Source organism: Anoplolepis gracilipes, chromosome 1 (genome assembly GCF_047496725.1).
Source record: "Anoplolepis gracilipes chromosome 1, ASM4749672v1, whole genome shotgun sequence".
Classification (NCBI taxonomy): Eukaryota; Metazoa; Arthropoda; class Insecta; order Hymenoptera; family Formicidae; genus Anoplolepis; species Anoplolepis gracilipes.
In genome coordinates this window covers 18901406-19045584 of record NC_132970.1, presented here as the reverse complement: position 1 = coordinate 19045584, position 144179 = coordinate 18901406, and the positions used below count along the sequence as shown (strand labels likewise).

The window sequence follows — 144179 nt, the reverse complement described above, 5'->3', positions numbered from 1 at the left end:
ATAATTATTCAAAAGCTAATCAAAGTTGCATAAATTTTTTAGTATTATTTTACAAAGCAAATAAACTACGATTATATCTTTTCAAGTGATCATTAATAGAAAGGAAATAAAATAACTATCGCTACACTTACTTATGAGTTGTTTATCTCAATTTATGTACTTCACTTAATGCTCACACTACTGCTACACTCACTGCTTCACGAAGACCAAGCGCGAAATGAGATACCTAGAATAGAAATGAAAAGTTTTATACTGATAACAATACTGCAATCTGTTATACTCACTCAATAAATTACAACTCAAAAGTTTATTCGGTTTAGTGCTGCACATGATAACGACCATCACGAACATTAACATTTAATAACCCGTCTCGTACCGACAGACTTCCTGATTCATTCCAAACTAGCTCATTAAAGAAAAAAGATTAAAAAGACTATCTAAAATAAATATGGGTTATAAAGCAACAAATTTGCTGAAGACTGTAAGGAGAATGAAGGATATAGATGTTCGACTACTTACTGTTAGTAAAAAGTATCAATGTAATGATTATGTATGGAACTGATATTTAAAGATGAAAGAAATATGAAATAATAGAAAAGTGCCAGAATAAATTTATAAAATGGATGGTAGAACTAGAACACTCCAAGTTATATTGTATATAAAGAAGAAACAAAAAAAAAGTTCTTGAGAAACAGGTAAAATAGCAATTAGTTTTAAGGAAAAAGTTAGAAGAAAATCCAGTAATAATATAAAAGGAATGATGTAGAGAGAAATAGAGAAAAATGATACAAAAGTAGAAGCAAATTAAGAACAGACAGATAGAAAAATGTATTTTCGAGAAATGAAATATGTAGAATAGAACACCTGTATCATTATTAAAACAAACATGTTTGTTAATGACACGTCTTTTTCAGTATCATTATTAAAACAAAAAAGTTCTTGTAAAAAATTTTGCTTGATAAAATGCTTGTTGTAAATCTTATGTTTGCCTGCTTCTCTGATAATTATCACCTTATTGTTTGTAAGATTGCAGAGACGAATGTAACACCACAAGACAATGAATAAATGCATTAATATTATTATAATAACCTTTTTTCACAGTTCTATATATATATATATATATATATAAAACTAATAAATATATGTCTGAATTTCTATAATTAGATATAAAAATTAAAATTTTATGACATAATTAAAAGTATAACAAGTTAAAATAAAATTATATAATATGAATGAATTTTATATAAAATGATTGCAAATAATAATTTTGTAGTAGCTTTTTTTGTAGACGTATACATATATATATATATATATATATATATATATATATATATGTATATATGTATATATGTATATATATATATACATATATATCTTTATAAAAATTTAATTGCATTCAAAAAAATATTAAAAATTGCTCTTTACAAAAAAAAAAAATATAAATAATAACTCGCTTGCCGCAATTGCCAAGATTCACGTGCACAAACATTATTACGATTCTACCTTAAAGATTTCACACTACATATCTCTAGCGCAAAAATGCAGAATTGAGTTGAGGACCAAACGAATAAAAAGTCGAGAATAAATAATCGATATAATCGATTCATAAAATCGTTATGTCTCTGACATGTAAAGGATACGCGCAAATCTTATAAAAAATCTGCTGGAAATGGCGCTGCACGAATTGATTATTATCGTTAACTGACAGAACATCCATGTTACAAATAATAAGGACGGATATAATCATTGATAAAACGCCGGGAAAAAATCTAAGACCCCTCTCTTCTGAAAAAAAAAACAAGAAGACGAGAGGCTTTATTTGAATCGATTCCATCCTCGCGTCAATATGCACTCAAGATAAGAAAGTTATTGTTATAATTATCTCGTTATATTGTTGCAATTTAACGTAGCGAATAGTAGAGTCCTATATAATCGGTGGTCTAAAGAGACTAGGCGGTCAAATGACAGCATTGATATTTGTGGTATATGTCCGATATTTAAAAACGATTAAAAAATCATAATTATATATTATTTTCAAAATATATAAGAAATACTATAATTATAATATTTAGCTTATATTATTTATTATTTAGTAATTGCCAAATTATTGCAAGTTTTAAATTATATTTTTTTGTGAAATATATTTACTCATATGTACCTCTCTCAATATTTTTTTTTTTTTTTTTTTTTTTTTTTTTTTTGTGAAATTGCTGAGTTCGTGATTTCGCCACCTTTTCCCGCCTAAAATACGATCGATTAGCCATCACATACAAATTTATACATAGCTCGTAGTCATAGTTGAACAGAATCAACCGTGCCCTTCGCGCGAACCACGAAAGGCATTCGAAACGAGCGTATCTCGAGTGACATTGAATGCGTTTTCAGTTTCAGTATTTATGCGCTGTGCACCTACACTTATGCGCATATTACATACAGATAACACTATCACACTATCATAATGAAATGTTCGCGCATTACTGTACAGGTGATTCCAAACAATATTATCTATATGATTTAGTATAACTTTCCAATTCTCTTCTCGTTTATGTTCAAAGAAATACGTATGAGCACGCGCCGCATATCGTGCTCAGCGTACGCTGAACGTTTTTAATTAATATTTTAATAATTATTGCGAAAAATCGTAAAATGATAGAGGACTTTTATGTTCAGTTTGACTTGCTCTATCAGCCGTAGAGAGGTAGGGCGATTATCACCAGACCCTTTGTATTATATATATAATATTGTTCTCTGAGCGTTTTTAATTAATAGTTTAATAATTATTGCACAAATCGCAAAATAGTAGAGGACTTTTCTATTTGGTTTGATTTGCTCTATCTAATGAAAGGTCGGGCAATTATTACCGGACACATTGTGTATATATATATATATATATATATATATACATATATACATATATATATATATATACATATATACATATATATGTATATATTGTTACGTCCAGACCCGTGGAAAGGATGGGTCAGAGGAAGGGCGTAACAGGAACTGTTCTGATGTTAAATGCATATTTGCGCACGTACGGAGTATCGATATATATTTTATTTGATCAAAAAAGAGAAGTGATTTTAATGATTATTCACGAATGCGCCAAGATTATTGCATTAATAATCTTTCGAATCACAATATTATAAATATTATAAATCATGCTCGATTACAAGGTAAGTTGCAGATGAGATCATGGACAATCTCACGTGGATCAGCACGTATCTAAGTTATCAATCATTATCGACCAACAATCTTCAATGTTGTTTGATTCCATCACAATCTGCGTGCCAAAGCTGAATAGGATAATAACAGTCTTCAGAGTATATGAAGCAGCCTATTGCTGTTAGAATCATTGAATTTCCATTGAAACTCATCATGGCGAATACGTGCAAAATATTTGCGACTTTTGCTGTCATCTTTCTAACATCCTTGTCTTTGAGTTCGGCATTTACTCAAAACTTCACTCAAGATGGACACTTTCAAAAGAATTTTGATTTAAAACAACCGTTTATTCGAGAGAAAAGAGGAGAGAATGTTTATCTCGTGACAAAACCTGATCCTTTGGAGTTGGAAAATAATCAGAATCACAAACCGTCCATGATAGAAGGGCAATCGTAGAAGAAAAGAAGTTAAATTACAAGGATGATAGAAAGAACGAAGAGAAGCCGAAAACGAATAACGATACTGTTAATGCTAAGGTAAAAATTAAAATATACTATTATAAATACGAGAATTAGAAAACTGAAATAAGAATGAATCTAATATTCTTTCTTTTTCTTTCCTTAGGATGATGTATAAGAATATGCACGACCTTATTTAAGCATTTATTCTCGCGGATGAGCAAGATATTGCTATAAGGTTGCAACAATTGCGGGAACTAGAGGTATTTAATCATTAAAATTTACAATACAATACAATATAGAATTTTAAGGTAAAACTCAATAAATTCAGCAAATTATTTAGAACATATATAACTACATATTTAAATAGTAAAAAAAAATTACACAAAAAAGAAATAAAAATGTAATTTTTCGGATAGAGGCTAAAGAATATTAAAAGAATATTAATAATAAAAATCTTCATAGTAATGTTAAATTTAATATTGCATTTTTCTGACATATAATAATTGGTTTGTAACACTATGCTACGGAATCCGAAACACTTAGCAATTTACCGAAACCATCCGCAGCCACAGCCGCAGCTAGCGATCTTCTGGGGTCGAATCTATGGGAACCTGTTTCTCTGACTGATCTCGATGCTTACTCTTGCGAAAGTGAGGCCGGCGGATACGGTCATGTGCATGTGTCAGGTCGGCTCGTGCACCACTTATTCTGCGAACTCAGACTGTTCTGGCACCTTTCCATGAATATAGTACGAAACTTAAAAGCCGGTCTTACCTTGGGACCACTGATAGCAGACGAAGTCGGCAGCGGCATCTTGCACATCTTGTTACACCCCCTACGACTTCTCCGCACTGTCATCAGAGAACCTTATCATTTGCTGATTTTGCCCGATATAATTAGAGACGCTGTACCATTCCGCAGCGTTTTGCTCGCTCTTCGTCGACTCGTACACGTCATCTTCGAGGTTCATCACTTTATACGCGAGTTGCTCTGGGGACATGTTCGTCACGCCTTCGGACACTTCTTCAACTTACGTTACGGTCTGCGGGAGAGACTGCACAAGTTTCGATGAGCAAAATTGCATCACTTATACGGATATCATGGTTACGGATCGATAATTTCATACTTTGGAGAACAGATTGTTAGGGGAGTACCAGTTGTTGGTGGAATTGGTGGAGTACCAATTGTTGGTGGAGGTGGTGGAGTATCTACAGTGACATCCGCAGCGGCAGCAACGGCAGCGGGGGCAGCGGCGGTGACGGCAACAGCTGCTGATGGTGACGTGATATATCCAGACTATAGCAATTCGCTGGCGGAAATATTATCTTCCTTCCGTGGCTTTTACAATGACTATTACGCATCTGGAATACCTCATCTGATCAGAACTGGCGTGAGGAGCATCTCCACGTCTATTCTAAAGTGATCTCGTATTTGAGCAACCTACCATCATATCTACCATCATGTTCTAACATAGGTTCATATCTATCTAGAATACTTTCTTATCTGATTAACTTTAGCAGTTATGCGCCACAGGGCACCACGATGACCGCAACTAATACGGCCAGCGCATCGAGCTCCGTCAGCAGTCCAGCAATAGCCCCAGTACTAGCGCCGGCAATAGCATCTGTTGAAACCATGAGTTCTTCGGCATCAACCAGCGCCTCTGTTGCTGAAACACCAGTGATTTCCGCGGTATCAAATATTGTCTCGCAAGTGCCGATTATTCCTTCTGTGCTGCAAGCGCGGCAGCCCCAGCAGCGGCATCGGCGGCGGCAACAGCAGCAGCAGCATCGACAGTGTCAGCGTCACCAATAGTATCAAACTATGTTCAACCCTGCGAACCTGTCTTCGAACCAGTATCATTGGTCATTTCGGAGAGCACGGTGTCCGAGAGCGCCTCGAGCATGGCTGTGACCTCTCCAGAAGTCGTTGCACCAAGTCTCTCAATAGACAATACCTCGGCGGCTGCGTCCGCGTCTGCGTCCACCTCTTTAGCTTCGAACATTAGTCCAGTAATCAGTGCTGGTCCAGTGCAGCCACTCAGCCTGCCATACTCACTAAGATATAGGTCCAGGCCGATCTTGTCCGCTGCAGGACCTGCGAATGCCGCGTCCGCCTCCAGAAGCGCATCGGTCTCTTCGGGCGGCGGTTTGATCCAGTCAAGTCCATACAGAGGACTCGATTGGAACCTCGGCGGCAGACTTCCGCTGAACCGTCCACAAGTTTACCCTGGTCTTCCTATTGCAGGGTACCCTTTGTCGGATGCCGCGACGGCCACCGCATCGTCCGCAGCTTCCGGAAATGTCGCCGCAGCTAGCTCAGCCAGCAGTGTCTCCTCGGGTGGTCTCAATTTCGTCTTGTCCAGAGAACAAATCATCGGCGCACTAGGCCACGACTATCTGACACTAGGTGACATTATATCGATTACTCTGAGGAACAAGGCAATCCTGATCGGCCGCATACTCGACGCCACCAGTCCGATTAGTTTCAGCTTCCTCAGACCGAAGTTGCGCGCTTCCCTCCTTCGTAACGGTGGACTTGTCTGGAATCTCTCACCCTGGGACTTCAGAGATCCCGAGTGCGTCCGTAGGCTTAATAGTCCCCTTCTACTGCGTTACGGCCTTTAGATTTCATACATTATATATCTCATAACTAGTCCTAGATCATTATCAATTATCAACATGTAAGTATATATCAAATAATTGTAATCGAATAGATTCCAAATAAAGATATATTCTGAAATTAATTGTGTTAGTATTTTCGTAATCTTATTTTAATGTTTTCTTCTTCTTAATATTACTCTTAATAATTCATGATTTACAACATTGTGTGTAAAACAGATAATTTTTAACGTTGCTAATTTCCTTTTATTTGTACTGAAACATTTGCAAGAATTTTTAATTAAATAATGGAAACATTTCATTTGCAAATTGTAAAAAAAATTGGCACGTGTGTGACATATACATATGTTTACACACCTGCCACACACGCACATGTTTACACAATGTAGTAAAATTGTATAGTGAACACATGTGAAGATTCATGCGCAATTATTTTAAATATAACATTTTTACAAACAACTACTTTGAAAGAGAGCGATTAAAAGCGAATGGTTGTGCGTCAGTTTCGTAGAAATTAAATTTTTCTGCGAAACTGACCGGCACACAGAGCACGAATTTTTCTACTTGGTGTATTTACCAAGACTAATATTAATTAATTTTCATATTCAGGAATTTTAATAACCCCCCTTTAAACCCCTAAAGAGACGTAGGTGAAAAAAATATACATAAAACATTTTTAATCGCAATTATTTTAATAGTATCATAGAGTTAATTAAAATATATCTATCGTAACTTGATTTATATGTTCAAACGTCGCAATTTATTTTGTGTTTAAGAATTAATTGATTAATTAAATAATCTATTAGAAATATAACATTTGAATTATATTATAAAATTATAAAATATTTTTATTTGTTTTCTTAAATTTGAAATTGGAGAAGAGAAAAAAAAGAAGAGAGTTCACAACTTAATTTGTATACAATAGATAAATAGAATGCAAAAAAATATCTTCTTTTTTTAATTATATAAATTATTAAATTGATAATATATGCTTTTTCTTTTTTAATAATTAAGAATATGGTTTCATATCTTATAGCTAATATTAACTTAGTATAAATTTATTAGAACATTATTGGAAATAAATTTATTTGGAGGTTGTATTATAATATAATCTTGAAAGTATTCTTTTTTCTATTAATTTAAAAATATGAATACTAGTTTGTTCTTATTATGTATATATTTACTAAAATCTTACTAAAATAGATATTCGGATAATAATACAAAATACATTGTTTCAAATGTGCAATAATAAAATTATAATTACTATTAACTATACTATTATAATGTTGCTATGCTTATAAGTTTGTATATTGGAAATGTACCTTATACAAATAATGCATATGTAGTTACATATACTTAACCCTTAACAGTCACACTGAGTAAAATACACCCCAGCGTTTTTTTGACTTCGAAAACGATCCAGTAAACCAATGGAAATGGGCCTTGTGTCTCCATCTACAGATAGTTGGGACCTTCAAATATATTGCTATTTTTTCCATAAAAATGTCTTTTTCATTTTTCCGCAAAAAATCGCATCTTCATACCTCAAAATAAATACAAAATAAACTTTTTGGAACCTCCGCATAAATTGCAATAATCAGTGAAAAGTGCATCATCTGAGGATGAGAAAACCGTTTGAAAAATTGAAATATCTTAAAAATTGAAAAAGTTACATTCGTTTTTATGAAAAAAGTCACTTTTCCGACTTTTTTTTTCAACAATTTTTTTACATATGTTAAATTAATTTCTTGCAAATCAAACCTATACAATCTTTTTAAGGAAGGCTTAAACTACAACAGGATATTTTTTTTTTTTTTTAAGGTCACCTACAATTTTTTATACACGTGCAAACACGCTGGGGTGTATTTCACCCAGTGTGACCGGTACGGGATTCTCGGGAAGTGTGACTGACAAGGGTTAATTAGGCAATTGTTAATTCATCGTTTTTGCAAGCAAACTGGTAAAAAAAATTTGCTGACGAATTGTCGTAACAAAGTCAACGGTATGACATCAAAAAAGAAAGAAAAGAAGAAAGACAAAAAGAAAAGAGATGTTTACGTTAATAATTACCACTTATCTTATTGTTAGTATTATATCTTTATAATAAATGTATAAAAATATATTGTATCATCTTTATATATATATATATATATATATATATATATATATATATATATATATATATTATATATTTATATATTTATATATTTATATATTTATACATATATATATATATATATATATATATATATATATATATATATCGTTAATTTAGTAAAGTCATATGCTTTGAGAGATTGTCAAAGTTAAAAAAAATCCATTGAATTATACTCTTCAACAGATCATAGTACAAATTTTGAGCATGCTAGGATATTAGAATAAAACAAAAAAAAATAAGTTTTGATTTTTTCTTTACTTACATTATTAGTTCGTCATGAAACAAAGTAAAAGAATCCCTCCAAAAATAATTTTATCATAAAATATTTGTGATAAGTATTTTAAGATGCAAAACAAACTAATATTAGAAATATTAAAAATGACATTTTTTCAGAAAAATAATAAATAAGCCATGCTATTTTTTACTATGTTTAAATGTGTACATTTTGCTAAAACTAATATTCAGCCATATTATTCATTTTAATTTTTCAATTATAAAATAATATATTATTAAAAAACTTTAATTAACATATATATAATATATTTGTAGATTTAAATAAGTTTATTCTGTATAATCTATAGGTTTTGGAAAATAATAAATAATATGTCATTTCAAAATATTATTTATATTATATAATAAAACATTTTTGATAATTTCTCTCTCTTTCTCTCTCTCTCTCTCTCTCTCTCTCTCTCTCTCTCTCTCTCTCTCTTTCTCTCTCTTTCTCTTTCTCATTTCATTATAACAATTAATGAGGCACACAAAAGAAATCAAAACTTTAATATTTTCTATGTTACGTCCAGGCCCGTAGAGAGGATGGGTCAGAGGAAGGGCATAACAAGAACTGTTCCGATGTCAAAAGTCTTATCGACGAGTGACTCGGTCGAGCGAGCTGCAGGTTAGCAAACAGGTAAACGACGGGTGTCGTTATTACTCTGTTATGCGAACGCTCTCTCTCTCGGTGGTCCCTTTTTGGGAAGAGAATCGAATCTCTTTTACGCGGGACGAGACCTTGTGTGATCTTTCGCGTGGAGGGAGAGGGAGTTAAATAAGTTTACCGATCATTTAATTTTTAAATTAACATTTATTCAATTGATCCCTACCATTATACATATAACTTTATTGATATTATCAAATCCGCCTTAAAATTATTTGTATGAGTGTGTGTGTGTGGATCGCGGGTGTTACAAAAGTACGGAGGTCATCAACCAGAAAAGAAGGGGAACGAGTGCGAGTCTAAAGATTTTATTCTGGTTGGTATTTGTACAATAGTTTATAATAAGAAAAAAAATAATAATAATAAAGATTTACGAACAGTGTTATGTATGTTACGGCGCGATTTCGCACACGGTCGTGTCGTCCGATCTATTGTCTCGATTTGCTCGCGAGAATCGGCGGGTCGGCACGATTTTAGGCACTTAAAATAAAGTACTAATGTACTTAATGTCAATACAATTGCGACATATCATCTATATATAAAAAAACTTATAATTTTATATTCACATCTCCTCGCTCCTATTGCCTCTTTATTATTTACTTATTTATTAATCGGAGCTCTTTATATAATTTTATTTTAACGCCGGCGAAAAAATGCGTACCTCTTACTCTTCATACTTTGACAGAGTCAACTTTTTATATGGACCCATAGCGGTAGATCATTTAAAGTCGTGGATAAAACTCCGTAAGCAGATTATTCTTAACAAACTAAAAATCAATTTTCTACACAAATGCATGAATTATAACATATTTCCGCCGCATTGCCATAATTTAATAAAAAACAACAACATAACTTTTCTTAACCGCAAATCCCATAACATCTTTACACATTTTAGAAAGAATTTTCTCATGAAGGTGATACGCTTAGAAATCAAAGATTTATACGATTCTGTTAGACTGGCACGCAGGAAAATGTTTGAGATTACACATTTAATCCAATTACACACACCGATATCAGTCTATAACCTATTTTTTACATCTCAAAGTCGACCTCTATACTCATATTTCATTAGAGAACGATCCAGACTTAACAAAAAATTCGACCATCTAATAAACAAACAACAAAAAGAACAAAAATTAACTACCCAACCTATTCGATATTTTCATCTACATAATATGTCAACACACCAACACAAATCAACCCATGACCAATCCGTCAATGCTTCTTACTCTTTAAAAAAACTTCCATTTTTTGACGATAAAATCGACACAAAAATTGAAATTGTACCAAAATTTGACAATCTACATCAGAACAACATATTTGACCTCAAAGACAATTGGTTTATAAATTTATCCTCTACACACTTTCCTAGAGAGATACAAGGCTTTCTACAATTAGGCGATAATTTCAGCGTACCTTCCACCTCTAGATCTAAGATAGCTACCGATTTTATCAAAAATTTTGAAAACAGTCTAAAAAAAGTTCCTGCCGAAAAAAGAACATTGTTGAGAAGTCGAACACAAACCATCATTAAATCACTTTCCACAACATCCTTTCCACAAAATGAAACCACTAAAAAACTAATCAACTTACAATCAACTACTAACATCTTCTTAAAAGAAAATTCGAATCTTATCCTTACCAGAGCGGATAAAGGTAACGTTACTGTTGCTTTGGATAAAGACAAATATACCCAAATAATGGAAAATTTATTGTCAGATAAAGAGACTTATATTTTATTAAACAAAAACCCTATTAATAAATTAATCTCAAGCCTCAATGACATACTGAAACGGTGGAAAAAACAAGAATACATCTCGACCATTGAATATCGTAAAATGTCCTTCAGTGAAGGTAATTTACCGCGAGCATATGGGTTACCAAAAATTCATAAGATTAACATCCCTTACAGGTTGATTGTATCATCTAATAGCCCATTATACAACTTAGCCAGTTGGTTACATAAAATCATGTACGACAGCTTCCCGAAACCGAATAGTCACATTGCAAATAGTTTCGATCTAGTCAACAAGTTATCTAATTTACATATTGATAATGATTCTAAGCTGTTTTCGCTAGATGTAATCTCATTGTTCACTAACATCCCGATCAATTTAGCAGTAGAAAGCATATCAAAGAGATGGCAATATATCACAAATAATTGCAACATCCCAGAATCAGAATTTTTAACAGCAATAAACCTAGTCTTAAACTCTACATACTTTGTCTTCAATAACAAATTTTATCAACAAACTTTTGGCACACCAATGGGCTCCCCACTCTCTCCGATCATCGCCAACATAGTCCTACAAGACATAGAGGAGAAAGCATTGACGTTATTGAATTTTACCCCTCCCATTTACTTCAGATACGTGGACGACATATTAATATCGGTACCTCCAAAATTTATTGACGAGACATTGACAATTTTTAATTCTTTCCATAACAGAGTACAGTTCACTGTAGAAAAAAATGACCACAACAAGATTAACTTTTTAGACCTAACACTCATTTTAATTAATAACCATCTAATATTTGACTGGTACCATAAGAACACATTCTCGGGTAGATATCTCAATTTCTATTCCCAACATCCTAACAACCAAAAAAGAGGCACTGTAATAGGCTTAGTTGATAGAGTATTCTTATTATCACATCCCACGTTCCATGAAAAGAATATCCAATTTATAATAAAGATTTTACTGGACAACTCCTATTCAACCAATTTTATATTCAGAACAATTAACAACCGCATAAAGTTTTTAATTAACAATAGACCATCCGACAGAAAATTACAAACACCCAATAATAACTCATATTTCACAATTCCATATTTGCATACAGTAACTGATGAAATAAAGAATGCTCTAAAAGATGTCGACATCAGATTAGCCTATTATAGTATAAACAAAAACAACAAATTTATTAAGACACACAAAGATCCTATCCCTAGTCCCATGAAAACCAACGCGGTATACAAAATTAATTGTCTAAATTGCGACGCTTCTTATGTTGGTCAAACGGGCAGAAAGCTGAATACTAGGATAAAAGAACATAAGACCAACATAATGAAGCCCAATAACAACAAATCAGTGATCACTGACCACCGCCTAACATACAATCATGACTTTGATTGGGACAATGCACAAATACTAGACAACGAGCCCTATTACACAAAAAGACTGATATCTGAAATGTTATACATTAAACGACAAATAAATAGCATAAATCTACAAACAGATATAGAATGTTTGCCAGCTATTTACGATGATATAATAAACAAACTGCCTAAGATCTAATGTCACCTATCTAACTCTTTCCATCTTAAATGTATTTTTCGCCCTTGAGCTCATTACCATCTGTACCATCGGCATAACCACACGTTAAACATCAGTTGTCGCGATATATATACCATAGATTCAACAACACACAAACGAAGCGCATATCCTGTAAGCTTTTTCTGAGTCACCACCATTATACACAAACTAACGGTAAATTACTTTATTACAAACAGGTATTTATTATACTCATTTTATTAATACAGACTTAACCCCTCAATCTAACTGCATACCTCCCTCGGTCTAGAAACCTCGGAGAATTGCCTCGCGGGATTATTATGCAAGCCGTACAATAAAAGAGCCGAACAAGTTGGATCGTTTTATATATATGTAATTTATACAACTAACATGCGATAAATATGTACAGCGGTTCTGAGGCAGTGATCCTTTTAATCATGCGAATACGATCACGGATTTTATGTTCACACATGTCTTGCCCCTTTATTATGAGATGTTTTATCATTAATTTCGTTTTTATTTATAATTCATTTATTTAATTTATATATTATGCTGAAGAGGATTCAAAACATGAATCGAAACGTTCAAATCTTTATTATAATTTCCGTCATTCTATAGAATGTTACTAATGTACTTAATGTCAATACAATTGCGACATATCATTTATATATAAAAAAACTTATAATTTTATATTCACATCTCCTCGCTCCTATTGCCTCTTTATTATTTACTTTAAATAAAGAACAAGGTTGAATAAAGGGGGAAGGTGACGATGAGAGAAAGAAAAAAAAAACAAAAGAGAAGGAAATTAAACTTACTATTTGGGCAGATTGGTTGCGTTTTAGCTGCTGGTGTAGTTGTGGCTCCAGTTATAGTCTTACTCGGCGGATGGTCTTGTTGAGCACTGACTCTAATAGGTTTTAAGACGTAAACGGAACTCCCGTAGTGTAGACGAATTGCTTGAGTCAGCGAACGACCGAAAAATCTGTGCCGAATGAATCTGATGCTGTACTGTCGACTGATTTTAATTTTTGGTATGATCGTAATGCGCGAGTCTTCCCTTTTTATATTAAATCTTGAGGGCGTGTTAACAATTTGGGCGGAAGTATTTTTGAGATTTTGACGTGTAAAAGCTGTCGTTCGGTGAGATCCTTCTCCTCCTTATTTTTGATTGTTGCTGATTGGTGGGTTCTGTACGGCCTCTTAGGAAATTTGGAGATTCTTCATTTGGTTATCTCCTGGGATTATGCGGCTGTTTTTATCCATTATTTATTTAGGGGATCTCGCTTTCGGTCCTTTTCGGTCATTTCTTTGAACATCGATTTCAATGTTTAAAACATTTTTTTCGTTCCGCGGCCCTCTTATGACTGGTCGAGCAATTATTGCTTTATCTTTATAGAATGTAAAGACGTGGAGCCGACAGTGCGTAGCGGCATTATTTGTTTCTTTCTTAGGATTATGCAGCTGTATTTGTTGATTTATTCATTTAGAGGATCTCACTATCGATCCTTTCCGGTTGTTTCCTTTGAACATCGATTTCAATGTTTTAAAATATTTTTCGTCGCGCGATCCCTTTTATGATTAGTCGGGCGATTATTGCTTCATTTTCGTGGGAGGAAAAACGTGAAGCCGACAGTGCGTAGCGGCATTATTTGTATCTTTTTTAAGATTATGCAGCTGTGTTTGTCTGTTTCGTTGTTTAGAGGATTTCGTTATTGATCCCTTCCGGTATTTGTTTAGATATCGTTTTTAGTAGGTCTAAACATTATTTGATAATAACGGTTCTTTTTTATTGCGCGACCCGTTTTTTGTGACCAATCGGACGATTATTGTTCATTTCGTGGGAGGAAAAACGTGGAGGACGAAAAACGACAGGACGTAACATCTACATTATCTTACTAAATGCTTTTTATTTGAGCTGTAAAACTATGATAACTTGAAGTCAAATATCATTGTAGCACAAAAAAATATCAAAGAGATCTGTGGTTTATTAACAAGAAATTTTTTCAGAAATTAATTGCGATTGAATATACGTGAAATTTATGATGTGTACTACAAGTGTTACCTTTGTTTCTCTCTACGATGCGAAATGATACGAAAAAAAATGATAAGAAAAATCGATCCAAAATACCTTATGAGACACATAAATTGATATATAATTATTATATATAATAATTGATTATTATATATGATAATTGATTATTATACATGATATAATTGTATTATAAAAGAATAAAAAATATATACTTTTTGATATTTAATTGATTGTGCTTTATGAAATTTATATTCATACTGTAATGTAAAAATTCAATCTTACTGATTAAAAAACAATAATAATAATAAATTTATACTCACAGTTCTGATATAAATATCTTCTAAATTTTACATAAACCTTGAAATTTATTAATATGACAAGTAATAATTAAAGTTAGAATAAATATACATTATCAAATAAAAAAGTAATTAAAGTAAGTTATTTATAGTACATTTGTTTATCTGCTTTTTTCTTTGCATATAACTGAAAGATTAAAAATATGTCTATCATGTTTTTCTTTAGTATAAAAGAATATTATTATGTCAGGCGTTATGACATCTGGATTTTGAATCAATGATTAATCATTTTAATTCATCATATATCGTTATCACGTACGTAAGAACGTTATATAACAAAGTTAGCGCAGGTGTACCACATCAAATAATATATTGACAAATGAAAGCCAGAATGAAGTCTTGGACATTTTGCAGACCTACTAAACAAATTTTGGCTAATATATAAGCGTATTTATTTCAGAGATCGTTACTGTAGATCAGCTCCTTCTTGAAGTTAAATCTTCTATATCTCTTCGAATCACACAAATTTTATCCAAACTATAATGGCGCGTGTTGCTCTTCTAGTGACCATGCTGACGATTCTGGGCTACATGAGCCAGGTAAGTTATTATTCAAAGGCTTATTCAAGAATATTTTAAAAAATAGCGAAATTCATAGTCGATTAAATAACAATTGCTAAGTACATCAAATGTTGCAAAATATTAAAGGCAAGCTAAACTGTATCCATCGCCAATTATGGTATATACACATGAAAACAATTTGATGTAAAACAATAATTATAATTCAAAATTAACAAATAAATTTTGGACTTTACAAATTTTGAATTTAAACGACCAACTAATATATTTTCTTAATAAAAAAAATGTTATTTTAATGCTTTAAGTAATACTTAATGCGTATTATTTATAATATTTAATATATTATTTAATAATTATTCTTCTTTGCTTATTATAGTTAGATTTAAATATATAACCTATGATTACAATATAATATACAATATAATAAATATACAACATATTTACCTATATATATATATATATATATATATATATACACATAATGCTTTATTCTATATTATGCAATATGAATAATTGTTTTTATTTTATTAATTGCTTGTTAGGCCATCCCAGTACCAGAAAATGTGGAACCTAAATCTGAGCTGGAAAACTTTAGAAACTTAGATGAAATCAAAGAACAATTTGAAAACCTTATGGAAGATAAAATTGAGGATTGGTTAAAAAATACATTCCCAGATGTAAATGTAGAAATCGAGAAATTCGAAGTTGAGGTGCCTAAACTATTTGCCCTGACTGATGAAGTTTCAGATGTTAATGATGCCAATCAAAATATCATTAGTGAACAAAAATGGAAAAACAAGCTAAAGAAAGTAGTCAAGAAAATTATCAAAGAGGTGATCAAAGCAATACTTTAGAGGATCGAAACAAAATTGATGAAATACTGAAAAATATAACAGAATATGCCAAGAATATTCTCAGCAATTTGACTAAATAATCGGTTTTAGCAAATATAATTTAATATATACATTCAATCAAAAATAATATGTTCGGTATATACAATACATACTTTTTCAAATATTGTTTCTAACAGTTAGGCATTTTACCGAGTCAAAATTAAGACCTAAAGTTACAACACACACGCGCACACACACACACACACACACACACGCCCATATATATATATATATATATATATATATATATATATCATATTGTTCAGATTTATATTGATTATTAATTCTCTTAAATGGCCTCTTCACTTTAACGACATTCTCGTTCAATTTTGATAAAATTATGTAATGTTTATCAAAATTAGCACATTAAATCAGATGCAAAACATGTATGCGTTAACATTGTAATGAAGTTTTACTTCGACGTGTAACTGTAAAATGTTTAATAAAATAAAAAAGATATTATTATATATATATATATGTTAGATATTAAAAATAAAATTATTTTGTATTCACTCCACATTACATTAGATAATATAATATCACAAACAGACTATAAGCATTTGCAGTTTTAAATTGGCTCACAAGTTGCATATCACTATTTGATATTTATATATAAAGAAAAAAGACAGTACCGCGAAGTAATATTTCATGAATATTTCGCGAAAATTGTATCAATTAAGTCAAAGCTTTTAATAATCAATAATAGTTAAGTAAATAACTTGTCGTATCACTAAAAGGTTATACAAACATTGCTTTACCTAGACTATGCAAGTGTGTTCGCATACATATATTTTACGAGTCGTAAATAAAATAAATATCTTTGCGATTATATATATATATATATATATATATATATATATATATATATATATATAATCGCAATATAATTGTGATTAGCGCAATAATTATTGAACTATTAATTAAAAACGTTCAGGGTATGCTGAGCGCTATATGCGGCGCCCGCTTCTATACTGAGCGTTTTTAATTAATATTTTAATAATTATTGCGAAAATCAAAAAATGATACAGGACTTTTATGTTCAGTTTGATCTGCTCTATCAGCCCTAGAGAGGTGGGGCGATTATTACCGGACATCTTGTACATAAGTATAATATTGTTCGCTCAGCGTTTTTAATTAATATTTTAATAATTATTGCGAAAATCGCAAAATGATCTAATACTTTTTTGTTCAGTTCACTGTACTCTATCCGTTCACGAGCGTTGGCTCGTTAGTTATGAGACACCCTGTATATATATATATATATATATATATATATATATATATATATATATATATATATATATATATATATATATATTATATTCACAAAATCTTTTATTTTAATTGATATAGTCGAACTGGAAATGAATAAGTTTTAGAAAAAAAATAATTCAGATAAAACTTCTTTTTAACAATTGTTTTAACAGTTTAGAAAAAGTTGTTTGGTTTGAAAGAAGAAAAAAAAACATTAGTTCGACTATGTATGTATGCATGTAGATACCTATGTATGTACATATGTATATATATACGCATATACATATTTTATATTATACCTATATAATTATATAAATACATATACATATTGTTACGTCCCTGGAATTCATCTCCTAAGTGATTCCGGATGATCGTCGTCAGGGATGTTGGAAAACAACTCGTGTGCGTTTGTTTATCGGCGCCATATCGGATTTGTACTCGAGCTGTAATACCTGGAAGACGTATTCTCCGGCAGCTGTCATTAATCTATGAATATCCTGTTCTGATTATATTTCTTGTTCTGTTATATCGTTCTATTAGTAAAGTTCTTACGCGTTCTATAAAGAAGTAATTATTTCGGTCGTGAGTGAGTGAATGTGTGTGAGACCGGACGTAACAATATATGTATATTATTTTAATTTTCTAATTTTTATATTTTTATTTTTTATATTGTCCTACACCTGTATGTCTGTAATAATGATATCTGCAATTAGCTTTAATTTATAAAGAAGTCTTTTATTAAAATAAAGAAAAAGTTTTGACGCATGCACTCATAAGAATGATAGCAGTTATGTGAAATAATTAAATAATATTGTTTTAATTTTTGTATTAATTTCATTTACATTACTTTTTACAATGTACAATAATGTTTGCAATAACTTTTATCAAATATAAAAATAATTTAATAAAATAAATATGTTAATAAATTAATAGAATAGATATTTTTAAATTAATCTGCTCTAGAATTTTATCAAAAATTTAAATTTAGTTTTTTAATTCCTAAATTCCTAATTTTCAAATTTTTTAAAAATTTACTATTTTATATTTTAATTTTACTCTAATTTAATTTAATTTAATACTAAAATTCAATTAAATTAGAGAATTAAAATATAAAAATAATTTAGAATTAACATTTTAAGTTCTCCGCAATTAATTTCAATATTTTCGAGGAGATGAGTACAATGCTTTTCTATGTCTATCATTCGTAATAAGAATCCTGTTGAATTTGGGTTCTTTATTATGACAGATTAAGTACAGATTAAGTATTACATCAGGGATCCAACAAACCCCATTCGTCATACATAGGCACTCGCTTCATCATAACTTTTTTATAAGCTTCATTTTTATAACCCGGATTCATATAGCCATCTTTGTGCATAATCTCATCTAAACCTTTTGCTTCTTCCTTATCGACCAGCATTAGTGGTAATAGCGTAAATGATGATATCATTCCATAGGAAGCTCTTCGCTTTAGAGCAACCTTCAACTCTTCCACCGTAAGTGGTTGTGTTTTACAATTCAGTTGTTTCATAGTCGCCGACAGAGTACAAATGTACTCGTTAAACAAAATATCTTTATTATTTTCCAAGACATCCGGGGAAGGACTGGTACTGAGGAAATAGAGGAGATCGATCGCCGGCGATATGTAGACACACAGTTGAAAGTCCACCTACAATATCAAACGAACTTTCTCAATTGAAGCAATTGAATTGAAAATGAAATCAGTGCACGGAAAAAGAAGTGCGATTCCTAATATTTAGGAAGTCACAGTGGACACTTTGTGCAGATAACACGAACAGATGTATCTAAAATCGATCAAACTGAATTATTTCGTTATTCATAATATGCTGTATTCTAAAGTGTATTATCATCAGTTCTTTATTTTAATCGGAAAAGTTGATATATAATTGAAATATACATTAACGCATATTGATCGTACTCTTTAGGGAATTCTTATTCGTTTTATATAATTTATTTTATTTAAAAATTATTTTACTCTTTAATGTAATTATAATAAATAGTTAAAATTTTAGGTTTAGAAATCTTAAATGCATATAAAGAATTATAACAAATAGCCACTAAGTTTCTATATTTAGAGGATATACGGATTTTTATGATACGTGATACTTACAAAAATATGATCAATAGGTTTGCCATCATCGTCATATTTGAACATCATGTTATTCACCCAGCAATCACCATGATTGATAACATTGAAATCATCCTCGGAAAACTTGCAAGCCTCTATTCCTATTTGATATATGTGATCGGTCAATTTAGCAATTTTTTCCGAGTATCTAACATTAGAAGAAGCATATAAATGTGAAACTAATATTCGCTATATGCACAACTTAAGCGCAATTTATATTTGTATAGTATGTCATTTCTATGTTTCATTTGTTTAACATTTTTTTGCTTTAAACATTAATTTTTTAATATATTATGTTTAATATTATAAAATATTATTTCTTTACAACTAAAAATTCTGTTTGCATGTGAACTTCACCTTTTCATTCCTGGCCAGTTCGCCATTTCCTCTGCTAACTGTTTAGTACTCAGAACGAAAAATCCTCCCATTTTTGATTGGTGTTCACTGTTAAACATTCTTCTCGAATACATTTGTTTCTGATTTGGGTCCTATATATTAAAATATATTTTTTAATCTACATTTATAATCACAAAATAAAAACATTAAATTTTTATGATCATAATTTTAATTATGTGTAAAGTATTATGTATAAAGTTTTATTTTTAAATGTTTATGATATGAAAAGTATATATTAATGCAGAATATATTGATTAAAAAAATATTGACTTTTGATCAATTTATTAAATTTGTTATTAATTTGAAAATTGCAGAACAGGTTCTAAAAAAAAAATTTTAACAATTAAGAAATTAATATTTGTTAAAGTAGACTGTAGTTTTAGTGTTGAAAAAACGTGCTTAACTTTTGTTTTCTCATTCTGTTTTCTTAATTAAGCGCCAAGAGAGAGATGTGCCTCAATAGAAGTTATAATAAAAAATATTGAATTTTATTGAATGTTATTCTTTGCCAGAAATTTTCGTTGAATTATGAGCGTGGTCCAATAATAAAGATACAAGTGCTGATTATAAAATGTGTGTGTGTGTGTGTATATGTGTGTGATCTGTACACACAATCCCGCAGTCAGTGGCATGTATTGTTGCATGGGAAAAAAAACTAGCTGCGCAAGCATTGTTATCTCTTCCATCCACTGGTCAAAGTTTAGCAAGTGAATGAAATAGCCGATGAAAATTATTTCAAATTTGAGATGCACATCAGATTTTACAACCAGAAAATGTGAATTATAGTGTAAAATTCATCAATAAATATTTATGGCCAGAATGTTTTATATCGAAAAGAAGTGTGCGTATGATGTAAAAAATTAAAAAAAAGCCAAATAGTATATTTTTAAATTTAAAAGATGTATCGTTGTGTCATCTAATAATATATACTCATGATTTCGAAAGAAAAAAAGAGAGAAGGAGATCAGGTGTGCAGATAATTAACGCCTGTACTTTAGTTATCAAACTGCCTACTTTATATAGTTTTATATATGTATAGTTTCAAACTCTAATCTGTCTATAAAGTTCAAAAATACTCCTATAAAATTACTACGGTTAAATTTATATTTAAATTTAATACCATGCAAGTTTTAAAAATTCTTTTAAAAATTTAATTTACACTTATTCTATAAAATAATATCTATTACTGTTTGCTACTATAGATCTATATAAGTTGTACTAAGAAGTTTTGTTTCTCAAAATTCTGGATGAAACAAGATAATAACAAAGTAAAATAATATTTTTGTATATAATATTAAATCTCGTTTAATATATTAATTAGCAAATATTTTGAATATAAAATTAAATAAAAAACATGAAATATACATTATTCTAAAGTTACTGTTTAATTATATTAATTATATTTTCATAAATTTGTACAATTTATTACAAACGAATTAATAAAATAATATTTATAAATACATATTTTATTACAAATACATATATGTTTTTTAAAATACATTAATATTTATTATATAAAGTTTTAAATTATTTTTTATTACTGTATGTATTATAGAATATAGAAGGAAAACTTTTATAGTAACTTTAAAATAAACGTTATTAATGCAATAAAAGTAAAGATTTTCATATATGTATTATTGGATCGTTTTATATTATTGGCATAAATGCTATTAACATAAACTCTATATAATAGTGAATTTTTAATCACCTCAAAAAATATGTTACACTTGATTTGTACTGATTTACCTTTTCGCATACAGCTATAGAGCTTGCATGAAATCTGGCTATTCCGCGTATCGCTAATATACAATGAGGTAGATCAAGACCAGCCTGACGACAAGCCATGCGAAAGCCGAGAGGCGCAAGATCCTCCATCACTAAAAGAGTTGGATCGCTCTCTTGCACGTACAAGCCTTTCCCGCTCAAACGATACTTGGACTCTAGCAACGTGTTCATTTTATCTAAAGTGCCTGTCATCATCGATATCTCCGTATTAAATAGACGTGATTGCGTAACCTGTAAAAGAAATTTATTTAACATCAATAAAAAATAACAAATTTTTATTTAATATATTTGCATTATTAATCATATAATTATATAATTATATATATTATAATTATATAATTATGTAATATTACAAAAGCCTAAAAAACAAAAAACAGTTTTCTATAAAAAAAAAAATTAAATGAACGTACGTTCTTTATACAAGTAAATGAGTTTTTTCAATTAAAATTTTATTTTAAAATAACCTCATCACATTTATACAAATAAATGAGATTTCTCAATTAAAATTTTATTTCGAAATAACCCAAGAATATTTTATTTTTTATTTATTTGCTTGTATAATTTGCACTAATTTCAGTGTTTGCACACACCATATATGTTATTTGAGAAGTCAAATTTTTATTGATCAAAGAATCAATTCTAAACTAAATAATAAAGTATATTATTGCAATTAAATTTATTTGTATTAAATATAAATATAAATATATATATATATATATATATATATATATATATATATATATATATATATACATACATACAGTACCGGCCAAAAATATATCACCTTTAGTATTTTTGAGTATAATTTTATTCAAAGTGCATGGATATTTATAAATATCATAATATATGTTTTGATAGTAAATAAAATATTTTTCATAAAATAATATAAAAACTTAATTTTAATAATATAAAAAATTAATTTTATAAATAAGTAAATTAAATTAAATTTATGCTCAAAAATTCTAAAGGTGATATATTTTCGGTCGGTACTGTATATGTATATACAAGGTGTCTCATAACTAACGAGCCAACACTCGTGAACGGATAGAGTACAGTGAACTAAACAAAAAAGTATTAAGTCATTTTGCAATTTTCGCAATAATTATTAAAATATTAATTAAAAACGCTTAGCGAAGAATATTATACATATGTATAAAATGTCCGGTAATAATCGCCTCAACTCTTTAGGGCAGATACAGCAGGTCAAACTGAACATAAAAGTCCTGTATCATTTTCCGATTTTCGCAATAATTATTAAAATATTAATTAAAAACGCTCAGCGTATGAGCGCGCGCCGCATATAGCGCTCAGCATACCCTGAGCGTTTTTAATTAATAGTTCAATAATTATTGCGCTAATCGCAAAATGATACAGGACTTTTATGTTCAGTTTGAGCTGCTCTATCTGCCCTAGAGAGTTGAGGCGATTATTACCGGACATCTTGTAGATATGTATAATATTGTTTGCTAAGCGTTTTTAATTAATATTTTAATAATTATTGCGAAAATCGCAAAATGACTTAATACTTTTTTGTTTAGTTCACTGTACTCTACTTACTCACGAGCGTTGGCTCATTAGTTATGAGACACCCTGTATATATATATATACATACATATATGTATATGTATATTTTATATATATATATATATATATATATATATATATAAAATATTTAATTTATTTGTATACATAAACATGTACAAATTAAACAAACTTACAAATTCTTTACGAGCGCCTTCAAGTGTAGGCTCAACTTTAATGATGACAGATCTTTTTTCCGAGATTTTATGGCCGTTTTGATCACGTGAATATTCGACATTAACTCTTATCATGTCACTAGTATAGTTGTCACCCTTATTCGTAGCCGGTTTTACAAATATATCGATCACTTGAACAGAATTGTCATTTTCCGACTTTCGTAGGGCCTTCTCCATAAAACACAGATTTAACCATGCCGGTATTTCTTCGGCCATTTCTGAAATTGAAATTGTAGAACTGGAGAATTTCCCCGATAAATCATTTCTGGCGAGTTCTTCTCGCCGTGTCATAAAATGCGAAAACGATTCTTTACGATAACTTATTGTTTATGACAAGATTTACATATCACATTTTCTTTCTTTCTACCCAACTTGCTTCTGTCCCTCTCTTTCTTTTCCCCACATTTCAACTTTTAATTTCCTCCGCCATCTCTTTTTTGTCGTTTTTTTACTGATTTTATCACCGTCTTTCTTTCCGTGTCTGTCTGATATATTTTAGCATTCTGTTGTGCGTTTTAGATCGCTTTCAATTAATGTTTACACTTACTTTTACTCACACATTTTGATTGAATTTTATTAATATAATTCGTCTTATTTTATTTCAATGTCAGAGTCTTCTCTGCGTTGATGACATCAGAATTTATATAACATTGGCGATAATAATTACAAATACACACTCAGAAGACCAAAAATTAACATACAATAATATTAGTATTATATAATTGATTGTTTATATTTTTTAAGTTACCGCAAATCGTAGAGTTACATTACATTTTTTATATCTTAATTATTAGTAATAATATATGCATTAAATAATAATGTATTTTTTATATTTTTCTTTAACTTTTAATAAATTAAGCTATTTAACCCAATATGTAATTATCTAATTAATTAACTTCTCGCTTGTCTAATCTGGAATTACACTTGGTCCTGTTGCATGTAATAAGGATTAAATTCTTTTATCAAAAAGGACGGCTAAACGAATGTCTGAAACATACAGCATAGAGCAATCCTCCTGATCGTTGACCTGTTTTTCGAACTTGATAGTTTGTTTGACATGAGAACATATATTTTAAAGCGTATTATTAAGATATATTTGTTACGCCGATGACCCCTCTATGTATATGTCTGAACGTAACCATTTTTTTCAAAACACAATAATTATCCAAAAGCTAATCAAAGTTGCATAATTTTTTTATTATTATTTTACAAAGCAAATAATCTACAAGTATGTTTCTTCAAGTGATCATTAATAGAAAAGAAACAAAATAACTACACTTACTTATGTTTAGCTCAATTTGTGTACTTCACTTAATGCTCACACTACACTCACTGCTTCACGAAGACCAAGCGCGAAATGAGATACCTAGAATAGAAATGAGAAGTTTTATACTGATAACAATACTGCAATCTGTTATACACACTCAATAAATTACAGCTTAAAAGTTTATTTCATTTAATGCTGCACATGATGACGACCATCACGATCATTAACGGTTAATAATCTGTCTTATACCGACAGACTTCCTGATTCATTCCAAGCTAGCTCATTAAAGAAAAAAATTAAAAAGACTATCGAAAATAAATATGGGTTGTAAAGCAAGAAACATTTGCTGAAGAGGAGACTTTAAGCTTTAAAGAGACTGAAGGATATAGATGTTTGACTACTTATTTTTAATAAAGAGTATCAATGTAATGAGTATGTATAAAACTGATATTTAAAGACGAAAGAAATATAAAATAATAAAGTGCCAGAATAAATTTATAAAATAGATGGTAGGGCTAGAACGCTTCAAGTTATATTGTATATAGAGAAGAAGCAAAAAACAATTCTTGAGAAATAGGTAAAATAGCAATTAGATTTAAGAAAAAGGTTAAAATAAAATCGAGTAATAATATAAAAGGAATGATGTAGAGAGGAATAGAGAAAAATAGAAGAAAACTAAGAACGGACAGACAGAAAAATGTATTTTCGAGAAATGTGTTATCTGCAATAGAACACGTGTTTCTCAGTATTATTATTAAAACAAACATGTTTGTTAATGACACGTGTTTCCCAGTATCATTATTAAAACAAAAATGTTCTTGTAAAAAATTTGGTTTGATAAAATGCGCTTGGTGTAAATCAATCTTACGTTTTGCCTACTTCTTTGATAATTATTACCTTAGTGTAAGATTGCAGAGACAAATGTAATACCACAAGACGATGAATAAATGCATTAATATTATTTTAATTATCTTTTTTTATAGACCTATATATATATATATATATATAAAACCAATAAATTTACAGGGTGTGTCAAAAGTCTGGATACACTCAAATATCTCGTAAATGTTGCATTTTAGAAAAAAATGTTTAAGACAAAAGTTGTAAGACCCAAAAAGACGCATTTAACAGTAATGGCCGTTTGACTTTGGATGGCGTTGCCAAGGTCAGATCAAGGCCAACTTGAATATTTTTAATAAAATTTCTTACTTTTTATTGCATACTTTTATAGCTGATGTTGAGATGTTTTCAAAACACTTATTACAAATCCTTTTTCGATAAGAACTTTTTGAGTTATGAGTCCTCATAAATTAAGAACCTTCGGCATTAACGTAATTCAAAACCTGAATTTCTATAACTAGGTATAAAAATTAAAATTTTATGACATAAAAAAGTATAACAATATAAATATATATCTTTATAAAAATTTAATTGCTATCAAAAAAATATTCAAAACTGCTCTTTACAAAAAAAAATATAAAAAATTTAATCGTCTAGGAATCTAATTTGCTCGTCACAATTACCAAGATCCACGTGCACAAATATTACTATGATTTTACTACAATTTCACCTTGAAAATTTCACATCGAGTACATATCTCTAGCGTAAAAATGCAAAATCGAGTTGAGAACTAAACGACTAAAAAGTCGAGAATAAATAATCTTTATAATTGATTAAAAAAAATCATTATGCCTCTGACATGTAAAGAATACGCGCGAATCTCTTAAAAAGTCTGCCGAAAATGGCGCTGATTTGGAAAATGTTCAGTAAATTTATTTATGTAATATTGTTATTTATAACTTTTTAAAAAAGACTTGCCTCTCCCTAAAAGCATTTATACATGTCATTTCTATGGTAGTTTTGTTGATTGGTACTGGAAAAAAATTAATTTTTTTGCTGCAGTAGCAATTATAAACATTTACCCTTTTTTTTAACAATTGTTTTAACAGTTTAGAAAAAATTGTTTGGTTTAAAAGAAAAAAAAATTCATATTAGTTCGACCATGTATGTATGCATGTACGTATGTTATACAATATGTATGTATATACTACATACATATATACGCATATACGTATTTTATATTATATTTATATAATTATATAGATACATATACATATATATTATTTTAATTTTCTAATTTTTATGTTTTTATTTTTTTTTATATTGTTTTACACTTGTATGTATGTAATAATACTATTTGTAATTAGCTTTTATTTATAAAGAAATCTTTTATTAAAACGAAAAAGAACGCATTTTGACGCATTCATTCACAAGAATGATACCAGTTAAGTGAAATAATTAAATAATGTTGTTTTAGTTTTCTTATTATTAATTTTATTTATAATAGTTTTTACAACGTACAATAATGTTTGCAATAACTTTTATCAAATATAAAAATAATTTAATAAAAAATATGTTAATAAATTAATAGAATAATAATTTTTAAATTAATCTGCTGTAGAATTTTATTAGAAATTTAAATTTAGTTTTTCTTTATTCCTAAATTCCTAATTTTTAAATTTTTTTAAAATTTATTATCTTATATTTCAATTTAACTCTAATTTAATTTAATTTAATACTAAAATTCAGTTAAATTAGAGAATTAAAATACAAGAATAATTTAGAATTAACATTTTAAGTTCTCCGCAATTAATTTCAAAATTTTCGCGGAGAGTACAATGCTTTTCTATGTCTACCATTCGTAATAAGAATCCTTTTTGTGTTCTTTATTATGACAGATTAAGTACTTATTACATCAGAGATCCAACAAACCCCATTCGTCATACATAGGTACTCGCTTCATCATAACTTTTTTATAAGCTTCATTTTTATAACCCGGATTCGTATAGCCATCTTTGTGCATAATCTCATCTATATCTTTTGCTTCTTCTTTATCAACCAGCATTAGTGGTAATACCGTAAATGATGATATCATTCCATAAGAACCTCTTCGCTTCAGGGCAGCCTTTAACTCTTCTGCCGTAAGTGGCTGCGTTTTACAATCCAGTTGTTTCATAGTCGCCGACAGAGTACAAATGTACTCGTTAAACAAAATATCTTTATTATTTTCCAAGACATCCGGAGAAGGACTGGTACTGAGGAAATAGAGGAGATCGACCGCCGGCGATGTGTAGACACACAATTGAAAGTCCACCTGCAATGTCAAACGAACTTTCTCAATTGAAGCAATTGAATTGGGAATACAATCCGTGCACGGAAAAAGAAGTGCGATTTCTATTTAGGAAGTCATAGTGGATATTTTGTGCAGATAATACGAACAGATGTATCAGAATTCGATCAAACTGAATTATTTCGTTATTCATAATATGCTGTATTCTAAAGTGTATTATCATCAGTTCTTTATTTTAATCGGAAAAGTTGATATATAATTGAAATATACATTAACGCATATTGATCGTACTCTTTAGGGAATTCTTATTCGTTTTATATAATTTATTTTATTTAAAAATTATTTTACTCTTTAATGTAATTATAATAAATAGTTAAAATTTTAGGTTTAGAAATCTTAAATGCATATAAAGAATTATAACAAATAGCCACTAAGTTTCTATATTTAGAGGATATACGGATTTTTATGATTCGTGATACTTACAAAAATATGATCAATAGGTTTGCCATCATCGTCATATTTGAACATCATGTTATTCACCCAGCAATCACCATGATTGATAACATTGAAATCATCCTCGGAAAACTTGCAAGCCTCTATTCCTATTTGATATATGTGATCGGCCAATTTAACAATTTTTTCCGAGTATCTAACATTGGAAGAAGCATATAAATGTGAAACTAATATTCGCTATATGCACCACTTAAGCGCAATTTATATTTGTATAGTATGTCATTTCTATGTTTCATTTGTTTAACATTTTTTTGCTTTAAACATTAATTTTTTAATATATTATGTTTAATATTATTTCTTTACAACTAAAAATTCTGTTTGCATGTAAATTTTACCTTTTCATTCCTGGCCAGTTTGTCATTTCCTCTGCTAACTGTTTAGTACCCAAAACGAAAAATCCTCCCATTTCTGGTGGGTGTTCACTGTTAAACATTCCTCTCGAATACATTTGTTTCTGATTTGGTTCCTAAATATTGAAACATATTTTTTAATCTACATTTATAATCATAAAATAAAAACATTAAATTTTTATAATTATAATTTTAATGATATGTAATTGAGGAATTAGATATTATATTAATCTTTTTTAGGAATTATGAAGAAGACGAGTGTAGTTGTACTTTTTTAATGTAAAATATGTATTATTAATGTAAAAAATGTAAATAATGTCTTATTAATTTAATTTTAAATTATGATTTTTTTCAAAGATAAAAAGTTTTGTAATTTATTTACGCATATCTAATGTATGTAATAAAACATTTCTAACATTAAAAAAGTTTTATTCTTAAATATTTATAATTTAAAAAATATATATTAATACAGAATATATTGATTAAAAAAATATTGACTTTTGTTTAATTTAAAAAATTTGCAATTAATTTGAAAATTGCGGAACAGCTTCTAAAGAAAAAAATGTAAACCATTAAGTAATTAATATTTGTTAAAAGCACAATTTCACTACTTTTATATTGAGCAGACTGTAGTTTTTGTGTTGAAAAGATGTGCTTAATTTTTGTCTATTCCATTTTTAATTAAACGCCAAAAGAGACATGTGCCGTAATAAAAGTTATAATAAAAAATATTGAATTTTATTATTAAACGTTATTTGCCAGAAATTTTCGTTGAATTATGGACATGGTCCAATAATAAAGGTACAAGTGTTAATTATAAAATATGTGTGTATGTGTATCTGTACACACAATCTCAAAGTCACGGGCTTGTATTGTTGCATGGAAGAAAAGACTAGCTGCGCAAGCGTTGTTGTCTTCCATCCACTGATCACTGTTTGCTACTATAGATCGCATAGATCTATAGTAGCAAACAATAATAGATATTACCATATCTATTTCTGTTTGTTACTATGGATCTATGCGAGTTGTAATAAGAAGTTTTGTTTTTCAAAATTCTGGATAAAACAAGATAATAACAAAGTAGAATAATATAATAATATTTTTGTATATAACAATAAATCTTGTTTAATATATTAATTAGCAAATATTTCTAATGTATAATTAAATAAAACACATAAAATAAAAATTATTCTAAAGTTACTGTTTGATTATATTAACAATATTTTTATAAATTTGTATAATTTATTACAAACGAATTAATAAATTAATATTTACAAATACAAATTTTTTACAAATACATATATGTTCTTTGAAATACATTAACATTTATTATATAAAGTTTTAAATTATTTTTTATCACTATATGTATTTATCAGAATATAGAAAAAGAAATTTTATATTTACTTTAAAATTAACGTTATTAATGCAATGAAAGTAAAGATTTTTCATATATGTATTATTGCATCGTTTAATATCACTTGCATAAATGCTATTAATATAAATTCTATAAAAAAGTGAATTTTTAATCATCGCAAAAAATATATTACACTTGATTTGTACTGATTTACCTTCTCGCATACAGCTATAGAGCTTGCATGAAATCTGGCTAATCCGCGTATCGCTAATATACAATGAGGTAGATCAAGACCAGCCTGACGACAAGCCATGCGAAAGCCGAGAGGCGCAAGATCCTCCATCACTAAAAGAGTTGGATCGCTCTCTTGCACGTACAAGCCTTTCCCGCTCAAACGATACTTGGACTCTAGCAACGTGTTCATTTTATCTAAAGTGTCTGTCATCATCAATATCTCCGTATTAAAAATACGTGATTGAGTAATCTGTAAAAACGATTTATTTAATATCAATAAGGAATAAAAAATGTTTATTTAATATATTTGTATTATTAATTATTATATAATTATATATATTATATAATATTATAAAGGCCTAAAAAACAAAAAAAAGTTTTCTAAAAAAAATTTTTCAAAAATAAAGTAAATGTACGTTCTTTATACAAGTAAATGACATTTTTTAAATAAATTTCATTTCAAAATAACCACAACACATTTATACAAATAAATAAGATTTCTCAATTAAAATTTTATTTCAAAATAACCCAAGAATATTTTATTTTTTATTTCGTTGCTTGTATAATTTGCAAAATTCTCAGTGCTTGCACAGACCATATATGTTATTTGAGAAATAAAATTTTTATTGATTAGGAAATCGATTCTAAACTAAATAATAAAATCTATTATTACAATTAAATTTATTTATATATATATATATATATATATAAAATATTTATTTTATTTGTATACATAAACATGTATAAATTAAACAAACTTACAAGCTCCTTACGAACGCCTTCAAGTGTAGGCTCAACTTTAACGATGACAGATTTTTTTTCCGTGATTTTATGGCCGTTTTGATCACGTGAATATTCAACATTAACTCTGATCATGTCACTAGTATAGTTGTCACCTTTATTCGTAGCCGGTTTTGCAAATATATCGATCACTTGAACAGAATTGTCATTTTCCGACTTTCGCAGGGCCTTCTCCATAAAACACAGATTTAACCATGCCGGTATTTCTTCGGCCATTTCTAAAATTGAAATTGTAGAACTAGAGAATTTCCCCGATAAATCATTTCTGGCGAGTTCTTCTCGCCATGTCATAAAATGCGAAAACGATTTTTTACGATAACTTATTGTTTATGACAAGATTTACATATCACGTTTCCTTAATTTCTAGCCAACACGGTTCTTTTCCTCTCTTTATTTTTTCCTTATTCCAATTTTTCGTTATCTTCGTCATCTCTTTTTTGTCATTTTTTTACCCATTTTATCACCGTTTTTCTTTCCGTCCGATATATTCAACCATTTCCTTGCGTTTCAGATCGCTTTCAATTAATATTTACACTTACTTTTAGTTACACATTTTCATTGAATTTTATTAATATAATTCATCTTATTTTATATTAATGTCAGAGTCTTCTCTGCGTTGATGACATCTGAATTTATATAACATTCGCGATAATAATTATAATTACAAATACAGACACAGAGGACACTAATTATCATAATAATAGTGTTTTATAATTAATTGATTGATTGCTTATATTTTTTATGTTACTACAAATCGTAAAGTTACATTATATTTTTTATATCTTAATTATTATTAATAATATATGCATTGAATAATAATGTATTTTTTCTATTTTTTTTAACTTTTAATAAATTAAACTATTTAACCCAATATGTAAGTATCTAATTAATTAACTTCTCGCTTGTCTAATTTGGAATTACACTTGGTCCTGTTATGTTTAATAAGGATTAAATTCTTTTACCAAAAAGGACAGCTAAATGAATAAAACATACAGCATAGAGCAATCTTTTTCCTGATCGTTGACCTGTTTTTCGAACTTGATAGTTTGTTTGACATGAGAACATATGTTTTAAAGCGTATTATTAAGATATATTGTTATGCCGATGACCAATCTCTCTCTCTTTCTTTCTGTATGAGTCTGAACATATCAATTTTTTTCGAAACACAATAATTATTCAAATCTGATCAAAGTTGCATAATTTTTTGTTATCATTTTACAAATCAAATAAACTACGATTATGTCTCTTCAAGTGGTCAATAGAAAAGAAACAAAATAACTATCGCTACACTTACTTATGAGTTTACACTTACTTATGTTTATCTCAATTTATGTACTTTACTTAATGCTCACACTACACTCACTGCTTCACGAAGACCAAGCGCGAAATGAGATACCTAGAATAGAAATGAGAAGTTTTATATTGACGACAGTACTACAATTTGTTATACTCACGCAAAAAATTACAGATCACAAGGCTATTCATTTAGTACTACACATGATGACGACCATCACGATCATTAACGGTTAATAATCTATCTTATACCGACAGACTTCCTGATTCATTCCAAGCTAGCTCATTAAAGAAAAAAGAATAAAAAGACTATCGAAAATAAATATGGGTTCTAATGCAAGAAACATTTGCTGATGAGGAGACTTTAAGCTTTAAGGAAACTGAAAGATATAGATGTTTGACTATTTATTGTTAATAAAGAGTATCAATGCAATGAGTATGTATAAAACTGATTTTTAAAGACAAAAGAAATATAAAATAATAAAGTGCCAAAATAATTTATAAAATGGATACTAAGACTAGAACACTTCAAGTTATATTGTATATAGAGAAGAAAAAAAAATTAAATCAAATTATCTGATAAAAATTAAACTATTAATTAAAGGAAGAGATATAATTGTGTAAAACTTATATTTTATATATACATGTATATGCACGACATTATTATACTATAAACACTGTAAAGTAATAAAATAAAATCAACTCTTTTTTACCTTAGCATTCACAAATATAGTTGTATCCGTACGAAGTAAAAGCGTCGTTACCTTTTATTATCTTCATAATATTCTGTTATCTTCATCATTAAATATTAATTGTAAATTACGATTGCGTTTTATTAAAGCTCAAATTACTATGAGTTCAATATCTATTACTGTTTTACAAAAATTTCTTTTAAAGTTAAATATAAAAATAGCAGAAAATAAATAAATATCTATCACCTTAACTATATGTGACTAGATCCTCCTGACTAAACTGTAACAGATATTGAATTCATAGTAATTTGACCTTTGATAAAACGCAATTGTAATTTACAGTTAATATTTAATGATGAAGATAACAGAACATTATGAAGATAATAAAAGCTAACAACGCTTTTTCGTACGGATATAACTATTTTTTTTATGCTAAGATAAAAAAGGATTGATTTTATTAAGAAAATAAAATGATAAAAATATATTGTGTAACGTATATCTTATATATCTTATTCCTTGTATTTATATATTTTTTTATTCTGTTATTATATGTGAATCACAATGTTCTGTCGCAGTTTTAGCTATTTCAAAGTGCTTGAAAAATATACAAAAATTTATATATATTTTTTGATATCCATAAAAAATAATCATATACAATAAAAGTTAAAAGATAAATTGCAAAGATGTCGTTTTACGCAATTTGGCAAAAAATATTATACAAGGTCTGTCTGTTATTCATAAATGTTCAAGCAAATATCTTGCTGGTTGAAATTACAATAAAGTTTAATAATAGACATTTGCACAGTTTTGAGGCTGCTACAAAGTACATTTAAAAATTTTTTTCCTAGTAGCCTTTTCGAGTTATGAAGATCACCTTTATTTTTTTTTAATAAAACAATTTTTTAATATTTAAATAAAATCTAGTTTTTGATATAAAACGATTCCTCGCAATATTCTACGTAAAAAGTTATAAGAGTATGATAGTTTAAAATTCAATAGTTTATGAGATATTTTATACTTTAATTTAGCATAATTTTTATATAAGTATGAAATATATCGTAAAATATTCATTTTTTTATTATTTTTCCTCGATACTTTTATGCACCGAATAATGAAAGGAATCAATTGGTGTAAAGAAAATACAGTTGTTTTAAAGAAAAATATTGTTGTAAAGAAAAAAAAGTTATTTTTAAGAAAAATATATAACTGTTCGTTGCAAATTCATATTTTTTCTTCGGACATTTATAAATAGATACCTTATATATTTTGAAAAATTGGGATATAAAAAAATCATTAAAATGTAATCTATCCTAAGAATTTTTAGTAGTGTAAGAATCATGCATGTTATGAAAGAACACTTTATGTAAACTTGGAGTATAACATAATAAAAGTAAATTATATATGCTTAAAGTATGAAATATATATATATATATATATATATATATATATATATATGATTTTTATTATTATATATATTCTAAAACATTGTTCAGATGGTTAAATAAGACTTTTATAACTTTAATATTGGCAATATTATGCTCACTCTAATAGCGATAATAATTTTTAATAATAGATAAAAGGGCACATTTTAGTACGATAAGATTATCTACTAGTATTTTTATTGAACTTTTTTTTAACTTGTTTGCATTATGTCATGTGCATATTTACATGTAACATCTTAAAGACCATAAAAGAATGATATAACTCATTGTCAGTTAATCATCTGCACGCAAATAGTAAATAAACCAGCAGTCTGTTCATGATATCTTCACGCAACCTGGAGAATTATTACGTAACAAATGATATTTTGTCCTTCGACAATTTTCTCAAGCTATTTTTCCTGGTTCAGGAAATAATAGATCATAATCATAAAATAAGTACATAGAAAGATGTGTTATGACATACTTGCAAGTCATGGCATGATTAGTTTCTATCTTCGATTATGTAATTTTGTCTAATGTGCGAACAAAGTATACATATTAATACAGCATGAACAATAAAGAAAGTTTATCATTATGCAGTAATTATTTGTTTATCTACCAATTTTTTAATAAAAGAAAGTAATTATTAAATAATAGAGAGTAATATTTAAATAAAATTATTAAATAAAAGTAATATTTTACTACTTGATAATATAAACTATTATTTATGTATTGAAATATTATCTGCTTTTTTTAATCGCAAGGAAAAAATGATTATTTTTATAATATACCGTTGTATATAATTTAAGAAAAATATATAATATATTTCCTTAAATTATATACCAATGCCTTTAAAAAGAGATGTCCTTATTCTCAATAATCTTCAATTTATGTTAATACTTATATTGTGTTGTTACCTAATGTAATATTTTGAATTATTTATATTATAAGAAATATTTTCATTTTAGCATATCAAGTCGTGAAATCCGAAAATATGTTATATACAATTAAAGGCTTTTCAATAATGCATTTCCGGAAGCCATGAGCATTAATATTGAGTATGCAATAAAAAGATAGAGTCGTGATTATCCAGCTTTACCAAAGTAATCAGCCTTATTTATGTCTCCTCTGATAAATTTGGTCGTATACAAAGTAAACGTGTTTGGAATTTCTCAAATTACTACTATTATTCATATGAATCTTTATTTAATATAAATATCATGAAATACTTGATAAGTGTAATAACATGTTATGCAAATTTTAAATTTACAAACATGTTTATAATTCCTTATACTCTTGTACGTTTTTCTATAATTTTTTGTACAATTGTATGCAATTAAGACATCCATTTGTTAGCCGATGTGTTTCATCTGACGCGACTGGTTGTTGAATAATGTAATTGAAAACTAACAATACGCTGACCATTCCATTTAATTGGCTCATATAAATCTTATGAACCGTGAATAGTGCGCTGATACTTCAGAATTGCACATAAGTATATAATTTTAGTCACATGATCGTTAACAATTCAATCAAATAGCAATACTTATCGGCTTTTCCCGAGAATTAATTAAACCGTTAAAAATGTATCGCTAATCGATCAAATTGCGAATGCAAATTTTATTTAATTGAAGATTCTATGAAATGCTCAATAAATTTCTTCTGAAACAACTGCTGACAAAGTGTTACATTACAAAATTTATTATTAATAAATTTCTCTCTATCTTAATAACTTAATTAATTATTTATTTTGCTTAAAAATCTGGGCGTACACAGAGGCATAATACATCAATGTAACTCTTTTAAGCATTGTAATTAAAATTTTTAAAAATTTAATATATATGTATATATATGTATATATATATATATATGTGTGTGTGTGTGTGTGTGTGTGTGTGTGTAATTTGGTGTTTATATATCTTTATATAATATTAAATAAGGAATATTCTGATATCAATAACTATTGAACATCTAATTTTTTAATACCATTTTGTTCTTATAAGATAGTAGGCGCGATTGACGTTGAGTCTAAATCTCTGAGAAAGGTTTAAATTATTTACATACACACAAAACGAAGCACAAATCCGACTATATGACTTTCTCGTAGTATGGTTTGGATAACGTTAACTCCGGCGGTTTTGAAATTTTTGTAGAGAAAAAAAAATTTTTTAATGTTTTTTTTCCTCTTGTTAACACTTACAATTAGTAAAAATTAATGTAGTGTCAGTGTAATGGAAATCAATTTTTTAACATTAATTGACTTTATTCTTAATTTTTTCTTATTGAAATTAAGCAACTTCATAATTTCATGTACATTTTGCCCCATAAAAACATAGTGGCCACCATGAAAAAAATCTTATAGCTATTTGGCAATTTTTTGTCAAATTCAGTGTACTTTAAAGTATAAAAAACGCGAAAAACCAATTTTTTGTTGTTGTTCACACAATTGTTTTCTGGGTCAAAATAAAAAAAGGAAAAATCAATAATTTCTACGTTATTTTCATCCATTTGTCTCATGTTTACATGTTTGCTAAAAAAATTTGACAATTATACCATTTGATAGAGCAAAGTTTCAGTTTTCAGAATCTTTTTTGCTCATTGCGATATGATAATTGTTGACGGAGTTATGAATAATCAAAGTCAAAGTACTCATTTTTTATTTAATCGATGATAACTCAGTAAAAAAAATCGTAGACAAATTTTTAAAAAACGATTTTGTAAAGAAAACTTTAAGGTTAGGTTAAGTTACATTAGAAAGTTTAAAATTTTTGCAGATTTTTTTAGACAAAATTCTTGTTGTACAGTAGGTTCAACAGAATCAAAATTTAAAAAATTATATAATAATATAGATTTTTCTATTTAATATAGAAATATTCATATATTAATTGTTTTAATCAAATTATAATTATGACAGTAGTAATAAACAACATTTTCATATTTTTTCTTAAAAATCATTATGTATTGGAAAATTATGAGTAGGAAAGTTTGTGCTCTATTTCAATTGATACCGTTATTGATATCGCAACATTGACCGTACTGTTTGTAATGTCTACATATCATATACTGTTTGAAAGGTGATACTCTTATCTGTCATTTAAAATTAACATTGATTTATTTTTGTTGCTTTGTGTGAAAAAATTATATTATTAAAAATAAATGACAAAAGATGTTTTTCGGGATATACGCTTTGTGAGTTTAAAAAGGTGCAATATTTATAATTTAACCGCTGTAAAAATCGTTAAAAAAGTTTATCAAGATCGCACACCATTCATAAGAATTATAGAAAATGGCTTGCCTTAAAAGGTGATGTTATTTGTTTGATGGAATCGCAATAGCCAAATAGCCAAAAAACTAACAAATTTGGTACAAAAAATCTAGTACAAAAGCCTTTATTAAATTGACCAAATAATACGATCATTTTCTACAATCTTTCTTTCTGTTTTGACAGTATATGGACAGTCATAGAATGTGCGCAATGTTTTATTTAAAAAATTTGAAATATGATCTTTTAAGGATTACTTTATTTCGATCCCACTAAACAGGTAATATCACTTCCTAAGAATGCAAACCACTTTTTATAGTTCTGCTAGCTGAAAATAAACTTCTGTTATTCATTTTTAATAATTTTTCTCACATTTTAAAAGCAACAAAAATAAATCAATGTTATGTTCAAATGACAGGTAAAAACATCTTTCAAACGACATATAATATTTAGACATTACGAACAATATAGCCAATACTGCAACATCAATAACGACATTAATTAAAATGGGCCACGAACTTTTTGCACTCAATAATATTTTTTTTATACCAATTGAATTTTCTCATTATTTTGTGCATAAAAGTATTAAGGTAAAATAATCAAAAAATGAATATTTTAAGATATTTCATAGATTATATAAAATTATGTTAAATAAAAGTATAAAATATTAAATTAAAGTATAAAATATTTCTTAACTCTCAAATTTTTGGTCATCATACTCTTGTAACTTGTTATACATTTATTAAGAAAAATTGATTTATATAAAAAATTAGAGTAATTTTATTTAAAAAACTACAAGATTGATCTTCACATAATCTTGATATTTACAATCAAGGTCAAACCAATGATCTTATGTTCCCCTCGAAGTAACAAAACTTTTATGTTAAACATTTTGCAAGAAAGTAGTCGCAAAATAAACGAAGTGGGAAAACACTGATAAAGTACTGTTAAAGACGGCTAGCCTTCGGCAAATTTTCGTGATTATTCAGTGCCATTTCAATTTAATTACAGTAATTGCGTAAAACGATTACGTAGAAAAGTGGATTTAATACATATACAGTTACATTGTTTGAACGTTTATATCAGAAAACGTGTTTTGCTAACGGCAAACTTGCTGACCTACTATGTATCGTTCTATGTCAAACAAATTCTGGAATGCGTCTAAATACCAGCCATTCTTTTTTTACTGTATTAGTTTATATAGTTAGTAAATAAATAATTTTTTATTTTTTATTTAAGTTATGCATAGTCTACATTAATTTAGTGTAGAATTATAATAATATTATATGACTTTTTTTAATAATAAAAAAATATTTTACTGATTATAATAATAACAATATTTAAACATTTTTATTTCTCAAGTAAATTAATTTGAAAATTGATAACATAAATATTGCAAATACAAATCAATTTTATTAAATAAATATCTACAATATTCCAATTTTCTCAATCAAAGTACCAAAAATCACGTTAATAACTTAACTTTAAGATCAATAAACATCGGAAAACTCATCGTATTAAATGTATTACTAATTATTATTAATTAAAAGTTTTTTTCTTTCTCTTGTCTATCATTTCAAGCTTTGCAACATTATTAAAATTAGAAATTCTCTCATGCTGAACGATTCAACACTGCTTCTAATTGACATATAATGGATTACAATTACCACATATGTATATTCGACTGCTCCAAGCAGTATGCCATTCATTAATACTGAAGCCTCTGATCTGCTGCGTGACTGAAGAATAAACGTCATCCAGCGTGAAGTTGAAATCCCGTAAGCCAGGCTCGTGGGGCAGAACAGTGAAACCATCGTGTTTTATGTGAATCAGTGTCGAGCGACTGGTTCCGACTACAGGTTCGCCAGTTAACGAGGAAACTTCGAGACGTGTATCCTGGTGCGATCGAAGTACGCCATGAGCGTCGGCGTTGAATCGTTCCTGTACGTGATCCTCGGAGTATCAGGGATATTCATGTTGCATTTGGTAAACGGTAGTCCGTATCGTGATAGTTATACAGTGACACATCTGAAATATAATTATTCGGAAGAGAAGATTTTCAAGAAGGAAAGAAATCTTGATGAAAGAAGTCGTGGGTTGGTGTCATTAATTGATCAGGAAATTGTACGATAAACAGTTTGATGAAATTGTGAATTGTTACATCGATATTCTAACAATATCAAAAAATTAACACGGAAGGATTATTAGAAAATCTATAAGTTAAAGGAATCAATGTTATATATTTTATTTTTCAATTAAAGAAGTAGCACTAAAAAGTGAACTATAATATATATAATTTTTGAGACATATAAATACGAGAGTCTGACAATAAAGATACAAGCATTGTAATTCTATACGCGCGCACGTGTGTATGTGTATATGATTTGTACATGCAACCTTGAAATTACGACACGTATATATATATATATATATATATATATATATAAGTTATATAGGGAAAAGATTAATAACCGCAAGTGTTATCTTTAATATAAAAATATTTACTGGTCGGAGTTTGGCACGTGAATAAAATATAATCGACATGATTGAAAATTATTCCAATTTCCAGGTGCGCATAGATATTTGCAAGTAAAAGTCATGGATCATAGTGTAAAATTCATGGTTATATCAGTGAATATTTATAGATAGAATGTTTTTAAACTAAATAGGAGCGTGCATGTGGTTCAACAAATTCAAAAATGGCCGAACGGCACATCTTTGAATTTGAAAAATGCCGTTCGATTATGTTTGAATTTATTGCGCAACACACACACATGTATAATCAGTGCCTGTACCTTTATTATTGGAACGCCTACATATAGTATGTTTTAAAAATTAAAAAAAAGAGGTGCTCAATTTGTGATAACTCTTATTTCGTCAGTCTTTTTTCTTTTAATCAGCTTTTGATGACAATTGTCAAGTTCTATAAAATAACTAAGTAATTAATATCGCAAGTTATAATTATAATTTTATTTTTATATATGAAAGTATAATTACCAACTATCACTTTTTACTTTTAACTTAATTGTTGCAATCATATGTATAATCTCTGTTATAGACGCGTTTTATCCGCGCTTATTTTCTCCTGTAAAGAAGTAGACCGTGTATATGTTAATCATAAAAGGCCGTTGTAATTCTTTTCAATTTAACTTTGTGTAGCTGATGGCAAAGATACGCAAATTTTCACATAAATACAGACATAATGCTTTTGACATTTAAAAAATGATATAAATTATTTATCAATTACTATAACATTATGTCAGACATATTTATATATCTATATAATCAGAATATCTTTACAAATATTGCAATATTAATATTAACATAAGATTTACAAATATTTGCAATATTAATATTAATATAAGATTTGCAAATTGTTTATATAACAAGTTATATATCTATACTTAAAAACTTTTTTTCAACTTTATATCTGTTAATACATATAATTTGTTTTCCGAGAAAATAAATCTCAAGAATATATCATAAAATATCTCTAGAAAATATTATAAAATATTTTAACAAATAATATATAATAGAAAATATTATTTACATTATAAACGCAACAAATAACCAACGTATAGTTTGCAGAATACTAATAATGATCAAGGAGTGCAACCAATTTTGAATTCCAAAGACAGGAAAGAAAGAAGAGTTGAAGCAATAAATTATCTTCAAGAGACACTCAGAGAATCATCAAAGGATGATGAATATGACAGAGGTTTCTCTCTATTTGGCCTAGTTGAATCCATGCTATCTGTCGTAGCAAATGGATTCAGCACAGTTGTCAGCAGCATCGTTGGTACTGAAAAGAAGAATTTACGATCAAATGTCAGTAGAATAAATTATAAAAATTATCAATTAATCAGAGTGTTTCCTAACACGGAAAATCACGTTACGGATTTGCGCGATTTGAGAGACGCTGAGCCCGAAGAGATCAAATTTTGGTCCTTTCCAAATCGTAACAGGTATACCTTCTCGCGATTTGACTTATTGAAATATACTATCAATTATTTAACATATTTTTTACGTCGACATTTGCTTCACAGGACCTCCGATATTATCGTCGCGCCAGATCTTGTACCTGATGTTAAAGATTATTTAAGAGATAAGAAAATTGATTTCAAGGTGTTAATATCAGATATTCAGGTAAAACTAAATGCATATTTCATGTTCTTTACATTAATACTTACTATCGCAAAACATTTCAAACATTTTTCAAAATAAGTATATAAAATTTAAAAAAAAACAATTATTTATTATGTTAAAAAAGAATATTATATTTAATATATTTAACATTAAAATTATTAGTCATATTTATTACAAATATTGTATTATTACATTGTTATATTAAAATTATTAATCATAAAAAACTGAGATTTTCAAATTAATTATAGATGTCATTACTACTATATAATTGTAAGGAAACTTTAACAAAAACAGATATTTGTATATATTGACACACTTTACTTATAATAATTTCCATAATTTCTCATTGAGAAAGACACAAAAGAAACGTCACAGTAATAAATAAATCATCATTTACTTTATAATGCTATCACAGATCACAAACTTTTACCGCGTATATTAATCATTATTTATTGACTAATGAGTGCCATGAAAGAAATGAAAAAGAGAAATCTTGTTGTGGTTGTTGACATAATTGATTGAGATAATTAATTTTATATAAATTGAATGATAATTTTAGATCTTTAAAATAACTTTGATCTTTGATTAATAGAAAACAATTTCATATCAAAATCCGAAAATGACGAAAGAACAACGTGAAGACTTGGTGACCACTCAAGGTCACAGTATGACATGGAAACGTTATCATCGATACGGAGGTAAAATTGTGCTACAAGATATATTTTTTTACGTCACATTAAATTAATCTAAAAACTAATCTAAGTGACCATTAAACTAATTTAAGTGAAAACAAATTGATCAATCAAATATCAATTATTTTTAGTTTAATACACATAAAAGATAAATAAGTAAAAAAAACTTGATTTTATATATATATATGAATTATAATAAATGTATTGTTGCATATCAAATTTATTTTTGCAATGATTATATTAATACTTTTACAGATATCGTGCGCTATTTAGAATACCTAGCTTTTAAGTATCCCAAAATGGTTGAATTAGTAACTATTGGCCATAGTTACGAAGGCCAACCGATAAAAATGGCAAAAGTTTCGATAGGATTAAACAAAAATGGCGAAAGAAAACCTGCAATTTGGATCGATGCCGGTGAGTATTTTATCTGAGACAAATTATTTTTTTTTATGAAACAGAAAGCAGAAAAATATAAATTTAAGACAGTATTTGAATAATACATTACATATAAATATTGTGAAGAGAATTCCAGTAATTTGTTTTCCTGTCGGCGATTTCTTTTCTTGAATGTTGTACAACTTTTATTTTGATTGCCCTATTTTTTACTGAATTTATGCCCGACCGGTTTTTTCGGCAACATCAAATTTGCATGTCTTGACCGTATTTCGTCCCGTTAGATGATCTTTACGGTGAATTGTTGTTATGTTCGTAGGCATGCACGGACGAGAATGGATCGGTAGCGCCGTGGCAACCTACATACTAAGCCAGTTAGTTGAGAGGAATTCGACCTACACGAAATTGTTGGATAATTCAGATTGGATGATCTTGCCAGTTGTCAATCCAGATGGTTATGAGTATAGTCATATCGGTGACCGTTTTTGGCGGAAAACTAGAAGCAACCATGTGGAAAGTCAAGAAGATAGTAGGTAACTAGAAAGAAGGAAACTGTTGTTTATCGCGATTGCGTATTTTAATAAAAACAAATATAATTTCAACAATGTATGTACATGTACTTTTTTACACAAGTGATATATATATTAAGAAAAATATTATTTGTTAATTTTTTAAAAGATCTAACTTTAGATCTTCAGATTTAATTTTTAGATTAGATTTCATAATAAGATTTCAGATAAAAAAAGACAAGAGCAGACTAAATTAAAAATATTTTATAAAGCTTATTATATAACTTCTATTATGTAAAAATAACGATAAAAAATTATTAAAAAAATTATACATTCATTATAGTAAAATAAAATACTGTGCAATTTTTCTTCTAGGTACACACCTTCCAATTTATTACAGTTCGTAACGCACTATACTAGGTGGTTCTGGACTAAATGCGAAGGAGTTGATCCGAATCGAAATTTTGCATATCACTGGGGCGAGGAAAAGGAAGGCGGAGCCAGTTCAGATCCTTGTTACGAAACTTACTCAGGACCCTTTGCCTTCTCCGAACCAGAGACAAAGGCTATGGCAGATTATATTTTGGCAAATAAGCAACATATTCGGTATATAATTGTCCATATTTAATTAATCCAATTTTATTATCCGAACTTTATTTCTTTTTTCTAAATATTTTGCTTCTTTAAAAGTGTTTATTCAAAGCATTTCGTGTAAACATATTGATACATTATATTTACATTCCCAGAATGTATTTGACTTTGCATTCTTATTCGCAAATGTGGCTACTACCATGGGGTCACACACGTTCGAAACCATCGGATTATTCCGATATGATAAATGTAGCGAAAAAGGCGATTAACGCGATTGCAAAGGTTCATGGCACTCATTATCAACTTGGACCGGTGACAGATCTGATGTATCCAATTTCTGGTAGATATTTTTACCTATTATCTATAGCACAGTATTAATCTATTCTAGTTTTAATTTACAATTAATAAAGTCACAAGAATGATATAACGTGCTAATCTACGATCAGATACTAAAATAACACAAGAAGTGCATTTGAAATGTCATAATCGGAAATGTTTATCGCAAAAGTGAAAACTTCTCTGCTTTCAGGGGCGTCCGATGATTGGGCTAAAGGCGTCGCCGGTATAAAGTATTCATACACGGTGGAATTACGCGATCGTGGAACGTACGGATTCCTGTTGCCGGCGACTCAGATAGTTCCGACTGCGCGTGAGATCTGGGCGGGAATTCGCGCAATCGCCCGCATGGTCACCTGTAAAACGTAAAATTGCTCTACTTATCGATTAACGTTTTTTTTCTTTCGATTGATAGAAAAAAGATCAATTCATATATATGAAGCGCATGGGTAATTACTATCATCTGTACGATGCACATCGTACAGAGTACACAGGGCATTCGTATCGAGAACTCGATATTCAAATCATTATCAGAATAAACAAGTTGCAATAACGGCGAGAGATAGATCTTAATTAAAATCACACAAGAACATATTGACATTATCGATATTATAATAACATTGAACAAATGTGTGAAATGTCATAATAAATTGTTGCACTACGTACACGCAAATTTTGTGTTCCTATAATTTTTAGAAAATTTAATTTAGAGCTGGATTAAATATTCGGAAATTGTTATATATAGAAATTTTATTTTAATTTAATATACTAAAACTATAAAATTTGTGTTCTCGAAATGTTTATTTTTGTACATTTTTATTTGTAAGTTAAGTGAAAAATGTTTTTTTTTATGTATACAGAATTATATGTATAATTTAAGTAGACAAAAAAAGAGAGAAAGAGAAAGAATGTGTGTGTATGTGTATAATGTATATATTGTAATATGAATATATTTATTATTTGTTTTATTATATTGCAACTGATGTCTTTTATACAAGTAATAAAAATAAATATTGCTTTGTTTTATTTATTTGAACAACATATTAGACTGTTTTAATATTTCTTATTTTAATTAGCATATACAAAGTGTCCCAAACTTATCGTATTACCTGTTAATTGTTGATTCCTAAGACCATTTGAAAACGAAAATCCTAATACCAAAATATCAAGGCTACAACAGTTTTCAAAAATCAATTCATATATGAAGCGCATGGGTAATTACTATTATCTGTACGATGTATATCGTACAGAGTACACAGGGCATTCGTATCGAGAACTCGATATTCAAATCATTATCAGAATAAACAAGTTGCAATGACGGCGAGAGATAGATCTTAATTAAAATCACAGGAACATATTGACATTATCGATATTATAATAACATTGAACAAATGTGTGAAATGTCATAATAAATTGTTGCACTAGGTACACGCGAATTTTGTGTTCCTATAATTTTTAGAAAATTTAATTTAAAGCTGGATTAAATATTCGGAAATTGTTATATATAGAAATTTTATTTTAATTTAATATACTAAAACTGTAAATAATAAGAGGTTAAAGTTGACCAATTAGTATGACAAAATTTTGCGCATTCAGGCACGTCGCATATTAAAAATGCCCTCACACTAAATTTAATTATCAACATTGAAATAATATTGATAAATTATGTATTTAATTTATTGTTTAGTTATAGTTATGTAGTAATTTATTATCATTAAAATAATTTTATAAACTTATCTTCTTTATGTGAGGTTAATAAATTTTGATATTAGCATAACAATAACTTAACAATAAATTAAATATATAATTTATCAATATTTTAATTGATGATTTGTTGACAATTAAATTTAGTGTGAAAGCATTTTTAATATGCGACGTGCCTGAATACGCGAAATTTTGTCATGCTAATTGGTTAACTTTAAACTTTTATCATTTAAAAACTATTATAGCCTCAACATTTTAATATTAAGATTTTCATCTCCAAATGGCCTCAGGAATCCACCATTAACAGGTAATACGGTAAGTCTGGGACACCCTGTATATTATATTACACATATAAAGGAGATAATATAATAAATGAAAGTAATTCTCTAGTATGTTACTATAATATAAACACGGAAATAAATCTTATCTCACAATATATATATATATGATAAAATAAATAATAATAGTGAGTTATTTGATTCGAAGATAATAAGAGATTATAATATTAATATTACCATTTTTTTATATATAAAAGATAGATTATTGAGGTAAGGTAATAGTCAGTGTATGCTATCTGCACTCAAGAAGGTACGTTATCAAGATGTATCCAAAATACTTGGGTATTTATGTCTTATCGCCAGATATTGCGTTATTTCATAGTATATAAACCGTAAGCTGTGCTATTCTGGCGCATAGCCTTTATTCAATTGACAAATCGACAATGTTGATCCAGTGTCTTTTAGCTGCCATTCTAGTGTTCCAGGGTAAGTGCACTTTTTGTGACGTTACTTATAATACTTACCTTTTTATAAATTAAAACTAAAATACAACCAAATATTTTATATTGGATTGACCAAAAAGTAATGTCATTTTTTACAATAAATTTACGTTTTTCAATATAAAGTATGTATTAAATTAAAAAGTATATACATATTCTAAAAACTGATACTTTAACACACGTAGTGATTTTTAAAAAATTATTATTACGTTTGATTAAATTTGCTTGAATTAATCTTACTTTGAAAATGAGTGACAATAAGAAGCTATATATATATATATATTTTCCAGCAATTATACTTTTTTTATTTTTACCAAGCAAAAAATGCAGTACAAACATTAAAAAAGATTTCTTACCAATTTGCACCGTGTCTTTCCCTTTGAGGAAATAAGAAAGCTATAATAATTGATCAGGAGCACTTTTTTCTCATTTTTAAAATAAGATCAATTTAAAAAAATTTAACCAAATGTAATGATCTTTTTTAATTACGCATTGAAGTGTCAATTTTAGAATATGTATATATTTTATAGCTTATCGATAGCTTTGTATTGAAAAATACAAAAACGTCATCTACTGTAAAAATCCGACATTACTTTTTGACCAACCTAATAGTTTTTAGAAACATAAATATCCCAAATATCTTTTTTTCTAAATTATGAAATACATAGTATATATGATAGATTGCATTTAAAAATATTACACGATAAATAAAAAATTATTTTTCACAAAACAAGTTTTGTAAGTAATTATAAAATAAAGATTTAGAAAACTGCATTTTTATAAACAAAGAATTTGTTTCTAAAACAATATTATATTTTGAAATAAAAATGACACTATAAAATAATTCAAATAATCAAAACAAAATATTCAAGTTTTGCAAAAGTATCGTTCTTAATCAGATATTAGGAGTTTTTTTTTAATTTATTTTCTATAGCATGTCTGGCCACTCCCTTCGGTCTGAAACCTAGGATCACCGACGGTGAAGATGCCACACCGGGTGAATTTCCTTATCAGGTGTCTATTCGTTGGGGTATACCACCACTCATTCCACAGAATCATGCCTGCGGTGGTTCAATTTTGAACGAGCATTACATTTTGACAGCCGGACACTGTGTTTTGAAACTTGGCAAGCTTAAGGTGCTCGCTGGCAAGCATCACGTTTCTAGAGATGAAGATACTCAACAAGAAGTTGCAGTTGAAAGGGCTATTGTTCATAAACAATATCCGGGGTATGTTTCCATTATTTTTAACAAAATCAAAAATAATAAATATACCATAGACTCCATAATTTCTACTATTAATTTAATTTAAGTTAATCGAGAGCAGTTTTACAATCAAAATTTATATTATTGTCAAAAAGAAACTATATTATTAAAAAATATTAATATTACAATTTTTGCGATGCAAATATTACAAAATTATAATCTTATCTTTATAAACTCAGAGTCCTCGAAAACATTTAAAAATACATTTTATCTGAAGAAAGTACACTTTATCTAAAAAAATAATAAATATATTATTAATAATAACATATTTATATGATAAAAAGATGTTTATGAGAGCAAAAATAGATTATCAATATAAATATTTGTAAAAAATATTATTAAAATGCACAATATTAATTTCACATTATTTAAAGTTATTTATATTAATTTACCAGCTCTCTATTAAATAATCTTATTAACGATGCAATATTATTTACCACAATTAAATATCAATTATATATAAAATATTTTATTTAGAAACAGTTTTCATGTAGCAAATATATAAAAAAATGTTTAATTAATTACTTATCGCAACTATTTTGCAATCCGTAATCTATGTCACATTGCGATAATGTTTCATCATATCTTTCTTATAAATTTTCGCAATTGATATTTGTGTTTTCCGAACTGATAACATAATAAACATGTCTGGAACGTAAAATCACGATAGTATCGCGATACTTCAAACTGAATCATAATACGTTTTTTCAGAGGTGTTGCTCCATATGACATCGCTATTCTGAAACTGAAAACTCCCCTTGTCTTTAACGAGAGAGTGTCCCCTGTCACTCTACCTCAACAAAACGAGATACGAACTGGAAATGCTGTGCTCTCTGGATGGGGCTCCACCTCAAAAAATTTACTCCCGAAGCTGCCTGACGTTCTTCAAAAGGTTACTGTTCCATTGTTGGACAATCAATCTTGTCTGAAAAAATTCCCGGATAACAACATCGGTAAAAAACCAGAACTCTATGATTCACAAATCTGCACTGATTCTGTTGGAGAAGCATCCGCCTGCTCTGTAAGTCACATTAAAGCTTTTCTTTGCATTTTTTTCTCTTTCGTTTCTCTTATAATTAACTACATTGTCATATTATGAAATGCTATTTTACATTATTAATTATATTATTAATATTATCTACTTAACCAACTATTTCATTAATCCATTCCATAAAATGGCATAAAATAATTTCCAATTGGCTTTATTTATTAAAGCTGCAAAAAAATCTCATAAATAAAATAATAATTTATAATTTCTATTTTTAAATATATATTTAATAATAATAAAGAGAATTAAACAATTAAATGTTTAAATTGTTTGTACAATCTCTTTTACTACATCTTTTTTAGGGTGACTCCGGCGGTCCACTGGTTCAAATTGAAAACAACACTCCTGTCCAAGTCGGTATTGTTTCATGGGGTGTCTATCCGTGCGGTGTCAAACGCGTTCCTTCCGTCTATACTCGCGTAGCATCCTACGTTGATTGGATTAACAATATCATTAATACTTGATTATTTATAATAAACTTTCGTGTTTTCTGTCAATCAATATGCTCGTAAAAATTATATCACTAACAAGACATTATTGTGTGTGCCATTTTTGTACAAATTTAACTAATCAAATTTTTTAATTGTGAATTAAAAAAATAGTTAATAATAATTAAAATATTCCGATAAACACTGATAATAACAATGCTACATTCTATGTAATGCAATACAAAGAACATAAAAAATAAATTTTATTATATTACAATTTCATATGTTTTTTATCTTCAACCCTTATTAATAAATATCAGAAGGATAGTAAAAATGAGCAGTCACATATAATCTTTTGTATTTTTTTTTCTTCTTTACCTTCCGTATCTTTTGTAATTAAGTATTCAAAATATTTTTATTTAATTTTTAATGCTCATAAACTGATTAATCTATTTTACTAATAACATTTTGTTGTTCTTTATGTAAATGTAAATAATAATTTTCTATCCCATAATATTATATCAGCTTACAATTTAATAGAATATAAAGTTTGCTTCGCGTCATTCATGTATATTCCAGCTGTTTTTTCATTTTTTAGTTAGTTATTATTATGAATTAATTATCATTATATTACCTCATATATACATAAATATATATATATATATATATATATATATATATATATATATATATACATATGTATACATTTATATTTATATGTGTATATGTAAATGTTAAAAGAGGTATCACAATAATTTTTATAAATAACATTTTTTAAATAATTTTTTTAATAATTAAATATATACAAAGTTTTTAAGATTTTTTTAGCAATATTTCTCTTACTTTTTAAATCTTTATCAAAATTTTATTTACAAGCATTTTAATAAATTTTATATTATTTTTGATTACTTGTTATCATATATAATACTGGTTTTATATAACGTTATATTTTTTAAAAACACTATTTCTTTAATATTTTTGTTTGAGTAATAAATATTTATATTTTATATTTTTTTATCATAAACAAAAGCAGCATGTTATGAATCGACTTCGATCACTATAAGGTTATCAACAGCAACACACCGAGCACTAAATTGATTGTTACATGCTTGATATTAAAAACTGTCAAATACATAATTTCAGTCATTTTGATAATCTTTTAATATATATATATATATATATATATATATATATATATACATAAAAAAGCTTATATTAAACTCACAACAAATTAATAAAATTTTTCATATACTATTAACTTTTTCAATATTTGAACAGTCAAACATGATCTTTACTCAATAACAAATTGTTATATCTCTCAAAATTTATCTCTTTCGATATAATAGTATCAATATCAAAATAAATAGAAAAAAGCATGATAAATTAAATCTTGTTAACCCTCTATGGGCCCGTGTAACTTTCAGGTCACATGCTAATATATCGACATTTTACCAAATAATTTTAGTTTTTTCATGAGAGGCGTATACGTCTTAAATCTATAATGTCTCTGAGACAACCAATACCAATAAAAAAATTTTTTTTTATCTGCATATATGTATAGGTTTATAATTGTTGATTTTCCGTTTCACAAATTTTTTTATATTTAAAAAAAAAATTCGGCCCATAAAGGGTTAATAGGTTTTAACAAAAAAATCAAATTAATTTATACTAGATTTATATCATATATGAATAATTTTAAGATTTGTCAAATTCAAAACTTTTGCAACATTTTATCGCTGCATGTTATAAAATATTAAATTAATGAAAAATAAAACTCAAAAATATCAATTTGTTTTTCTAGTAAAATAAAATTTAAGCAGTTTTCATGTTGCAAAGTTTATGTCCACGATGCTGTAAAAATGCAAAAAATTAATTATAAATATTCTAAGCGCTCTTTTGATTTGAACTTGTAAGTTAATATCCCCATTATTTGTATTCTTATTATTTTACAAAATATAAAATCTCATATTGATAGTTTCCATTATATACGTTGTTTATTACAGTGACTTAAGCTTTTGGTATTATCGTATTAAAGAATAATTTGAATTTTTAGTGCACTTTTATTAGCTTTCAATCTTTATCGTTTTATTGTTGTTATTTAAATAAGAGTTTATACATATTTTTATGATATTCTAGAGTTTGGAAAGTCTACTCACAGTAGCGGAAAGTAACACGTTGAAAGCAAACATTAAACTGACAATAAAGAAATAATACAAAAGTTTATCAGACTTTTATGTATATACATATCCCTTCCATGATTATTATTTTTAATCTTTATTAATGCCTATTTCATCAAAATTTAAAAACCTGGAAATTTGTTTTTACTAATCTCAATACATAAATCAATTTACACTATCATAAGTAAGATTATTGACTTTCCGCATACCTTCTGTGTCTACTTCATTCAGGAATAATGATTGATCGTAATCAGATAACGATAATAAAAGGTATTGAACTGCTGGATAATTTATCATGATTGAAATGCAGCGCAGTTGATTGGATATGAAAGAATTTTTATTGTTCTATAGAAGATTTGATGCGTGATTTGCATGATGACGGAGATTTAAACAATTTCGAAACAATCAACAAAGGAAAGATTAAATCTGTTAATAATATTTTTTATATAGTTGCTATTTTTTTATTAAATATAATCTGTTTCAAAGCTATTAATGAATATTAGAACGTTTAAAATAAACATACTTTACAATTAATTCTTCTTACATTTTTTTATTTTTTTATTATTTTTAACATCTGTTTATTTTAAGTTAATAACAATATAATTATTTTTTTAAAAGACAATTGATTGAATTTATTGACTAAAAGAGAAACTATTAACATAATAAAAATAAAAGTATATTTTATTTACTTCTATTTGTTACTACTTCTATTTTATTATGTTAATAGTTAACAGCATAATAAATTAAATCTTGTTAATATATGATATACAGGATGTACTTGGTGAAAAACCTGTTAATGGCAGATTCTTGAGATCATTTGGAGTCGATTTTTCCTCAACGAAAATATCGAGAGACGTCATCATTTTTTGCAAGTTTCCAATTTTTATCATTATATATCCTTGTAATTAAGCCTTAAATTAAAATTCTATTAGAGTAAATTCTATCTGAAATTAACTGAAGAATGTAGTTTTGGTAATTTTTTAACTTCAAAAAGTTTAGTTTGCGAAAAGCGTCTTTTTTTCAATCGCTTACAACTCGGAAATTATTGATGCTTCGACATTTTCGCTGAGGAAAAATCATTTCCAAATGATCTCAAGCATCTGCTATTAGCAGGTTTTTCACCAATTACCGGACACTCTGTATATCTGAACTTTTGATATTATAAAAATCATTCCTTTTCTATCGCAAATGCAAGTTATGTTTTTAAATTGAAACACAATAATGTACAAATGTAGCAACATACTTACTTTGTCTAAATTAACTTCAAGATAACATTTAATGATTATAACAATCCATCAAATTATAGGGAAAGTTTGATTTGTAACAAAATCTTTCTTATCTTAAATACGTTGCATGAATTTACGATAAATTATCAATGCAGATCAATCATTTTCATACAAAGATATCCAACGAAATAATGAGCATAAAAAGCAGTAAATTTGCTGCAATGGCATCAATCGACAAGATGTCTTCTAAAGCAATCGTGTTCTTTGCACTCTTAACAGTGGCTTTTGCTGGTCCGGCAGTATTTCGTCAGTATTTTTTACATTATACATATAATAAATAATAAGTGTATAAATTAATTAAATTAACTGATTGTCTAAAAAGTTGACAAAATAATACATGTTCAACTTTTATTTTTTTAATAAAATTAAATTTCTTCAACAAATATTAATTAGCTTAACATTGGTTTATAATTCCACGAAGAAAAAGTAACAAAATTTAGTCTTTCATTATATTGTTACAAATTCAAATACTTCAGTTTTATTGCATAAAATTTTCTTTAACGCACTATAATTTAGTTTGCAAATTTTGTTTTAATTATTATTAATTTTAATTGCAGAAAAACCTCATGTTGGTCTTCGAGTACCGTTCTTGCCACAAGTAGTCGGAGGCGACGAGGCTCCAAAAAATTATTATCCATTCATTGTCTCTCTTCAGCAATATGGTAGCCACTTTTGCGCCGGATCGATTGTGAACTCTGAGTGGATCGTGACTGCAGCACACTGCATTTTAGCAACTAGTTCCTTTGTCGTCAACGCTGGAAAGCATAATATTGAAGTTACTGAAGACACCGAACAATTAGTTGAAGTTGCACAGACTTTCGTACATGAAAAATATCAAGGGTGAATAAAATATTCAAACAAGTATTAATAAGCCATCAAACTTTTATTTGAATCAAAATTTGTTAAATACATTAAATTACTTGCGGGTATGTCTTTATAATTGCATATAGAGACAATCTAAAGTAGAACAGTTTTTAAATAGAATAGACGGTTCCAGTTTTATCACACGGTGCAGAATAAATCTAGTAATCGAAATTACTAAGAAAGACGTAGTAAATAGATACTGATATATCACAATTATCGCTTGGTATTTATTATACAATTAGAAAAATTATGTTTAGAATAAGAAACGACGCACATAGTAAATTTGTAGTTTTTATTGACAGATAGCATTATCAATAATTTCGAATATTAATTTTCCATTAATACTATGCTATTTTGTTAAACACAATTACTTACAAGATTTTATATAGCAACTATTATATAGAGTTTTAAATTTATTTCAATATCTTTTTCAACTTCCAGCGGTGTTGGGCCATTTGACATTGGTTTGATCAAGCTTGCAACTCCATTAAAATTCACAACAGAAGTACAACCCATCGCCTTGCCAGAACCTGGAAAAATCCCGACTGGAGATGCAATACTTATCGGATGGGGCTCTACCTCGCAAAGTTGGATTCCTAATATGCCAGCCAAACTTCAATATGTTAATTTGCATTATGTCCCTCTCGATGTCTGCGACGATTCTGTCGAGCGTCTGACTGGATCTTCTCCGGTTCATGAGACCAATGTCTGTACTGGACCATTGGACGGCGGAATCTCTGCATGCAGCGTAAGAGTTATAAATTTTTTATAGAAAATTATAGCAATCGCTCTACCATAAGTATGAAGGTTTAACGTACTAAATTCTTAATTATTCATCACATCGTTTAGGGTGATTCTGGCGGACCTCTAGTTTCGAGTAATGGACAGAAGTTGGTGCTCACTGGAATAGTTTCTTGGGGCATTATTCTATGTGGTACTCGCGGTGCGCCATCGGTGTATACAGGAGTATCCCACTATAATGAATGGATACAGCAGATAATAGCTAAACATTAAGCACAATTATATTGACGACTTATTAATGAATATATAACGGATTATTGTATTTTATCCAATATAAACTAAATATCTTGCATAAATAAATAAATTTTCAACGCAAAATATGTGTGTATTTTTTTCACTTAAATCCTTTTTGAAGAAACTTATATATGTATATATAAGTATAAATTTGTTTTTTTTATATCAATTTTTATTATAAATAAATAATTGTCGATAACATACTGGCGATAAACAAATAATTTGCAAATTTTTTCAGAGTTACATGCTCATTATCTTTATAATTATTTTATTTTAAAATTGTTTATTTTATCAGAATTTAAAATGGAGAACTCATTTAATCGATATTATTAAAATAAATAAATTAATCAACATTATTTTAAGTTAGATGGTTGGATTTTTTCAAGTTTTTTACATCTATTTCATTGAAAGAAAATAAATGATCATAAACAATAAAAGATAAGACGAAACATTAAACCGTTTGATGATCTATCATAATGAAAGTTTAGCTCATTAGAGTTGAAATTGTCTTAGTATCTTTTATTTCTTTCATGGCTACGCATGCAAGTGCTACAAAAACTAAATAGAATGAGACTATTTTAGTACAGTTATTAATTTAACATAACGTAAAATACAATGAGATTGTATACAAATGTATAACTAAAGAAGAATTTAACAACGTTATCTTCTTTTGTAAATTTTAATGGAGTTGTAAGTTTGATCAAACCAATGTCAAATAAACCAACACTACTGAAAGTTGAAAAAAATATTGAAATAAATTTAAAACTTTATACAATGTATATATATATATATATATATTAGTTGCTATGTAAGTAATTGTGTTTAACAAACTAGCATATAGTATTTATAGAAAATAAATATTCGAAATCATTGATAATAATGCTATCTGGCAATAAAAACTCTACAAATTTACTATGTGCATCGCTTCTTATCCTAAACGTAATTTTTCTAATCATATAATAAATACCAAGCGATAATTGTGATATATCAGTATCTATTTACTACGTCTTTCTTAGCAATTTCGATTACTAGATTTAATCTGCACCGTGTAATAAAATTGGGACGTCTATTCTCTTTAAAAACTGTTCTATTGAAAATCTCTTAGCTGCAATACAATCAGTGATATATAATGAATAGAATAACAATAATTTATTTATATATTTTTTGTTCAGCTAATCGCTTTACCATTACTACTATTAATTTTATATTCCAAAAAAAAAAATTGATTAAATCGAGATAAGCGAAATAAAAAAAAAATGTCATTTATAAGCAATCGCAGAAATTAATGAGTAAATAAACATATTATATTTCTAATAATAATAATTATTATATAAGTAAAATTAAATAGATCCAACCGTTTCGATTCAATTTGAATCTTTACCAATGATGAAATGACATTAACAAAGGTAATTAATAATAAACGCGGTTCATTTACAAAAAAATCAATGATACTTTCTATTATTATTTAAAAAATTTCAATGTGTTTTGTAACTTCAACCGAACAATGTACAAATCAGCGTCACAAATTCTATCATAACAGACCTTTGATATGGACTTACCACATGCTTATGTCACAATCAAAACAAAGTCGACGACTGAAAATGTAATCGTGATAACTGTTGAATTATTCAAATAATACAAAGAAAAAAGGCAAAGAAGCATTTCCTAAACCTCAAGTATAATAAAGTTAATAAAAAGAGATAAGTTATAAACAATAAAAAATGTCTAAGATATAAAATAATAAGATCTGATTGGAATTTACGAAATAATAAGTTAGAACTTATAAAAAGAAAATAAATAAAAATAAAATTTATTATAAATAACACTCAAACACTATTGTTAAGTATATCACAAGATATTTTTATATAAAATTGATTAAAATAACTGATTAAAAGAAATCTTGAATACAAGACATAGATAAATAATATATTTTCTTCATAAAACTAGTTTATACTTTTGTGTATTCCATATATTAACATTTTTATCTTTAAAAGTTATTTTTGTTGCAAAATTTATATAAATTTATATAACTTTGACATGTCGAGAAAGAAGCATGCAATTGCATTGCATTACTACTGCTTTGTGTAAATAAGCTTGAGCTTTGATTCAATTTATCAAAATAATGTCTATATCAAATAATATCAAATTATAAAATACTGTTGTAATCTCATCTATGAAGAAATCTGTGTTATCTTATAGAGATAGTCAGAGATTAAAATAAATTAATGTTATCATTGATAGACATAATTATAGATTAAAATAAGTTAATGTTATCACATAAGTAAACTCGATAGGCTTACTATAAAATACAGTTGATTCGATACTTCAAACGTCGAAATGTCTCCTAAAACAATTGTGTTTCTTTTGTTCCTAGTGGCGGCTCTTGCAAGTAAGTCTATTTTTCTAACTTGTGAACAGCTTATATCATTTAAAAGTACAAAACGATTAAGCTAGTTGCGTTTAAAAAGCAATAAATAACGTGACTTTTGTTTTAACTAATAAAATCAAATTTACTAAATAAATGTCAATTGAATTATCACAATTTTATATAGATCTTAAAAAAAGTAGCAAGTTTATTCTACGGGGTTATTTACTTATCGTGCTATAATCGATTTTGTTTTGTGTAAAAATTTACCTTAATATCGTAAACATAAATTATAAATATTAATTTATATAATTATATAGAGAGCTCTCATCTCGATCTCCAAAGAAGGGCATACAAAGACTTGTCGCCCCATATAATCGGAGGTAGCGAGGCTCCTAAAGCAAGTTATCCGTACATAGTTTCCCTTCAATATGGACATATAGGCTACGATACAATGCATTTCTGCGCTGGATCCATTTTTAATAGTCAATGGATCATAACCGCAGCACACTGTCTTAATCAAATTCCAATTAACAATTTTATTGTCAAAGCTGGAAAACGCAACATTAAAATTGTCGAAAGCACCGAACAAACAGTTGAAGTTGAACAAGCTTTTGTACATGAAAAATATTCGACCAGAAAGTAAGTTATAAGTAAAATGTTAAAAATAACGAGTAAAAATCGTTTATCAAACTTTTTTGGATTAATATTTGTTTAGTGCATAAGCATATATATATATATATATATATATATATATATATATATATATATATGAAATTATAATTGCATATAAAAACATAATTTATATTAAAGATTTATATAACTCTTATAATTTAGATTAAAGTAAAAAATTGACCACGTTTACACCGAGTGACTTGATCGAGGTTTGACCTAAGCCGTGACCCAAAGTAGGTCTAGTCGTGAATCGTTTACACCGAAAGAGATCTAGGAATTGACAGGGTCGAATTTAGTCCACGCTAGTCAGAACCATCTATGATGTTTTTATTTTTTATTTTATATATATATTTTATTATATATTTTATATATTTATATTTTTTATATTACGTAAATTTTATCTACGAGAATATTATTTGTATATATAATATGATATATAATAATAATTATAAATTATAAAATATTAAATTATAAATTATTTATATTAGTAAAAGCATTGCTACTTACTAATAATATTAAAATTTAATAATATTAAAAATTTCTACATTGCGTAGAAATTAAAAATTCAGCGGTTTAACCCTTTTTTTACAACAAAACAATAGAAAATCATATCAAGAAATAAATATAGGTCGCATCGTGCGTTTACACCGCAAAAGTAAGCGCCCTATTTCAGGTCAGGTCACTAAAAAACGAAGCCTGACCTGAAGCAGGTCAGGTCATCTACCAAACGTTTACACCAGGCGGCCTAAATAATTCTAGGTCGAATTTGAGGTATAGGCCGCGGCCTAAAGACACGGTGTAAACGTGGTCATTATCATCAAAATTATAACAACAGTACTATCATGATTACCACTTGTTTGATAATTAGAGAAACGTTTCAGATGTATGTAATACAATTTTAATTTTGTAAATTTCTCACTGATAAATAGCATTGTTACCGATTTCGAATAATATTATTTTTCTTAACGCAATTCTATATTTAAATATGATTATTTAATTTGTATAAATATAGGATATTCAGAACTTTAAGAGCAGATAGTACTTACGAAAGAAAAATGTAATAAATATGAGTCAAAAAATTAATATTGTCAAAGTTATTAACAATTTTTCATTTTGATAAATGACTTGCTCGCTTCTAATACTTTCGCGGCATAAACACAAATATTATCTATCCTCTTCTCATTTATACACACGCTGATAGTTAATTTTTCAAATCATGTTTAGTAGGACTTTTTTTCTTCAATTCATAAATACTAAGTTTTAATCCTTTTTTTAACATACAATTTTATAATTATTATATTTTAATACTTTCCAATTTACAGTTTTGGAAATGACATTGGTTTGATCAAACTTAAAACTCCATTAAATTTTACAAAAGAAATACAACCGATTGAATTGCCTCAAGCAGAAAGTGAACCAACTGGAGTTGCATACCTTTGCGGATGGGGCTATGTTTTATCAAACTATTTCAAAAATTTAGAAATGCCAGATAAACTTCAGGATATTAAATTATATTACATTAATCGTGATGTCTGCGACGCAGCTGTAACAAATCTTACAGGATTTTCTGGTAGCGTTGGCGAAACTAATATTTGCACTGGACCAATAACCGGTGGAATCTCTGGATGCAACGTAAGAATAAAAAGAAAGAGAGAGAGAGAGAGAGGGAATTGCAAATTTATAGTAAATTATGACAATAACTCTGCTTTAAAAATGGAAATTTTATATTTCAAATTCTTAATCTACATGTTTAGGGTGATTCTGGTGGTCCACTAATCTCGCGTTACGGAGAGAAGCCGGTGCTCACTGGAATTGCATCTTGGATTATTGCGCCATGTGGTACATACGGTTCACCAACTGTGTATACTAAGGTATCCAAGTTCAACGCATGGATTAAACAAAAGATTGCAACTCACACAACGCGTTTATATCGATATATCAATTAACAGCGATAGTTTATTTAGAGGAAAACAAATATAAAAAATAGAGAGTTTTACATAATGTAAATACTGTTTTTATTTCAAATCTACTTGCTGTGTATAAATATAAACTAAATAGAAATTTAATTAAATAAAAATATTAATGAAAAAACTGTTATTACTGGTACTCTTATTTTATTTAAAAAATAACAATTGTTTGCACTATTATTTTTCAATATCATTAATGACAATCGCTGATATTTGTATATCTACTCAACAAAAAAGATGTGTAACAAAATTTTAAACTACGTATCTGATATATAACTGGTATAAAATATAATAAAATGATACAAAATTACAAATTTTTTATTTCATGCAGCTTTAATTAATTAATTAAATTTTTATAATTAGTAATTTATTTACAAAGTACAATAAAATATTATAGAACAGCAATTTCATGTAATAATATAATTCGGATATTAAGACAAAGAATCTTTTTTACTACAAGTTTTCGCAATACCTTATGAAATGCAATAACATGTCAAGCTAATAGAAACCTATTCAATTTTTCTAATCAATTTTGTGCCACAATCAATAAACAATTTGATTAATAATTATGCCGTTTTGCAAGCCTCCGCAACTACTTCCACCGCTGCAAGCGCTTCTTTTGCAGTAGGAATAATATAACGAGCGGGCAAAATAAACCCATATTTGCCTGTATCACGCAATTCGATCGTATACGTATATTTAAGCTTAAGCAAAGCCTTTGCCCAGTCGTCAGATCCACCAGAAGCTGGATACAACGTTGATGCACTATTACCGACGGTATATACGCTGCCAGCACCCCCTGCTTTTTTCATGGCTGTCGCTGCTGTGCGACCAACTTTGTCGAGTTCGACATAATCGGGTGGTAAACGTTTATCATAGCCCCATGGATACAATATATATTGTCCGTATGAATGGAAAGAAAGATACGCCTAAGAAGAAAATAATAAAATGTAATTAAATTCATATATGTTTGAGGGCTTCATTACATAGAGACGTAAGTTATTGAAATCACAATTTTACAAGAACGAGAAAAAAAGATATTTTAAAATTCGAATTTTATACCTAAGAATGCAATTTTCAAACGTTTTGAATAAAAAAAGGAATACATATTTCTAGCAAAATATTAATATTATTCATTTTAATATTGCAACTTGGTTAAAGAAATACGCCTCTTGTTATAAAATAATTCGATTTATACTATTCATATATTTCGGATTTTATTTAATGCAAAGTTAAAATTAAATTGTTTATATTAACACGTAGAGTTGAAAGTTTATTGTAATTTTATTATCTCTTCGTGTTAGGTATATTTTTCTTTAATTAAAAATTTTGTAGAAATTTGTGAAATTTACTTATAATGCTTTTTTTATTTAATAACATCTTTATATCATAAATTATCTTTAAAAGCAATAAATAGAGCAAAGTAAGTAAAAATGTATATAAATTAAGTGTGAAATACCATATTTTAACTGACCTTGAAATTTGCTGAGCTAATCTCAAAAAAGTTTCGAATAGCATCGGTCTCTGGCTCCGAGAACGGTTTAGTGCCTGAGTACGTATCGCGACAGATATCTTTGGACGTTCCTTTCCCGCCCCAGCGATAACCAAAATTTCGGTTTAGATCTACCCCAGAACATCCGGCGTAACCACCTTTCCTCCTATTTTTTCTCCATAAACGATCGACGGTATGGGTATGTTCATATCCATCGGGATTAATTACCGGCATGATGTAATAATCAATTTCCAGATTTTCACTGTTTTCCACCAAATAATCGATAATATACGTCACAGACGCCGGCGATATCCATTCGCGGGCATGAATTCCACCATCCACCCAAATAGCAGGTGCGTTTTGCTTACCGTTGCTAATTCTTAAGACCTATAACGTTTATAATGTAATCTTTAAACTCTTTATCAGACAACGTAAATATCTAAATTATAGGCGCAAGTGTAAATACCTTGAGAGGTCGGCCTTCGATGCTATTACCAATTGTTTGCACCGAACAAAAATCAGGATATGTTTCTGCCAGATAGTTCAAATAACCATAAATGTCAGCCAATCGATGATACGTGGTCCATTCCATCCGATGACCTGGTGCATATACCTTCAAGATTATTCAGAGATTGCACGTTCCGTCCTTTCGTGCGCTTGTTTTACAACCGTTTCGCAGATTCAACTCGATAAGTATGCACATACGTGAGGCGAGATAATTTTTTATTTACTTAATTATAAAAAACTTTGATGTATATTCCCATAAACGCATACGAAGCACCGTTCTGAATCGACGAAACGAATTATGCGCGCTTGAGAAGCTCACCCCTAAAATGCCAAGAATCACCTCCACCTACACTAGCTACGGGATAACGAAGAGGACGAGGACGTGTATATTTACTTCTGACTCCCTGCCACCAAGCATAACGAGCTAAAAAATTACTGAAAGCCTCACTTCAGTGACGGAACGATACTGACAATTGACAATGGTTGCATTTAGGTAATTATATAGCTTAAGGGATCACCTCCTGATTTCAATAGCCTTGATATATATTATCAAGGTCATTATATCCTAAGTAAGGTTCCGAAGATTTTAGCCAGCGCTTGTATTTTATTAAAAAGTTATTAACAAAAGAAGTGCAACAAATAATAATTCTGTAACACTATATATTGTATTCCAGATAGCAAGCACATGTCATTTTGACGTCGAAAACTGGATATTTCTGGTTCAATGACGTCACGTGATCAAATAATGACTAATTTATTATAAAACGTCTTTTTTGTGACGTCTTAATGATGTTGTAAAAAAACCTCATAATATCGTGATTCTTAAGTCATTATTATAAATCGTCTAAGAATTACTATTTTTTATAATATCTTAAATTATTTAAACAATTTTGTGTATAATTTTGATATTTACAATTCTCTATACCTCAGGGCCCTAACATGAATTTCCTCTATAACCTGGGACTTGATCATGACATTTGATCATGAATTTTTTTCTCTAGCGTGAACTCGTGAAAAGTGAAAAATTTCATTAATGAATTCAATATTTATGAATGAATTTTTCATTTTTTAAGAGTTCACGCTAGAGGAAAAGATTCATTCAAATATCATTAAAACGTCACTAATAGGTCTAAAATGGTCATAAAGTCACGTCTTTTTAACGTCTTGAAATGTCGTCATCAGTCTGTGACATTAGTCTGTCATTTTTACGTCATTACATCACGTCATAGTTGGTTCAAACTGACTATATTTTGACGTCAAAATGTCGTGTGCTTGCTACCTGGGATACTACATATTATTGTATAAAATCGTTGATAATAGAACACAATTTATTTATGTTTTTTTGACAGGTCCTAGAACAACGTTATGTATATTTTGTTGATATTCTTTCCATTCCACAAAATATTGAAGATCGATCTGTATGTTGAAATTCGAAGTATCATGGACCTTTTTTCACCCTGAAAACAGGGGTAATAGACCTTGCTTTGCATAGAAAATTGTAAATCCATGCGAACTTTTTATGCGAAGCGAGGTTTAACCCATCTCTGCTTTCAAGGCGAAACGAGGTCTATCGTAGCACACTTTTGCACGGATGTGCAACTTTTTACGCAAAAATAGATCTAACTCACACTACCCGTGGTTTAATGGACTTTGGTGTGGGTTAGACCTTGCTTTGCATAGAATACAATATGACAATATAATACAAATAATACTGTTTATTATACATTTGTTGTTAATTATTTTTTAATAAAAAACGAACGGCAGTTAAAACCTTCAGAACTTTACTTAGAGTGATGCCCTTGATAATATATGTCAAGGTCATTAAAATCGGGAGATGGTCCCTTAAGCTATACAATTACCGCATACTTTTATAGAACGCGATTCAATCGGAAATCGAATCTTGTCGTGTCCTTACTGGATAACAGCATCGAGAATCGAATCGACCGAGTATGCAAACGACCACGGGAAAACATCGAAATGCCGCAAAACGCATGTACGTGAGAAGCCTACGTTCGTGTTTTACCAACGCCTTGCGCACACGCGTACAAGTGAAATATAACTGTTAATCAGCATTGAAGCGGAACCGGGTTACCGGGTGGTATTTACTAGAGGTCGATTACCTCGATTCGTTTCCTCTTATTGAAAAGAAACCTCGAATAAAATTCGATAACGTTATCTATAATAATCGATTATCAGTGTTATCGTTTCCTTCAGCATGCACATTTCCAGTTTATGGCTTTCACAATAATTTATCAGATATCAAAAAAATGCCTCGCTAATATTGACATACATATCTCGAAAAATGTATAATAATAAAATTTAAATAATAAAAATAGTAAAATTTAATAATTATCTTTTTAGAGTAAATTTATTAGACTGATTGTTTAATTGTTAATGCATTGATACTTGAAATAATTAACAAATATTTTGTCGATACTGGATTTATATAAACTCAGATATAATTTAATTTATTCTAATGAAAAAAATAATTAAAGTGCGATTAGAATATGCAAAATTCATAGTTTACAGTATTCTCGAAAAAAACTTATTTTACAACATACACATCATTACTCAGTTTGTAACTTTACATAAATAATTTAATTTACAATTATCAATAAACTGCAATATATAATACATAATTGTGAAATGTATGTATTTTTAAATAATTATCGTTTTATTATCTTTAATTTTCTTCGCTACTTGAACTGAACCAATGACTATGCTATGATAAAATCAATCAAACAATAACTTCTTTTGTAATTTTTATCAGTAAAATAAATTCAATTGCAATGCAGTTATTGCTTTTATTTATTATTACTACAATAATGATTATCAAAAGGCGATAAAAAATGGTCAAAAGTAATTTAATGCAAATGTTGAAGCGCAAATAATAAAAGCAATGATAAGCTATTAATAAAAATACTACTTAAAGTATGAAGCAATATATGATAGATTAATATTTAATGTACATACGTAGTAATTCATGTACATGATCATCATTACTGTTCGAGAAGTCATTATTATCAATAATGATAAGATTGTATCAATGATAAGATTGTATTTGCAGCATGATTGCAATAATTTTCCAATATATCAAATATAATGGAATTATAAAATACAGTTAATAAAATTGTAATAAAAACCTCAAACCTTTGCGTCCTTCGAGTTCCTCTTCCGCTTCTGGCGAAAGAGGGGGATTTTCCTCCTTGATCGCTTCTTCTACATCATCGATCAAAACGTCATATTTGATGCCGTAACTTCGGAATAGAGATCCTATGTTCTCAACCATATTATTTTGCACAAAAACATCAGTGATTGACACGTTGTTAGACCATATAGAATATGCTTTATGAAAAAAAAAAAAAGAAATGCATTTATCCATTATTTGCCTTACAATCCTTGACAATATAAATCTATTTTAAATTGACAATGTAATCAATTTTGTTGTATAATAATATCTTTTAATCCGTGAAATAATCACGATTGAAATTGTCGAGATTTATGAGAATGAGTAAAGTAATTAAAGAGTAAAACTATGTTAATAGTTAGAAAAATAGTGTAATTATATGTGCTCAAGTTAAGTAGAGATGTAATACAAAGAGTTGATGTAAACAGAAATTTAAATTGATAAATAAATACAAAAACAATTAGAACCTTCTAAAAATGATTTTAATTGAAACGTGAGAATTATGGAATTATTATCACAGATTAGGGTGTTGTTCAAATATTTGTTTAAACATAAATTTGTATTACGTACAACCATATTCATCGTAACGTTGCACCAATTCGTCCACGGAACTGTTAGCTTTGTGGATTCTCCATACTTGATCCCCTTCATAAGAAATTCTTTTGTCGGCAAGATTCTTTGGCTCCTTGCCTTCACTGGTATTATGATCTATGAAGTCTCTCGTTTTACGTTCGAGAATAGACGCGTCGACGACAAAGACGATGATTGCCATCATCATCAACGTCATCCATTTTGCACACTTTATTCGTAGCAATCCGTCGTTGTTCATCTTCCACCAAAACTGTCTTTAAGAGAAGGAAGTACATAGCTTTTATAATACGCGCCACGGTCGGTGATCGGGAATAACGGGACTGCTCGATTGAAAATCCGAAGACTGTCGAAGATCCGCTAATCGCGCGTCAAAGATCTTTGACCTTCAAATAAAAAAAATCTTGTTTAATTTCTAATAAATCAATAAATCTATCATGTCAATTTATAGTGTTCATCAATCATTTAATAAAAATTAAGTTTTAATTAATTAAGTTATATTATATTATATTCATTTTTCATTAATAGTTACGACACTTAATTATAATTTTTCTTCATTTTTTCTTTTCATAAAATTATGACAAAATAAAAAAAAATTAATTTAAAACACGTAATGCAATAGATGTATCTATATAATCACATTATCTATATATCTTATTTTTATTAGGTTTTTTTAAGTATTCCTATGATTTATTTAATTAATAGAAATAAAGTTTCGATTAATTAATGCATATTATAGTATATTAATTTTTCAATAATGGTGCTTATTACGACACTTAATTATAATTTTTCTTCACTTTTTTCTCTTCATAAAATTATAAAACAATTATGACAAAATAAAAATATTAATTTATTAAAAACACGTAATGCAATATATGCACTTATATGTATCTATATAATTACATTTTATCTAAATATCTTATTTTTATTAAGTTTTTTAAGTTTTTCTATGATTTATAGAGTTCTATGTTATATCCTATTTATGTTCTTTTTAAATAATTTTTTAAATAATCATCTGTAGACGAAACGGACGGTGCTACAATTCGTCGTCGCAATCAGCCCATTGATACACAGCCACTTTATTTAATTTAGAACACCGACGTAGCTAAAGTCGACGACGGCGCAAATCGCAGGCAGACCCGCGGCTTCTGCATGTCATTCTCGGGCGTCTCAGCTGTAATCGCGGGTTAATACACCGCACCATAGAGGTCGATTAATAAAAGAAACCGTGCCGCGCTACGTCCATATCATTTCGGGACAGTACAGATTTGGGACGAAATCATAAAATCATGAAGTGCCTGTTGATGATCGTTATCCTCGTAACTGCTGCCTTGACCATCAAGGTACCGTTTGCTGTGTGTGCTCTTAAAACAATTTTATTATATTTTTTCAATCGTAACTGCATATTTTGGATACCGTTAATACGTGATCTTAACTCTTGAGACACAATACAAAACTAATCATTTATTACATTATTCTTTTATTATCGTTTATTATATTAGTTCTTTAATTATATATTTTAAGTCAAATTACAACTAAAAGTATCGACTAAGATGTTTTAATATTGACACTTCTTTATATCTTGCATGTATTTTTATAAAATAAAAAACCCAGTACTGAAAATAATTCAATTAATTGCGAAATTTGTTTAATTGCATTTTTATTGCACACATTAAATGTTAATTTTAAAAAAGTATTTTATAAATAAATTTTAGTAATAAAGAAATAGTTTGCATTGATATATAAATAATGAAATTTAAACACTATTTTATGACAAAATATTTATTTGATCTAATGCCTGAGAAATACACATATTTAGAAATAAACAGTATAATAGGTCAAACGTATTGCTTTTATATATTATAAGGTTTCCTTGATCGTTACGCTTTGGTAGACGAGTATATGTGTGTAAGCATACAAAGCACACAAGCGATTCTTCTAAATTCTTCGAATGTTTACAAATTTAAACTTACTGTAGATCTTATGTGTTATATAAATTAATTAATTTTCTTTATTCTGCATCATTTCTATTATAGTTTTAATTATTTTCCGCTCATTGAATTATTCACTAAGTCAATTTATTTTTTCAAGCTTATCATTGACGCCTTTTTTTTCTTTCAGCAAAGTAACTTAATTGTTGTGTATCATCTGCATAAAAGACATGACAATTAAAAAAAAAAATTTAATTTTGTTTCAGGCAGAAACATTTAAAGTCACCAATGAAGTTTACTTCGATATTACGATTGACAACCATCCAGTTGGAAGAATTATTATTGGCTTATTCGGCGATATCGCGCCGAAAACGGTAAAAAACTTTATCACTCTTGCTACCACCGGCACAGCTGGAAAAAAGTATATGGGGACCAAATTTCATCGCGTGATAAAGAAGTTTATGATACAAGGTTGCACATTCCTGTGTATCTGTGATTATAAAAAAAATTTCCTAAATGTTGCATATAAATTATCATCGCGTTTGTAATCATGTATATTATAGGTGGCGACGTCGAAAACGGCGACGGTACTGGCTCCATCAGTATTTACGGCAAATATTTTGATGATGAGACCTTTGAGGTGAAGCATAGCGGACCGTTGTTTGTCAGCATGGCGAATGCTGGAAAGAACACCAATGGCTGTCAGTTTTTCATCACCACTATAGCAACACCTTGGCTAGATGATCACCACACAGTGTTTGGAAAGGTAGAAATAAAAGGGATGCAATTATAATATTTTTAATAAAATTTGTTTTATCTATAAAAAGGATTTTAAGAATAATTTTTTTAATAATTTATTATTTTATCTTATTATTATTTGCAAATATATTCTCTTGTTAAAACGTGTTTTTGCTGACATTTTCAATCATTTTTGTCGTAGGTGATCAGCGGCGAAGATGTGGTTTTCAAAATCGAGCAGACAAAAACGGATAGCGATGATGTGCCTTTGGTGCCTGTAGTAATTTACGACAGTGGAACCCTTCCAACAGAAACTTATTTTTATACATCATCAGACACTCCTTACGAGTAATCGAACATTTTCCAAGCAATATTATTATTCTCTTATACCCTTTTTATGTTCTATTATATTTACTTATTACAAACCCATGTTTAATTACAGACTATACGCTAGTAATGTTTGCATAATAACCTTGTAGATCATAATTATACAATGATTAATTAGTTGAGTAATCTCATGTATAAGCTTGATTATATTTGATACGCTTTTTCTGCAGGCAGTTATATTTTCCGTGATGTTTAATTAATTTATATTTTTAATTGTTTTGTGAACAAAAAAGACTGATTGTAAGTAGATACAAACATCAAAGTAGACATTGAAATTGCAATACGCTTACGCACTATAGCTGTATATTTAAAAATATATTCTTCAACTTTTAAGGTGTATTACGTTTTTATTTAACTAGACAAATAATTTTTTTAGTGATGCAGCGTTTTAAATTTACGATTCATTAATGCGATATTAAAATGGATACTTGCAGTGTATGGGCGTGGATCAAAGCAACTTGCGTACCATTGGGATTCAGCTTCTCAATACTCGCAGTATTCCATTACATGATGAAACAGCTGAATATTTAAGCGATAATAGCTTAATATAACATAAGACTGATTTAAACTGAAATAATAGATTTATGCTCTTATTTTATCCAGAGATCTTATATTTGTTTTTTATAAAAAACTATGTACAAAGTAATTGTACATATAATGTATGTAATTATATATAATTGTTATACTAAAATTACGTTACATGTATAGCCAATATAGTGTAGCTTAAGTATGCTTCTTCAACAACATAAGATAAGCCACCTTATACGCCATCTCTGTGAAGATCACAACATTATAGTAGACATGGACTGCTTTATTACCTTATAAGAAATTGGTTTTATAATACATAAATAATACAATAAATTTATAATATTTTATGTTCTGATTTTATATCTGTCTATTATATGTAATAGCATTAGAGGCTATATTTTAGAATATATAAAAAACGAATCATATGATGATAACGATTTATTTCGTCCATTAATAATGCATATTAAAAATACATTAAATAATGCAAAAAAATTAATATTTTTGAATTAAACTACGATGACATGCTAAATAAAAGGAAAAAGAATCGCATTAGCGTACGAGAGTGTCGATGACGCATAAAGATTCCGCGCATGCACGTTAGGCTCCGTTGTACGGCAGTAAAATGCGGGTATCAGGCTTAGCCTTGGCTAGGTGCCTAGATGGTTAGTTAGTCAGTGGCAAACCAGACGTTACCAAACATCAGTGAACAGCTAAAATCAGAGGCAACGGAGGATCGACCGTTGGTCGATGCTCCGATGAGTAGTAGTAGATGACACGTGGGTGTATACCAGAGCTGTCATTCATGAAACCATAGTAATTAAGTTCATTTTGTACAAGGTGTATCAGTGAAATAGTGATTGACAGTGTGTTGCTTCCACGGTTGGAAAACGTGGCGGGAAGCGTATGTTGCTCCCTTCGAAGTTCGATCGACCTAAGGACAGAGGGGAGAAAACCCTTGAAAGGGGATGCTTTGAAACGGTGTATCAGTGTGCTCGTATAAGGTACGCATCCTGTTTACATACTACAATGATTTATATGGATGCGAAATGCTGACGTTGAAAGTCTTTGGAATGTTTCGAATGAAATGATGTAAGCTGTTTTAGTATTTGTTGACTTTTGAATGTCATAAAGTAGGTCTATATCGAAAAAAAGGTGTTTAAGAAAAAGAAAATATTGCGAGTCTGTTTGAGTCGTGAAGAGATTTTTGTTTGAATAATAAATTAATAATATATCAAAGAAAGTGGCTTGACAAATTTTATGATAAATTTGTTGTCGCATTAAATACAATAATTTATTATTGTAAATTTTCCTTTTTATATATTTATGAACAAGATTTCTTTCACTATAAACTGGTTTTGAAGTAACAAATTGAATTTAATAAAGCAATTTATGAGATATTAGAAATGTAGATTGTGAGATTTGTCTAATAATTTATTCAGAGATATGAATAGTAAAACAATAAAGCAGATGTAAAATTGTGATATCGCGTCGGCATCGTTAACTTAAATTGTAAACGGAAGTATGAGCAGTCCCGAATACATGTGAATACTGACAAGTATTATGATGTGCAATGCTGATTCAGATCTATTCATAAAATAGAAATAGTTTTGTAAACAAAATTTTTACGAAAAACTTCTTTCTCAAAACTTCACGATTCATGGTATTTCACGTATTAGTGTAATTTTATATTTTATATATTTACACTTGTTTCTTATTAGGAATAAATCAAAAACTTATAGATAAATCATAAAATATATAAAAATAACTTTCTGTCAATTTTAAAAATACTAACAATTGTCAGTAAAAAAATAAGTATGATTCAAAAAGCATTCAAGACTGCATTTAACCATCTACATCATCAAATTTAATTATTTTTGTGAAAAAAAAATATATGTGTGTGTGTGTGTGTGCGTGTGTGTGCGTGTGCGTGTGTGTGTGTTATGGAAAGGTTGTTTGTGATTGATTAAAACTAAAGAAATGTTTAGAAAATATATACACTTTTGGTAATATCTATGGGAAATATCGCACAACTAAATATGTAAGACCTCCTACGCACACATGTAATTATTGCATATAAGATAAAGAAACTCATGAAAAGTAAAGCAATTTATTTGCAATTCTGTTGTTACTAAATAATTTTTCCGAACAATGATAGAAACGAATCGAGCATTTTGTTTTGCTCAAATTAATCATTAATAAATAAAAAATTATCATAAAATATCTTGTTGTTTAAAAATAAAATAAAAATGATGATAAAATTTTACAATTTACTGGCTACTTTATTTAATTTACGATTGCGATACATGTTGCAATTATATTATGTAATGAATCAATCATTATTAGCCTTTAACCATATTGTTTTATTAACAATCAATAAATGCCTGTTTTGCCAAAGTTTCCTAGAACACATTTTTTAAATATATTTTTAGTAAAATTTTAATTTGATATATTTTTCAAATTATTGAAAATAGTCATGTAGCACGAATTAACTTAAAAGAAAAAGTTATAACTGTTAAATAATAAAATAATAAAATATTTTACAAAATATTTCTAAACGTCAAAGTGGTCTATCTGAATTGCTCATTAAAAACATGATAAAATCCAGTGTGATTTCACAATACAATTTATTTCTTAAGCAAGGTTATATGCATTCTTTTGATTTTCCTCGTTATAATATGCGATACATTGATGCATATAAATATCATAGTTGCATACAAAATATGATACATCAACTTGGCATGCAATCTATGCACATTTTGTTTCTCTACGTAACATTTTTATTTTTCTCCTTATATATTTAATATGAAAAATTACATACGTTTGGATTGAATATTGTAGTAACAATAGGTATATAAGGAGAGAAATAAAAATGTTAAGAAAATAATATTAAAAACAAAAAATACGGAATAATATTACAATGAACTGTTTATTTTTTTTTATACATATAACATATTTGAATGAATATTTATTCTCTAAATTAATTAAAAACAGTTCTTTCCAGATTTAAATAAATTATTACATCATATTTGAACCATCAGCCAAATAAAAAAGTAATTATTCATAAGTAATAATTAATTACTATCATAGATCTCAGCTACTATCATAGATTGAGCCAGATAACATTATACATATATTATATTATAGTTCACCATCTGCTTATTGAATCAATTAGAACACATTTCCTATTTAGTAATTTATCCATTAATTAAGCCTAAACAATAGAAAATTTAATAATTCTTATTATGTGAAATTCCAGCAAATTATTAATTCCAGCAAATTATTAATTCCAGCAAATTATTAATTACAAAATCTTCTAAACGTTTTATTAATAAATAAGAATACTGTTCGTAAAATTTCAACACATATCTCTATACATTTGAATTGCATTTGAAAAGACTTTAGACATTAACAATTTAAACAAACAATGAAGTTAAGTAGTTAATTAAAATACGGCACATATGACACATGCGTGACCGACGTGTAGGCATTCGCGTGTACGCGTTACACATGTTGTTGCTAACACAACTGATTTTGAATTATGTAAGTTGTTAAAAGTTACATACTGAAAAATCTAAAAAAAAATAACGTTATCAATAATAGCTTAAAAATATCTTGATAAGGAAGTAATTATATCTACATGTGAATCATACTAAAGTATATATGTCAATGTCAATCTAGATATTATTTATCACAGGGGGGACGTGCTGCACCCATTCTGTCTTCCACAGGCAGTTCAATAAGTAAAGCCATTAGAGACACGGATTATCTGACATTCGATAATATATTTTCTCAATTTTATCAAAAAATCACTCTAAGTTTCATGATAAATTAATCATAATTTTTTGTTATTAATTTTATATTACTTTTTTTTACAAATTGCGTGCAAAGAAATCAAATCAAACATTACAATTAAAGAAAGCAATTAACGTTAATCTTAATTAACGCATTCGTCCTTTGTCTCCTCATATTACTTTTTTCTTATTTATGCATACATAACACCGTGAAAGCAGCTGTCGAGCATAGAATTATTCAACAAAATTGATTAATATCGCTCATAGTGAATAATATCGTCACGCAATGTCATGTTTTTCCCTCTTCCCATCGCATACATCATTTGTGCTCACATCTTTATACGATAAAAGCGTAACCGGCGCACCTCTCAGCAATGTCGTCTCTATGTAATTGTGTTCTACCCTGTAATTAATGTGGGCGCGCCTCTTTTTGCTGAATCCTCTCACGACCGAAAACATACTTGCTCCTGTTCTTAGAATTAACTTAAATGGTAAGCCATTTCGGGAACTTTCAGCCGCTACTCGTCCCCACAGCCTAATCACAAATCATTATGCACGCAGCTGTCAAAAACACATGTGTAATTGTTATGAATATTAAAGTAATCTTAAACTATTATATTTATATATCAGAAAACTGTAGAAAAGAATTAACGATTATTGTCATATAAAACTATTTATGTTGCAGAAAAATAATCTTGAGTAACTTTGAATATTCATAACAATTCAGCTTGTATTGTAGCTAAACAATGAAATTACGCGAGAGCTCATAATACGACCATCTGGCCATGTCAACGAACGTGAAACGTAACGATGAAAAACCGGTTTAGGAAAAAGATTTCAGATCTGAAAAGAACAGCGCGATCGTAAAGCGAAGAGAGAAACATCGGCATTGCGTATCTCGGCAAAATTTAAAGACGGCGGTATAGTTTTATCAATTCCGAAGAGTTTAGTCGTAAAATTACCGAAGATTTTCAAAAATGCTTTTTAAATGTGTTCTCGCACAAGTTTCCTGCCGCTCATCCGTCTCTTACTTCTTTGTTTCAGAGTGAAAGACCATCCAGACAGTTCGAGGCATGACGAAGTACTGGCTGAACGTGGCCCTTCTCAGGGTCATTCTACCAGTCACCTTAGCCGGATGTGAGTCCCATTCACATAACTCCTTTTTTCTAGTCTATTTTTCATTCTCCTATCTTGCAGACGATGAATAATTACGCGTATCCATAACTTGAAAAATATTGTAATAAACAAAATAGACAAAAATAATAGCACAAAATGTTTTTCCACGTGAGTTTACATTATTTCGCAAGTTGTTATTTTTTCTGCGTATTTATTTGCACTATCTCAATTAATGTTATTGTTAATCTTTGTAATTAAATATGTTTCTCAACACCTTTGGTCAAATATACAATACGATAAACTTACACTACGATACCATCCTAATTATTTAATAAGAAAAAATAAATAATGTAAGCAATAAAAATATTTAATTTTATTTAGTCTTTTTTCCACAAATATTAGTTTTTACACATATGTTTTACATATATCAATTTTATTACTCATTGACCTTGTGTTGATATCTCATAAATATGACATAATATTTTATTATTTGGTTTATTATTACTCGATATTGCTTACAATAAACAATTTTTTTAATATAAAAAAAATAAATATTTTTTTACTATAGTAACTATACGTTTATTGGGAAGAACTTACTATAAAACATATACAATTGATATAAAGTGAAAGTATTCACTAATATAGAAGTCGCAGTCTTTTCACATACGAAAAGGTTTTTTGAAATGTAATGATAATAAATACAATCGATGATATCATACCTATAACAATCATCATTTCTGGATGGATTTATACCTTTATTTATAATTATCTATAATTAACTATAATTAACTAATAAACATATACATATAATTAACAACTAGTAAAACGAAGAAAACATAAAATGCGGTACATCATGCTTCGTAACAAATAAGAATCGAGGAATTCGACTTGAATAGATTACCTACATCTCGCATAATCATATTCATAATATGCTAATTAATATTTACGTAATAGCAAATAAAATATTGTACATTCCATCATATGTAACTTCCTCTGATGATTGCGTGTGTATTATATATATCCTCTATACTTTTTATTCTATTTTTTACTTTTCCTATATTTTAATATCTATGAATTTAATAATGTTTAATAAATGTTTATATTTAAAAATATTTTTTTTATTTTAATTAGATTTGATAACTTTATTTTTTTTAATAATTAAAAATGGAGATATAAAGAACAGATTAATCGGAGATGTATGTGTGTACTTAAAAAATATAAAATAAATTCTGATTTTAGTTATATTTAACACGCATTTATCGTACATATATATAAATATATATAAATAATTAAAGAAAAGAAATAAATTATAAAATATAAATTAAGATAATATACTTTAAAAAATAAATCTTGTAAAATAGATTACCAATTTATATTAATTTGTTTATATTGTTAGTTACAGAGTAATATTGTAAATATTTATCAATGTCTTATCATTTGATACCTGTTTAATCATTCACAATAGTTGATATCGTTAACGAGTTTTTCTGTACCCTATATTCCATTATTTCTGTTTACAATTTCCGTTACAAAAAAGTTTGAAATACTAAGAATCTCATTAATTACTTTACCTTCCCAAAAAAAAAAAAAAAAAAAACGAAAAATTATACGAAAAATCTGCAAAATTTTTATAAGTTAAATCATTAAATAATTAATAAATAATTAATTAAATAGTTTGTTAATCAATATAACATTAATTTATATTAATTTAAATTATATTTTTTAAATATCTAAAAAATTTAGTTATTATTAATTTGTATAAATAGATTTTTTATAATTAATGTTTAATTATTGTAACTATATTTAGTGATATAATCAAAATACACTTTTATGTAAAATATAAAATATGTGGAAAAACATAAAACGAAAATATACTTCCACATTGTTCCACATTAACATCATAAATATATGTCTAGCGGCTTGAAGAGTATTCTAAAATTAGGAGCTAACGTTTGAACTCGTGTATCCGTATCAGACGAGGGCAAGATTTACTAATTTTGTCAAAACAAACATTCGACTGTAGAGCGTATATCGAATCACAAGTGTACGAAAGAAGCTCTAATAATAAGTGTTCTTTCATCAAAAATACAATATTTATACTCTCCAATTTGAAGTTTATCAAAATAAAATTGTTTAATATAAACACGCCGTTATCATTGTGATATTGCGTACCTCATAATCTCTTGATTACCTTACATAAGAATGTAAGAAATAAAAATAACAAAATCTAAATAATATGACAATTTATAGTAAATTACAAAAATAATATGTTGTAATTTATTCATTGTTTTAAGTTTATAGTTGGATTGTATGCTTAATTAAATTTAAAAATGTTTAACAATATTATCGAAATAATGCAAAAAACTAATTAAAAGACTTTTTTACATATAATGTAAAAAAATTATGTGTGCACGCAATATTAGATTATAACCTTCATAATAATTAACCATGGCTGGCTTTGTGTTTTATAAAATATTCAAAGATCATTAACGAAAATTTCGTGCTTGTAGTCTTATTTCTGGAGTCGGTTTCGTGTTGTGAAAAAAAAAAAACTTAGCCTTATATAAACCTTTGACCTCATTCAACCGAATATAAAAATTATATGATAGGAAGAGCCTATAACGATTTTAACGTCCTTGCTGTGATCATTATAAATGCTACACGTACGAACTGTTGTAAGTTAAAGATTATATTGCCTTATATTATATTTTTGGCAATTAAACTAAATTTCTTAATATTATTATATAAGATGAAAAAGACAATTAATATTTAGTCTATTCTTAATATTAGTTATTTCATATGTGTAACTAGTTCAAGAACAGATAATAATATATCAATATTTTTATATTAGAACTAATAAATAATTTCTTAAAAATACAATATTAAACACACAAGAATAATTATTGTAAATTATTATTATAAAAAGGAGTCTGCAGCTCTCTACATATACATCACAATGTATGTATATTGATAAATATATAATATGTAATATATAATCAAAAAATATATAAATAATATATAATAAATATATAATAAAAAAATATTGATTTAAAGAAATAAATCACAATAGCGATTGTTGCAATAATTAGTAGAATTTTGTGTGGAAGTTTGTGAACTTCTCTTGGCAACCACACAATGTCGTTATTTAGGTGTGTCGGACAAATTTAACATGAGCTACGAATAGAATGAGTAAATTGCTAAAGGCGACTGAAAATGATACGATATTCATAAAAATATTTGGAATAATTCAAACAATCGAAATTCTCGCATATTATAAAATATCTAATCTAATGGATGAACTCACACTTGTGAAACATTTGCTCCGTGATGCAAAAGTAATTATCATCGGCAGACTAAACTCCCCACTATGATTGACATTAATTATCGCACATATGTGTTTGCCATACTTATATACTGGGTGCTCATTAAATCAATTATTAATTATTATCAATACAATATCTATGCCAGAGAAATATATTTATTTAAAAAACTGATTTTATCAAGTTAAATATATGTATCAAATATTGCACCTAATTTCTTAAATAAAAAAAACATGTAGATTAATAAAAATAAAAGATTTTGTCGGAGAGTTAGAAATATTACTTTTTACGCTTGGAAATTTAATACTGCAAAAATTATTGAAAAAAAAACAGTAATTAAATACTGGTAGTAATTTCAATAATTTTTTTCTACTACTTAATCCAAGCACTGATAGAAGTAGTTACTAAAATTATTGAAATTAATGAAATACTGAGAATTATTGATAAATACTACTCGGATATTTCTCTGTCTGATTTTCTAAAAATCAGTTCAATATTCCTCTGAAGAAATTAAACTAATAGAAATAGTTATTATTTACAATCTTATTAGCTGCATCTTTATAGTTACTCGTAACAAACACTTGAATATGAATAGCGCATCTCATAAAGCAGTAAACGAATAAACGATAACTCCAAGTACTTAACTTTGAATCTTAAAATATTAAAATATTAATGCCAGTATTTTATCTCAGTAACTGAATTCTTATTTAGCAGTACTTTGCATAAATATTTTATCACTGATGCAGATTTAGACCTCAATATTTTTATATTAATATTAAATATTAAGGCAGTATTTAATTACTGAAATCTTCAATACTGAAATGCTTGTGATCACTCAGTAATTGAATCACTAGAAATTACTATACATTAGTAATTTAAATATTCAAAATAAATAATTAATCACTAACTCACTAGTGATAAATTTCTGTAAAGGATAGCGGGCAATCGTTGTTGACTATGTGTCGAGTAAAATTCCCATCTCATCGTAAATGACCTTTTCACAAATGTAGGAACAATCATATCAACAGCTGTATGTACTTTTTATGTGCTGTTATATATCTCATCGTGGAGGAAAGGTCTGTAAAGTTCTATAAAGTTCTATGAAATTCTATGAAATTCTAAAAGCAAAAGTATAAACTATTTCATTTTATAATTAAAATAAAATAGTACAAGTTCTGACAAAAAAACTTGTAAATATTTCTATTATTTTGATTGAAATAAAAAAAGTTATTTCCAATCTTCTTTCTCTTTTTTTTATATAACAAAAATGTGAAGTTGGCACTCTACACCTTCAAATTTATATTTTTTAGAAACTCTTTTAATCTTGTTCAGGAACTTTAGAATATTTTTTAGAAAAAAAAAAATTTAAATTGCATGCATGTGTGATATCAAAGATTCTATTAATTATATTTATTTCTATATTAATTATATCTATTTTCTATTAAAATTCTATTAATTATATCTAATAATTAAATATTATTCTGTTCTAAAAATGGGAATGCAAATTTATAGAAGTGGATTTCAATTAATTTTATAGGTACAATATGGCGACCAGTGGGGCTGTCAATGATCTATCTGGCATTGATGCTGTATTCTCCGATGGTTCCAATACCAACGCACAGAACTATGGCAGGTCACACAGGAATATATCTGAAAATTTGCATCTGCTTAGCCTTTATTATAGCCATATCTCAGATCACTTTTCACATTGTTCTTCTGTCGTTACCACCCTACGGATACTTCCTGGAAAATTGTAAGCAACACTCTGACATAAAAATATATTATGTTATCTTTACAAAAGTTTAAACAATAAATCTATAGGTTTTTTGAATAAAGAAATACATATATACATATATAATTTTTTACTTAAGTATTACGTAAAATTAAAAAAAAAAAAACACATAATATCTTTTTTAATTTAAATTATTACAAGCAAATTCTGCACTTTCAGGTGAATTTTTAGAAAAGCTTTTCAGACACATAGGCTTTGTCAGATTAGATAGCGCATCTGTATGGGAAGTATTTTACTGGTTAACACCGGAATTCTTAGTCTTACCCACCGTATTTGCCATATATTTTATATGTCGTTTTCTTACACAAAAACGTATTAACGATGAGGAAGTTGAGCCTTCTCGTCAAGAAAATAAGCAGAAAAAAACGGAAGATAGCACTACAAAGGTAATCATATTTTTGTGTTTAAAAAAAGATGTTTAATGTAAAAAGAATTTCTTAATTAGTAATTAATGTAAAATGTCATATATATTTGTGTCATCGGAATTTTTCAATCAAAATTACTAAACCGGTGCTGCACTCTCGACGTTGTATTCCGCGAAAAAAAAAATCGATATCTAACCGAAGATAACTTACGCCTACGCACTTCCATGATTCAGATAATCAACTTCCTGGGAGGTATCGGTACCTACGTCGTTCTGGCGTCATTATGCTGCGTCGCGGCCTTGAAACCATCGATAGAGGCGGCTTTCTACTTCCTGGTGTTTCTCGGTGCCGCAACATGCTGGGCCTGCAACAAAGAATTGCAAAAGAAATTTGCCGTGATATGCAGGATTATCATGGTTATCGTGATCGTTCACATTGTCACGTTGCTCGCCTATCAAAATCAATGGCCTCAGGAAATTATTCCCGTATCTAGCGCTTGGTCGCGTTATCTGGCCCTAGCTGCAGTTTATCACACCAACTGCACCGATCCAAGAGATGTGGAGTATACAGATGATGCCGATTGGTTGATTTATGGATACGCTTTGAGACTCTTCTGGCTGTATTACGTCCTCGCCCTGCAATCGCAGTTTCTTAGTAAAAAACCGGTGAGTTTAGCTATTTTTCTATTTTATCGGAATTATGATATTGTAAAAAATAATTATTTCTTCTAAATTGGTGTTATTAATCAGAGGAAAGATTAGAATATAGCGTATATAATAATCATACTACTAAATAATATTAGAGTTTGCAATATCCTTAATGAATTTTTTGTTATTTAGAGCTTTTAGTGCGAAATTGTTCTTTTAATGCTAATTACATTAAAATTATTTAAATTAATGTACTCAGTTTTTTGTTTTTATTTTAAAAAGAAATATTTATAGATTCAAATATATAACTTTGTAGGTAAGACTACAGTATTAGTCTAGATCAATCAAAAATTTAGTGTTGTGATTAATGGAACTTTTAGTTAGAATAGCAATACGATTAAATATCTCTTTATACAATATATTAAATTTTTTATTAGAAATAATATATCATAACTGCGATTTGCTCTTTATATTGTTTCCTTAGAAATTTGGGTATACTTTAAAAGTAAATGTCTTTACTAGTCCAAGCTATCTGTCTATTGCGTATAACATAATATTAACCTACTTGTGGTTAAGGAATAATTTACATTAGCACCGCTAATAACAGCTGATCACCTAACAAAACTTGTGAAACTAACTCAAATATAACTGAGAATTTACTAATTACAAACTCGCCAAATATAGATCCATTTATATCTGCTTTTATTCGCAAAATTACGAAAATGATGGCTCGTATTCTGAGCTTACGTTTATCGTTAAATGGGCCTCTAAATGTATTTTTATACAAGTGTTTGTATACATTTAGAGATACATTTAGCGATAATGTGAGCTCAGAATACGGGTCAATGTATTTGTAATAATATTTTTACGATCACAGATAAATATAATATCAAACTTATTATTACTATAAGTTTAACCTTAAGTTAAAATTCATCAAATTACAGTAATAATAAGTTAATGATTATGTTTCTGTATTAAAAAAAAAGATAAAAGTATAACTCAAATTATAGAAAAAATAATTTATTATTTGAAAAAAATTTTTTTTTTGAAAATTTCTAAATTTGATATAATTTTGGCGATCTTATCGATTATTTTTTGTGAAAGACTTTGTTGAAAATATCTTGCTGCTACTAACGAGGCATTACAGGCTAAGGAAACGAAGCGGTTAAGTGACAAACTGGAGAGTCTAGACACTGCACTGCCCAGGCACGTGTCCATCAGACGCAGAACACCTTCCCAAAGATGGCAATCAGCGCGACGTAAGGCTCGCGTAAGGATTCGTCCCACATGAGCCATAATTTGATATATGTACAATTGGTGCTTCCACATATGTATTTGTGCAATTTTTTCTCTTTGTCAGTTATATTTTATTTCAGATTTTATCTTGCTGATGCGGTATTTGAATGTTAAGATCGTTAAAGTTTTCTATTTCAAATCTATTCTCTAATTGTTCACTTGCCCATTTCTATACAAACGCCATTAACTTCTAGAAACTTTCAACATTGTCAAACTTTTAAATATATCTGTGACGCATGTTTTTGGATTTTTTCAATTGTCTTAATTTTTTATAACATCTTCACAAATTTATACTTATTCAAAATCTTTAATTTTTTCAATAATACCTTTACTTATTTTTCATGATTTTATGTTACAATATTTCTCTTATGCTTTCACACATTTTTTTTTCTTATTAATTATATATAATAAATCTTTTTTAACATTTTTTAAAATTGTATTAAACATGCGTCGAACAATGTTGGACTTATAAACGATTTTGATTTAAGAAGGTATTGATATTAATCTCGCACAGCTTCACTTATCAATAATCTCTCTCTCTCTCTCTCTCTCTCTCTCTCTCTCTCTTTCTCTCTCTATCTCTCAATTTTTTCTGAAAAATGATTTTGTGTAAAAAAATTGTTTTGCCTATTTTAAAATACTTTCCGTATTTTTATTTGCTATCGCCTTCCAGATGTGGGGTTGTTGTTTAATGCTGAGCAAAATCCTTTTCCGTTTGGATGCTGCTATGTTTAGTTTGCCATTGTTTTAGAAGCCGGTCGTAGATTCGTCGTTACCAACAATCGATGAGCGAACGCCTGTACGTATATCAATTGAATACGCATGGTTAATCAAGTATTCACTAACAATTCACTCTTCTTGTGCATGTGACATAGATAGTTGAAACAGTTTGAGATTTTATTTGTGCAAATAATCGTGAAATCCGGCGTACATTTGCGCGAATTAATCTCGAAAATTTTTACACACAAGATCATCCACTATTAACAAGATTTAGTAAACATTAATAAAATGGTGAAGGTAAATGCATACTGTTATATACACTCTGCACGAGCCTGCCATTCTTAGCATGATAGATCGTTAGAAAAATGTTAGTATAGTAATAGCTTAGAGAGAAAGAAACATGATATAAATAGTATATTTTATAAAAATAAAATATAATTATTATATTGAAAAACAAATTCAAGAAAGAAGAATGTTTTTCGCTATACAGTTGATGCGGTTTGGATCCGGAAGGACGGGACTTCTTCAAGATTCCACCACCGGAAGTATCATCGTCCAGGATGGTCATCAGGACGACAGCATACAAATGCAGAGTCTCAGTGAAGGTAATAATATAAATTAAATGTTATAACATACGATACACTACATTATATGCATATAAATTTATATTGCATATAATGCAACAATTTTTAAAAATCATTAATTAATTATTTCGTAAATTAGGAGTGTCTGATGACGCACCAGGTATCGTCGAGCAAATAATTATGGCAGTATACTCTATCTTCCAATTAATAATAAACTCATCATATATCTGGCTACAAACATAATAATGTAAAAAATCATTAATTAATTATCTCATAAATTAGGGGTGTCTGATGACGCACCAGGTATCGTCGAGCAAATAATTATGGCGGTGTACTCTATCTTCCAATTAATAGTAAACTCATCATATCTGGCTACAAACATAATAATGATGGTAAGCATGAGAAATTAGGAAGTAAAGGCTAGGAACAAATAAATCGAAGGATTCTCTTTTTTTAATCTTGTCATTTTTGTCATTTTTCAGACATGGAGTATAATGTACCACAGCTGGACGACATTCGTTCTGCTTCTATGGGCATTGATTCTATGGATGGTTCCCGATAAACGTGCTTCCATGATGAAATGTTCTCCCTTTATCGTATTTTATGCAACTCTTCTGCTTCTCGGACAATATGTTTATAGTATGGATTTGACCGACGAAGAATTGCCAACAGTCGTAAGTGGCGTTGAAATATCTGAAATTGGCTTCAGCAAAGCCGATAAGCTCAGTCGTTGGCATTTGATAGTTAAGGTATTTTTTAGAAATACAATTTTTAATTAATTACATTTTTTTCGTTATTTAAGAATTTTATATAAATCATTAAATTATTAATATTTTAAAATTTATATACATATATATCGTATTTTATAAATCGTATTGTACATACACGTACAAATATGTACCATACTTAACGCAGAATTTTCTTGATTCATTTATAGTGTTTATTTATATCCATGTTCTGGATTACTATGAGACAATATATGGCTGAACGAAAGCGACAGCAGCAATCTTCCACTTTGAGAGATATGGTAGCACCGTTACACGTGTCTGTCTCGACGGCCACAACTGCCATGAGTCACGATCAGCCAGAAATCAAGAGCAAATTTATGAAAAATGTCGGAAAGATATTGAAAAATCTATTAACAAAATTCTGGATTGCTGTAGTAGCAATCACGCTGTTCATCTGTAGCATTACGGGCGAACGTATGACGGTCTTTAGAATTGTTTACATGTCGCTGTTCCTCTTCTTTGTCATCACATTCCAGGTGTCTTATTTAATTCTTCTAGGCTTCTAAATACGTATACCAAATTTTTTAATAAAGATATATTATAAATAAAAATGGCACACGAAATTTCAGATATCGTGGATAGCTTGGAGAAGAATGATGTACGGATTCTGGGTTACTGTCATTGGATATTCGATTATCATGCTGATTCTCGTTTATACATATCAGTTTCAAAATTTTCCGAAGTACTGGGAACTCCTCGGTATAGATCAAGATTTGTGAGTAATGACTGTCTAATTATTATTTCATTCATTAGTCATTTAGATCCTCCAATGAGTTTATTCTGTTATCATTTTAGACAAATGGATATTGGATTGGAGAGATACGAGATCAAAGATCTATTTGTAAGGTTGCTGACCCCAACGTTTTTCGTCATTATCACAGTACTTCAAATTCATTATTTCCACAAGGACTTCCTTAATGTCACCAATATTGACAGATTAGAGTTCGTAAAGCAATATATCATATCATTATATGAATAATGACACTATAAAAATATATATCTTCATCAATTTTAGACCTGAAAGCTCATTTAGACGCGCTAGTCTAGGATACTCGCCTAGTTTAAATATTCCAATATCTTCACCGGCTGACGTCACGCTCACTGAAAACGAAAATCATACCATGTATACATTGAAGCAGTTAAAACGTAAGCTCATTATTTATTTTTTTATCGACTAATAATCGTCACATTAACGTTAGAAATTTTATCAAATGCTTTTGAAATTTTTTACAGATATGTCAAAATTAGAAAGAATTGCGCTACTTCGAAAACTAACGAAGCATTTAATAAATTTTTATAATTATACTTGGCTCTTCCTCGAAATTCACATGCAGAAAATTATTTTTATTTCCTTTGTACTTTTATGCATCGATGATGTAAGTAAAATTACTATAATTTATTATAATTGTAAGATTAAAAATAAGTAATTAATTACATAAATAATTATGTTTTAGATATGCGCAATAAATTTCTTCTTTATCATCGCTGTAGTTGTGATAATTAATTTCAAAAGAAACATTCAAATAAATGCAATTAACGTTATGACTGCGATAATATCGCTTTTAATGGTCACCAAAATGTTGTATCAAATTCAATATATCAATCATGATAACTGGGACGTCAACTGCACTGTAAAAATTAAAACTATTATATATATTATTACAACAAAGGAAATTTCTTTTTAAGTTAAATACCACGTATTATTCTGAATAATTTTAGAGATACGGAGAGGAGGGTAATCAACAATATGCAAGCAATAATACCGTCTATAACATAGCCGAGTGGTTCGGCATGAGAAAAGCAGGACCAGGTCAACTTCCGGATCTACTGAAAGGCTATATTGGCATCGTTGCTGTGACGACTTTCAGGAAAATTATTAGGATTCGTCAATGGTTTTATCGTCATAATAAGGGAGAACCGTTGGACACTCCTCAAGTAATGTTTCCGAAAATCACCAGAGCGGATGCTGATAGGGGACTGCCAGAGTGCTTCAAATTTCTCTTCAACTACGGTTTTTATAAATTTGGCCTTGAGATGTGCCTCATCGGGATTGTCACGCTGATCGGCACAAGACTAGACTTTTACTCCGTTTTATATAGCGTGTGGCTGTTACTATTTTTCCCGTTAAAGAGAAAAACCGTGGCGCGAATCTGGCCTTGTTTTAGAATTTTTGCCATTATTCTTCTACCTATTCAATATGCCATCGTTGTGGCACCACCTTCGTGGCTTTGTATAGGTAATATGATGACAAATATAATTTTTAGATTGAATTAAAGTAAATAAACGATTTTTCTTTGGTTTATTTTAGAATATCCATGGAACGAATCTGAAGTAATGAGGAGACTGCAGGAATGGATGTACCTTCCTGATCCAGATCATCCACCGAATTCGAAAAAACTGATTTGTAAGTTTTGTTCTTAAAATTAACCAAAAAGCTTCGCAACATTGTTACACGTGTCTCTCTTTCTTTTACACTCAGGCGATTTTATCTTATTGATGATGATCGTGCGACAAAGTCTGGTCTTTCATATCGAACAACAAAACTTACAATCCGGCAGAGAGTTTGTAGCTGGTCATAATTACTCAGTCTTCCAAGATATGGAGAAACCAAATTTTGTGAATCCTATCAAAGATTATGTGTCTCATATTCAATCATGGTTGGACATAGTCAAACGCGGCTGTATGATGAGTCTCATGTGGGTGACGTTGTCAATCATGTTCTTGGCTGGAACAAAAAGAACGAATCTCTTTTCGCTCGGTTATCTCATAGGAGCATTCGTATTTCTTTGGCAAGGAAGCGACTTTTACTTGAGACCAATGAGAACTATTTTAAAATGGTGGAACCTGCTGATTGGATACAACGTCATTGTTATCTTTTTGAAATCTCTACTTCAAGGTGTGGGCTGTGTTCTCATTAAAGACGTAAGTTTTTTTTCTTTCATTTTTGCTGTATGTGTAAATCCTTTTTTTTTTTTTTTTTTTGTAAAAATAGCATGTTACTTTACATTTAATAGAAAATTTTAATTGAAATAATAATTATAATAGTTATAAAGAATAACATAATAGAAAATATAATTCACAAAAATTAAAAATAAATATATATAGGACTTTAAGAAGAGCGTATAAAAATTATTAAATTATTTTATAATACTAGCTTGAACATTCGGCCTGTTGGTTGGTGCAGTTACTTGGTATCGCATGTTTGAAAAAGTTCAAGAGCTCCAGCGAGTTACTAGATCCCGTCGAGTGCGTCGTTGCTAGAGAAGACATCGGCATGGTTTGGGATGGATTATGCCTTTGTTTCCTTTTAATACAGAAGCGACTCTTCAAAAGCTACTACTTCTTTCATATAGTGGATGAGACAAAAGCCATGAGTATTCTAGCGTCTCGCGGCGCCGAACTTCTCGAAGAGCTCCATCAGAAACGTATAGACATCCAAGAGAACGTGGAGAAAACAGTTTTAGAAAAACTAAAATTCAAAATGGATAAGATCAAGGCTAATCAGCAAAGAATACAAAAACCAACTTACAAAGAAACTCAACCTCACAAAGTCGGTAAGACAATCCTTTCTTGATAATAATTTTAAATAATAATCACATAGAAAAATATATTTTATCGAGAAATAATTTTTATAAAAATATGATTGTTCTTTATTAAGTGATTGGAAGCTTTTAGTAGATTATGAACTACATTGGATTAATAATAACCTACTTTCTTTTAAAAGCTTTTAAAAATCATATTCTGTTCAAATAACTATAATATAATAATATTAATTATTATATTCTAAGAAACAGATAAGTTGAAAAATTTTTCAAGAATCTCTCGCTCTTTACTTTCTACATAAATTTCATTTTCAGTTTTACAAATAACAAATAATTTTGTAATGTCAAGTTCATAAAATTTGTAAAATAATTCATACAACTTTCCGCAACACAATTCACAACTACAATCCCGTTGCTGCACTGCGTTCATTACATGTGTGACAGAGATATATCCAATATATCTGTATCTTTAATACGTGAAAAAGAGGGACAGGCACCGTTGGCGAGATCTTCCAGCGTGAGCTCCTGCGTATCGGGTCATACGCCCCCTCAGGGATATCAGACACCTTTGGACGAGGACGATGACGAGCCACCTCCGTTGACACCACGAGCGGCGTCCCTATTACAGGCTCCCACGCCAAATTCCGCCGTTATGACGGTTAGCCTCGAGGGTTATCTCGAGCCGACCCGTATCTCGTTTGGTTCGCCGCCCAGCAGCGAGCTGAATCCTCGGGGACCATCACCGGATGAGACATTCCCGGTGTTCTCGCCCCCACCTTACGATCGGGGTCCGACCGATCAATCATTAACATCCTCCATGCGTCACCGGCGTCAATCCAGCTTCCCGACCGGTCCGCCCTGGATGAACGAGATGCACACTCCACGTCAATCGATCATCTCGACGGTCTCTCGCTCTCCGCGCTCGCATCACACGTGTAATCACTCATCTGCAACAATCTCTTCGTCGCCAGTGTGCCATGGTGTCTTATACATACGCTTCCTCACGCCTGCACACCTAGAGCTTTCACAAAACACTTTATATCTGATGTTCGTCTCATCTTGTTAGGAGTGGTAGGAGAGTCTCTCTTTTTTAAGAAATCAAATATACTGTATAATAAGATGTATTATAATTAAAAAGAATTAATATTAATGTATATAAATGTTTACATTTGCAGGTTTCTATCTATGCATATTCAATCTTTTATCATTCTTTATTATTTCTTATTTTTTATCATATCCATTATCACGTAATGATAAATCTTATCATTAAATTTTATAAGATTTTTATAATTTAATTATATATATGAAACTTATAATTAAAATTTTTATAACAGTTTTATAGAAATAAATTTTGGATATATATTATATGTATACATTTATTTCCAAAATTATTTCTATAAAATACAAACTGACTTTTTTATATTTATTAATGATTATAATTTTTCATGCAGCAATTTCATGAACAGCAAAATTGAAGAACTTAATTATTGAAACTTACTTGAAACATGTGTGATATGACTGTAATATATTATGTGCTCTGTATCGATATTGCTAACTTTTTTAGTTTTTCTATCTTTATTTTATTTTTTGTGTCTTTTTATTAGATGAACTTTATCCAGGAACACGGCCATTGTACAAAATTCGCACACCAAAGACTAACAGAGAGGGTAAATGTATATTACAGCTATCTGTGCATTGCGCCACTAATGCCCTATTAATCGAGATATCCATCCGAATGATTCTAGATCTATTCCACAGTCTAACTTGTATATAAAGTGTACAGTCTAAAAACTTAAAAGCTTATGTATAGTTTGAAATGGCTGTTGTATCAAAAAATTTTATAATTGTTTAATTATCTATTGATTTACGTGTATATTTGCCTATTATTAATAGCTCGGAAATGTAAAACGACTATATTAAAATTACAGTATAGTAGTCAAATGCCTCAAATGTCCTTGCACTTTCTTCTAACTATATTATCAGTATCCATGCATGGCTTTTGCTTACGTGTCACAAATAATTAAAACTTATTAAAATAATTTTTTTTACGATTTATTAGCAATCAGATCGGGTGACTATTACATGTTTGACGATATGGATGACGATGATGTTACCGATTTGGTTCCTGACAGCGAAGCTGAGAAGAAGGAGAAAAAACGTTTCCATGAACATGAACAAAAAAGAAGAATGACTGTTTCGGAGGTATGTATATGATGAAAATATATGTACCAGATTATGCATTATCTTGATTTTTCGAAGATTTCGATATGAATTTGAGTGTGATTATGCTGTGAAATTTCGATAATAAATAATTCGGTTTTTGTGTTACGTCTCACTAATCTCCTAATAAAATATTATGATTTATGGAGACCTGAAAAAATTACAAATATTACAAAAATCAATTCTAATTATTTACATTTGTGTGTGAAATCTTTTATTATATTTCTAAGAATATGTAATAACTTGAAATGTTCGAAAAATATTTTAAAAGAAAGCATTTCGATTTTAGCCAGACCACAGCCGAACGGCAGATATTTTTGTAGAAAAATTGTGTTAAAGACCGCAAATCTTCTCACGTATGCCATTATTACTATTCATTATCTCTTTTTTTTTCTAAGTTTACCGATCGCACTGTCAATCCTTGCTCTCCCTTTCTCTCTTTCTCTCTCCTCGTCGAGGATGAAAGACCACGCAATACGTCCGGATCAAAAACGACGCACGAATCAAATGTAAATGTTGAATCGTGAGAATTGACGCGTAAGTCTCCTTGCAGTTGATGAACACGCTGATTAAGACAGACATTGAAATCGCGACGCACGTCGCCATGTATGGAGGGACCGAAAAGGACGCGCTGAGACTCCGACGTAGAAGCGTACCCTTAACTCGGAAGAAATCATCCATGTCCTATCTGAGCGCTCGCTCCGAGACCGACACTGCCATGGCTACCGATGTGAGACATCCCCTTTCCCTTTAAAAGGCTGCATGATCGCTGCAGGCACTTATTTTGCTGTAACCGTCCACTTTTACCCTTGTATATAACACTGTCTCCAAATGACTACATCAAGCCGATGACAGATCTCACTGTTGGATTTCAATGTGCGGTTGATTTCTTGAGGGAGCTTGACTCTTGTACTTTATACAGAAAAATATATATTATATTATAAAATATAATATATTTAATAGATTAATTTATTACAAATACAAAATAAAATACTAAAATATTTTTTGTTATTTCTCTCTGTCAAAAAAAAAATCAACTGCAGATTACTTCATCAATAAGATTCGATTTTTGGCTATTGCTTTCTTATCCTGCAAAGTCCTGTTTCGCACTTCTGTGCTAGTATTCTTCTTGTTAGTATCGTTCTTCTGTATTGCTGCTTCTTCGTTCAACGATAAAACAATCGATTCTACTCCTTGTACATCTTTATTTTATTAATATCTTATTTTTATCTTTTGCAAAAAATTGTTAACTTGCCGTTTATTAACTTTATTATATATTTTCTTTTCTAATTCATTTTTCTCCAATACAATTAATAAGATATTTTTTATGTAGTTTGATTTTTATTTTATAACTGCCATATTATGTATTGTAATATTTTTATTAATATGTTACATTTTTTACTAAACATTGACTTAACACACAGTATTATAAAACAATTGGCAGCGTATTCTTCTGTAATAATGATGACTAAATATGTATACATATATATTCTTAATAGCGTTTGTACAACGCTTTTACTTGTCGATGATATTTCTTTCTTCTCTTCTGAGCTCTCAGCTTCGTAGCAACAAATTATAGAAAGCAAAATCTTGCTGTGGTCTTTGTTGTCTTCACATCACCTAACATTATATTTAATTTTAATTAATTTTTATATTATAATCACGCAGAATTGTTTGGCGAGGTATTTCATCGTTAATGTATACAAATTTTGTATAAAAATCAGCTTTCATATTTTTAAATCTATTGTAATTCTTCTTGTGATTATACGGTGATTGTACGCTTATGTGTACAGGTATAAGTATATCTATAAGAAATATAAAATATAATCAATTGTAAAAATAGGGATTTTGTGCGGGTGATTATGATTAAAAACTGTCGATATTAGAAATAATTTTGAAAATTATAGACTGAAAGAAATGTTACAGCGTAAACATTAACAAATAAAATTGTTAATAATTAAGTGGCTAAGAAAAGTGTTTTTCATTTTATTTTAAATTTTTATAAGAATGTAATAATTATTCGACCGTTCAAAATATTTTACACGTACCTTCGTATATTTCTCGACAGATTTAATTATTTTCAAGTCCACAATTACTGCTTAAACACTATGTGTACGTATACGTGTGTATACAATATTTTTTGATATATAAAATTTATTGTAAAATTAATTAGGGTCCCGATCGGACGAGTCTCACTTCAGTAGAAATGGAAACGGAAGATAAAGAACCCACAGACTTGGTTAAAACACCGGAATCTTCTGATGAAGAGGAGGATAAATCAGAAGACGAGAAAGAAGAAAAAGAAGATCAGAAGAAAACTTCATTCTTCACATATTTCAAATTTCTCTTGGTGATGGTCAACAGCACTCTAACATCGATGACAAAATATCTAAATCGATTCTCCCACGATTACAGATACATCCGTAAAGTTTTAGCAAGAGAGAAAAAAGCTCTAAAGGTATAAATTATTATTAGAAGAAAAAAATATTAATTTGGTGACAAATAAAATAATTGCATACCGTAACATGGTAAATATTCTTAATAATATTGGCGATTATTATGTATTTAGGCGAAACCCGATTTTAGAATGGGAACACGATTAGGAATCAATCAAATGTGGCAACCTCTAATTCAAGAACGGTAAGTTCGTGTGCTCTTAAATATTACAAATTTTACAATTACAAAACTAAATTGTGCATCGTAGTTGTTTATATAATTGAGAAATTGTATATACATATATATTTATTATTATTAACTTCATAAAAATTTTAGCGTGTCCACAAAAAATCATTTTGCTGTTTAGGAAAATTGATATTACTTATTGTTTATAGTTATAAAAAAAAATTCTGATTTTTTGATATAGAGAATATTAATTAATCTCACGCTGTGCTCCCCTCCGGCTTTTCAAGCATCAGCTCTTGTACTGTAAATACGTAGTTGCATAAATTATTTATAATTTGTGTAGCTGCTCTATTTGCGTATACGTTTGTTTAAATAGATACAAGTTTATTTTTATAAGACGCTAATTTCCTGTAAATATATTATGCAGTATAACACTTTAACTTTTCCTTATATTTCTTTTATATCTTTTTAATACCTTACCGCATATATATTCATAATTTAAACTAGGTAATTAAAAATATTTTTATTTACTTTTGTAATTGTAACTTTAAATTGTTTCAATAAATAATAAACAAACTGCGGTAAGGAATTAATTTGTAGCTCTTTAATGTTGCAAAGCTCCAAAATATTAGTTGGCATCTAAAAGCATTTGTAGTTAACTTGTGCTTCCCTGATGTCCCATTAGAGCGTAAATTAGTAAAAAGTCTAAAAGTCCCGGTATTTAAAGAAGGTACAAGTATACAAAGTAAATTTTAACAACCTCAAAATTTAAATAAAAAATACGTAGATGCTAGTAGTAAGTGTGCTCGCTGTAACAGATCGGCTACAAATGGCAATACGGAGGAACCGTTTGATCCTGGCGAAGGTCCAAGCCAACCGCCTCCAAAGGATGACAGGTAAGGGCTTTTATGTTGCTGTAAAATGCTTTAAGTAAAATTGTAGTTTATAGTATAACTAATATTATTCTTTTGACTAAGCTGATACTAATACTAACACCAGTAATTATTCATATATGCAATTAACTTTGACAACTTTTACAATTAATTTTCGATCTTATCTGTGCATGCTTCGTTGCAAAAATAAGTTTAGTCTATTTTTCACATGATCATACCTGATTTATATCTTTATTTTCTAAAATATATTCATATCTTTGTTTTTTAAATTTTGTTTATATTTGTTTAACTTTTTTACTTTTTTATTTACTATACAAAAAATTATCTTATATGTCATATTTTTTACTGCATTTTAAACTACTTTATATACTTATTATTATGTTTTATTTTTAAAGAATGGTTTGTTTAAAAATCGATATTGAACAAAATCTAAAAAAAATATACTTGAATATCAAATTTTAATATTGATTTATGGCTAAAAAATTCCTTTCTTATTAAGAATCATAAAAAATCACAAAGTTGAGATCAATGATATCTCCTCTGATCTGAAGCAACATGATAGCTATGTAATATAAAAAATATAAAAAGCAGCTTACAAATGATGGATCAAATTAATCGTCGTAAGTCTTGTTTTAATATTATTCCACTAATAAAACGGAGAAACAACAAATACAAATCAAATTCTTTAATACCCTAACGTTATATCCATTTATCTATTTTAATCTGTTTTTTATTAAAATTCTTTTATCATCAATTTCTTTCTTCCTATCATTGTCTATGATTGATAAAATTGATAATTTAGTAATAGTTTTCTTATTAGAATTTTTTGCGTTCGAAATACAGTCGTACGAAGTAAATGTAGAAAGAGCGTGGTGTTGTCTGTGTCAGGAAGGAGAGCTCGCTGTCAGTGCCACATATCCGAATTCTGGCGCCGAGTTTGGAGCGAGGATTGGACATGTCCTCCTCCAGGTATCGAAACTGTGTCGTGAAGTCCAGGCACCTCGATGTGCTTGACCTCCTTATTATTTTAGACGCACTATTTGCACGTCTATTTTCGCATGTGGCACGTCAATCAAAATCTTCTTGTATCCATTTGTTTGCCACACCTATTTTGCGTGCTATATTTTGTGACTCTTTTTAAAAAATTGTGAATCCTTTAAAAAAATGGAATTCTGACGAGAGTCATATAATAATCAAAAAAACTGATTTAAGATGAGTGATTTAGAGTTCCTAGAAATAGGAATTCTAAAGTGATATCCGCGTATGCCTTTGATTATTTATCATGATCAGTAACAGAAACAAACGATTGTTCATTGAAGTGAACGCCTTAATTCTTTCGAATGTCTTTAGCTCTATTTCCACAGGGATAATTTCTGAGCTAAGCTTTAAATGTGCTTTTGATATCAATTTCCCACAGAAGAAAGATGCATTTCTATTTTAAATTAATGTTTAATGTCGAAATCTGAAAATATTTTTATATCTTACAAAAGATACTTCTCTAGAATATTTCTTATGTATAAAGTTTTATGTATAATTTTATATATAACGTTTTGATTTAAATTAAGCTTCATATTCTTTTTTTTTTGTTACACATTAAAAGTTTTTATATTTTAAATTAAATAATCTGTTTATGTGTGTTACGTGAGATTTATACTTTATACATATAAATAACAGATCATCTTTCTTCTATATATTTGTGTTGAATAAATTATTTAGTATTACAAAATATAATTGATTGAAAAATTTTATGTATGCAGCACACTTTTCTCGCAAGCTTTAGCAGCCCAACAAAGCGAAGAGATAAAAGAACTTTCAGAAGTGGACCAACCACCCATCATACAGCTGGCAGCATCTATCTGGTTTGGAATCCTGGCTCATTCCAGTTTACTCTGTTACTTCATGGTGTTCCTTTATCAAATTAAGAACGCATCTGTATTGTCGACACCATTGCCGTTTATGGTGTTTTTGTGGGGTTCTTTGACGATCCCACGACCTACTAAAACCTTCTGGGTAACATTGATTGCATATGTCGAGGTAAGAAATACATTTCGCGTAAATTATTTTTATATATATATAATACAATATATAATACAATAGAACTTAAAATATAAAAATTTTCAGGCTATCGTCATAATAAAATGTATTTTTCAATTGGAATTGATTCCTTCACCACGAGTTCCACCAAGTAATCCACTATACGTTCCAAGAATTATGGGCATTCTAAAAAGACCTAATTATGCTCTTTGGGATTTATTATTGCTCCTTATATTATTCTTTCATAGGTATATAGAAAGATATATTTAATAACATATGCAAAAATATTTGATAAAATATAATGTCATGTCAATTGATCCACAGATTTATGTTAAAATCTTTGGGCCAATGGACTTCATCTCTTAAACAGCGAAAAATTATTCCTTCTCAATCAACTGTGCCGTCGAAAGAGAAACCTTCAGAAAAAGAGCAAGAAGAATCTGAAATACAAAAAGAAACCGAGTACGTTGCAATTGTTAATAAAAAATGTTATTTTTATAACATGTCAATTTATTTATAAATTATTTATTTTTAAAAGAACGATTTATTTATTTTTAATTATTATTTATTTATTTTTATTTATAATTGTCATCTCTTGAATGTCTTATAGTTCTCATGAAGAGGTAAAGACAACTCAAGAACGATCTTTGAACGTTTATGAGACACGCGATGCTCCGCCAACCACAGATGATAATGAGTGTCTCATGGTCGCGCAAGGAGAAGTGCAACCTCACAATGAATCTTTTTCAAAAACAATGGATATGACGTAAGTAACAATTAATATATTTTATCTAACAATATATTGTGTATAAATTTGTAAGCAAAAACTATTATATATTTATTTCTGACAGATCTTATACATAATAAAGATCAAATAGATCTAATATTTCAAGAAATTTTATCTTTAAGATATGGATTCTTTGCCTCATTAAATCAAATTATCTTTTAATTTTGCAGCGTCGATAAATACGCCGAACCAATAGAAATTTTCTTTAAAACGATTATCAATCCCGCAGGCAAAGAGAAAACAAATGTTTACGCTTACATGTTTCTTTGCGACTTTTTCAATTTTCTTTTGCTCATTTTCGGATTCTCCGCATTCGGAGTAAGTATATTGAACTGCAAAATTTATTGAAATAATAATATCGATGTTGTATGTACGATATATTATGTGTTCTCCAAATTTAGACTCAACAAGGCGATGGAGGAGTAACGGCTTACTTTCAGGAAAATCGAGTTCCTATGCCTTTCCTGTTGATGCTGTTATTACAATTTGCTCTCATTGTTATTGATAGAGCTCTTTTTCTTAGAAAATATATTGTGGGAAAATTAATTTTCCAGTACTGCTTAGTATTCGGCGTTCATCTCTGGATGTTCTTCATTTTGCCAAGCGTAACAGAAAGGTAAAATATGATCTTATTATCTTCTCTGAACATTTATATTATATACAACATATTAATAATTCCAGACAATTTAATGATAACCTTGCGCCGCAAATCTGGTACATGGTGAAATGCTTCTATCTTTTGCTAGCAGCTTATCAATTACGACAAGGTTACCCAACTCGAATACTGGGTAACTTTCTATGCAAAAAATACAGCATTGTGAATTATGTTTTATTCAAAGGGTAAAATATTCATTTCAGATATTTATATTACAGATTTATTACAGATAAATGTGAGACTTATTTCTATATTGACCTAAAAATTATCCCGCAGATTTATGTTGGTACCGTTTCTTTTTGAACTTCGCGCAGTAATGGATTGGATCTGGACTGATACGTCTATGACTATAATGGATTGGTTTAAGATGGAAGATATTTTTGCTAGCATTTATCAAATCAAAGTAAGTTCTATAAATGTATTACAATAAAATGTATAATAAAAGATACTATTTGTATAAAGTATTTTTTTCAATCAACTTAATTCGAATATTTATTTAAAATTTTTATATAATATTTATCTATGTAATTATTTTTCAACACGTTTTAAAAAAAACTAAATTATGTCAATATTTTGCAAATATCTATAAAAATTATAATATACTCTCTATAAAATTTTAGTGCATGCGAGGAGTCGAATCAGACTTTCCTCAACCACGTGGAGAAAAGAAAAAGCAAATGAGCAAGTACTTGGTAGGCGGGAGTGCTCTCTTCTTCATAATCGGATTAATCTGGTTCCCGCTGCTCCTGTTTGCGCTTGGTAGTACAGTCGGCACATCGAATTTACCTTACGACGTATCCATGAAAATACGTATTGGCCCATACCAACCCATCTATTCCATGTCGGCGCAAGGCAGTTCTATCATCGAATATACGGAAGACCAATATAAAACTCTTACAAATATAAATTCGACAGACAGATCGGCGGTCACTTTCTTTGAAAATTACATCTATTCCGATGTGGCTGCAGTAAAGTTTAGCACTTTCTCAGGAAAACTTTGGAACATCTCTCCACCCGATAAAGACAGGTTCGCCTTCTATTTTAATTAAAAAAAAAAGATTACTGTTTTAAAATTAGTTAATTTAAAATCTAGAGATATTTACAACTAATAGAAATTAATGGAGCAATGAAAAATTGGAAATATATTACATATAATAAAAACATTTTATTATTTTCCAGAAAAAAATAAAAAATAAAATAATATTAAATAATGTTGAAAAGATAAAATCTCATGCATTATATATAAGCATTTAAAAATATTTTCACATTTATTATTTTTTTTAGATTGAAAACGGAATTAGGTTCTAATACTACGACAGTGATTGTACACGTGGAATGGACAGTTTCAAGAAAAACAGACGCCAAGGATGCTAGTGGAATCACCACGACGGTTCGTGATATAAAACTGCCACCTTTCGTGAATGGAGAGTTTAATCCTATAAGACAAACATTAGTGGACATGCTAAATGAAGATCCTAACAGAGTAAATGCATCGATACTATTCCAAAACGCTTTTCCGAAATTTCTCAAAGTCACCGCAAGAAGCACCAGTGTTGTTTGGCAATTAATGCAATCGCGTCGTTCACGTAAGCATAATTGAGCGCTTAATTAAGAAGTCGTTCGAATAATTAAAATTAACTAAAGAGCAATATTAAGAAAAATAAGATTATTATTTATATGTTTCTAGCGCAAAGAAAAGATACAGAAGATGACAGTTATCAGTACAGAAATATTAGTATGCAATTATCAACGGACAAAGAGTGTTGCGCTCATCAACAATGGTGGATGGCTCATGAAACATGCACCGATGTTTTATACAACGATGTTTTGAACCAGGTGCCACTAAACGATTGTGATAACTACATTATGATGTTTCTGTTCAACGACAAGGCTTTTCCTAAAGAATTAAGCTTCATCAGCGGATTTGGGTAAATTATATTTATAATATTATAGTAAAAAATAATAAGAAAAGATTTTATGAGCTCATTACTATTATATTGATTGTCATTATATAATAATATTTTATATAATTGTATATATAATATGTATAATATGTATAACACACAGGATTCTTGGTTTATATACTACGGCGGTGATTGTTATAAGTCAAATGATGCGGAAAATCGTCAGCGATATGGCACCCAAGATCATGTTCGACGATTTACCTTATGTCGACAGAATTCTTCGTCTCTGTTTAGATATTTATTTAGTTCGCGAAAGCGGTGACTTATGTCTCGAAGAAGACCTGTTTGCCAAATTAATCTTCCTCTATAGATCGCCAGAAACACTCATCAGGTGAGATTATGATGTTATGTTTGTAAATTTTAAATTTTATTATTGTGTAATATTAAATTTTATATACCCAAATAGAAAAATGATATCATATTGTGCTCAGCATGCATACATATATTGATATAATATGATCTCAAAAATGCATACAAATGCGGGTGTATATGCTGCTCAAAACGCAGTTACATTATGATGTCAGAAATATATCTCATGTGATAACATTATGATAACAAAACTTGACACATTGTGATAAAACGTGATATGTCATCATCTTATCATGTATAATTATTGTATAAATCATACTTTGTGTACATTTTGTGCCCATGTTACGTTAATTATGTAATGATCTTCAAAAAGATATTAAGTTGAAGTTACTAGTACTATGACGATCACACTGTGATAAAACATGATCATCATGTATTTCTATCTGGGTACATATATTATCATTATGTTATTATATACAATTTTCTAATTAATTGTAAAAGTTTAGCTAAAACATACATATAAAAGTTTTAATATAAAGGATTTTATTAGTGACTATATAAAGCAGCAATTAAAGTGTTAATGAGTAACGATCGATTTAACACATGTTGATTTTTAGTTATAGCTAAGAACTATAATATACACAATTGTATTAAAAAAAATGGTTTATTAGATGGACGAGACCACCCGAAGAAGGGGAGCGAACTGACAATGAAGATCAAGAAGAAGAAGAAGAGAGACAAGGAGAAGAAAGAAGACAGGCAGAATCATCGCGATTAAATTAAAATAAAACATTAAAAAAACGAAGATTCTTAAATAATTGGTGTTTAGTAATATATACTTAATACGGAAAATTTAAAAATACATATTTCTTCAAAATGTATATACAACAATTTTCTTCAAAAAATGTATATTTAATAATTTTCTTTAGAAACAAGGCAACATTTGTGAAAACTACTTTCAGCAATTGTATTGTTAAAAAATACAAACAAATAGGCATTCTGTTTAATTCTGTTAAGATTAAAACTGGCATTTGAAGCTTAAAAAATATAAATTTGCACTATTTAAGACGATACATTTATTCACGTATGTGCTAGCATATTTCTCTTTCGCATATTGATTCATATATATTTTTTTTGTTAGAAAAAGTCACTAAGTCTCTTTTGAAAATAAAATTTAAAGGAAACTTAATTACTAGATTTTGCTGGAAAATCAATTGTTTGACCAGTTTTGAGCTTGGCATTCTGCAAAAAAATATCGTGTTATATAAGAAAATATATAATACCTTAATATATATAAAAAAGAAAAAAAAGAAAGAAATAAACAGAAAAAATATCTCATTGTAATATAATTTAGAGTGTCTTTTAACTACAAATGATGATATAATTTAGTATATTTCCTAATTACAAATAATATTATGATAAAATAAATTTTCAGGTAATGTATCTCGTGCACATATTTTCAAATTAAGAAAAAAGACAACTTTGTCTTATGAAAAACTCAGGAATTCAATGTGAGCCTATTTGTTGGAAAACAGAAACTATAATGGTGTTGTTCCTATTTCAAAGCTATATACATATATCAGAGTAATTATATATTGAATTATAGTTATATGAAATGGATGAAAATAATATTTAGCATTTAAGTAACATATTTATGAAATATTATATCTAATCAGAAAAAATATGACATAATATAACATAAATATGAAGATTTTAAGAATTTATCTTTGATCATTATAAATAAATACACAAAAATATTTATTAATTATAAAATTTTGTCAATTTTTATATGCATTAAAGTTTTCTTTTTCTTTTTTGAAAACTTTTCGCAAAATGCTGACAATGATATTATGATAAATTCTTAAAAATTTAACTATAAATAAATAGAGTGCAAGTGTTTTAAAATGCTTTTATCGCCAAAGTTTGCATGCTTAGTGAAATAGGTGTATGTTTTTAGATTGTATATATTTAAGATATTAAAAAGAATGATCAGATGATCATGAATCACTGACATGATGGCATTTCAATTTTTTATACGTTTTTTTAGTTGTGAATGCATGTAGCCTTGCAGTTTGACTAATTTTTAAATCCGTATTTTGAATATTTAATGAAAAATGTATCGTAAAAAAAGAGAATGTTTGTACATATATATAAATAATATATGTCTGTAAAAATTAAAAATGTATTAGTTTATTGTTATTACAATCCTAAAAATATTAATTCCAACCGTGTACATAGATTTATCCTCTCCTCAAATATTTTTTAAAGAATAGAAACTATTAATTTTTAATATATCTACATCTTTCCTAATCAAAGAAATTTAAAATATATTAATTCATTGTAAAATATTTCAACAATCAATATAAGAATATATTACTAAAAATAAAAATAAAAATATATTAATAAATATATAAATATATATATAATTGTAGGGGAAATATGAAAATTCGAGATGTTAAAGAAGCAAATATATATAAATTCGTTTATTAAATATTTTATCATAAAAGGCACATAGAACAGACTTTTTGTATTCTTCTTAAAATAGTGTGCGTATATCTAGGTTAATTTCTAACATTTTACGTTACGTTACATCGGTAAATCTAATATTTTGATAAAAAATAAATTATTTTTTAACAATGATGTAATCACAATATATTTTAATAAGTGTGTAAAAGAGAATTCTATTATATTTTAGCGCATTATAATATATTAATACTTAAACACTAGCATGCTTTATCATTTTTATGCATTATGTCTATATTAGAGATAAATGCAAATATCATTATAATAAAAGTAATAATCTCTTTTAGCAGTTCTCATAAGAATACTACAACATAATATGTTCCTTAAAATATTAAGTAAATAATATGCTACGTGAACATCATAATTGATACTATAAGCATAAAAAAATTATGGAATACTTTATTTTCCGTTTATGTTATTCCGTTTGTGTTTTTCATTTAATGCAATCGTTTGATCTTTATGTTAATTCATGGCACTTCAATTTTAAGGCAGCGTTTTCTTGTTTTAAGAATTCTAATTTATTCTGCTGATCCTCATTTTGTACTCGTAAAGCAGCCAATTCTTGCTGTAACTGCTCATTCTCCTCAATTAAGGTTTTCAGTCTAGCAGAATCTTTGCAGGAATGCATTTCTTTGATCAAATCATCCGTCTGGTTCAAGAGATTTTTTATCAAAGTAGTTTGGGAGTTTACATGTAACTCCTCCATAGCACGTAGAATCTTTGTACTCTCTTGCTTAGTATATGTACTTATTAGTTCTTTAATAGCTGTAAGCAAACCAACTGGATCTTGATCTTGTATTTTAAAACCTGATTTCCTTGATTTATTGGGTACTTTTTCTTTTTCTTTAATTGAAGTACCTTCTTTGACAGAATCTGGAGGACGACTATTCTCTTTACTGGAAGCATCAAAAGAATGATTGGAAGAATCAAGAGAACGTCTATTCTCCTTACCGGAAGTATTTAAGGAATGAATAGTTTCCTTATGTGATCCAGAACGTCGAATATGATCTTTATTTTTAACTTTATTTTCAGGTACCTTAAGATATCTTGCCTCTTGCAATTTTACTTTTTGTTCTTCATTAATATTGTGCTGTTTATTCTCAATTTTTATTTTTATCTCTGCAGGCCTCCCTTTACTATCTAAAATCTTCTCAGTTTTCTCACCTGCTTTTGCATTCACAAGAAGCTTTTTAATATTTTGATCAGATTGTTTCTTAGAATCCTTCAAAGAATCTTTATTGCCTGTAAATGTACTAAAACCTGTTATGGAGTGTTTCTTCTGTGGTCGCGTAGCATTATCCCTCTCATCCTGTTCCGAGAACTCAAGTAACGGAGATGATGTAGCAGCACGTCTGGTAGTTACATGGCAATCCACTTGCTCCTGAATTGTTTTCTTTGATTGTTTCAATATTGGCTCTAGCTCTTCCAAGAAAGAATCATTCATTTTGAATATCTGTATATGGCTGTATGTGAATACTTGATTTTATAATTATAATACCGCAACACAGCAACTGTAAAAATATATATAAAATATCAATGATGTATTTTTTCAAATGTCTAACAAGTAAAAAATCTTCTTTTGCACAATTTAACCTAACAATAATAAAATAAATATCAATATCTTGAAATAATAAATTAAGATAGTGTAACATAATGCTCGAAAAAGATGGCATAATAAATTACTAAAATTACAAACCTGATGAATAAAAATTTGTAAATTTATAAGGTATTAAATAGCTAAATATATTCCGAAATAAATATAATAAAATAAATACAGTAAACCTTCGTAAACACTAACTTTGTTTTGATAACAACTTGAACGTGAAGGAAGAAAGCGTGTGCCAGTTGTGGTTAGGTTAATTTTGATCAGCTGATCGATACAGTTGAGCGGTAACAACAAATATATACATCAATACTCATGGCTATTGGTACGACACTGCTGTTGTAGATATATCTGACAGAATGATCCGGTCGGAGCAGTGCCAATAAGATAAGAAAAAGAAGAAGTTATTATAGATCACGCTTAGAGCAATAAAACAAAAAATGTCATGCTGGTCACGCATAATATAACCCAATATAACGGTGATTTATTGACGATAAGTCCTTAATTTGGCACATTATTTGCAGTTCGCAAAAACATGTATTAAGAGCTACTGTGATCACGCCTAAAGCAATAAAAAAAAAAAAAAAGTTTCACGCTTGCTACGCATGATATAACCCAATATAACGGTGCTGCGTTGACGACAAGTCTTTCATTTCGCACATTACTTGCAGTTCGCAAGAGCCTGTATTAATCGCGATGTGCAACATGAACGGTATACTAAGTCTGGGTTTATTGTTCTTCGTATTACCATACGAAAGTACATGTGGATTTTCGAACGTGTATCCAAAACTGAAGCAATTTTCTCTCGCTGATGGAGAGGATGCTGGTACACCGCTTTATCTGACGCCTTTGATAGAAGGTGGAAAAATCGAAGAGGCACGATCAAAAGCTCTCGTTCAAGACAAGGAAATGGGCGATGTCAATAGTTACTCGGGTTATTTCACCGTTAATAAAGCGTACAATTCCAATCTTTTCTTCTGGTTCTTTCCAGCTATGGTAGGCATGATCAATCATCTTTGCGTATATAAGTATGTAGTTATTTGCTACAAAAGATTTTTGAAAGCTGATTGTAACAAAACTACCTTATGTCATCTGTATATAAAATATTTTAAAAAATATTTTCTCTCTTTTCTCTCTGCAAACAAAGTTTGCTTAGAATTGTTTTTATATTGCAGCATAATCCAAAGACTGCACCAGTACTATTATGGCTCCAAGGTGGTCCAGGTGGCAGTTCAATGGTTGGTCTTTTCCTAGAAAATGGCCCATTCATCGTAACTGCTAATGAAACGTTACAAATGCGAAAATATTCATGGACTTTAACACACAACGTAATATATATTGATAATCCAGTTGGTACTGGCTACAGTTTTACTGAAAACACAAACGGATATGCCAGAAATGAAGTGGACGTAGGAAGAGATGTTCTTTTTGCTTTGATACAATTTTTCGAATTGTTCCCAGAATTACAAAATAATGATTTCTTTGTCAGTGGTGAGTCATATGCTGGGAAGTATGTGCCAGCAGTGTCTCGTGCTATTAAAGATTATAATGTCGGAGCAGAATTAAAAATTAACTTGAAAGGTCTATCCATTGGCAATGGATTATGTGATCCAGAGAATCAACTGTTATACAGCGATTATTTGTATCAAATCGGGCTAATAGATCTAAATGGAAAAGTCGAATTCCAAAAATACGAACAACAAGCCCGCGAGTTTATTAAACAGAAGCAATTCGTCAAGGCGTTTGATATTTTTGATTTACTTCTTAATGGCGATTTAAGTGGCACTCCATCTTTGTTTCATAATTTAACTGGTTTTGATTATTATTTCAATTATTTAACTACAGAAGGCACCAATGATATTGATTGGATGTCCGAGTGGATTCAAAAAGCTGATACAAGAAAAGCTATACATGTGGGTAATAATACTTTTAATGTCGAAGCCAGTATTGTCGAAGAGTACCTAAAAGAAGACGTTATGCAATCTATAATAGTTATTTTAAAAGATCTTTTGGAACACTATAGAGTGCTCATCTACAATGGACAATTGGATATCATTGTGGCATATCCACTTACAGAGAATTCTATACAGAAGTTGCAGTGGTCTGGAGCCGAAAAATATCAGAAAACGCCGAGAAAATTTTGGAAGGTCGGAAACGAATTAGCAGGTTACACAAAACATGTTGATAATTTAACATTTGTTCTTGTACGAAATGCAGGCCACATGGTTCCTTCCGATCAGCCAAAATGGGCATTAGATTTGATTACCCGTTTCACGCATAATAAGAAATTTTAAATAATTATTATTCTTTTATTATTATGTGAGATGTATATGATAAAAGTTGCAGATTTTAATGCCTATATATATATATATAAAACATATTTGTATGTAATTATAAGGCGATGTATCAATGATATTTTTAAAATACTCTACAAAGTTTTACAAAGTTGAAGATATACCCAGTAGATTTATAACACAACTTAATAAATTTATTAAGCAAAATTATGTATAAGTTTTTTCGTAGTATATAGCTTGTACATTATACAAACAATATCAAATACATAATAGATCCACAATAGATAAGTCTCTTAAAATAGTCTGAGTTTTCTATAATAAAGTCGAATTCTTATAATTGTAATATAATAATCGTATCACAATTCCTGATTATAAAAAGTTTACAATACATAATTAAAATAATTTCTATGTAATAATCTTAGTGTTCTATGTCATGTTTGTCTCCATAAATTTATATGAATTTAATTTTAATATAAAATGGATAAAAAAAAATGTCATAATAAAAATAATTATAAAACTTTATTATGTATGTAATGATAAATTTTTTTAAATAATAAATTGTCTATTATGATATTTGGCAAGTTTTAATTCTATTTCCTACATTTCATTAAATTTAATCTAAGTATGGTAATAAAAATTCATCTACTATTGAGATATTTTTATGCCATTCAGCATGGGAAATTCCTGGCACAGTAATGAGTTTTAGTTTTCCCTGTTTATCTAATGTTTTCAAGCCAATTGCATCATTCTTATAAATAGATCTGTCTCGCACTTCTATCACAGTGCTGTTCTTATCGTAATATCCAAAATGGCTACTTTGCCAAGGAGTGATAACCCCATCATCTGGTCCTCCGATAAGTATCATACGTTTTAGTTTAGTTAGACCTGTTTTATAGTCAGAATTATTGTAAACATCTATTTCATTGTTCACATATGGTAAAAACTTGCTGTATTTATGATATAGTTCCTGAAAGAACAAAAGAAATTCATTATAATAGACTATAATATACTGAAATCATATATAAAATAAGTTTTATTAACTTGATGATAAGGATCATTCCAGTAATTTCCAACACTAGTATGTTGTCCGAGTCGCGAATAAAAAAGTTCATAGGCAGTTTCACAAACTAGATCTGGAAAGAACAAATGCAGGAACCGTGCTGAAAACAAGATTTCCTAATTATAATAAAATTTCTATTTCTTTCTCTTTTTTTGAACATCATAATTTTACTTACTTCCATATTGCCCTGCTTGTGGCGAACTCAGGGAAATAAAGTTTCTCACATTATGCATAGGGAATCTTTGTAATATTGCTCTAGCTAATAAACCACCCTGACTGTACCCTATTAAATTAATTCCTTCAGGAAATGCAGCACCAACAGACAGTACGTCCATACCAATTTCCTCCACCTGTTGCCACATTGGTTCCAAACTACTCCAGCCTGCAAACCTGACAGTGTTATAAACTAGAGTTCCAGGATGTAGCTGTAAAATACATTTCAAATAAACAGATTAATTCTCTACCACTCTATCTAAACTATAAGTTATATTCACAAAATTTACAATGAGTTATCAACTTTAATGTAAAATATACTTATGGAATTCTGTCAAAATATATATTATAATAAAATGTAGTAAATTAAATTAATATAAGAATGTAGTTTTTTTATTCATAAATAATAATTTTTATCTCCTTTTATCAATAAAGAGAAGAAATATTAATATGCATAATAATTTATGTAAAATAATTGTGTCATATTTTCAATAATTTATAATGAAAAATAATTTATGATAAAAAATTGTGTCGCATTTTCAATAATTTATCACAAACACATTGTGTTATATTTACTCACTAAAATGATAATATTGACAATGAGAGGTCTTCTTTTGTTTCATTGTAAACTTACCTCCTGGATTCTATTACTAATTACTTCCATACTATCACTTCCAGTAAGAACTCCATGAATGATGACTACAGCCTTATACGATTTTGCTTCATTATACGATAATAAAGAGACTAAAAATAAATAAAAATGTATCACAGAACTTGTATTTGTCATTGTTTCTTGCATGAAACTCTTTATAATCTCAAATCAGCTGTTTACAGCTGCATATATGCATCATCCGAGTTGCACAATACTTTCGTCCGTCCAAAATGAGATAGATACATAATTAAGTACTTGAGATAAAAAGAGAGAGAAAAATAAAGATAGAAAGTGCATAAACAGAACAGATGTCATACAATACATTTCACGGAGCGCTACATTACGAATTGCGATGAAAGTAAAACGATCGAGTATATTTTAATTGCGCCGATAAGAACACAGTTCAACATTATCGGTAAATGCTATATAATGGAACTCACAAATATCAGACTCGCATTCTTATTGGATATGTATTTTCATTGCAGATATTGTCTGAGAAATAAAAGATAACATTTTTATTCAAATTTCTACGAAACATATAATGGAGAAAAGCCTTTCTCATTTTTCATGGAATATATGCGTGAAAACACTTACCCAAGACTTGTTAAGTACCACCATCTGCATACATTTTATAAACTACCTAGCATAGTCAAATCAATTTTTTTATTCTATCGGTAAGATTACTGCTTTGGTGCATGTCCGTATTACATTCATATAATATTATTATTACGTGTATATCTCGTAGTATACATGCATACATATGTCCACGCGTAAAAATTATTATTAGAAAATAGAAAAAAAGAAAAAATAATTTTTAATTACATAAAGATATAATCTTTTTAAAAATAATTTCAGAAAATAAATTAATTATTTATATATAAGATAAACAAATAGCTTATTTTGTAATATTCAGTATTTTTTATTAAATATACTTGTATCTTTTGCTAAATATTGTATTAAATATAACATATTATAAATATTATATTATATATATAATATAAAAGATATTTATGACAGAATTAAGTATTTTTCTAATCTAAAAATATTAAATTTATTAAATGTCAAATTGCAATAAATAAAAGAATCTCTTAAAAACACAGTTGTACATATGTCAATTATGTAATTTTATATAAAAAAAAGAAAAAAAAATATATATATATATACAGGATGTCGATGACCACCCGTACCACCCTTTTATTTTGGAAACAGAGCATTTTAAAGAAAAATGTTTTAGACAAAAATTTTATGGTTTCCAGGGGGACATAAGATGGTACCATTGGTTTGACCTTGAATAGTCACGTGAAGGACACTTCAATTTTTTTAAATGCGACATCCTATATATTATTGCATATTCTTATACCTTATCTCGAGAGATTTCCAAAACACTATAATATAATATTTTTTCATTAAATACTTTTCGAGTTATAAGGCTTCAAAGTTGCAATATTTTGACATAAAATATAATATATCTCGTAAAATATTCATTTTTCTAATCTAAAATACTTTTATGCACAGAATAACGAGACAAATCAATTGGCGTAAAGAAAATACATAATTATGTTAAAGTAAAAATGTGCAACTGCTAATTGCAAATTAAGATTTTTTCTTAAAGATAACTATGTGTTTTCTTTACGCCAATTGATTTGTCTCATTATTTTGTGCATAAAATTATTAAAGTAAGATAATCGAAAAATGAATATTTTACGAGATATCTTGTATTTTATGTCAAAATAATACTGCAATTTTGAAATCTTATAACTCGAAAAGTATTTAATGAAAAAATATTTGATTATAGTGTTTTGAAAAGCTCTCGAGATAAGCTACAAGAATATGTAATGAAATTTAGTAGGTTCCATTTAAGAAATTAAAGATGATCTTTACGTGACCTTCAAACGACTATGCAAGGTCAAACCAATGGTATCATCTTATGTCCCCCTCGAAACCATACAACTTTTGTCTGAAACATTTTTGTCTTAATTATGGATTTTGAGATATTACAGTGCATAGATTAAAATGGCCTATCTTACATATACATATAACAAGGCGAATCGTAACTAAAAATTTTTTATGTGAGCCATAATTCTTTAATCATATTAGAGATAATTTTCCCTTAGCGAAAACGATTTTTTCTCAGCGAAAATGTCAAGGCATCAATAATTTCCGAGTTATAAGCGATTTAAAAAAGGCGGTTTGTAAACTAAACTTTTTGAAATTAAAACATTACCAAAATTACATTCTTTCGTTAATTTCAGGTAGAGTTTAATAGAATTTTAATTTAAGGCTTAATTATAAAGATACATAATGACAAAACTTGGAGCCTTGCAAAGAATAATGACATCTCTCGATATTTTCGCTAAAGAAAAATCGACTTCAAATGATCTCAAGAATCTGCCATTATTTTCACCAATTACAAGACACCCTGTAACCCTGTATATATGTTATACTTAATAAAATATTTAGCAAAATATACAAGTATATATTTAATAAAAAACACAAAATATTATACAAAATAAACTATTATCTTATATGCAGAATGGGCCAAATAAGCTGTGACAGGCTATTTTCTTCGAAACTATTGGAGATAAAAACTTGAATTTTTTTTACGTTAAATGACACATGGGAGCTGATTACGTGGCGCGTAAAAAAATTTTTTAGCAGAACTTTTAGGGGGACAAAAAAATGGTACCCCTTATTTTTTAAATGTAACACCCTATATATTTTCGCATATTCTTGTAGCTTAACTCGAAAAGTATTTAATGAAAAAATATTTTATTATAGTGTTTCGGAAAGCTCTCGAAATAAGCTACAAGGATATGCAAAAATATATAGGGTGTTACATTTAAAAAATAAGGGGTACCATTTTTTTATCCCTCTAAAAGTCCTCCCAAAAAATTTTTCTACGCGCCACGTAATTAGCCCCCATGTGCCATTTAATGTAAAAAAAATTCAAGTCTCTATCTCCAATAGTTTCGGAGAAAATAGTCTGTCACAGGTTATTTGGCCCATCCTGTATATACAAAATTACATATTATACAAAATAAACTATTATTTTATATATTTTTTTTCAATAGAATCTTTTATATAATTTATGTAAAAGTATTTTTCACTCCTTAATTGCCAAGTTGATAGTGTTTGTAAATATTGAAGCCTTATATATTCGAATTGTTTAAAAAATATAATTTGATGAAAAGAAAAATACTTATGTAACTTAAATTAATATTACTATTTTGCATTACATTTTCATATTTTAAACCGTCTAAAATTAAGTATTGTTAATAAATAAAAAATTCTGTTATTTAATTCTAATAAATCAGCTCTTACGCAGCGTGATCTCGCAGCACCATGCGTGATATGTATCGCACTCCTCCATGCGCTCCTAAATGCGGTATAAATTTGAAAATTTATAACGTAAATAGCTAAATATATTCCAAAATAAATATAATAAAATAAATATAGTAAACCATCATAAACACTAACTATGTTTTGATAACAACTTGAACGTAAAGGAAGTGTATGCAAGTTGCAGTTAAGTTAATTTTGATCAGCTGATTGATACAGTTAAGCGGTAACAAATATATACATCAATACTCATTTGGTACGCTATTGGTACGACACTGTTGTTGTAGATATATCTGACAAAATGATCCGGACGGATCAGTGCCAATAAGATAAGAAGAAGAAGAAGTTATTGTAGATCACGCTTAAAGCAATAAAACAACAAAATATGTCATGCTGGTTACGCATGATATAACTCAATATAACGGTGATTTATTGACGATAAGTCCTTAATTTGGCACGTTACTTACAGTTTGCAAAAACATGTATTAAGAGCTACTGTGATCACGCTTAAAGCAATAAAAAAATAAAAAATTTCACGCTGGCTACGCATGATAGAACCCAATATAAGGGTGTTGCGTTGACGACAAGACCTTAATTCGGCACATTACTCGCAGTTCGCAAGAGCCTGTACTAATCGCGATGTGCACCATAAACGGTATACTAAGTCTGGGTTTATTGTTCTTCGTGTTACCATACGAAAGTACATGTGGATTTTTGGATGCGTATCCAAAACTGAAGCAATTTTCTCTCGCTGATGGAGAGGATGTTGGTACACCGCTTTATCTGACGCCTTTGATAGAAGGTGGAGAAATCGAAGAGGCACGATCAAAAGCTCTCGTTCAAGACGAGGAAATGGGCGATGTCATTAGTTACTCGGGTTATTTTACAGTTAACAAAGAGTACAATTCCAATCTTTTCTTCTGGTTCTTTCCAGCTATGGTAAGCATGATCAATTATCTTTGCGTATATAAATATGTAGTTTAGTTGCTACAAAAGATTTTTGAAAGCTGATTGTAACAAAACTACCTTATGTCATCTGTATATAAAATATTTTAAAAAATATTTTCTCTCTTTTCTCTCTGCAAACAAAGTTTGCTTAGAATTGTTTTTATATTGCAGTATAATCCAGAGACTGCACCAGTACTATTATGGCTCCAAGGTGGTCCAGGTGGCAGTTCAATGGTTGGTCTTTTCCTGGAAAATGGCCCATTCATCGTAACTCCTAATGAAACTTTACAAATGCGAGAATATTCATGGACGTTGACACACAACGTAATATATATTGATAATCCAGTTGGTACTGGCTACAGTTTTACTGAAAATACGAACGGATATGCCACAAATGAAGTGGACGTAGGAAGAGATGTTCTTTCTGCTTTGATACAATTTTTCCTATTGTTCCCAGAATTACAAAGTAATGATTTCTTTGTCAGTGGTGAGTCATATGGGGGGAAGTATGTGCCAGCAGTGTCTCATGCTATTAAAGATTATAATGTCGAAGCAGAAATAGAAATTAACTTGAAAGGTCTATCCATTGGCAATGGATTATGTGATCCAGAGAATCAACTGTTATACAGCGATTATTTGTATCAAATCGGGCTAATAGATCTAAATGGAAAAGTCGAATTCCAAAAATACGAACAACAAGCCCGCGAGTTTATTGAACAGAAGCAGTTCTTCGAGGCGTTTGAGAGTTGGAATTATCTCATTAGTGTTCTGTTTGAAAATTTAACTGATTTTAATAATGTTTACAATTATTTATATTCAGAAAACAATCTTAATACTGATTGGATGTCCGAGTGGATTCAAAAAGCTGATACAAGAAAAGCTATACATGTGGGTAATAGTACTTTTCAGGTCGAAGCCACTGTTGTCTATGGCTACCTAGAAGACGACATTATGCAATCTATAATAGTTATTTTAGAAGATCTTTTGGAACACTATAATGTGCTCATTTACAATGGACAATTGGATATCATTGTGGCATATCCACTTACAGAGAATTATATACAGAAGATGCAGTGGTCTGGAGCCGACAAATATAACAATACGGCGAGAAAGTTTTGGACAGTCGGAGACGAATTAGCAGGTTACACAAAACATGTTGATAATTTAACATTTGCTCTTGTACGAAATGCAGGCCATATGGTTCCTTCCGATCAGCCAAAATGGGCATTTGATTTGATTACCCGTTTCACGCATAATGAGGAATTTTAAACAATTATTATTATTTTATTACACGGGATGTATATGATAAAAGTTGCAGATTTTAATGCCAATACATATATATATAAATAACATATTAGATATGTAATTATAAGGCAATGTATCAATAATATTGTTAAAATACTTTACAAAGTTTTACAAAGTCGAAGATGTACCCAGTAGACTTATAACAGAATTTAATAAATTTATTCATCAAAATTATGTAAGTTTTTTTCTTAGTATATAGCTTGTACATTATACAAACAATATGAATATATATATATATATATATATATATATATATATATATATGTTATACTTAATAAAATAATTAGCAAAATATACAAGTATATTTAATAAAAAATACTAAAACATTATACAAAATAAACTATTTTTTTATCTTATATATATATATATATATATATATTTTTTTTTTTTAATAGAACCTTTTATATAATTTATGTAAAAAGTATTTTTCTCTCCTTAAATCGTTTTAATGTTCTTAGTTAATCGTTCAAAAAAACATACAAAATTAATATATATATATATATATATATATATATATATATATATGTATATATGTATATGCGATTTATATGCATACATACACAATTATTTATATACATACACAAAACTAATAATATGCAAATAATAAATTCTTACGCTAGGATTTCTGCTCACATTCCTTTTCTAATAATAAATCTATTATATTCTTTCTCGTATTATTAGGGTTAGATCGTCAGAATCGTCAAGATGATCATTCATTGATTCATACATTGTCATACTCGCAAAAAGTTTGTAGAGCTCGTACAGTTCACTCGCGAAAGTTTACAGAATTTATTACGCGTGACACTTTGAACATCTGAATCATGATAAGAACGAATAACATCCAATATTTCTACTTTGTACGATACTTGTAAATCCCGCAATAATGCGAAATCGGGATATCGTGCGAAGGCGTGACAAATTACGGCATGTTGAAAACAGATTACTATGCACTTATTGTCAATAGATAAAATGTATATATGTGCTGCATATGATTTACATATTTGCGACGCGTGACAATTCTGTGTTTTGAGTTACTTAACTTTCTCCTTCAGGCTAAACCTTCTAGATATAGTAACTCTTTCATTAAGGTCAAGGTGCACTTTTGGACAGATTAATTATATTATTATATAATTTAATAATATAATATAATTTGTAATTTATTTTATAATTTAAAGAAATATCTATATCTTATTTTATCTTCGAAATGACAAATGTACAATTTAAGGTTAAAGATAAATATTCACGGATTACTATATGTATATATTCAAAAATATAAATTAAATTTATCAATTGTTAGTATTTATACATGCTATAGATCTCGATCAAATAAATCACACAATAAATAACAGTACCTACATAAATAAATGAATGCTAAACACTGTAAAGTAAATTAATTTATTGTTGTCATGAAATGTTTAACGCAATATATAGAATAAATTTATGTGGAATATTTTGTTGCTTAAACTTCAAATTAATTATTAATTAAACAATTGATATTAAACAATTGATAGTATCACTTTTCATTATTTTAATGCATTTAATTTAATTATATTAATCAATCTTCCAATTTGTATTATTACATGTTTTCAATACAAATGACAAATTACATTTACAATTAATCGACGGAAAATTAAAAATGTATCATGAAATATAGAAGCATTGTTATATAGAGAAATAATTATTATGCGCATAAGAATTACAAGGTAACGATAATTTTCATTGTGATATCTTTATGCTTTAACTCTTATTTAAAATAATAAATGATAGCGTAAAATATACGTTTTGATAGGTCTATTATTATTGTTATAATTAGTTACGCACCGTTTATCGAAAATTAATTAATCGGTAATTATCATAAATATAGCAAATTTCTCTATATTTATCACAATCAGACTTTAAAAAGTAATTTGACAATATGTATATACATAGAACATCTTTCAACTATTTTACTACTCGAATGTCGCCGCATGAATAATAACAAAGTCGAAGTATGTAAATAACAGTGCGCTATACGTTCGCCAAGACCGAACACTACTGAAATATTTCAGGTATTATAAAATATAAATACACGGAATATATATGATACATACTATGTTTCTTGAATTATAAATGGTAAATATGCATAAGTACTACTTTAAAGAAAACTCAAATTTTTTTTATTGTAATCAAGAAAATTAGTGCGAAGATAGTACGTACAAGTGTTTTTACGAAGGCGCAAGTCTTTTTATAAGTTTTAAATGAAAAAAATTACATAAATAAATTATTAATTAAACACTTGATATATTACGAGATTTTTCGTTGCGTTATTTACTCGGTTTGCAATTCATGTCTTATCACGCATTCTCAATTCAAATAGCAAATTACATTTGACTTGGCGAAAAACTTAAAATCGAAATATATTTGATTCCAAGCATTATGTTGCAGAAATAATTATTACTTGTAAGGATTGCAAACAAAAATAATTGATAATTTTTACTTCTATCGATTTGCCTTGAAACAATAAATGAATAAATTATGAGAACGTACTCTTTGATAAAGGTCTATCATCGCGTTATTTTTTGAAAATTGATTATTAGCGTATTATTTCCCAATATTCGTCATCATGATTGTGTTTCAACAATTCGACAATATATAAAGCGTTATCTTCGCTGGAGTTGCGTCGCGTATATGGTAACAAGACGACCACGTATCTTGACAATAGTACGCCAAGAAAAAAAAATATACTGTGACATCTAACGATATTACCGCCTCCGAAATATATATATTCAACATTTTATAATATAAATTTAAGCAACATATTTTCTGCGCTTCACATTTTAGATTAATTTTGATGAGAGATCATGGTATGTATAATATATAATAAAGTTTATTTTAAAAATATACAAACACGTAACTATTAACTTGAGCAATGAGAGTCATACGCAAATGTTAATGCGTGAATTTAGTTAGAAATTAATTCTTTTCGCGATAACTGAATCGTACACAGGGCATATTTTTTACTTGGTGTACTATACCAAGAAATAGATTCTCATTTTTGAGAATTCTATAACCTCTCTTTACCCCCTCAAGAGATGTAGGCAAGAAAAAATATCGGGGCGAAGTCGCTGAATCGGGAATAGAACCCGAGTCTTTCGCTTGCTGGGCGACTACTCTTACCACTGAGCCGTTTGTTTCCTTTGATTGTTTCAGTATTGGCTCTAGCTCTTCCAAGAAAGAATCATTCATTTTGAATATCTGTATATGGCTGTATGTGAATACTTAATTTTATAATTATAATACCGCAACGCAGCAACTGTAAAAATATATATAAAATATCAATGATGTATTTTTTCAAATGTCTAACAAGTAAAAAATCTTCTTTTGCACAATTTAACCTAACAATAATAAAATAAATATCAATATCTTGAAATAATAAATTAAGATAGTGAAACATAATGTTCGAAAAAGATGGCTTAATAAATTACTAAAATTACAAACCTGATAAATAAAAATTTGTAAATTTATAACGTATTAAATAGCTAAATATATTCCGAAATAAATATAATAAAATAAATACAGTAAACCTTTGTAAACACTAACTTTGTTTTAATAACAACTTGAACGTAAAGGAAGCGTGTGCCAGTTGTGGATAAATCCTTAATTTGGCACATTACTTGCAGTTCGCAAAAGCCTGTATTAACAGCTGTTGTGATCACAACTAAAGCAATAAAAAAATTAAAAATTTCACGCTTGCTACGCATGATATAACCCAATATAACGGTGCTGCGTTGACAACAAGTCCTCAATTTGGCACATTACTCGCAGTTCGCAAGAGCCTGTATTAATTACGATTTGCAACATGAACGGTGTACTAACTCTGGGTTTATTGTTCTTCGTATACGAAAGTACATGTGGATTTTTGAACGTGTATCCAAGACTGAAAGAATTTCCTCTTGCTTATGGAAAGGATGCTGGTACACCGCTTTATCTGACGCCTTTGATAGAAGGTGGAAAAATCGAAGAGGCACGATCAAAAGCTCTCGTTCAAGAGAAGGAAATGGGTGATGTCAACAGTTACTCGGGTTATTTCACCGTTAACAAAGAGTACAATTCTAATCTTTTCTTCTGGTTCTTTCCAGCTATGGTAAGTATGATCAATCATCTTTGTGTATATAAGTATGTAGTTTAGCTACTACAAAAGATTTTTGAAAGCTGATCGTAACATAACTGCCTTATGTCATATCTATATATAAAATATTTTAAAAAGTATTTTCTCTCTTTTCTCTCTGCAAACAATTATCCTGCAACAATTTAATTATGTGCATAATTTATAAGAGAATTTTTCAAATTGAATAGCTTTTACAAATATTATATATTGCTTTATTACACATTAAAATTATTCATAAATTAAAATTAGGTTTGCTTAGAATTGTTTTTATATTACAGCATAATCCAAAGACTGCACCAGTACTATTATGGCTCCAAGGTGGTCCAGGTGCCAGTTCAATGATTGGTCTTTTCCTGGAAAATGGCCCATTCATCGTAACTGTTAACGAAACTTTAAAAATGCGAGAATATTCATGGACTTTGACACACAACGTAATATATATTGATAATCCAGTTGGTACTGGCTACAGTTTTACTGAAAACACAAACGGCTATGCCAGAAATGAAGTGGACGTAGGAAGAGATGTTCTTTCTGCTTTGGTACAATTTTTCCTATTGTTCCCAGAATTACAAAATAATGATTTCTTTGTCAGTGGTGAGTCATATGCTGGGAAGTATGTGCCAGCAGTGTCTCGTGCTATTACAGATTATAATGTCGGAGCGGAAATAAAAATTAACTTGAAAGGTCTAATCATTGGCAATGGATTATGTGATCCAGAGAATCAATTATTATACAGCGATTATTTGTATCAAATCGGGCTAATAGATCTAAACGGAAAAGCCGAATTCCAAAAATACGAACAAGAAGCCCGCGATTTTATTAAAGAGAAACAGTTCATCAAAGCGTATGAGATTTTTGATTTTCTCTTAGGCCCTCTGTTTCACAATTTAACTGATTTTGATTATTATTACAATTATTTAACTGCAGAAGCCACTAATGATTCTGATTGGATGTCCGAGTGGATTCAAAGAGCCGATGTAAGAAAAGTTATACATGTGGGTAACAATACTTTTAATGTCGAAGCCAGTATTGTCCAAGAATACCTGAAAGAAGACGTTATGCAATCTATAATAGTTATTTTAAAAGATCTTTTGGAACACTATAGAGTGCTTATCTACAATGGACAATTGGATATCGTTGTGGCATATCCATTTACAGAGAATTATATACAGAAGATGCAGTGGTCTGGAGCCGACAAATATCAGAAAACGCCGAGAAAATTTTGGAAGGTCGGAAACGAATTAGCAGGTTACACAAAACATGTTGATAATTTAACAGAGGTTCTTGTACGAAATGCAGGCCATATGGTTCCTTCCGATCAGCCAAAATGGGCATTAGATTTGATTACCCGTTTCACGCATAATAAGAAATTTTAAATAATTATTATTATTTTATTATATGAGACGTATATAATAAAAGTTGCAGATTTTAATGACAATATATGTATATATATATATATATAGACTTGTGTATAGGAAAAGTCAACGTAACCTTTTATGTTCCGACCGCTTTAGAAACAAGCGTTACATTTAAGTATCACAACGAGATTAGTTACGCAGGTATCGAAAAAACAGCAGTATATTGAATAGTTACTGGTTCCCAAATATGAGATTAAAGGTCGATAAACACGTAAAAAGCTGTTTGTAATGTATCGTGTTTACCCCGAAAACAGGAAAGTCCGAAGGCCTATTGAACAATATACCGAAGGGCAATGTACCGTTTCTTACTGCATGTTGATCATCTGGCTCCGGTGTCTCGAACGCATTCTTCCAGAGATCGATATATTTTTGTAGTTGTTGACGCTTTTACCAAATATATAAAATTGTACGCTACTAGAAACACAGGCGTGACGGAAGTGATAAAATGCCTTAAATTATATTTTGAATATTATAGCCGACCGTTACGTATTGTCTCGGACCGCGGTAGCTGCTTTACCATCTAGCGAGTTCGAGGAATTTGTAAACGAACGAAACATACAACATGTCAAGATTTCGACTACCTCACCTCAAGCGAACGGTCAGGTCGAGAGAGTTAATCGCACGATATTGCCAATGATTGTTAAATTAGCAGATGAACGAAAGACGTCTTGGTGTAATGTACTCATGGATGTAGAGAGTTTGCATGCAATAATACTGTATCTAAAACGACGAGTAAATGTCCGAGCGTATTACTTTAAGGCGTGCGCGAGCAGGGAAGGGTAGTCGATGAATTGCGTGACGTATTAGAGGCGAAAGGGTGTATTGATGTACACCGCGATTTACCAAACTTACGAAAACGAGCTGATGAGCAGATTCGACGAAATCAACAAATAAACAAAAACAATTATGATCACAGGCATAAGATCGCTAAAAAATACCAAGTAAGCGATAGAGTAATGGTGCGAAATTTTGATAACACGCCAGGTGCCTCACAAAAAATGATACCGCGTTTTAAAGGTCTGTACCAGGTCGACCGCGTATTAAAAAACAATCGATATGTAATAAAAGACGTCGAGAGTTTGCAACTATCGCAAACTCCGTACCAAGGCACGTGGGAATAAGCGTCAAATATGAAACTGTGGTCACCAAGTTAGAGCGAGCGTTAACAATTTCTTTGTATAATTATTTTATCGATCAATTAACTTATCTATGTATTAGCATTAAAAAGAATTTATATATTTTATGTATTTTATGTAATGGATTTTAAAAGTTAATTTTACTTATGCGTGCGTTTATTCAAATTATAATGTGTAGTCCGCGTAACATGGAATGTTTCTTTTAATTATTAATTTATTTTTTGTTATCATTTAATCGGGGTGATTAACGCTCAGGATGGCCGAATTGTAAGCCATTATAATTTAAAATCATGACAAACCGCCATTATTTTGTTGACATGTGTTACCGAGCGACCTATAATATTATTTAGATTTAGGATAATCGCGCAAACAACAAGACGACGGTAACCGACAAAAATAGAAAGATCGAGAAAGACCGAGTAAAATAAAAAGAGGGACACAAAGCCCTGAGGAAGGAGTCGCAAATTCGCAATCAGATAGATCTCAACGCGCATCAAACATCGACGCAGCCTATACGCCCAGAGACTGTAATCAAAAATAAAGTATATCATTTTTTAAATTAATTATTCCTTATAGTGATTACTTTTATCTCTCTCTCCGCACACTACAATATATATATATATATATATATATATATATATATAATATATTAGATATTTAATTATAAGGCGATGTATTAATAATATTTTTAAAATACTTTACAAAATTTTACAAAGTCGAAGATGTACCCAGTAGATTTATAACAGAATTCAATAAATTTATTTAGAAAAATTATGTATAAGTTTTTTCTTAGTATATAGCTTGTACATTATACAAACAATATGAAATACATAGATCCATAATAGATAAGTCTCTTAAGATAGTCTGAGTTCTCTATAATAAAGTTGAATTCTTATAATTGTAATATAATAATCGTATCACAATTCCCCTGATTATAAAAAATTTACAATACATAATTAAAATATTCTGCACAATATTTGTTTTCACGTGAATACTTTTTTTCTAGGCTTCTAAGCTCATTTCTAAAAGTTCACAAATATTCTTTCATGCAATTCTGAGAGGGGAAAACCTATTTTATTTTATGTATATAAATTGCAACTTTTATATTGAGTAAATATATTGTTTTGTTAGAACTCGGTCGGTAGTTCGGTATCCCTTTAATTACGCCGATAAGAACACAGTTCAACATTATCGGTAAATGTTATATAATGGGGCTCACAAATATCAGACTCCCATTCTTATTGGATATGTATTTTCATTGCAGATATTGTCTGAGAAATAAAAAAATATGTACATTTTTTTCAAATATCTACAAAACATATAATAGAGAAAAGCCTTTCTCATTTTTTATGGAATATATGCATGAAAACACTTACCAAGACTTGTTAAGTACCACCATCTGCATACATTTTATAAACTATCTAGCATAGTCAAATCAATTTTTTTATTCTGTCGGTAAGATTACTGCTTTGGTGCATGTCCGTACTACATTCATTATATTATTATGAATACTTTCCGTGTATAAATTAATATTGTACATTTTACTATATAATTGTTTATGATTTTCTTCTATTCTTCTGTTCTTGTATATATCGTAGTATACACGTATACATATGTGCACGTGTAAAAGTAATTATAGAAATAGAAAAAAAAAATAATTTTTCATTACGTAAACATAATCTTTCTAAAAAATAATTTCAGAAAATAAATTAATTTTTTATATAAGATAAACAAATAGCTTATTTTGTATAATATTTCAGAATTTTTTATTAAATATATTTATATATTTTGCTAAATATTTTATTAAGTATAACATATTATAAATATTATATTGTATATATAATATAAAAGATATTTGTGACAGAATTAAGTATTTTTCTAATCTAAAAATATTAAATTTATTAAATGTCAAATTGCAATAAATAAAAGAATCTCCTAAAAACACAGTTGTACATATGTCAATTATGTAATTTTATATTAAAAAAAGAAAAAAATATATATTTATATACAGAGTGTTCTGTAAATGGTGAAAAACCTCTGTTAATGGCAGATTTTTGAGATTATTTGGGAACGACTTTTTGTCAGCAAAAATGTCAAAGCATCAATAATTTCCGAGTTATAAGCGATTGAAAAAAGGCGCTTTTTGCAAACTAAACTTTTTGAAATTAAAAAATTACCAAAATTACATTCGTTAGTTAATTTCAGGTAGAGTTTACTCTAATAGAATTTTAATTTAAGACAATTATAAAGAAATATAATGACAACTTGGAGCCTTGCAAAAAATAATGACATCCTGTAACCCTGTATATATGTATATATATGTTATACGTAATAAAATATTTAGCAAAAGATACGAATATATTTAATAAAAAATATTAAAATATTATATAAAATAAACTATTTTTGTATCTTATATATATATTTTTTTTTCAATAAAATCTTTCATATAATTTATGTAAAAGTATTTTTCTCTCCTTAAATCGTTTTAATGCTCTTGGTTAATCGTTCAAAGGAACAAACAAGATTAATATATATATGTGTATATATGCGATTTATATGTACACACACAAAACTAATAATATACAAATAATAAATTCTTACGCTAGGATTTCTGTTCAGATTCCTCTTCTAACAATAAGTCTATTCTAAACCTATTCTTTCTCTTATTATTAGATCGTCAGAATCGTCAAGATCATTCATTGATTCATACATTGTCATACTTGTGAAAAATTTGTAGAGTTCGTACAGTTCACTCGCAAAAGTTTACACAATTTGTTACGCGTGACACTTTGAACATTTGAATCATAATAAGAACGAATAACATCCGATATTCTTACTTTGTACGATACTTGTAAATTCCGCGGGGCAATAATGCGAAATCGAGGTATAATGCGAAGGCGTGACAAATTACGGCATGTTGAAAACAGATTACTATGCACTTATTGTCAATAGATAAAATGTATATATGTGCTGCATATGATTTACATATTTGCGACGCGTGACAATTCTGTGTTTTGAGTTACTTAACTTTCTCCTTCAGGCTAAACCTTCTAGATATAGTAACTCTTTCATTAAGGTCAAGGTGCACTTTTGGACAGATTAATTATATTATTATATAATTTAATAATATAATATAATTTGTAATTTATTTTATAATTTAAAGAAATATCTCTATCTCATTTTATTTTCAAAATGACAAATGTACAATTTAAGGTTAAAGATAAATATTCACGGATTACTATATGTATATATTCAAAAATATAAATTAAATTTATCAATTGTTAGTATTTATACATGCTATAGATCTCGATCAAATAAATCACACAATAAATAACAGTACCTACATAAATAAATGAATGCTAAACACTGTAAAGTAAATTAATTTATTGTTGTCATGAAATGTTTAACGCAATATATAGAATAAATTTATGTGGAATATTTTGTTGCTTAACCTTCAAATTAATTATTAATTAAACAATTGATATTAAATAATTGATAGTACCACTTTTCATTATTTTAATGCATTTAATTTAATTATTTTAATCAATCCTACAATTTGTATTATTACATGTTTTTAATACGAATGACAAATTACATTTACAATTAATCGACGGAAAATTAAAAATGTATCATAAAATATAGAAGCATTGTTAGAGAAATAATTATTATGCGTATAAGAATTATAAGGTAACGATAATTTTTATTGCGATATCTTTATTGTTTCAACTCTTATTTAATATAAATGATTTAATAATAAATGATAGCGTAAGATATGCGTTTTTTTTCTATTATTATTGTTATAATAATTATGTACCGTTTATCGAAAATTAATTAATCGGCAATTATCATAAATATAGCAAATTTTTCTATATTTTTTTACAATCGGATTTTAAAAAGTAATTTAATAATATGTACCTATATACATGGAACATCTTTCAACTATTTTATTACTCTAATGTCGCCGCACGAATAATAACAAAGCCGCAGCATGTAAATAATAGTGCACTATACGTTCGCCAAGGCCAAACTGCTGAAATATTTCAGGCTAGGTATGATAAAATATAAATACGCGGAATATATTATATATACTGAATATTTATTATACATACTGTGTTTCTTGAATTATAAATTAATTATTAATTAAACACTTCATATATCACGAGGTTTTTCCTTACGTTATTTACTCGATTCTGTAATTCATATCTTATCACGCATTCTCAATTCGAATAGCAAATTACATTTGACGTGGCAAAAAACTTAAAATCAAAATATATTTGATTCGAAGCATTACGTTACAGAAATAATTATTATTTGTAAGAATTGCAAAAAAAATTGATAATTTTTACTTCTATCGATTCAACTTGAAATAATAAATGAATAAATTGTGAGAAATATGCACTCTTTGAGAAAGGTCTATCACCGCGTTATTTATTGAAAATTTATTATTAGAGTATTATTTCCCAATATTCGTCATCATGATCGTGTTTCAAGGAATTCGACAATATATAGAGCATTACCTTCTCGCTTGAGTTGCGCCGCGTATATGGCAACAAGACGACCACGTGTCTGACAATAATACGCCATGAAAAACAAATATATTGTGACATCTAACAATATTACCGCCTCCGAAATATATATATTCAACATTTTATAATATAAATTTAAGCAAAATATTTTCTGCGCTTTATATTTTAGATTAATTTTGATGAGAGATCATGGTATGTATAGCATATAAAAAAAGTTTATTTAAAAAATATAATTTTATGAAAAGAAAAATATTTATGTAACTTAATTTAATATTACTATTTTGTATCAAATTTTTATATTTTGAAAAGTCTAAAATTAAGTATTGTTAATAAATAAAAAAATCTGTTATTTAATTCTAATAAATCAGCTCCTACGCAGCGTGATCTCGCACCACCACCGCGTGATATCTATCGCACTTTTGCATGCGCTCATACAATTCGTTCATAAATTTTAAATACTAGTAATAATATTTAGATAATAATTTTATATAATTTAGGCGTTGATAAAACTCTGTGAAAAATTAGCAGGGAAAATCGAGCAACGCGCGAGATCCAAGACGAGATTTTCGCAACTCGCGTTTGCGCATCTTCTTGTGTATATGTTAGAATTTCTTTTCTATTAAAAAAGGAAGAAGAATATGTAAATAACCATTAAATGTGATTAAAAAATCTCTTTGATTATAAGACTTATTTATTTGAAATTGATTTTCGACCTATTTAATAAGAAAAATAAATAATTCTAAATCTTGAGAAAAGAAATAGAACGCATTTGCGTAAAATATTTTACGTCATAATTTAACGTTTTAATATTAACTACGCGTAGCAAAGATGCTTTTTTGTATCTCCATTTATAATAGAATTCATTGCGACGCACATTGCATATTTTATTTGTACTTGAATGATCGATTCCGTCATGAGAAGTGCATATTTTTGTAAGCAGAAAATTTAATGTCGTAACTGAAATATACAGAGGTAAATACGAAAAAAAAAATTGAATACAAATTCTTAACTGATCTGAGAATCTGTGAGTACCTTTCTTCAGAATTATAAAGTCCGCTTGCGTACTTTTCTCGTTTTACCTTTGTTTATTTTGAGATCCCGGAGAAACACTTAAATATTTATTACTCTAAACTCTAAAACGCAAACAATTGCGTACGATTGCATGTCATCATTTCTGCATCAGTTTCCTATTTTTTTATATCATTAAAATATTATAAAATATACGTTACAAGTGTTTCATTTATTTTTATATATCATATATTATACTAGAGTAGAAAAAGTTTAATGCGGTGTCAATAAAATATAGACATAAATTCATAAAGCTGAGACGTATTCTTGATCTATAATTTGATATAAATACATACCAAATAATAATTTTATAGAAATGTCAGAAAAATAAATTTGGCTACGTAATTCTATATAATATTTAAAATGAATATTTAAAGAGACTATGATGTTTAATAAGACTTATTGTTAGTAAGTGTCGTTCAGGAAACATTATTCTTAAGTTTTTCTACAAACTTACTATTGTGGATAAATTTTATTATATTATAATTGTTATACAATGTTAAATATAATTTACTTTAAACTAAAATTATTTAAATATTAGATTGCAATTGTTAAATTTAGTATTATAATATTTACGTGTAATATCCGACTAAATTATTATATCGTAAAAATTGTATATTGCATTGACTCCCCAAATCAATTAGGTATTTCTATGGAAAGTACTCTAATTATAAATAGAAAAAATTCCATAAATATGGGAGCAATGATTTTGTAGTTAAAGCGGTGGTTGGTGACGATAGATCTGAGGGTGCGTGAAAGGAAGGGTGCTGACTGCCGAAGGAATCCAATTGCATCATGAAACACTGCGTTGCAGAATATAGTAGGTCGCCACCCTAATCCTTACGGGGCTGCTGTATTCTAGGTGGCGGGGCACGTGGTATTTCCCGAGCTCGCTTTAGCCATACATCACCGTACTCTGACATCGCCTCCGCTCTTCATCCCCAACCCGTACACGAAACTCACGCCCTGTCGCGACAACGGATGCCGGGCGCATTGTTTCGACCAGCGTCATTCATGATTATCACGGCTCTAATCCTTGAAGGAGCAACTCTTCCGCCGTTTACGCCATAATCCAAGAGTCATTCATATACTCCTGAAAAGGTATAAACCCCAGGTATTATTGCTATTTATTTCTGGTTGTACTAAAGTTTAATTAAGTTTGTCTTATAATCAGTAATTTTTAATTTTCTATAGATATTCTAATTTAACATATTTTAATTTAACTATAGTACATTGCAAATTATCAAAAATAATTACTTGTATTACAAATGTATATTAATAAAATTTAATTATTTAATGTTTTAACGTGACAAACATATACACATACATTCTCAATATTGATGGCATGCTATGGCGCAGTCACCGCGATTATGGAAGACTTCTTTGTAGAAAGGATGTCAGTAACCCCCATCGAGTGATTCCCACTCGAAATTCAGAGGGTGTTTTCGACGATCAACACGTCATCAGAATGAAGTAATTTACGAGAGTGACAGCGGAAATACTTGATACTTAAGGACAAAATTAGAGCTGTCGTCTCCTGCTACATCACGTCTAGACTAGTAGCTTGATGATAGTGAAAGGGGTGTCGCGTCTCTAATCGATTTTATTAAGTTCTAGGAATCAAATGATTCCTTGGCATCTCGCAGCAAGATCTTTATCTAATTAATCAGGATTAATCCGATTTCGATTTATTATTGGTATAGTGACGATGTAATGTGTTATTGAAACATAATATTCCTTATTTTATGATCTATACAATTTATGATTGTTTCCTTTGATAAATGCTAGTTGTATAAAAATAGATATGGATATAAAAAATTATTTCATTTCGATGTTTTGTGTTTATACTATTTAAATCGTAAAATAATATTTTGATAATATTTTGACAGTCTTGAAATTTTTCTGCCTTTCTCTCCCTTTTTATCTAACATATACATCGGCTTATTTTTTCACAACCGTCTATATGTTTATAATATCGAATGCTGATTAATTGATTGTCGCAAGAAGCTGAAAAATAGGACGCAGTAAGACGCAATAAGCGAAAACGTCATGGACGTTGCAATTTACAAGAACGACTGTTACGGATGATTGCGAAGCAGAAGCCGTCTCTGGGAGGTCAAAGGACGAAGATTCCTTCATCCACTTCCTGCGGTATGATACTCGGTGGTGGTTGCGCGCCTCGGTTAACACTCGGCGGGCTGAAATAGCGAGCCAGCCGACCGCGAATATCCTTGATTAAACGCAAAAAAGCTCAGAGACCTACCGTTCGCCTTGCGCCCCGGCCGGTGCGGTGGCTGCGTTTTTTCGCCACCCTCCACCATCACGACAGTCGGGCTTGAGCACGGAATTGGATTGGCCGTCTTTTCTCTCGCTCGTATCCCACCCCCAGCTATATTTCTCTCTCTCTCTCCCTTTCTCTCTCTCTCTCTCTCTCTCTCTCTCTCTCTCTCTCTCTCTCTCTCTCTCTCTCTCTCTCTCTCTCTCTCTCTCTCTCTCTCTCTCTCTCTCTCTCTCTCTCTTACTCTCTCGACGGAAGAAACACCAACGGTTTCAGGACACTTGGGGGACTCGATTAGAGCAGCTTGCGACAGCTAGAAGTACCTGGGCACGCGCGTCCGTTTCTCCCGCACTCATCCCTTCACGTAAATTGTTGTATACTGTCCAAAGTAATCTTTCGTGATAAGAGATACGCTAGCTGGTTTGGAGATCTTATGTCTCTGAATGTGTGTATCTTTAATTAACTACTTCCGCGCCTCAATCAAATTTTGCTCGTTGTGCGTGATGCACGACATTGAGAAAATGCTCGGAGGTCTGCAAAATTAAATAAGCTTATAACAGATCTCATCCAAACTATTTTTCATCTTTGAATTATTTATTCATGGAATCTTAAACTATTGTTAATTGTACGATAAAACATGTCACAAATATTTTATTTTAAACAATTACAATTTTAAGTTATTATAAATGATGCGACATATATTTTGTTAATATAAAAAATATTAGATTTATATAATGATAGACTTTTTTCTTATTATTTCTTTTTTTTGTTGTAACTTATAAAAAAAGGCATGTGCAGAGGAGAATTTTTCCCAAAGTTCTATGAGTTCTGCAAAAGAAATTTATGTACGTTCAAATATGCAGTTAGTATAATGCAGTATACAGTTTTGTAAATTTAAATACGTACCGCACATGACGAATGAACAGGCGGGACGGTAATGTTCACAAAAATATTCAGGAACCGCGACGAGATGCCGCGCCCATGCGGCATTCTTTTTTCCGTTTTACTGGAAAAAGGAATGCGCAAACAATAGAGTAGTTTTCCTGACTTTTTCTTCGTACAATGCAAGATCTATATGTAGCGTGTAAATTTTTCTAGCCAGTCTAAAAATAGCCAGTATTTCTTATATTATTTTTATCTAGCAAATATTTGTATCGTCAATATGAATATGATGATTACAAAATATTATACAATGTTAAGTCCCTGCTAATTATTATAAAATCATTAAAGATAAATATACATTTTAATTAATATTATATAAAATTTTTACAAAATGACGGAACATATAAACACAAAAAAACAATTATGCCATTGAAGAATATAATTATATGTACAATTATATAATTTTAAAAATATAATTATATAATTTTCTAATAAAGAAGCGCAGCGTATAAAAAAATATAATATATAATGAAGGAAAAATATAATATAAAATAAAGGAGAATTATAAAATACAAAATTGTAAGCTTAGTTTTTAGCAGGAAAGCATTGTAGCGCCATTGTCTGAGAATCGACTGGTGAGCTCCTGCTTAAAGCCACCCTCCATCCCGTAAGTACAGAGAGACAGGAGAGAAGACGAAGTGGGTGGTGCGGTGTCGCAGAAACGGCCTGAAGATTAGCGTTAATTACAGAGTTGAGCTGTGCTGGGGTTGGGACAGGGCGCTAGGTATTTGTCACTCGGCACTGCTCTCGACTCCCGCTTCTTGTTCTGAATATTAATAACCCCACCGTTCTCCACCACCCCCGCGTCCCTTACTCCCGCGACACCCGATGAATTGCGCGGCAGACAACGCTACTCATTATGCTGACTGCTTGATTTCATCATCCTCGACGGCACGAAAAATTAATCGCCCCGCTATCGAGATCAAGAATAAAGGATCCCGTCTGGTATTAACGACGCTGTTCGCTTGATGGCTGACGCGAACCATAAACAACACACACTTTGTTAATATGTTAATGAACCCGATGTTTTTTTTTTTTTTTTTTTCTCGAATTCTTATCCACGGAATCTTCGGACATTAAATCGTATCGATGATGCATAATTTTACATTTTACCAGGACACACATCCTGAAAATACATGTGTGAATTAATATGTACTGACAAAAAAATATACTCTTTAAAAATAAATTAAATACGCGAAATGCATTGCAGTGAAATTAACAAATAATTGAAGAGAGTTACTAATCTCTTGTACAGTTGTTGGAAAATTCGAGCTATTAAGGGTTGAAGAGCGAACAGCGCGCATCGTTTCCCTTCTTCCTCTTAAAATAACCGTTTTCCAAAAATTGAAGGGTCGCACTTTCGGCAACGGCGTTTTCTCCTTCCACGAACGATGTCGATCAATCGATATCGCTCATCCTCGTCCTTTCTGTGGTCGGTCCCTCGATGGCGGTCCCATTCCCGCGCAAAACGCTCAGATATTCAAAGTCGGGGAATAGTTTATTCATGGCCGGCTCCGGGAACTTAGAAAGATATTGGAAGCGCTCAGGGAGAGAGAGTAAAAGATGGAGACAGAGAGAGAAAGAGAGTGAGAGGACCCAGTGGGAAGGTGGATAAAGAGGAAAGGGGGAGGGAGGGTTAGATGGTTGAACAGGGGTAGAAACAGGTCGGAAGCGAGAAGGCCTGAGCGACGGAGGAAGAGGAGCGATATTGGTCGGACGGAAGTGTCCCCTCGGGAAAACGGGAGGAGCGTCGTCTCGTCCCCGATCCGATAAAGTGAAAAAGGAACCCCCTGCGGCATCGTCGCCGCCACTCTCCTACGGCCACATGACCCACGTGACAGCGAGTCCGCCAATAAAATTCAAATAAACTCCAACCGTGCATACTAAATTATCACATCTTCCATTACCCGGCCGCGTGTCCATCCTAGAACGACTTTTTTTGGGATCCCCGGGATACATTCGCACGCTTGCCACGCGAAATTCCGATATTCCTGACTTTTGAATGGGGACACAAGGGGATAGCGAGAAGAAACCGTGGATTCTATATAGTTTTCCATTTTTCGCTGTACTCCTTTTTTCATTCCTCTGCGCGGGAATAGCGCAATGCGGCATCGTATTCGCAAATGTGTGACTATCGGTTTAATTTCACTTCCGGTGCAGAAAAATTTACCCAGCGGGATGATATTCAGGAGTAGTTCGCTGATATAACGCCTGCAATTTCTCAGAATCGATGTCACGTCGTTGTAATCGTATAAGTCATCTTGACGCTGGTAGTTTTCTTACTAAAGCATGATACGTCTCTCGATCCTCGGAAGAGAAAGAGAGTCTTTTCTGAAAAATAGTACATCAGGTCAGTAATGCATTATTTTTAAAACAATACTGGTGATGAGTTTTCCTTTAATAATACAACTTTTATAAGAACTTAATCATACAGATAAAATGCCTTAAACTTTTACTAGAAGTGCAATTCAAGAGAGAAAAAAATATTAAATTTTTGTATAAACATATAAATTATTTTTTTTATTTTTATATTTTTGTATAAAAAAGTATAATTAATTATCCTGAATTGTTCATTTAATTCTCATGTCTAACGTACTATATTTTTCGTGTTTTACGTATCATAAAAGATTTTAGAACAACAACCATTATTCGTACATCGACTTAATAGTCATTATCATAACAGCGTCATTAGTGGCGCCTTCGATCTCTGCTATAACCAAGCGTGACTCGTTCGCGAGGGTCCAGCCGCAGTGATGGAAGGACGAGAAGGTCAGGTGGTCTTTCCCAGGAACGCCCCAGATTTCAACATTACTCAAGCAGGATCAACCTGCCAGAAGAAGGCCATTGTTCGCTTTTACGCCTCAAGCTTTCCTTCCGCATCGACGATACGCCATCATACCTGGCTCAGTTATCAAGATACATAGGGCTTTTTGTTGCCGTTTTATCTGAGCTTTAAATATGTAGAATACTTTTGGGAATGCAAAAGACTTCGCCAAAATATAGCTTTATCTCAATTTGTTCAAAAACGTGATCTGCTTTTATTAATTATTAATCAGGAAGTTATTATTTTCATTCTCTCCAACAATTAATATCTAAAAAAATTATAACAACAATAGTAACATTTTTATTATTTATAACATATTTAAATAGATTGTATTTCAATAATTAATCATCTTATACAAAAATACAATCAATTATCTAAATGGAGAACTCTTAAATAAAGAAAATTTAACAATGATGTTAATAAAATCAAGAATGAATCAGACGAAATTACCGATCAAGTACATATAATCTGTTATCGATAACCGCAGACTTTATATTTCTCGAAGAAGATTAATTACGAAACATGTGTTAATGATGATTAATCTCACTTTGGTATACGTTTGTTTTGTTTATCGTCGCAAATGTAGAGATACGATTAATATATCTTAATTATCAGTTTTAATGTATTTTTAGAATATACATGGATTAAAACGTAAACGGAAGGGGAAAAGGGAATCATCTGAACGAAGTTTCTTCGGTAAAACAATTAGTAGTCTTGGCTGTTCTCTGCACCTCCTGTTAGCTTATCTACGCCCCGACTATTAGTATAATCGTTGGAGGCTACGACCCTTATCTACCCCCTCGAGCCGTTCGCTTTAATTCTTACCAAGTTAAGGCCATCCCTAACGATTTGCACCACTTTGCACTTTGTTCAGTACCACGCCTAAAGTTAAGTATCGAACTGAGAATCGATTATAGTTAAGATGATGTGAAAAGTACAATTACAGCACGATAGGACTTTTTTGAAGTTGATTTATTATCCGCTGTCTATAAAATATAGAAATCGCCCTAAATATACTTTTTTCTTTCTTGTGTACATCAACACATACAAACTAAATACACAAAAAAAATACATATGTATAATTAATTATAAAAATTATATTAAAAATTGTTAAATATTTCCGCGCATTTAAATATAATGTTAAATCTATAATACATATATATTACATATTACATATAGATATTACATTTAGAAATTAATAATGTGCTTACTGTATGTATTTAATAGCATATGCATGTATATATCTCAATTCAAGAGTTCATTAGTTTCACATTTATATTCAAGTATTCCATGTAATATAAATAAGTTTTTTAAAATTAATTAATTTAATTAAAAGCTCTCTCTCTCTCTCTCTCTCTCTCTCTCTCTCTCTCTCTCTCTCTGTCTTTTTCTCTTCAGATGAAATTATTCTGTTTTATTATTAATTTAATTCTCGTAAGTTGAATGTCATTTTCTATTTCAAGAATAAAAGCCATTCTCTCTCCCCTACATAAAAGTCGACGAGAACCGTTAGTCGATTAATTCGTAAACACTCGGAAAAATCGACCACGAGTGGATTTCGCGTTTCATCACGCTACCCATCCACGCGCGCGTCGTTGCGAAATCCGCGATATTTCCGGAGGGTTGGCAACGGGGCGTTCTGTTTTTCGATACATCGGCAATAAACGTAACGTTTCGCCGCGTGTCTAATTGATTTGCAGCGCGCGCTAGGGGGATACAGGCAGAGGTAAGGGAGGGTCGAACGGGGGAAGGTTACAACGCGGGAGCGTGAGCACCGGGGGTGAACCTCGCGCCCACCCCTTTGCATTATGGATGCACCTGATTTCACACTTGTTCGTCCGCATCGCCGAACTCGCTATAACGTCTCCATCGGTATAAACGGGCCGCAATTTGCTGGCCCATTGTAAACCGCCCCCTCCGGCTCGATTCACGGGTAATAAATCGTGGCTACTGGATACGTATATGTACGGGGAATTTATGTTTACCGTGAACCATGCGCGTATTTACCACGGTCGACGAGGAAGCTGCCCTTCTATTTCGACGGCAACGTGATTCGGCAACGTGAAATCTGCTGCAGCTGTCCATTGATCTCTATCGTAGTCGTTGACAATCCGTTTGTATCCCATTTCGCGAAAAGAAAGATTTTAGTTTCCTACAAATCTCTTTAACCAGTTTAAAAGATGAAGTATAAGTGCAACATGTGACTTGAAAAATATTTAATCGATATCAAAAAGACGGATCAAACGAGAGAAATGCAGTGTTCTTAGATCTTATCCTAAATAATTACATTTTTTTTTTAGTTTTTTCTTCAGTTTCTTTATTTTTTAAGACGCGATTTACAATAACTCTGATAGATAAAATAACTATTCTTATCTTGAATTATAGTATTCCATTTGACCTTGCACGACGTTTTGTAGTTAGAAATGCGTTAAGTTGTCACGTAAAGGATTTAATTTGTCAATTAGGGATCCCTTCCATCATGCACGTTAGCCGGACGTCCGAAATTGGCCGTGTAACATGTGCGTAATCCGTGCCACGTGTCGGTCGCGCGATACACCGCTGTACAGTGGCACGAGACGACGACGTGACGCAACGCGACGCCCGGCGTCCCCTCCCTCCCCCCCTCCCCGGATTTCTCGAGACATCCTTCGTACAGCCGCAAACCCACTTGAGCCTTCCGTTCGTTCGTTACTGATCATTCAGTGCCAATTTGTCCAGTTACCGAGATTAGAAAGCGACTTGAAAGCGATGCTAATTCGAGATCTCCTCTCCCTGTTCCCCGTCTGCCTCTCGCTCTGCTTTCTAATTTACGATTCACCCTCGCTGACCCCCGTACTTATTGCTTTATACTTCGCTTTATACATTACCATAACGGACATCAAACGTATCTGCCAGTTATGCCTGATTTCTTTGTGAAAAAAAACGGCAACATATAAATAATATTTTTTATTCTTTAATATTTTATATGCATATAAGAAAAGACGTATTTTAGCTTAAAAATGTTTATAAATTTTTTGAAATATTGAAATGTCTACTAAAACTTTCTAATAAAATTTATAAGTAGTTTAGCATTGAAATATTAATTTTCTAAAAACATATAATTTATCGAATATGATATTCCAGGGAGATAATATATTAAAGGAAATCACAAAACTTGTCGATATTTTCACAATAAATATTCCTACTCGATTTCATTCTTTTGTTCTTTCTTGATAAGCAGAGTGTCCTTCGAGAGCTTGATCTTTTCAAGTTGCGCGATTCGCTCAAGAGCGACTAAGTTGCGTGGCCGAATACGCTAAAAAGCACATCGGTGGCTTGACATATGGCCGGCGAAATTGTCGGCGGGGTGGCAGTAACAATATTTACGGAAGGCTCCGCCAACCCCTGGTGTTTTGTTAAGACTGCGCGCGGCGCGTCACCGCAGCCCCCGGGCCAAGGGTGTCACTTTACTCCGGTAATCCCCCGTAATACTCTTTAGCGATCCGCGTCGCCAAGCGCGATATTAAGTCCCTTACATCCAATTTCTATGGACTTACACCTCTTGCTCTCGAGGCGATTAGCATTTTGATTGTGCGAAAGAGCGGCGTCTTTACCGACACTTTTCGATTCGCGGTTACCTCATAAAGTCGCGTACCTCGAGAAGCGGAAGTAATCGCACGATTTTCGCGAAATTACACTCTGGCTGATTTCCATTACATCACCGTAGCGAGTAATTGAAATTTTCCACGGAGAACATTTCGCGCGTCGTACGAAGGGCGACAGAGTCGCGCTGGATGTTCTTTCTTCGAAGAACTGTTACATTCGTATCTCGTTAACGTTTTAGACGTCAATTGGAGGGTGAAATCCTGAAATTGCTTTTCTTTGCCGTTTGAAGTCAAATTACTAAAACTTTATTTATAGAGTAATTTATATTCGAATTTTGCGAGAATTAAAAACGAGGTCTTTGACAGTCTCTACAATAACATATATCAGTAATTAACTTTTACATTAAAATTTACATAAAGAAATATGTGAGACATAATAGAAATTATTCAAAAACTTTGATATATTTTTATTCACTTTAATGTTCGATATTTCATGCTGTCGCTTCATAAAATACTAATTTCTTAATTCGAAGATTATTCTTGCAAAACTAATCTTTATATACAATAGCTTTATTTCTAAATTATATCTATCTCTGATTACAGTTTGTTAATTACCCTTATATTGTTAAGGTAATAGTCATAATTACGAAAAGTATAGAGGAAAAGAATCAATCACCCCGCGCAAAAAACAATACACGAGAGTGGAAAGCGAAAACAGAGCGCGAACGAAATATTATAAGCTTGAATGGGCAGCGATTTTCATTGGCGAATGTATGCCCAGCGGAATCGCGTGTAATCGCGCCACATGCACGTACGCACGCACGTACGCACGCACGCACGCACGAAAATTGGGGTCGCGTCATGCGTGTCCGTTTCGCGAGGAACGTGACTCCGAAGGGGGCGCGATATGTATTTGTCTTTGAGCTCGGCAATCACGTCAGGGTGGTCCAAGTCCACCCGGGATTAGCGAGATCATAATCAGCCAATCACTGGCGGGGTGGCAAATATGCCACCAAGGTGTCAAATGTCAGCTCCTACGGGACCGGATTTGAATGGATTTCTTTTGTGGATACGGGCAATGTGTGCAGGAAGTCCTGCAAAAGAATATGACTCTATGAGATTCGAGTTTTCGAAAGTAGCCCGGATTACATTTTACTGATGTTCTGATTCCTGTTATGATGGTTGTGAATATATTGAGTACGTTCGAAATGTGTAAATATCTTATCATAATCATGATAAATTTTAAAAACTTTATTAAATTTTTATGATAATTTTGTTGAATATATTTTATAATAATCAAAAATAAATGAAAAATTAATTTTTTAAGATTCAAATTTTTTCATTGCTAATACAATAACATACAAATAGATAAATTATAATAATGAATATCTCTAATTATTTTTTGACATTGTAACGTTGCATGCATCATCATGCGATTGTTAACGAACGTAAGCCGTCGTCAAATTGGTTCATGTCAAAACTTCCAAGGTAGCAGGTCACATTTTGTAAACGCGAATGGCTGCTTGAACTTAGCGTGTCTTCTCAGTTTATGGAAGGCTAAGTGCACGGAAGCGGATGCGAAGACAAAGTGGCTTCGCGGGATGCTATTCTAGCACTACAAAGCGCCACCGACTCTGATAAGAGCTAATGTGTGCATACAAAGGATTTGTAACACTGTGTGTGTCCATACTTCAATCTTGTTTCTTTTGTAGATAATATATCAAGTGTGATGTCACAATAAGCTTTTAAAGATAATCTTGTGATGCTAATCAAGAAATTTAAAAAATCCATTATATCCAGCATATCGATCATGAATGAATTATATTTAATTATATATGTATTTAAGAATAGATTAAAAATAAGAATATTTGAAATTCTATCTTAAATAAAGCAATACTATTTTGCAAAAAAAAAAAAAAAGAAAAAAAATACTTTATCTGAAGAGAGAATATTTGCAATATTTACGTACCGGAAGAGATAATTCTGCTGGTACTAATCGCTCGTGAATCCAAATTAATCGGTCACTCTACGTCAATCTCCCCTCAATTCACTCGTATTCCACGAAGCTTGCTTGCTTGGAAAACATCGTGTGAGAAGAAAGCGACGACGAACTTTCCATGAAGCACGTTTCCGCCCGTAGTGGTGGAAAAAACGCGCGTGAGGTAAAGTAGCACATTAGACCGATCGGTGGTCTAGCGAGTGTGACGCGAGTGGACGAACTCGCGTCGTCGTCGCCGGCGGTGGAGAAAGAGAGACAAGGGAAAAAATTAGATCAGTCATTAAGCGGAGAACGATTTAATGAAGATGACCTCATACGCGCTCCGCGGCGGAGTTGTACGGCCGTCTAAGCGGATTCTCACGTCAATCGCTGGCCGCGAGTCAAGTGGCGAGAATTGTCGGCAATTGTTTCCGAAATCCCGCGCAGATGCGCCCGCGCTCCCGACACCGCCGCGTTGGTTGCTGTGAATATTCGTTACCGGGTGTGTGTGTGTACGTTTGTGTGTCGCGCGAAAGAGACGGCGGGGGTGGAGTGTGCTGGCGGGAGCGCCTCGCCAAGCCGCGCCGATCCTGATGTGTGAATCACTCGGCACAATTATGGCAATTACCGGACCGGTCGCAAGTCAGCACATACTATCCGCGTACGCGGCCACTTCGCCGTTTCCCACGCCCTCTTCCATTCACGCTTCGCGCAAATCTTGCGAGGGTTCCTCTCCGTACGCGTCCAACACGCGTCTGCCAAATAGCCGTCGCGATACGGTATCGCGCGACCATCGCAATGATCTTGATCATTTCAAATTTCACAACTTTCTCTTAATTTACTTTCGGATACTGTCGATATTTAATCGCAACCTCCATCGATGAATCTGTCTCGATTATTAGAAACACATAGAAAATCTAAAACCTCCATAAAACAATACTTTTTTTTTTTTTTTTTTTTTTTTTTTATAAAAAGGTAACGTAATATTTTTTTACAAAACTCAAGTTTAATTTCTAGAAGAGACGAGATAAAATAATAAAATCATTATTATTTCTAACAATAAGAATATTTTTCAAAAATGTCTTGACATTGATGATTGAACTAAACAATATTATTGATTGCAAAGCACGAAAATATCATTTTAAGCGATACAAATCAAGAAGAAAATTATAGAGAAACAATAATATAAATAATTTGCTGCGTAAAAGTATGTACATTTTTTCCCAAGTTAAAACCTGAATCATTTCACGGATTAATTGTTGTTTATAAAAGTTGAATCTAAAGGCTATGGAATATCGTTATTACAAGTCATCTTTTTAAATTATCACGTTATCTTGTACCAAATCGAATTATCTTGTTATCTTTTACCAAATCAAGCAAAGTTACCGAGGGCGAATTTCCGGTCATCATCAGCGGTGGAAGCAGCGAAAGCGGCCGTAAAAGCATTGTCGGAGCCGAGTGTAGCTGGTGATCCGGGGCTGCCGGGGAAAGCGCTATTGCGGCGAACCGCCGTGAAATATCCGCATGGCGCGGTGCGCCTCGCAAGAGGGTTGATAAGGCTATCGCGCACACCGCTCCCCGCGCATTTAGCATACATTTGAATAATGGGCAGGCCGGTAATCCTTTAAACCGGTGCGCTCTCTAGTCCCGTAACTAGGTATCCTTTCATCTCTCCGCGCCAAGCTCGTCCGAGACCATCTCGCTTCTCCCGTTTCTCCATCCACCCTCCCCCTCCCCGCCTCCCTCCACCGCTTACATCCCATCCGCTCGCTCCGGGCTAACTGGCAGGGTTCGTCCTACTCCTACTCGTCCGGACCATCCGTTCACCCCACGTTTCGCTCCTCGTGTGCCGGCGTTTAAAGATATTTCGTTAAAATAACAGTCTCGGCCCGAGTCGACGGCCCTGTTTCTCGCCCTGCCCTGCCGCCCTTACCGGGCCGGATGGTCGCGGCGGATAAAGGGTGGCATTTGCAATGCAGAGTCCCTTGAATGGTCCGGGAAACCGGGGTTGGGACGCGAAGGGATTCAGCGCCGCACTGCACAGACTCGATTGGTTTTTTACTTGCCGCTCTCAGGTCGGTAGCGCGGGTCCTTTCACCCCCGCTGTCCTTTCTCTCGCCCTCCATATCCACCTGTCTCATCCTTGCGGTGCAATCTCACGCTTTTCGGATCCAGTCTCTCTCTCTCTCTCTTTCTTTCTTCTCGTTCTATTGCATCTAACAATTTTCCATCCTTTACCGGTTCGTCGAGCGAGTCGCTCGCGGGACGAAACGAAGGAAAAAGAGGAAACGCGTCGGGGAAAGGGCGCCGACGGGGAGGGAGCGAGGGTACGCGAGCGAGATTAAACATTTATTTAAATGGCAGCACCGTTTCTGAACGATAGTCTGCGACTAGCACGCACACCGCCGTCGCGATATGTACAGGCATTTAATACGCTCGTTGCGTGTGCGTGAGCACATGCTCGTGTGCGCTCGCGCAAAAAAGCACGGTGTGGGGAACGGGAAGGTTAATCGTGCAGGTGGACGATTTCGTGCATATGTGAGTACACGTGCGTGCGCACGCGTGTAAGTGTGTGTGTGTGTGTGTGTGTGTGTGTGTGTGTGTGTGTGTAGAGTACGCGCGCGCGCACGGGCGTGGATGTTACGAGTACACGCGAGAGAGGTAGAAGATTAGTCTGGTGGTTTTCAATCCCATTTTCATCGCGCCCCCGTTGCCGGGGTTGGCGATATTGTCGGTGCCTCAACCGCCCCCGCGCGCTCTCGTCCACCTACGAATTCGCATATGATAAGAGGATAAATCAAAGGTGAAGGGTAGTGGCTACGTTGCGGGGGTGCGTTGGAATTCGCGGGTGTGCTCTATTCGTTTTCCTGAAACTGCGATCCCATTGTGCCTTTTTCAATATTTTTATTGTCATTTTTATCACGTGACTTATTCATGCTTAAGAAAATGATGGAATATATTATGAACATCATTAGATATCGACAATCGTTATCAATTAATTACACATATATGTATAAATTCAAAAATATTATATTTAAAATTTTCGTATTAAACATATTTTTTTATATTACAAATATTTAAAATTATTGCATTATTTAAAAATTTTACGTATATATATATATATATATATATATATATATATTTTTTTTTTGTACACATAAATTTGTGTATGCGTTATTTACGTTTCATTCTGATTATTGTTTACAATTGAAGTTTCTCCAAATCTTTTGTTTCTTGAATATAAGTTAATCAGTGCAGCAGTACAATGATATATTATAATTCTTACTTGATCCGCAATGATTGATCTGAAATGATAATTGAGTTTAACAATAAGTTAAACGATACAAATAAAAATGGTGTAATACTTCTTGAATTTGCAATATCTTGAATTTGCCTAACCATTTGATATAATATCTTGATAACGATTGATTATCCTGATAATGATGGATTTATCGCGATAAATATTAATGTTGTAACATTGTTTACCGTATATCTATAATGTTTAAATGCTCAGTTTAATCTTCGTTTGCTTGATCTTTATTGACAACGAATTTTTTTTACTAGTATTAAAATTATATTATATATTATATATATAGGTATGTAATATACATATAAAAGTACATTTTATCTACAATAATTATCATTATACGACTTATTTTTATAACAACCAAATTTATTTTATACAAGCCATCTTAAGAGTTTGTAACATTTTTCAAACATTTAAGAATAAAAAGGGAGAAGAGAAAAAAAAAAAAGAAAAAACATAATGTATCTGAGATTATTTTTTATAAAATGTATTAATTTCGCTGCAGTGACCTAACATTGTGTTTGTAAATTAGATAAAGGTTTCACGGTATATTGAAACCAATAATTAAGTGAGCTATGGGAATGGCGACCGCGCGCGATTAAGTTTGTGCATAAATCTTTACTACCACTATCCTAGCGCATCGCCGTGATCAATGAGCCAATGTCATCAGATCCTGTTTATCATGGAATCAGTAGTTGGTATCATACTGTGGAACCGGCATAGTTGGAAATTAGCTCCATCGGTTAATTAGCGTCGGCAAGCATGCGGGATCAGATTTTACGTAATTATTCTCCTTGTCTTCTCTGAAGTTCTGTTTACAATACACGTTTCTATTGTAATATTTATTCGAGACTAATGCTTGAATAAAGAACATTTTAAATATGTTTTATACGTAAAAATATTAACAGAGAGCAAAAAAACAATAATTTATTAAGATGAGGGATTGCGTTATACTCGAGAAGTTTTACTCCAATGATAAAATTTATATTGTATTTATCACAATTTATATCGCAATAAAACTGTACGCAACGACCTACAGCATGCATCGCCACAAATTGCACGTATCCGTTTACATGCAAACGTATTGTTAGCTTCAACTAACCTTCATCATCTACCAATTACCCGCGACAAATTACTTAACTCATCGTCGCCGAGCAATCATTCCTTATCAGCGCGACGCACACCCCCAGCAACGCAGATAATTAACCTGAACCTGAACCTTGACAAGAGCGGGCTCATTCCGCGACGGCAATTTCGCACCGCGCCTATTCATAATTACTCGCGTACTCGCGTTCGCACGCGCGAGACGTAATTAATGCCTTCTCACGTGGGATCATTAAATCGCGCCCGATATCCAGCCGCGACCGCGGCCATCGCCTAATTAGTCGGCGTACCGCGTTTACGTACGATCAGATTTTAAACAATTAGCCGCGCGGGGGTGGATGCGTACACACACACACACACACACACACACACACACACACACACACACATATATATATATATATATATATATATATATATATACATATACATACACATACACACCCATCCTCTCCAGGGAGCGGTCGCGCCCATCTCTTCGGCTTCTGTCGGCGATCCCTGGAGACGCGCGTGACTCTCTCCACGTGGACTTAATACGCCCCGCATGCACCACGTGCCCCGGCGATGCCGACGACGGTGCTTTATGCGGCCTTTCCTCCCCCACCGATCCTTCGTTGCCATTATACCACCCTCCTTTCCCTTCCGACAACGGGATCTCCGAAGGCTACGTTTACGTACGTATGCGGAACAAATATCCTTGGACGAACTGCCTGCGAACACGCCAGCGCCAAGCTGGTCCAATTCGATTCAATTCCGCCGCTTGTCTTCTCCTTCTCCGCCGCTGCCTCCCGTTTTTTTTTTTTTTCCTAGTCTCTTTATCTGCCGACCTGCACGATCCAGTTAGTCCCTGGAGGACGATAGATCCTCGGTTGACTTCGCTCGGGGCGGTTTCTCTCAACTCTATCTACAGTTTCTTTTTTTCTTTCTTTCTAGTCTTTCTGTTTCTTTTTTTTTGTTTATGTATTTAGAGATCAATCATCGTCAACTGAAGTATGATTATTTGAGGTATTTTGGTCCGAGAATGGAGTTATATCGCCGCGAGGTTTTCGGATACGAAAATTATATTTTCCAAATATGAATTTTTTTTTGCTCTTGAATGTGTTTCAGTCCAAAGAGCATTACAGGATATGTAATTACGGTCGTTGTAAAAAATGGTAAATTAATTTTTCAAATAATAGTATTTCATACATTCGTGTCAGATGTCATAATTTTTTTTCTGAACACTCTCATATATACCCATAAACTGCTACTACATCGCTATTACTTTTTGCGTCAACCACATCCCTGCAGGCGCGTTTGCTTTATGGATGTACTCCAATTAATAACCGCCTATCCATTAGAAAAACCGGGAGAGACAGACGCGGTAACGGGCGCGGCAAGATTTTCGTAATCGCGGGGAAAAACGTCGGTCAATTACGAATTCACGAATTTGCGGTCTAGCGTAATGAATCGCGAGAAGCCTGGGGCGCATGCATCGCCCCGATAATTCAATTGCACCGGAGTAGAATGGCTCCGGAGCGTAATTGTCTGCGGGCCCGCGTGCATGCAGTTCGAAGCGTGTTTTGCCGGATATATAACCGGGTGACCGGTCCCCATCAATCCTTTCGGCAACATAGCTTGTAGGAGGCCGCCGCGCGCGCACGATACCCGCCGGTTTGTGTGTTCACCATCCAACTTGGTCCCCGGTGTCTCGTACATCCCGGTCAGTTAATAACCCGTGGTCGGGATCCGCGGTCCGCACGGCGCCCATCGCTGACCGACCGTTGCTGACCATCGTGTCTGGGCTGGGTTTTCGGCCGAATTATGGAAACACCACCGTTATGCGATGCGGTGGCCGATGATACCGCGGGGCCCCGGGCGTCTCGTTCCTCGTTTTAATTAAGCCCTGCCCGAGGCAAGATATCGCCTGCTCTCGTTATCGCGGAATAACCCCCGAGCTTCGTTCGAACCGGCGAGGCCACCGGATTTCGAACCTGAGAAACATTCAGGAGAAGCTTGATTCGAGAGGAGAATCCCACTTCCGTTACGAGCCGTCCGTTACTCGTGTTTTCCTGCTTTTTTTTTTTTTACTTTTTTTTCTCGAATCCACTATTCTCTTTTAAATAGATTTTGTGCTGGAATTTTTCTCTTTTAATTAAGATAGATATAAAAATTATTGTTACACAGTTTGATGAGTTTTGATCGTATAAATTATTATGTAAATTTAGGATTTTTAGACGACTTACTTAATTATCTTATATTTGAAAAATATCCACATATGTAAGATTCTACTTTTTATGTAACTTTATTTTAATTAATTACAAAAGCTTTAAAAAATATAAAAATATTTACTTATTGAATCTGCGGTCTTAGTTTTACTTTGTAAACCTGTATTGAAGGTCAAAAAATTGACTGAAACGTTCGCTGATTAGTATTACAAACATTAATGTGTTAAATTCTAAAATTGTTTATTTTAACTAAAATAATTTGCGCATCATTTACTGCGCTTGGCTCTCATTTGCTCATTTGTTTAATTAATTACTTTTTTGTTCAGTTATCTAAATAATGTCAATACTCTGATTATCTTTGTATCGTGATTGATATTTTCTTATTAAAGAGAAACAAATGACCAAGAAGCAAAGAGGAGAACATTGGGAGAAATGACATATTATTTTACAACTACAACAGAACATTTCCCTCGAGCGAAGAACAGCATTCGTGAGTTTTAAACGAAGATTCCAAGTGGATCTATTGTCCCGTCCATTCTTTGCTCGGCAAACGTATG

At 30.1% G+C, this 144179-nt stretch overlaps 15 protein-coding genes across 33 annotated transcripts in view; 9 read left to right on the top strand and 6 right to left on the bottom strand.

Moving 5' to 3' along the window:
- The window catches only part of LOC140673528 (uncharacterized), a 7555-nt gene extending 7323 nt beyond the window's left edge, over positions 1-232 (bottom strand). The window contains exon 1 of one of the 2 annotated variants that reach the window (XM_072906543.1): positions 132-232. The gene's annotated coding sequence lies outside the window, so the exon portion shown is untranslated. The remainder of the gene's footprint in view (positions 1-131) is intronic. The other variant, XM_072906631.1, reaches the window with a different exon arrangement.
- Positions 233-12309: 12077 nt separating this feature from the next.
- LOC140673867 (uncharacterized) lies at positions 12310-17164 on the top strand. The gene is made up of 3 exons (XM_072907142.1): positions 12310-12836; positions 15433-15571; positions 16093-17164. The coding sequence occupies exons 2-3, from the start codon at positions 15515-15517 to the stop codon at positions 16402-16404; spliced, it is 369 nt and encodes a 122-aa protein (XP_072763243.1). The 5' UTR covers positions 12310-12836; positions 15433-15514; the 3' UTR covers positions 16405-17164.
- Positions 17165-18911: 1747 nt separating this feature from the next.
- Positions 18912-25170, bottom strand: LOC140673802 (uncharacterized). The gene is made up of 6 exons (XM_072907021.1): positions 25067-25170; positions 23746-24002; positions 21989-22258; positions 20204-20334; positions 19829-19994; positions 18912-19366 (listed from the first exon to the last, which is right to left on the bottom strand). The coding sequence occupies exons 2-6, from the start codon at positions 23998-24000 to the stop codon at positions 18968-18970; spliced, it is 1221 nt and encodes a 406-aa protein (XP_072763122.1). The 5' UTR covers positions 24001-24002; positions 25067-25170; the 3' UTR covers positions 18912-18967.
- A 2592-nt stretch (positions 25171-27762) lies between these two features.
- Positions 27763-32829, bottom strand: LOC140673394 (uncharacterized). Of its 2 annotated transcripts, none has more exons than XM_072906398.1 (6): positions 32746-32829; positions 31395-31651; positions 30613-30882; positions 29030-29160; positions 28665-28830; positions 27763-28205 (listed from the first exon to the last, which is right to left on the bottom strand). In XM_072906398.1, exons 2-6 carry the CDS (start codon positions 31647-31649, stop codon positions 27807-27809), a joined length of 1221 nt encoding a protein of 406 aa, XP_072762499.1. In that variant the 5' UTR covers positions 31650-31651; positions 32746-32829; the 3' UTR covers positions 27763-27806. The 2 variants fall into 2 exon arrangements, with proteins under 2 accessions (XP_072762499.1, XP_072762560.1); XM_072906459.1 differs by having other exon boundaries at positions 32728-32815.
- Positions 32830-39954: 7125 nt separating this feature from the next.
- On the top strand, positions 39955-45436 carry LOC140676297 (carboxypeptidase B). The gene is made up of 9 exons (XM_072911194.1): positions 39955-40197; positions 41683-42066; positions 42148-42247; positions 42840-42945; positions 43195-43356; positions 43655-43868; positions 44220-44450; positions 44591-44775; positions 44965-45436. The coding sequence occupies exons 1-9, from the start codon at positions 40019-40021 to the stop codon at positions 45138-45140; spliced, it is 1737 nt and encodes a 578-aa protein (XP_072767295.1). The 5' UTR covers positions 39955-40018; the 3' UTR covers positions 45141-45436.
- Positions 45437-47143: 1707 nt separating this feature from the next.
- On the top strand, positions 47144-55335 carry LOC140663700 (transmembrane protease serine 9-like). Its single transcript, XM_072888127.1, has 8 exons — positions 47144-47239; positions 48188-48482; positions 49230-49539; positions 49869-50027; positions 53553-53688; positions 54015-54297; positions 54763-55069; positions 55171-55335. Exons 1-8 carry the CDS (start codon positions 47197-47199, stop codon positions 55333-55335), a joined length of 1698 nt encoding a protein of 565 aa, XP_072744228.1. The 5' UTR covers positions 47144-47196.
- A 2324-nt stretch (positions 55336-57659) lies between these two features.
- LOC140676306 (serine protease 1) lies at positions 57660-60456 on the top strand. Its single transcript, XM_072911223.1, has 4 exons — positions 57660-57745; positions 58042-58363; positions 59719-60028; positions 60151-60456. The coding sequence occupies exons 1-4, from the start codon at positions 57694-57696 to the stop codon at positions 60340-60342; spliced, it is 876 nt and encodes a 291-aa protein (XP_072767324.1). The 5' UTR covers positions 57660-57693; the 3' UTR covers positions 60343-60456.
- A 240-nt stretch (positions 60457-60696) lies between these two features.
- LOC140676301 (carboxypeptidase B) lies at positions 60697-66415 on the bottom strand. The gene is given in 6 exon segments (XM_072911208.1): positions 60697-61292; positions 61838-62242; positions 62322-62455; positions 65513-65707; positions 66120-66381; positions 66383-66415. Coding segments are annotated over 6 exon segments (1392 nt in total). The 3' UTR covers positions 60697-60929.
- Positions 66416-67246: 831 nt separating this feature from the next.
- LOC140676312 (uncharacterized) lies at positions 67247-69999 on the top strand. Of its 2 annotated transcripts, XM_072911244.1 has the most exons (5): positions 67366-67480; positions 68335-68539; positions 68632-68834; positions 69009-69154; positions 69628-69999. In XM_072911244.1, the coding sequence occupies exons 1-5, from the start codon at positions 67427-67429 to the stop codon at positions 69722-69724; spliced, it is 705 nt and encodes a 234-aa protein (XP_072767345.1). In that variant the 5' UTR covers positions 67366-67426; the 3' UTR covers positions 69725-69999. The 2 variants fall into 2 exon arrangements, with proteins under 2 accessions (XP_072767337.1, XP_072767345.1); XM_072911236.1 differs by lacking the exon at positions 69628-69999 and having other exon boundaries at positions 67247-67492; positions 69009-69526.
- A 365-nt stretch (positions 70000-70364) lies between these two features.
- Piezo (piezo type mechanosensitive ion channel component) lies at positions 70365-101188 on the top strand. Of its 14 annotated transcripts, none has more exons than XM_072906534.1 (41): positions 70365-70722; positions 74557-74649; positions 79486-79701; positions 79900-80126; positions 80339-80770; positions 81900-82022; positions 82803-82847; positions 83259-83373; positions 83492-83512; positions 83635-83744; positions 83835-84101; positions 84290-84616; positions 84710-84855; positions 84936-85082; positions 85156-85286; positions 85374-85516; positions 85595-85771; positions 85860-86376; positions 86449-86544; positions 86620-87062; positions 87295-87694; positions 89287-89349; positions 89742-89884; positions 90456-90632; positions 92076-92360; positions 92472-92542; positions 93343-93420; positions 94306-94386; positions 95175-95451; positions 95539-95699; positions 95776-95913; positions 96062-96217; positions 96409-96556; positions 96640-96854; positions 96920-97078; positions 97170-97296; positions 97514-97920; positions 98178-98479; positions 98581-98821; positions 98961-99188; positions 99838-101188. In XM_072906534.1, the coding sequence occupies exons 2-41, from the start codon at positions 74586-74588 to the stop codon at positions 99947-99949; spliced, it is 7716 nt and encodes a 2571-aa protein (XP_072762635.1). In that variant the 5' UTR covers positions 70365-70722; positions 74557-74585; the 3' UTR covers positions 99950-101188. The 14 variants fall into 14 exon arrangements, with proteins under 14 accessions (XP_072762635.1, XP_072762626.1, XP_072762697.1 ...); XM_072906525.1 differs by having other exon boundaries at positions 82800-82847; XM_072906596.1 differs by lacking the exon at positions 81900-82022 and having other exon boundaries at positions 70366-70722.
- Positions 101189-101636: 448 nt separating this feature from the next.
- On the bottom strand, positions 101637-103628 carry LOC140664233 (uncharacterized). Of its 3 annotated transcripts, XM_072889189.1 has the most exons (3): positions 103488-103628; positions 102950-103200; positions 101637-102853 (listed from the first exon to the last, which is right to left on the bottom strand). In XM_072889189.1, the coding sequence occupies exons 2-3, from the start codon at positions 103131-103133 to the stop codon at positions 102147-102149; spliced, it is 891 nt and encodes a 296-aa protein (XP_072745290.1). In that variant the 5' UTR covers positions 103134-103200; positions 103488-103628; the 3' UTR covers positions 101637-102146. The 3 variants fall into 3 exon arrangements, with proteins under 3 accessions (XP_072745290.1, XP_072745271.1, XP_072745281.1); XM_072889170.1 differs by having other exon boundaries at positions 101637-103200; XM_072889180.1 differs by having other exon boundaries at positions 101637-103200; positions 103386-103600.
- A 107-nt stretch (positions 103629-103735) lies between these two features.
- LOC140664226 (venom serine carboxypeptidase-like) lies at positions 103736-105796 on the top strand. The gene is made up of 2 exons (XM_072889157.1): positions 103736-104288; positions 104468-105796. The coding sequence occupies exons 1-2, from the start codon at positions 103989-103991 to the stop codon at positions 105584-105586; spliced, it is 1419 nt and encodes a 472-aa protein (XP_072745258.1). The 5' UTR covers positions 103736-103988; the 3' UTR covers positions 105587-105796.
- A 346-nt stretch (positions 105797-106142) lies between these two features.
- On the bottom strand, positions 106143-107835 carry Ppt2 (palmitoyl-protein thioesterase 2). Its single transcript, XM_072889201.1, has 4 exons — positions 107494-107835; positions 106822-107071; positions 106628-106746; positions 106143-106553 (listed from the first exon to the last, which is right to left on the bottom strand). The coding sequence occupies exons 1-4, from the start codon at positions 107656-107658 to the stop codon at positions 106200-106202; spliced, it is 888 nt and encodes a 295-aa protein (XP_072745302.1). The 5' UTR covers positions 107659-107835; the 3' UTR covers positions 106143-106199.
- Positions 107836-111439: 3604 nt separating this feature from the next.
- LOC140668923 (venom serine carboxypeptidase-like) lies at positions 111440-113234 on the top strand. The gene is made up of 2 exons (XM_072898262.1): positions 111440-111789; positions 111970-113234. The coding sequence occupies exons 1-2, from the start codon at positions 111490-111492 to the stop codon at positions 113065-113067; spliced, it is 1398 nt and encodes a 465-aa protein (XP_072754363.1). The 5' UTR covers positions 111440-111489; the 3' UTR covers positions 113068-113234.
- A 3566-nt stretch (positions 113235-116800) lies between these two features.
- Positions 116801-119088, top strand: LOC140673606 (venom serine carboxypeptidase-like). Its single transcript, XM_072906670.1, has 2 exons — positions 116801-117226; positions 117529-119088. Exons 1-2 carry the CDS (start codon positions 116942-116944, stop codon positions 118624-118626), a joined length of 1383 nt encoding a protein of 460 aa, XP_072762771.1. The 5' UTR covers positions 116801-116941; the 3' UTR covers positions 118627-119088.
- The last annotated feature ends 25091 nt before the right edge of the window (positions 119089-144179 follow it).

Bases quoted from the DNA above. Each gene is read 5' to 3' on its own strand.
- LOC140664226 (XM_072889157.1), top strand. From the start codon at position 103,989: ATGTGCAACATGAACGGTATACTAAGTCTGGGTTTATTGTTCTTCGTA. The intron at 104,289-104,467 runs GTAGGCATGATC...TTTATATTGCAG, and splicing joins TCTGGTTCTTTCCAGCTATG to CATAATCCAAAGACTGCACC.
- Ppt2 (XM_072889201.1), bottom strand. From the start codon at position 107,658: ATGCAAGAAACAATGACAAATACAAGTTCTGTGATACATTTTTATTTA. The intron at 107,072-107,493 runs GTAAGTTTACAA...TGTATTTTACAG, and splicing joins TTAGTAATAGAATCCAGGAG to CTACATCCTGGAACTCTAGT. The intron at 106,554-106,627 runs GTTAATAAAACT...TTGTTCTTTCAG, and splicing joins GGAATGATCCTTATCATCAA to GAACTATATCATAAATACAG.
- LOC140673867 (XM_072907142.1), top strand. From the start codon at position 15,515: ATGGCGCGTGTTGCTCTTCTAGTGACCATGCTGACGATTCTGGGCTAC. The intron at 15,572-16,092 runs GTAAGTTATTAT...ATTGCTTGTTAG, and splicing joins TTCTGGGCTACATGAGCCAG to GCCATCCCAGTACCAGAAAA.
- LOC140673394 (XM_072906398.1), bottom strand. From the start codon at position 31,649: ATGGCCGAAGAAATACCGGCATGGTTAAATCTGTGTTTTATGGAGAAG. The intron at 29,161-30,612 runs GTAAATCAGTAC...TTCAATATTTAG, and splicing joins CTATAGCTGTATGCGAGAAG to GAACCAAATCAGAAACAAAT. The intron at 28,831-29,029 runs GTAAAATTTACA...TTCCAATGTTAG, and splicing joins AACTGGCCAGGAATGAAAAG to ATACTCGGAAAAAATTGTTA.
- LOC140664233 (XM_072889170.1), bottom strand. From the start codon at position 103,133: ATGAATGATTCTTTCTTGGAAGAGCTAGAGCCAATATTGAAACAATCA.
- LOC140676306 (XM_072911223.1), top strand. From the start codon at position 57,694: ATGTCTCCTAAAACAATTGTGTTTCTTTTGTTCCTAGTGGCGGCTCTT. The intron at 57,746-58,041 runs GTAAGTCTATTT...ATAATTATATAG, and splicing joins CCTAGTGGCGGCTCTTGCAA to AGAGCTCTCATCTCGATCTC. The intron at 60,029-60,150 runs GTAAGAATAAAA...CTACATGTTTAG, and splicing joins GTGGAATCTCTGGATGCAAC to GGTGATTCTGGTGGTCCACT.
- LOC140668923 (XM_072898262.1), top strand. From the start codon at position 111,490: ATGTGCACCATAAACGGTATACTAAGTCTGGGTTTATTGTTCTTCGTG. The intron at 111,790-111,969 runs GTAAGCATGATC...TTTATATTGCAG, and splicing joins TCTGGTTCTTTCCAGCTATG to TATAATCCAGAGACTGCACC.
- LOC140676312 (XM_072911244.1), top strand. From the start codon at position 67,427: ATGAAGTGCCTGTTGATGATCGTTATCCTCGTAACTGCTGCCTTGACC. The intron at 68,540-68,631 runs GTTGCACATTCC...TGTATATTATAG, and splicing joins AAAGAAGTTTATGATACAAG to GTGGCGACGTCGAAAACGGC. The intron at 69,155-69,627 runs GTAATCGAACAT...GGATACTTGCAG, and splicing joins TCATCAGACACTCCTTACGA to TGTATGGGCGTGGATCAAAG.
- LOC140663700 (XM_072888127.1), top strand. From the start codon at position 47,197: ATGTTGATCCAGTGTCTTTTAGCTGCCATTCTAGTGTTCCAGG. The intron at 47,240-48,187 runs GTAAGTGCACTT...TATTTTCTATAG, and splicing joins TGCCATTCTAGTGTTCCAGG to CATGTCTGGCCACTCCCTTC. The intron at 50,028-53,552 runs TGATTATTTATA...TTATCAATGCAG, and splicing joins TTAACAATATCATTAATACT to ATCAATCATTTTCATACAAA.
- LOC140673802 (XM_072907021.1), bottom strand. From the start codon at position 24,000: ATGGCCGAAGAAATACCGGCATGGTTAAATCTGTGTTTTATGGAGAAG. The intron at 22,259-23,745 runs GTAAGTTTGTTT...TTTCTTTTACAG, and splicing joins AAGGCGCTCGTAAAGAATTT to GTTACGCAATCACGTCTATT. The intron at 20,335-21,988 runs GTAAATCAGTAC...TTTAATATATAG, and splicing joins CTATAGCTGTATGCGAAAAG to GACCCAAATCAGAAACAAAT.
- Piezo (XM_072906525.1), top strand. From the start codon at position 74,586: ATGACGAAGTACTGGCTGAACGTGGCCCTTCTCAGGGTCATTCTACCA. The intron at 74,650-79,485 runs GTGAGTCCCATT...TTAATTTTATAG, and splicing joins ACCAGTCACCTTAGCCGGAT to GTACAATATGGCGACCAGTG. The intron at 95,700-95,775 runs GTATATAGAAAG...ATTGATCCACAG, and splicing joins CTTATATTATTCTTTCATAG to ATTTATGTTAAAATCTTTGG.
- LOC140673606 (XM_072906670.1), top strand. From the start codon at position 116,942: ATGAACGGTGTACTAACTCTGGGTTTATTGTTCTTCGTATACGAAAGT. The intron at 117,227-117,528 runs GTAAGTATGATC...TTTATATTACAG, and splicing joins TCTGGTTCTTTCCAGCTATG to CATAATCCAAAGACTGCACC.
- LOC140676297 (XM_072911194.1), top strand. From the start codon at position 40,019: ATGAGCGTCGGCGTTGAATCGTTCCTGTACGTGATCCTCGGAGTATCA. The intron at 42,067-42,147 runs GTATACCTTCTC...TTTGCTTCACAG, and splicing joins TCCTTTCCAAATCGTAACAG to GACCTCCGATATTATCGTCG. The intron at 42,946-43,194 runs GTAAAATTGTGC...ATACTTTTACAG, and splicing joins ACGTTATCATCGATACGGAG to ATATCGTGCGCTATTTAGAA.